The following is a 144,179-nucleotide window of genomic DNA, read 5'->3' on the forward strand; positions in this document are numbered from 1 at the left end:
TTGGGCCTACACTACTAATATGCTGATCTTACTATGGTTTCATAAATATTATTCACAAATGAGGCATGTAAAGTAATATGATTACATATTGGTCAATTTACCTCTTTCCTCCCTTTCCCACATTCCACCAGAAGCGAGAATCCCTCACTGTGTCCAAACACAAAACTTTTCTCAGAGATATTCCTTCTAGGACCCAGAGACATTCCTTATGCTCCATCATCCAATTCCAACTTGGATTTCTGCTTTCTGGGCCTTCTACATAACTGTCATCCAGGCCTTCTCTTCAACAACGTTCTGTAACCCTGTCTGCCTCTCTCCTGTGCCCCGGTGTTGTGGGAACCCTCTCACCTCCTTTTCCTTTTTGTTGTTGTAATCTTACGTTTTTGGAGCAAGTGCAACTTTAACTTAACAAAGGGAGCATGAGAAGTAAACTTTGATTCCTTATATGGATTAAATGTCTTCATTCTAGCATACTTGAAAGACATATTTGGCTCAGTTTAGACTTCTGGGTTAGAAATAACTTTCCCTTATAATTAATTCAGATGGCATTGCTCCATTATCCACTAGCTTCAAGCATTTCGGTTGAGAAGTCCAATTCCATTAAGATTTCCAGTCATGGGTATGTGACCTGTTTCTTCTATCTGAGAACTTTTAGGGTTTTCTCTTTTCTCTCCTATTCTAAAATATCACAGCGATGTGTTATTGTGAGTCTTTCTTAAAATTAACTGTTCTGGGCAATTAGTGCATCCTATCAAGCTGGAGACACCCATTCTCCAGCTCTGGTACTATTTGTGCATCAGTTTGATGATTTCTTCCTTTCCGTTTGCTCTTTCAGGTACCTCAGGTCAAAATGCTTAACTTAATCACATCTGCAAAGACTCTTTTACTATATAAGGTAACATATTTATAGTTTTGCCGATTAGGATGTGGACATCTTTAGGGGGACCATCATTCAGCCTAGCACAACTGGTAACTCACAGGCCATTCCAAATTTAATAAATTCCAAGACAATCTTCTAATCTTCTCATCTCCAATATCTGCTCATCTCAGTGAACCCCATCTCAGCAAATGTGCCAACATCCACGTATGAGTACCAGAATCCTGGTACTCATTTTAGACATGTCCCTGTAATTAATCCACATTTCACCAACCACAAGGTCTGCCTGATTCTTTATCCTAACATTTTTAAAATTTTTGATTTTTTTTCCATCTTCACTGTAATTGTCACGTTAAGACAACTGCAGTAGTCTCCTAGTACAACTCCCCACATCCCAGACTTATTCCCACATCCAATTCATTCTCCGAGCAGTAACCCGAGTAATCATTTTAAATGCAAATCTAATCATGTTACTCTTTTCACAGTTCTAACTCTAATCACATTCTTGGTGTTTCTTGTGACAAGCCTCCATCCTGAAGCTTTTTAAGGCCCCTCTTCCTCGCTCCCCTGACTTGAACTACCTCATTAACATAACAAAGACATTCCTAACACAAGGATATTCCAAGGGTTTTTGAATCTCTGTACTAGAAGCCAGAGACAAAGACTGAAATATGTAAGTATGTAATTTATTTATTATACCACATACTGTCCCACGGTTTTTGACAACTGCGTAACAATCATTATAACAACTGCGTATCAATCATTATAGTGTTAATCATTATAGTGTTAATCATTATAACAACTGCGTATCAATCATTATAGTGTTAAACAATAGTTCCACTACCATAAAAATCCCCTGTCTTCACTTAATCCTCTGCATCTCCCCCAAACCCCTGGCAACCATGAATCTTTTTTACTGTCTCTATAATTTTGGCTTTTCCAGAATGTCATAATGTTGGAACCATACAGTATGTAGTCTCTTTAGACTGGCTTCTTTGACTTAGAAAAATGCATTTGTGAATCTCCTGGGTTTTTTTTTGTTTGTTTGTTTGTTTGTTTTTAATTTAGAAATGAGGTTTTACTACTATGCTGTCCAGTCTGGAGCGCAGTGTCTATTCACAGACTGCAGCCTTGTACTCTGAGGTTCAAGTGACCCTCCTGCCTCAGCCTCTCTAGTAGCTGGGACTACAAGTGAGTCCCACTGTGCCTGACTTTTCCATGTCTTATTAAGGCTTGATAGCTCATTTTTTTATTGTTGAATAATATTCAATTGCATGATGTACCACAGTTTGTTTCTCCATTAACTTATTGAAAGACATCTTGTTTGTTTCCAATTTTTGGCAATTATGAATAAAGTCTCCTTAAATATTCATGTATAGCTTTTGCGTGTACAAAAGTTTTCAACCAATTTGAGTAAATACCTAGGAACATGATACATGGTTCATATGGCAAGACTACGTTTAGCTTTGTAAGAAACTTCCGAATTTTCTTCCAAAGTGGCTATACCATTTTGCATTCCCATCAGCAGTGAATGAGAGCGTCACTCTAGTTGACATTTGGTATTGTCAATGTTTTGGATTTTAGCCATTCTAATAAGTGTATCTCATTGATGTTTTAATTTGCAATTCCCTAATGTTACATGATGTTGAGCTTCTTTTCACATACTTATTTGCCACGTCCATCTTCTTTGGTGAAATGTCTGTTCAGATCTTTTGTCCAATTTTTAATTGGCTTGTTTTATTATTGTTGAGGTTTAACTTTGCTTTGCACGTTTTGAATACAAATTCTTTTGTTTTTGTTTTTAAATAAAATATAAATGGAGTACCACTAAATTGTCCAGGCTGGCTTCAAACTCCTGGGCTCAAGTGATCCTCCCACCTTAGCCTCTCAAGCAGCTGAGACTGCAGGTGTCTGCTACCACATGCAGCTAATTTTATTTTTTGTTTAGAGACAGGGTCTCACTATGTTGCATAGGCTGGTTTCAAACTCCTGGGCTCAGGTGGTCCTTCCACTTCAGCCTTCCAACCCGCTGGGATTACAGGTGTGAGCCACTGCACTTGGCCTGAATTCTTTATTAGACGTGTTTTTTACAAATATTTTCTCCCAGTCTGTAGCTTGTCTTCTCATTCTCTTGACATTGTCTTTTACAAAGCAAAAGTTTTTTGTTTTAGTAAAGCCCAACCTGTCAACTTTTTCTTCTATTGACTGAGCCGTTGTTGTTTTATCTAAAATCTTTTTACCAAACCCGAGTTCACCTGTATTTTTTCCTATGTTATCTTCCGGAAGTTTTATAGTTCTGCTTTTAAATTTAAGTCTATGATCCATTTATAGTTAACTTTTGTGAAGAGTGTCAGGTCTATGTCTAGATTCTTTTTTTTTTTTAACATGTGGAAGTCCAGTTGTTCCAGCACCATTTATTGGGAAGACTGTCCTTTGCTATTTTGTCAAAGATCTGTTCAATGTATCTGTTTGGGTCAAGTTCTGTGCTTTGTATTCTGCTCCATTGATCTATTTGTGTATTCTTTTGTCAGTGTCACGCTCTCTTGATTACTAAAGCTTTATAGTAAATTTTGAAGTTGAGTACGTCTATGGACTGAATGTTTGTGTGCCTCCAAAATTTACATGTTGAGGCCTAATCTCCAATGTGATGGTATTTACTCCCAAAGTTTTTGGGAGATAATTAGCTCATGAGAGTTGAGCACTCGTAATGAAATTAATGCCTTAATAAGAATAGATAGGAGAGAATTTGCTTTCTCTCTCTCTCTGTTTTCTGCCATGTGGGAATACGATGGGAAGACTGCCATCTGCACACCCACAGGTGAGCCCTCACCAGATTCCAGATCTGCCAGCCACTTGATGTTGGGCTTCCCAGACTTCAGAAATCTGAGAAATAAATTTCTGTTGCTTAAGCCACCCAATCTGCGGCAATTTATTAGAGTAGCCTGAACTAAGGTACTGTGAGGCCTCTGACTTTGTTACTCTCCTTTGGTATTGGTTTGGCTCTTCTGGGACTTTGATTTTTCTATATAAACTTTAGAATCAGTTGATATCCACAAAATAACTTGCTGGGATTTTGACTGAGATTGTTTCAAATCTATAGATCAAGTTGGGCAGAACTGACAGTTAAATATCAAGTGCTCCTATCCATGAAAATGGAATATCTTTAGATTTTTTTTTATACCTTTTTTGACTTTTTTCATTAGAACTCTGTAGTTTTTCTGGTATAAATCTTTAACATATTTTGTTAGATTTATACCTAAATATTTCATTTTATTTTGGTGCTAATGTCAGTAATTATTGTGTTTTTAATTTCAAATACCAATTGTTTTTTGCTGGTAGATAAGAAAACAATAGACTTTGTATGCAGATTGTCTATTCCTAGTCCAGAAATCCAAAATATTAACTGCTCTAAAATATGAAGCTTTTTGACTGCTGACATGAAGACCAAGGGAAATGGCTCACTGGACCATTTTGGTTTTTGGAATAGGGATGGTAAAGCTGTAATTATATAATGCAAATTTCATAAAAGCCAAAAAAATCCAAAACTGGAAACATTTCTGGTCCCAAGCATTTTGGCTTAGGATCAGCTTGTTTTAAACTTGTTCATGCAACCTTACTATAATTGCTTTTCATTCTATTTTAGAGGGGAGGGGTGTCAATTTTCCTGGATTTTCTATGTTAGATAACCATCTCATCTGAAAACAGAAAGTTTTATTTTCTCATTCCAAATCTACCTTGTAATTATTTTTAAACGTCCATTTTCATCAGCCTAACTACATAAAACCTTACTGAGGGTAAAGTTTTCATCTTTAGTTGTCAACTCTTTTAGCCTCAGATTTTTTATTAGTTTTGCCAGGTATTATTGTGGCACTAATTTAGCTATAAATAAACTGCTTGTAAATGTTATTTTGTCAAGCACTCTACAGTATTCCCATGGCAACTATGATTATTTTTGGGTAAACTGTGCCTCAGTTTCTTTGTCTGTAATGCGATGTTTTTATTTATTTTTTATTTTATTTTATTTTATTTTATTTTATTTATTTTACTTTATTTTATTTTGAGACAGAGTTTCGCTCTTGTTACCCAAGCTGGAGTGCAATGGCGCAATCTCAGCTCACGGCAACCTCCGCCTCATGGGTTCAGGCAATTCTCCTGCCTCAGCCTCCTGAGTAGCTGGGATTACAGGCACGCACCACCATGCCCAGCTAATTTTTGTATTTTTAGTAGAGACGGAGTTTCACCATGTTGGCCAGGATGGTCTCGATCTCTTGACCTCGTGATCCACCCGCCTCGGCCTCCCAAAGTGCTGGGATTACAGGCGTGAGCCATCGCGCCCGGCCCGATGTTTTATTTATTTTATAGACGGATGTGAAAACCAAACAAGACTATATACCAAGTTCGTAGAGCTATGGCTGGCACATCATCAGCCCTCAAGAAATTATCGTTATGTTTCTGTATTGGGAAACAGTAGTGACTTTTGCGCAGCTCTCAACAGCGAGGGAATATCAGCTCAGGCGGACAAAAAGTAACAACCACCTCCCCTCCGACCCCCCAAATTTCAAACAGAAAAATAAGGCAGGAGTGGAGAAGGGGCAGTGAGTGAGAGGAACGTTTCTGAGCCTGCGGCGGCGCGGTACCGCCAGGAGGAGAGGGCGGCTAGGACAGCAGGGGTGGAGGTGGAAGGCATCCCAAGACGGAGCCTGGGCTCCCGAGACCTGTTTGAATTGCAGGGGACCAGAACCAAGCGACCGTGAGCTGCGATACACACAGTAGTGAGTGGGTGGCACGGGGCCGGCGGGCACGAACCGCCAGAGGAGCGGAGAAGACGGGGCGCATCACCGCGGGACGGCGGCCGGTCGGCACAGCGGGCGAGTGCCCGGCCCTCCCTAGCGGGATCCCGGCAGCCGCGGGCACGCCCCACGCCCGAGCCCCTCGACTCCCGCCGCCGCGTTGCCTAGGGGACGGGGTCACCTGACCCGGGGCCGTGCGCCTGCGCGGGCGGAAGGCGGGGGCGGCTTCGTGACGCGCCTCGGGGGCGGTCCTCGCGCTCTCGCCGCTCGGCTACCCTCGGGCCTCCGAAGTCCGCGCCAGTGACCGGAGGCGGTGACCGCGAGTGAGTCCCGGTGGGCTAGGTGAGAGGCCGAAAGGGGGCAAGAGGGACGCCGGTGCCGGGCGCGGGGACGCGGGGCAGAGGCGCGAGGGTCCCCGGGCCTCTTCACCGAGAGCGTCCTGGTCGCGGCCGTTTTCGGGAGGCGGCGGCGACGCCCTCTCCTCGGGGGGCTCCGCGCCCCGCCCTGCGCCGTGCTGGCTGCGGGGCACGTTTGCGGGAGCAGCGCGCTCTGCCTGCCGCGGCCCCGCGGGTTTCGAGCTCCTCTCCGGGCTGGGGCCGGGGCTGGGGTGGGCAGAGCCCGGAGGGACGGCCGGGTGAACGCGGGCAGCCCCGGCCCCAGCTCTGGGATTCCTCCTGGGAGCGTCTCTCGATCCTCGTTGTTCTCGGTAAAGATCTCGAGGCAAGTCAAGAAAGAGCCTCTGGCCACGGTGTCTCCCCGCGTTTCCTGGGCTGTGCTTCCTTCTGGGTTGTTTGGAACGTCCTGTCTCCCCGCGTTTCTTGGGCTGTACTTCCTTCTGGGTTATTCGGAACGTCCTGGATTTGAAAGCAGGAAGGAGGTGTTCAGTGGGCGAAACGTTGACTTTTTTGGAAGGGGGTGGGGAGAGGCGGTTCGCGCTGAGCGTTTTCCTGGCGCTGTTGGACCTGAGGGAGAACCGTTTCCAGTAGGGTATGTTTAGAAGGAAATACTCCTGAGATCTGATGACTCAGAGCTTTCCTCTCGGGATTTCCTTGTAATGATGGGAAAGGGAAGGCATATGGGTGTGGAAAGTTTTTACTTTTATCAAAGTGGGATGATTGAGTCATGGAGTCTTCGAATGTGCTCAGTTTCTAGGATTATCTATTCTGTATAACTGCGTACACATTTACGGTTATTTTTTCCATTACATACTTTCCTTAGAAAGTACACTCGGTTTACCAAACTCTTAACACCCGCTTGTTTAGTCACTCCATTATAAACTAAAGTTAACTTGAGAGACATTAACTTTTAGTTTTGGACATTATAGGAAAAGACGTAAAAGTCATAAAAGGGGAAGAATTTGCTAATGGTTGCCAGTTAAATGTACTGTTTAATTAAACAGTTTCTTAAAGTGAGCGTGGCACAGCTATTTTCCCTGTTGCCAGATTTGGGTACTTTTTATAGGTATTAAATGCCAAGAGATTATAAAAAAGAAAAGCTCCCCAAACAACGTTAAAATAATTTTTACACTTAGTAATAGTTACGTTAGCATTTATTAATTTTTTTTCAAGTGCTGCCAACGTCTTTTGTAAATATTGTCTTTGAGTAGGTAAACGGTCACATGTCTCAAAATTTAAGCGGCATGCAAAGGTATATAGTATCAAGTCTCCTTCCTTCCGGCAGGCAGCCAACTGTTTTAAATTTCTTAGGTATTCATCCAGGAATATTATATCTACACAGGCAAACATACAAGCTGTATTTGTCTCCTTTAACATAAACGTTAACATTTTATATACTGCTCGACGTTTTGCTCTTATTTTTCCGGTTAGTGATAATATTTTGGAACTTTTCTAATATCAGCATATATAGCTTTCAAGTCTTGCTGTTACAGTCAGTGCTGCACTGAATAAACTTTTACATATGTTGCTTCCTTTGTGCACACGTATTTGTACACTTCAGGTCTTGAAGTGATGCTGCAGAGTTGGAGAGTATCTGAATTTCGAATTTTAGTAAGCTACTGCAAACTCATTCTCCATGGGAATTGTACTAGTTTACGCTCCCACTAGTAGTGTATGAGTGTTTCTCAAAGCCTTGCTATCGGAGAGTGTTGTCAAACTTTGGGTTTTTGCCAGTTCAGTAGCTGAGAAATGGAATCCTAGGGGTAAGAATTAATTATTCTACTTAGAGTGGACTTTATATGGATATATTTCTTAATGACTGATCATCAGAAACCCCCAGGATATTTAGTAAAAAGAAGAGTACCTAAGCCCTTCCATGAAATTTGTATCTGTCCAGGAAGCTGTTTTTGTTTGTTTGTTCTTTTGTTTGTTTTTGAGGCGGAGTCTTGCTCTGTTGCCAGGCTGGAGTGCAGTGGTGCAGTCTCGGCTCACTGCAACCTCCGTCTCCTGTGTTCAAGCAATTCTTCCGCCTCAGCCTCCCGAGTAGCTGAGACCACAGGCGCGTGCCACCACGCCCGGCCCAGGAAGCTGTGTTTATAACTAGAGCCTCCGGTAGTTTGGCTCTGATGATTAGCCAGATTGAGAACATTGCTCTGGAAGACTGCTTAGGATATATAAAATTGTGTTTCTAGACCCCATGTATGAGCTATCTGGAATGCTTACCATCTGGGCCTAATGGACATGTTATTTTTTCATTTTTTACTTTTTATTTTATTTTTTTAGAGATGGAATCATCTTGCTGTGTTGTTCAGGCTGGTCTCAAACTCCTGGGTTCAAGGAGTCCTCCTGCCTCGGCCTCCCAAAGTGCTAGGATTACAGGCATGAGCCACAGTTCCTGGCCTGATACTTTATTTTTATTTTTTACATTTTTCATTCATTTTATGAATAGTTCGCATAAGTGAAAATAAAGAGATAATGCAACACAACTTTACTAGAAATTTTAATACCAGCTTCAACAAAAGAAACACAAATTAGTATTCCAGATTTTCCTGGTTTTGAAGATATGGATAGTTGAAATAGGCAACATCTTTGAATTCAACTAATTGCTCAACTGTCATGTAATATTTTTTAAAAATCAGTGATTCTGTAGTCCTCAATTTTTATTTTTCCAAAATGTTTTTAATACAGTGGTTCCCGACATTTTTGGCACGAGGGACTGGTTTCATGGAAGACAGCTTTTCCACAGACAGGATGGGGGGATGGTTTCAGGATGAAACTATTTCACAAGGAGTGTTTAACCGAGATCACTATAGGGTTCCTGCTCCTATGAGAAGCTAATGCAGCCACTGATCTGACTTGAGGTAGATAGAGCTCAGGTGGTAATACTGGCTCACCTGCCACTCAGCTCCTGCTGTGTGTGGCCTGTTTCCTAATGGGCCACCAACTGGTATTGGTCCTTGGCCTGGGGATTGGGAACTCCCGTTTTAATAGCTTAGATTAAAACAAGCAAATAAACATATTTCACCTTAAACAGTCACACATCATTTTTAAGGGAGGCCAGTTGTAGTTCGTGGTTTGAGAAAGGGCGAGGCTAATAACTCAGAAATTGATGAATAGTTCCATTCTAGGTGATAGTATTTGGAAAACGTTACTAGTGTTTCCTACTTCATTAATCAGAATATTGTATCCAGAGAGCAAACTAGAATTCCAAAATATCACATACAGTATTTAAGTTGAGGGCCTTTGTTCTGTGCACATATTTAAAGACTTCAAGGAGGTCACTCTGATATTGCCCTGAGGGGGTTGAGGGACAAATGAGAAACTTCGTACTGAGGTAGACAATATAGATAGATAGATGATAGATACATACATACATGCATGCACACATACATAGTCAGTCTTTCGGTGTTCTGAATAAGTCCTGAAACTATCCCAACCACTAAAAGATCTCTTAATAATCCCATTTGGGAATTATTTATGAGGCCTGGGATACAGTGGGTTTAGGGGCCTTTCATAAGGCATGGGTCACAGAGATTGCAAGTAACGTAGCATGGGCCAAACCTGGTCAAAGGGTCTGTGGGCAGTACCATTTCTTTCCAAGGAAATAGACCAGTGGAAAAAAGCTGTAGTGGTCAGGAAGGTTTGATTAAACTCTGTCAGAGTAGATGTGGGAGTTTTATCCTGTTAGTGATTACTCATCTCAAAGGAAATCCTAGAAACAAAATTCTGTAGTTTAGTTGGTACAATAATAGTGTTTAATAAGAGTTGCAAGTGAGGTAAAATGAGATTCTTACACTAATGTGGTAGTTACTTTCAGAATCCTCTTAAACCTCATTATTGGTCATTATGAAATTCCAGCCACAATTAGAAGGGTTTCTCAAAGTTAGCTTTGCGGTTCTTGCAAAAAGGCTGTGTTTCTGAGAGTTCCCATTAGATTTAAATATAATATACAGGTGACTTAATGGAGCCCTTCAGAAAAATAAAGCATTTATCGTTTTTCTAGAAGGCTTTGTACACTGTTAGGTTCAAAAGTATAGACTTGCCCTAGAATATTTTGATCTTTTCAATAAGTGTTTATCTTATTTACTGTTATTTTTATAATATTTATCAAAATATTAACATTTGATATCTTCTTTTTTAAATTTTTTTTTTTTTTTTTTGTGGTGAGACAGGGTCTCAGTCTGTCACCCAGGTTAGAGTGTGGTGATGTGATGACAGCTCACTGCAGCCTCAACTTCCTGGGCTTAGGTGATCCTCCCACTTCAGCATCCTGAGTAGCTACAGGCGTGTGTCACTGTGCCTAGCTAGTTTTCTGTATTTTTTGTAGAGATGGGGTTTTTCTGTGTTGCCCAAGCTGGTTACAAAACCTTGGGCTTATCTGATCCACCCACCTTGTTCTACCAAACTGTTGAGATTACAGGCATGAGCCCCTGCGCCCAGCTACATTTGATATCTTTGAGGATGATGATAAAGCATTTATGCTGTGTAAATATATTAAATGTGAGTTCTGCCGTCAAGTAATGGAGATAAACATGTACTAGCTATAACCTGAGGCAGAGTTGAGAGAAATTGAAAGGAACAAATAATATCCAACTGAAGCCATCAAAGGCACCATTTTTGAAGAAGTGGCACTTGACCTAGACTTCAAGGCTAACTAGGATTTTGATCACTGGAGAAGTCCTGGAAGGACATTCCTGGAAGAGGATACACCTTTTGCAAAAATACACAGGCATGGAAGCATGTGACCTAGTGATGAAAAGTCAGTGGTTTGCAGCTACAACATTTTATTACTTGGAAATAAATTTGATGAAATGGGTCAAGAAAGTAAAATTGAGGAATGCTTTGTGATTTAGAAGAATAGTGAGAGTGAATTAAGATCAATGCACTTAAACCTGAAACTTACTTTTTATGGAAGCGTAAATTAGAGTAATATTTGTTATTTAAAAAAAAAATTGAAAGTCCATTTCTCTTCTTGGCTTGAGTTGCTGGGTATGAATTAACTCAAGAGTTGTTCGGACAGCTTCAGTTAATATTTGTTTGAAGAGAAACGTCTATGGGGAGAAAAGTTAGGAAACCACTTTATTTTTCAAGATACAGTGGGATTTTGAAGTTAGCCAGTGACAATCAAAAAAAGAAATCAGAAACAGAAATAGGCCAGGTAACATTCTTTTCAGTGCATTTTGGTTGTTGGTATTGCAATTTGCTTTGCATTTTGTATATTGTGTATCATATGCATTTCATTTATTGTATATCATATGCATTTTGTTTGTATTGATAGAATGGTTGAATGTTAAGGCAAAAAATTGTGTTTAAGGGAAAGGCTGCTAGGAGATTGATCCTTTGAACCCAAAGAAGTTAATTCACTTTGTTCTCCTGGATTAATACAATTAAATCATATTTAATAGTGTTTTCTCAAGAATGTCCTTTTTTTCCCCTCACAAACCTAGATTCTGTTTTTTCCTTAAGAACTGTACCAGGCCACTACTATTCAGCGTTGAACTGGAAATTATAGCCAGAGAAATTAGGCAAGAAGCAAATAAAAGAAGGGAAATGTCAGCAAGAAGGTGCAATAGAAAGCCCACACGTTTCTTCTCCCCACAGAGTTACTGATTCAATAACAATACACAGCCCAGATCTCTTTGTGAGAAATCCAGAAACTAGTTAAGAGACTCCTGCATTCTAGGCGAGCAGAAAACCAGCTGCATCCAAGATGGTAGGAAAATTCATCCTACTTGCTTACCATAGTTCATTCCCCTGGCTCAGCATGGCATGAGCGAGAGGAGACTCCAGACTCCTGGCTTTTCCCTGGGGAGGGAAAGAGAACACTGAAACATACGTTTGAAATTCAGATTTTTCAAAGGTCTGCCCAAGGGACTGGTTTTTATTTTGCCTGAATATAAGCTGTGACAGGAAAGGGCACCAGGTTGCAGGGTCATTAAAAACAAAGTTGACAGTTTAGATTAGCATGCACTCACCATCGTCCCTCCCCCTCCCTCAGCATGAAACCAGCAGGAGAAAATTCTCAACTCCTGGCTTCTCCTTGGGGAGACAAAAAAGTTGGAATGTGTGTCCATGTTTCAGTTTTTCAGTGGGCTGAGGGACTGGCTTCTGTCTTGCTTATCTTGGAAAGCTGACAGGAGCTGGTGTATCCAGGTGCCCGGGAGCCACTGAGAACAAGAGAGCTGTAAAACTTGTTGCTGCTCTAGAGGACCCATGGTAGAGCAGACAGAGAATGCTACAGCTCAGCAGCCTCTCCCTAGGTGTGGCATGAAAGGCCTTGGGGAGAGAATAGTGGAGTATGTGTCTTACATTCCAGCACTTCAGAGAGCTGCCTAAGGGACTGGTTTCTGTTTCACCTGACTTGGAGCACAGGCAGGAGTGGGCATACTCTTAAAAGCCACTGACAGGAAAGGGCACCAGGTTGGGCACCTCTGAAAACAAAAGCCTGGGTGGCTTGCAGCAGCTTCAGAGAACCTGAAGTACTATAGTCAGATACCACAGGGAGCAAAAGATTATGAGATCCTGGAAAAGAAAACCAAAAAGTTCGTCTTGAGAATTTATACACACTAGTTGAGAAGGAGCATCCTCAGGAAAGGTTCAAAAGGAGTGCAGAATCTCTAGTCAGGCTGGTCAGTGAGATTTTTCTCTGTATAGAGCCAGTTCACAAAGTCTGGGAGAGGTGATATTTTTTCAAATGCATAGATTCCAACATGATGTTAAAAGGCACACAAAGAAACATGGCACAATCAAAGGGTCAAAATATCCAGGAACCAACTTTAAATAACGGATATATCTTGATTATCTCAGAAGGAATTCAGACTAACCACCATAAAGATGCTCAGTGACTGGAGGAAAATGCTGCACGAACAAAATGCTATCAACAAAGAGATTGAAAACGTAAAAAGAAACCAAACAGATGTTGTAACAGATGCAATATGCTGCTTTGACTAAATTGGTAGATTTACTAGAGGGGTTTAGCAGCAGTGTTTCAAGGAGAAGAATTAATGAAATTGAAGCCAGTCATTTGAAATTTTCCAGTCAAAGAAACAAAAATAAAAATAATAAAGAATGAAGACCGCCTAGAGTACTAATGGGACAGCATCAATTGTATCAATATAGATTGTACAGAAGATCCATATGTTGGAAAAAGAAAGGAGCATATGAAGAAATAATGCCCAAAACTTCCCAAATCTGAGGAAGGTAGTAGACATCCAGATTCAAGAAACCCCAGGGACTCCAAGGTGGAACAATCTGAAGACATCTACATGGAACCACACCATAATCAAATTATCTAAGTCAAAGAATTTTGAAAGCATCAGGAAAAGAGCAACTTGTCATGTACAAAGGAGATCCTTTAGGACTGTAAGTAGATTTCTTAGCAGAAACCTTGTAGGTTGAAAAGGAGTGGGATGATACAGTCAAACTGCTGGAAGAAAAACTGCCAGCAAAGTATTGTATCTGGCAAAACTTTCCTTCAAAAGTAAAAGAGAAATAAGATTCTCAATACAAAATAAGCAAAATAAGAAATAAGCAAAATCTGAGAGAGTTCATCACCACTGTAACTGAATGCTGATGGAGTCTATTAAATGGAAACAAAAGGATGTTCAACATGAAAGTTTAAAATGAAAGGATAAAGCTATGGACAAATACAGATTTGCATATTGTAATGGTGGTGGTGAGTAAATCACATTTATGTCTGATACATAAATCTTAAGACAAAAGTATAAGTGCCTATAACTATAAAAATGTTAATGGATCCAGGTGTGGTGGTGCATTCCTGTAGTCCCAGCTACTCTGGAGGCTGAGGCTGGAGGATCGCTTGAGCCCAGGAGTTCTGGGCTGTAGTGCACTATGTCAATCTGGTGTCTGCACTAAGTTCAACATCAATATGGTGACCTCCCAGGAGCAGGGAACCACCAGGTTGCCTAAGGAGGGGTGAACCGGCCCAGGTCAGAAACGGAGCGGGTCAAAACTCCCGTGCTGATCAGTATTGGTATCGCACCTGTGAATAGCCCCTGCACTCCAGCCTGGGCAACATAGCAAGACCCTGTCTCTAAAAAATAAAAAAATAAAAATGTTAATGGATCCACAGCATAAAAGATGTAATTTGTGACAGTAATGCAGTATGGGGGTGGATGAGAAGAAGCAGTATTGTATGCAGTTGAAGTTATCAGCTTAAAATAGGTTTATTATGAGCTGTTTTATGTAAGCTCCATGGTAACCACAAAGAAAATACCCATAGAAAATACAAGAAAGAAAGGAAGCAAAGCATATCTGTTACAAAGTCTGAAACAACAAGCGTGATGGCAAGAGAGGAGAGGAAGCACAAAAAAGCCACAAGAAAGAAAATCAATAACAAAATGTCAATTGCAAGTCCTTCCTTCTCAGCAATAACTTTAACTGTAAGTGTACTAAACTCTCCAGTCAGAAGACATAGAGGGGCTGAATGGATTAAGAAAAGAAAACCAAGAGCCAGCTACACCCAGTTTATAAGAGACACTGTTTAGATTTAAGGACACATGCTGAAAGTAAAAGGATGGAAAAAGATATTCCATGCAAATGGTAACCAAAAAAGAGTAGTGGTGACCACATTTATATCAAATACCACACATCATGTACAAAATTAACAAAATAAATCAAACATATAAATGCAAGAACTAAAGACATAAAATTTTTAGAAGAAAACATAAGGGTAATTCTTCATGACCTTAAGTTGGGCAATAGTTTCTTAGATATTAGGTCTAAAGCATAAGCAACCAAGAAGAAATATAGATTCAACTTTGTCAAAACTAAAAACTTCATGCTGCAAAGTGTACTGTGAAAAAATGAAAAGACAATCTACAGAATAAGCAAAGTATTTGTAAATCATATATGATAGTGGTCTATGCTGTGGTCTGAATGTTTGTGACCCTGTCCCTCCATTCATATGTCGAATCCTGTAATCATCAAGGGGATGGTATTAGAGTTACTATATGACCCAGCAGTTCCATGTTTAACTATATACTAAGAGAATTAAAGATGCATTTATTGAAAAAAGTATGTAAACTTACATATTATTTACTAACAGTGCAGATGCTATTAGCATTTGTAGCAGCATTATTCATAATAGTGAAAAAGCGCATATAACCCAAATGTCATCAGCTGATGAATTCATAAATACAAGGTGGTGTACATACAATGGAACATTATTCAGCTGTAAAAATGAATGAAATACTGATACATGCTCCAGCAGATGAACCTTGAGCATATGTGAAAAAAGCCAGATGCAGAAAGCCACATATTTTTGTTGTTGTTGTTTGTTGGTTTGTTTTTAAAGACAGGGTTTCACCATGTTGGTCAGGCTGGTCTTGAACTCTCAACCTCAGGTTATCCAGCCACCTTGGCCTCCAAAGTGTTTGGATTACAGGCGTGAGCCACCACGCCTGGTTGTTGTTGTTTTGTTTTTAGAGATGGGGTTTCATCATGTTCGTCAGGCTGGTCTCAAACTCCCGACCTCAGGTGACTCGCCTGCCTTGGTCTCCTAAAGTTCTGGGATTACAGGGGTGAGCCACCGCACCTGGCCAGAAGGCCACATTTTCTAAGATTCTACATTAAATATCCACAATAGGTAAATCCAGAGGTGGGAAGTGTATGTGTGGTTGCCTGGAGCTGGAAGGAGGGTAGAATGGGGAAAGCATGAGATTTCTTTTGGGGAGGGTGGAAATATTCTAAGATTAGATAGTGGAGATGATTGTAGAAGTGTGTGAATATACTAAAAACCATTGCATTGTATACTTTGAAAGGCTGTATTTTAGAATGTGTGAATTATATTAATTTGAAAAGGAACTATTATATACTGTCTAACTAGGAGACAGAGACCATACAGTGATTTTAACAGCAGAGGTCTAATACACAGAATTATTAGTTATAAGATGGTTGAAGAAGTAGAGATTGACTCATTAGAAGTAAAGACAATTTTGAAAAATACTCTAAGAGCAGACTTAACAAGCAGCTGCTAACTCCAGGGCTGCTCCCCTACTGGGGCTGATCCAGGTCTGGCTGAAGAGGGGGCAGATGTCACTGGCAATTGGTGAAGTTGCCAGATAGGCTGTTTAACTTCCCTGAAATTCTCCCTCTGGTGTGCTGAACCTTGGAATTTGCTGCAGAAGCCACATGAAGGGATTGAGAAAGCTGCTTGGGGAGATTCCTTGATGGTGGCATTCTGCTGCAAAGTTACTCAACAGAGTGCTGGGGTGAGCATCTGCATGCTTGTGAAACTACTTCCTGCAGGTTGCAAGATGCTATAGGAGCAGGTGCCACAGGAGTCTGGCTGGAGTAGTACGTTGGAACCACAAAGAGAAAAACCTCTTACTCCTCCAAGTTGCCTCTACTGACAAGGCTTAACATCATGCCAGCTGGCAACACAGCAATATTGAAAGGGCTTAGCTCCATTTTGAGAGAGAAAGCAATAAGAAATGGATTTGGAAATGGGAGGTAATAAATTGATACCTGAATCAAGAATCTTATAAACTGTGTACCACTTTAGCATATATTCTGTTTTATTGGGTTGAGTGAAAGTTATTCATCTCAAAACAGCTAAATAAAATTTAAAATACGTATTCATATAACACGTTTAGAGAATTGTGTTTTAAACTATTACAAAAAGCAATTCATGATAACTAAAAAAACATACTTCTACTTAATTTAGAAGTATTATTAAATGAAAAGTAAAAATTTCCCTCTTATTCCTCATTCTATTACCATCTGTCTTCTGAAGATAAATCTGTTAGTAGTTGGTATAGTTTCTTCTATATACATATATGTATGCATACAGTTTTCTTAGTGATAGAGCTTTCATGTATTGGTACTGCATATGATCTGCTTTTAGGCTTTTATTGTTAGAAATAAATGTAGCTGTGTAATGCCCAAGGGCATTGTACTAAGGGTACTTTCCTAGTCCTGGCTAAGTTGCAAGTACTTGTCTTAAGTTAGGAGTAAGTCACATAACTGTTCTATTTGATTTTCTGAATTTGTAAAATGAAGGGACTTTTACTTGAAAGGAATTTTAAAATCTGTGATGGATATAGTTCAGTAATAATATTAGGGGAAGGAAGGGTAGTTTGGTAATTGTTAAGTATCAGCCAACTTTTGGTATAGCCTATATTTTCCTATTTTTAAGTATGTTTTGCAATTTAAATGTTGTTTTAATTTCTGTGACATCAGAATAATAGAACTTTTTTTTTTTTTTAGAAGAATCCAGCAAAAATGTCTCTCTATCCATCTCTTGAAGACTTGAAGGTAGACAAAGTAATTCAGGTATGATAGTTTAAATAATGTTTTTCAAAACAGACACAGTAACATATATTCGACTTATAGGTGAAGTAAAGCAGGATAGCTAAATAGTAGATATATTTGTTCATTTTTGTACTTCATAAACCTTTTTTCAATTTTATTAATTGCAGGCTAAAATGTTACAGAAAAACTAGCAATTTGTTTTTCATTTCACTGTGAATAACAGGAATGGGATTTTTTAAAAATTTGACTTATACTTTCTACATGTAGCTGAATTTTCTGACTAAAATTGTATGTAACATTTAAGTTGACAAAATATACTCTAATTTTTTAGATATTCATAGTTTTGTGTAAAATTGGTATATTTTTCTTTTGGCTCTTTAAGTATAATCACTCTTTAAAGTAATTCTGTGCCTCCTAATTGAGGTTAAAATTACAGAAATAGTGGATTACATGCAGCTTTGGGAACAGCAGTCATGTAAAAGCACAAGGAAAGTGTAGTGATTTTTTTCCTTTGAGAGAATGAGTAGCAGACATTTCACTTGCTTATTCTCTAAATGACTGTGTTAGAGACTGCAGTATTTCTAATTGCATTGAGTTGAAAATTTTTATAGTCCTTTGTATAAGTATTAGTTTTGAAGACAGACGCTTCTGCTTAAGAACAAAATGTAGAATGGGGATCAATTCTGGCTATGTGGGAAAATTTTGGTAATTATTTTAACTGGGGATAATTTGTAGTATATGATGAATTCATCTGTTTATGGTTAGCTTTCAACTTGATCTCTTATCAATTTAGAATTTCTTCAGCTATTGTTTATTACTTTAATTTGACAAGATAAACAAAAAACTCCTTACCTTGAAGATCATTTACTTGAGGCCCTGTCTTCAATTTACTAGAAAGTAAGATTACTTGATATTTGAATTTTGAACAGCTGTTTTGTATCATAGATCCAGTATGGATATTAAAATGAGATTTGTAAAATCTCTGAAATCTACAGTTCAGCTGTCAAGGCTTCGTTGCCTCAGTCATCTTTTCAATGTTCCTTTCACTTCTTTCTTCAGTATTTTGTCAGTAATTTCTTCATGTGGTTTTTATTTCCACGTAGTTCATCTAAGCAAGATCTCTTTCTTTTTGAAAGGCTTTTATCTGAAATATTTAGCTTTCCAAAATAACTACTTAACCATTAACATGACATCCGCACATTAGCTGATAAGGATTTGTAAATGGACCTGAAAGCATGACTAATCTGTTCTTTGTTTTCATCCTTTTTTGTTGGCTTTTTATGGAATTGAATGTAAATCACCATAGTCAGATATGAGCTGAGGATTTTGATTTTGCAAACAGGAGAAGAAGAGTTGATATTGACAAATATTGGAATGAAAAATAAAGAAGGCTACCATCTGTATGATACTGTCCTCTTTAAGCAGAAGTGAATTGAATTACATAGGTTTTTCCATTAACGAACCTTTTATGTTCAGAGCAGAAAGCAGCTGAAAGATGGAACAGTGAGTAAAGAGCAGGAAACATGGTTCTTTTATTACCCCTGAAGTTGAATTTTAAAATATTTCTAGTCCAGCCATTAAACTCTTTGGCTGTATTTTTTTTTTTTGCATCATTTTCTAAGGCAATGATACTCATGTTTGTTTTTATTCTTAGGATTCCCCTGAAATGGTATTATGAAGGAAGGTAGTTTTCATTTTCTCATCTGCTGGCCTTTAACACCACAGCAAAGCTAAATTACAGCAGTGGACCAACCATTCATATTTTTGAAACTATTCTGTAGCAGCCATTAATTAGGCTGTGGCTTTTAGCATCATACAGTCTGTAGAACTCTATCCATTCCAAATCCTGACAAGAGCCTGTGGTTGCTCTTCTTATGCAAAGTAAGCTTTTAATAAATAATGATATACAGAACCAGAGCTTATCAGTTTGCTAATATCGTGAGCAGAATTTGGCAGAAGTGACTCTGTAAGTGCAGTTTTACCACATCCTTTCTGTTAATGACGGAAACAACAGGCCCTGGCATGCTCCCTGAGGCACCCCAACCCCTCTTTATTAGTAGTGTCAGATTTCAAAGTAAGTTTGAAATAAGTAGCTACAATTAATGGTTTACGGTACTTGAAATTGGGTTACATCCTTTTGTTTCATTTTTATTGCAAATAACATAATTAAGTTTATATAACTTTGTTTACAGGGAGCTTTCTATATGTATTCTTCAGTATTCCTTGGATTAAAAACGATGGCAGTAAAAGAATAGAAAATCGTAACTGCACACAAAGGAGAGGTATTTTCATTTAATAAGCTGTGTTTTAGAGCAATTTTGGATTCACAACAAAACTGATCAGAAAGTACAGTATACCCTCTGTCCTCACACATGCACTGCTTCCCCCAGTATCAGCATCTGCACCAGAGCAGTACATCTGGCTCATCAGTTATCACCCGAAGTCTACATGTTTACGTTAGGGTTCACTGTTTTGACAAATGTATAGTGACATGTATATAGTCATGTATTGCTTAAAGATGGTTATGTTCTGTGCCGGGCGCGGTGGCTCAAGCCTGTAATCCCAGCACTTTGGGAGGCCGAGGCGGGTGGATCACGAGGTCGAGAGATCGAGACCATCCTGGTCAACATGGTGAAACCCCGTCTCTACTAAAAGTGCAAAAAATTAGCTGGGCATGGTGGCACGTGCCTGTAATCCCAGCTACTCAGGAGGCTGAGGCAGGAGAATTGCCTGAGCCCAGGAGGCGGAGGTTGCGGTGAGCCGAGATCGCGCCATTGCACTCCAGCCTGGGTAACAAGGGCGAAACTCCGTCTCAAAAAAAAAAAAAAAAAAAAAAGATGGTTATGTTCTGAGAAATGCCTCGTTAGGCAGTTTTGTTGTGCGAACATGATAGAGTGTACTTCCACAAATCTAGATGGCATAGCCTATTACAGATCTAGGCAATATGGTACAGTCTGTTGTTCCTATGCTGCAAACCTGTACAGCATGTTACTGTACTGAATACTGTAGGCTGTTGTTATACAATAGTATTTGTGTATCTAAACACAGAAGAGGTAATGGGAAAAATACGGTGTGAAAGATTTTAAATGGTACATCTATATAAGGCATTTATCATGAATGGAGCTCCCAGGACTAGAAGTTGCGCTGGGTGAGTCCGTGAGTGAGTGGTGGGTGAATGTGAGACCCAGGACATTATACTGCTGTGGACTCCATCAGCACTCAACACTTGGGCTGCACTAAATCTATTAAAAAATCTTTTGTTCTCAAATAATAAATTAAACTTAGCTTCCTGTAACTTAATTTTTTTAACTTCCTACTCTTGTAACATAGTTTAAAACACGAACACATTGTACAGCTGTATAAAATGTTTTCTCTTTATATCTTTATTCTATAAGCTTATTTTTTAAATTCTTAGTTTTTAAAAATTACTTGGGAGTGAGTTGAAAACTAAGACACATACTCATATTAGCCTAGGCCTGCACAGGTTCAGGATCATTACTGTCTTCCACCTCTGCATTGCCCCACTGAAAGATCTTCAGAAGCAGTAACATGCATGGAGTTTTCATCTCCAATGAGAACAGTGCCTTTTGGAATACTCCTGAAGGACCTGCTGAGACTGTTAATTTTTTTTTTTTAAACAGAGTTTCACTCTGTCACCAGGCTGGAGTGCAGTGGCTCGATCTTGGCTCACTGCAACCTCTGCCTCCCGGGTTCAAGCGATTCTCCTGTCTCAGCCTTCCAGGTAGCTGGGACTACAGGCGTGAGCCATCATGCTGAGCTAATTTTTGTGTTTTTGGTAGAGATGAGGTTTCACCATGTTGGCCAGGATGGTCTCAATCTCTTGACCTCGTGATCCACCTGCCTCAGCTTCCCAAAGTGCTGGGATTACAGATGTAAGCCACCATACCTGGCCCAGTTAACTTTTTTTACAAGTAGAAGGATATACAAGTAAGATAAAATGTATAACACAGGGAAGACATAAATGAGTAACAGTCATTTATTATCAAATAATTATGAACCATGCATAATTGTAGGTGCTGCACTTTTATATGACTGGCAGTACAGTAAGCTTATTTATACCAGCATCACCACAAAGTAATGAGTTGTTCTGTGTTGCAGTAGCTATTATGTCAGTAGGCAGTCAGAATTTTTGAGCTTCATTATAATCTCATGAGACCACTGTTGTATATGTGGTTCATCATTGACCAGACCATGTAGCATATGACTGTATACCATTGTAGCATTAGACAGAATAGTTTGACTGCTCCAAAAATCCTTTGTTAATGCCTGTTCTTCCTTCCCTTCCAGCAACTCCTGGCAACCAATAATTTGCTTTTGCTTTTGTGATTTTTTTTAGTCAGGATGTCTCTGTGTTGCCCAGGGTGGAGTACAGTGGTACAATCATAGTTCACTGCAGCCTCTATCCTCCTGCCAAAGCCTCCTACCAAATTTATTTATTTATTTATTTTGATATGTAGTCTTGCTTTGTCACCCAGGCTGGAGTGCAGTGGCGTGATCTTGGCTCACTGCTATCTCCGCCTTCTGGGTTCAAACAATTCTCCTTGCCTCAGCCTCCTCAGTAGCTAGGATTTACAGGCACCTGCCACCATGTCTGGCTAATTTTTGTATTTTAGCTAGAGATGGGGTTTTTGCCATGTTGGCTAGTCTAGTCTTGAACTCTTGACTTCAGGTGATCCGCCTGCTTTGGCCTCCCAAAGTGCTGGGATTACAGATGTGAGCCACTGCGCCTGGCCAAAAATTTTTTTTGTATAGACGGGGTTTTCCTATGTTGTCCAGGCTGGTCTTGAATTCCAGACCTCAAGCAGCTCTCCTGCTTGGGCTTCCCAAAGTGCTGGGATTAAAGGCCTGAGTCACCATGCCTGTCCTAATATTTTATTGTCTCCACATTTTGCATTTTTCTTTTTTTTTTTTTTTTTTTTTTTTTTGAGACGGAGTTTCGCCCTTGTTAACCCAGGCTGGAGTGCAATGGCTCAATCTCGGCTCACCGCAACCTCCGCCTCCTGGGTTCAGGTAATTCTCCTGCCTCAGCCTCCTGAGTAGCTGGGATTACAGGCACGTGCCACCGTGCCCAGCTAATATTTTGTATTTTTAGTAGAGACGGGGTTTCACCATGTTGACCAGGATGGTCTCGATCTCTCGACCTCGTGATCCACCCGCCTCGGCCTCCCAAAGTGCTGGGATTACAAGCTTGAGCCACCGCGCCTGGCCCATTTTGCATTTTTCAAGATGTCATATAGTTGGAATTATAAAGTATGTAGCCTTTTGAGATTGGTTTCTTTTAATTAGTAATAACCACTTAAGTTTCCTCCATGTCTTTTCATGTCTTTTCAGCTCATTTGTTTAGTGCTGCACAGTATTTTTTTTCTTGGACATGATTCAAGAAGTAATACAACAAGCCACTAACTCCTTTTAGGTGGCGAAAGAACTTTCAAAGTTCAACCATGTTCAGTTTGTGGATTGTTATTTGCAATAATAAAGATTTTTGTGTTGTATTTTAAGTGTAGAATGTTTAGCAAATTATGAAATAATAAATATTAAAGGATGACTCAACAAGTATATCAGAATATATGATTTTAGTACCATTCATAGCTTTTGTAAGCTTATTTAAACTAAGCTTTCATATGTGTAAGCATCTTTAGGACTATTCTTGACATTGATTTTAGGGCTAGATTGAGATACAACTGTGAACTTCATTTTTTTAAATGATACATTCCAACAAGTAAAAATTTGGTAATTAGAGATTGGTCATACAACTTATTATTAAACTTGTCTCTAATGCCACATAGCTATTTGAGAAAGTCAGATCTAATTGTAAAGGATAAAGTGTTTCAATCAGTGAGATACATCATATGATATAGGCCATCAAGGCAGCCCTCAGAAGAGGATACTTGAGCATGAGTAGTACTGATAAATATTTACCTTATCAGAGTGATTTTGGCAAGTTTGTTTAATAGTTACAAATTACATTACCTTGTCATCATCCATTTATGTTAGTGACAAAGTGTATTATTTGCATAGTTTCTGATATTTTAAAAGTACTTAATATAGCATAAACTCCTTGTTATACTTCCTGCAATGAAGATAAAGAGATTTCAGTGGGACATGCTAAAATGTTAAATATTAGCAGCTTCGTAAGTATTAGCTTTTTAGGTGTTTTTCTGATATGTGACTTTTTATACAAATGTGGTTGAGCTTTTTTCTTATGCAAATAAAATATTTTTACTTGGACTAATTAGTAAAAGAATAATGATAATATAAAATTTTTCATTTTAGAATGCACCTTGAAACTATTTGTGGCAGCACTATGAAATACTGGTTATAAGACATGTAGAATGGTACTTCTATAATTTTTATATGATAGCCTTAAAAGTATTTAGAATATCAAATATAGTTTTGATTTGCAGATTTCCTTTGAAAAATGTATTGCTGACGTGTTTGAAATTAAACCTTGTTAAATAAATCTTCATTTTTTTGGTTTCTTTTTGGAAGTATTGGACTTAACTTATAAATTGTATAAGAATATAAAGTAAGTGTGGCATATTGTTAGAATTTTCTTCTTTTCTTTTTCAGGCTCAAACAGCTTTTTCTGCAAACCCTGCCAATCCGGCAATTTTGTCCGAAGCTTCTGCTCCCATCTCTCAAGATGGAAGTAGGTTTATATTTTGAGTTTATTCTCTGTGAACAGAAATATTGTTGTCTTCTTTGCTCAAACGAAGAATCCAAGATTTTTTTTTTTTTGACAAGCTGCATAAAATCAGTGGTTAAGCTGTGGTAGTTATTAATAAGAAAAAAGTTTACTTTAAAAACTAACCCTTTTTCTAATCAACAGAGTGAACTGTGGCTCTTTGGATGTATTTTATGGTTTAATGAAAATTGATTTTAGCCTGACTCATAAATCCCTAACATCTGGCTGATTCATCTATGAATGAATTATATCTATGAATTCACATATATAAAAACTATAGTTGCCCCATGCTGCTGCTGTTGAACTTTCCGAATTGTCCTCTGTCTTTCCTATGGGAGCCTCTGAAATTTCCAACCACCTCATCTTTGGGGAGCTTCCTAAATCCTGAGGTCTTTATTCATTCTCTGTATCCTGTCTTTGGTCCCTTTTTCTTCAAGGTTCAGAAGGATTCAGGACAAAGCTCCTAAATACTGTGACTTAAGATACAAAATGAGTGTTAAATAGGTTTTTGTGGCCTGTCATTTTCAGTTTATAACATTGTGCTCATAGAAAATTCATTTTAAGTCACAGATAATTCACTTTAAGTCTCATGTAAAAAAAGCTTTTGGAAATAGTATATAACTACTAATAAGTGAAATAATGTTAATATTTAAAAATATTTCCGCCGGGCACGGTGGCTCAAGCCTATAATCCCAGCATTTTGGGAGGCCAAGGAGGGTGGCTCACGAGGTCAAGAGATCGAGACTATCCTGGTCAACATGGTGAAACCCCATCTCTACTAAAAATACAAAAAATTAGCTGGGCATGGTGGTGCGTGCCTGTAATCCCAGCTACTCAGGAGGCTGAGGCAGGAGAATTGCCTGAACCCAGGAGGTGGAGGTTGCGGTGAGCCGAGATTGCACCATTGCACTCCAGCCTGGGTAACAAGAGTGAAACTCGGTCTCAAAAAAAAAAAAAAAAATTCCAGGATTTCATTGGAATGTGCTTAACATTATTAAAATAAGACACTAAATAAATGTACAAGCTTTCAAAAAAATTGTTCAGAAGAATCATTCCATAGTCCTTTTTGCAGAATGAGTTATCAGTAGCTGACTTGACAGATAGATATTGTGGTCAGTTCTGAATTGGAGAATCAATGGTATTCTTATTAAATTCCTAATCAAGTAGATTTAGGAAACAGGAAAGGCACGATAGCTTATTTGGAAAAATTGTTTCTACTTTTGAATATTTAAGAATCTCTGGTTGTTTCAGTTCAGATGTCTTCATATTTTAAAAATTTTAGGCCGGGCGCGGTGGCTCACGCCTGTAATCCCAGCACTTTGGGAGGCTGAGGCAGGTGGATCATGAGGTCAAGAGATCGAGACCATCCTGGTCAACATGGTGAAACCCCGTCTCTACTAAAAATAATTAGCTGGGCATGGTGGCACGTGCCTGTAATCCCAGCTACTCAGGGGGCTGAGGCAGGAGAATTGCCTGAACTCAGGAGGCGCAGGTTGCAGTGAGCCAAGATCGCGCCATTGCACTCCAGCCTGGGTAACAAGAGCGAAACTCTGTCTCAAAAAAAAAAAAGAATTTTAAACATTTTCTGTATTTTCCATTTCTGATCATTACAGAGATGGGGAGGTGCCTCTCCAAATTGCTACTTTAAACTCATTCTAGATTTTATCACTTAAATGTAATTTCGTTAATATGCAGAAGGCCATAATAAAAGTAGTTTTCATTTTGTGTATTCTGTAAGTGCTTTTTTATTTATTCATTCATTCATTTACTTATTAGATCTCTATCCCAGACTGTATCCGGAGCTCTCTCAGTACATGGGCCTCAGTTTAAATGAAGAAGAAGTACGTTCAAATGTGGCCATGGTTTCTGGTGCACCAATTCAGGGGGTATGTATAGTGTAATTAATTTTGAATTATATAAAACCATACTTTATATGTAAATATAAGCTCTCTTCTCTGTGGCTAACTCACAAATATATAGCTAGCATTGAACCTCACTTGGCGGAAATTTTAGACTTCCTTTGGATATCATTTCTTACATAGTCTACTTTATTTTGTGCTACATTGTTTGAGTTTATTAGGACTTAGATTCAGATACCTTTTAATAGTCCATTCTCCTTTGTCTTCTGCATTTAGTCAGTTTCTAAATCCTATTGATTCTGTTTGTTTCTTATATTCATTTTATCTGTTTTTTATCCATTCCAGTCCTACTATTACCATATTGAGGGTTTCTGTACTTCTAGCCTTCATTATTATAGTACTCTCTTAAATTTCCTGTAGCAACTTATTTCAGACAGCCCTAAGCTGCTGCTAATCATTCTGAAATGTACATACATGTCTATCATATCTTTGCTCATAATCTTTTTTTTTTTTTTGAGACGGATTCTCACTCTGTCACCCAGGCTGGAGTGCAGTGGCACAATCTTGGCTCACTACAACCTCCACCTCTCGGGTTCAAGCTATTCTCCTGCCTCAGCCTCCCAAGTACAGCCTGGGACTACAGGTGCATGCCACCATGCCAGCTAATTTTTTGTGTTTTTAGTAGAGATGGGGTTTCGCCACATTGGCCACTCTGATCTTGAATTCCTGACGTCGGGTGATCCACCAGCCTCGGCCTCCCCAAGTGCTGGGATTACAGACATGAGCCACTGCACCTGGCCTTTGCTCTTAATCTTTTAACATTCTTTTTGAAATCCAAAGCTCCATGTAATTAGACCCCAGATTCTAGTGTATAGTGGATCTGATAACCTTTTATTGAGGTTATTGCTATGACCGTAGCACTTTGTACCGCTGACTGTAATCGTAGTTAAATACTTCATGAGAGGTCTGTGGCTGCCCTGTTGCCATATCCCAATGCGTCTACAGTACATGGCATTTACGTATTTACCAAATAGTTATTGAAAACTTGCTTGCCTTAGTGGTGATGCAGCTGGGAAAACAAACAATAGGAGGTATTTCAACAGAGGTGATTTTTAAGAGGTTGAAAAATTGAGAAAACATAAACGGACATAGATGTAATTGCAAATAGCTAGCTGCTTCTGTCCTGTGTTACTAGGACTGGAGTAACACAGGGAAGAGATTAGTTAGCAGAACCTAGAAGCTTGAGGGAAGAGCCCCACAGAGCTGGGACTCAGACCTTGGACAAGGGGACACTACTAGTACCTCTGAGGGATTGTAATGAGGCCAGTCCTGGGAGTGTCAGTGAAAGTGGCAGACTGGGGGCCGGGCGCGGTGGCTCACGCCTGTAATCCCAGCACTTTGGGAGGCCGAGGTGGGTGGATCATGAGGTCAAGAGATGGAGACCATCCTGGTTAACATGGTGAAACCCCGTCTCTACTAAAAATACAAAAAATCAGCTGGGCATGGTGGCGCGTGCCTGTAATCCCAGCTACTCAGGAGGCTGAGGTAGGAGAATTGCCTGAACCCAGGAGGCGGAGGTTGCGGTGAGCCGAGATCGCGCCATTGCACTCCAGCCTGGGTAACAAGAGCGAAACTCCGTCTCAAAAAAAAAAAAAAAAAGTTGCAGACTGGAACCAACTGCTGCTGCCAGGGTTAAGGGCCAGGCGTACACAATGCTAACAGGAACAGGAAGCACACAGGAAGGACCGAGGTGCTTTTCACTCCAGTCACTGACAAACGAAAATATAATTTGCACAGTTAGGCCCAGTGTCACCAAGTAGAGTCTAGAAGGGTAGATTTGGAGCTGATCAACAGTAGCTCAATATGTGTTACCACTTTTTCCCTTGACTACTCAGTATGTCCACACACGTACAAATATTTGAATTGCATGTGACAACAATAACAACTTTATACTTTCTCCTTAAAAGATGCACTTCTTCATAAAATCAAAGTTCAAACTTTATAATAGAGTTCCATAATAAATACCTTAGGCTTTCATGGTCACTTATGATCTTTATCACATATTCTTCTTATTGTTTGTTTACAATCTTTAAAAATATAAAGATCAGTCTTAACTCAGGGGTGTACAAAATGAATACATGTACCCCTCCATATAAATGAAGTTGCTCTTACCCTTTCTCCAGAAAGGGATGATACCAGTTAATGTGGCTGTCTCTGGGCAGTGGTCATGGTGTTGATTTCTGTATGATATTAATTACCCTTCAAGTATTCACTTTCCCAACAGAATATTTTTAATTTAAAGGCTAAAGTGTAAAGTTAAGCACCGCCAACAATTCATACATAAAGGTAAAAGGAGGTACAAAGGAACAGAAAGATTAATTGCTGTATTTACAGAAAATATACAGATACAAAGAAGAGTCATAGCTGCTCTGATTCTTATTTTAGTAACTGCTCATGAGGCTGTAGTTAACATTTAGAAGTTCCTTTGTTCACTACATAGATGCTTAGATCCTTTTGCCCTTGGGCAATACTTCAGCTGGTCTTTTTTTAAAAAACTTGATACCTAGAAGGGTGACCTAAACCTTCATTTTTTGTGTCTGAATCTCCAGGGTTCTTCAGTGCACCACTGCCTTTTCTTTTTCTTCTTTTTAATTTTAAATTACTTTAAGTTGTTGCTGGAGATTTCTGTTAACTCTCCATATCTAGTGAATTTTTCATTTCACATACTTTTTTTTTCTCTTCATGTTCCATCTCGATCTCCCCCCTCCCCAGCTTTATTGAGGTATAATTAACAAATAAAAATTGGCCGGGCGCGGTGGCTCAAGCCTGTAATCCCAGCACTTTGGGAGGCCGAGGCGGGTGGATCACGAGGTCGAGAGATCGAGACCATCCTGGTCAACATGGTGAAACCCCGTCTCTGCTAAAAAAAAAATACAAAAAAACTAGCTGGGTGTGGTGGCGCGTGCGTGTAATCCCAGCTACTCAGGAGGCTGAGGCAGGAGAATTGCCTGAGCCCAGGAGGCGGAGGTTGCGGTGAGCTGAGATCACGCCATTGCACTCCAGCCTGGGTAACAAGAGCGAAACTCCGTCTCAAAAAAAAAAAAAAACAAATAAAAATTGTTTATATTCAACTGTGTATTTCAATACAACTTGATGTAGTGATACATACACACACACACACACACACACACACACACACACACACACACTGTGAAATGATTACCAGAGTCAAGGTTATTAACGTATCTGTCACCTCACGTAGTTACCATTTCTTTTGGTGTGTGGTGAAAACACTTGGTACTCTCAACAAATTTCAAGTATACAGTACAGTGTTATTAACTATAGTTACTGTGCTGTACATAGATCTCTAGAACGTACTCTAAACTGAAAGTCTGTACACTTTGACCAATATTTCCCTTATCCTTTCCCCTGCCCACTTCAGCCCCTGACGTGGACAGGGGAGAGAATGAGGAAAACTACTTGTGTGAGTTTGACTCTTTTCAGATTCATATATAAGTGAGATCCAGACAATACTTGTCTTTCTGTGTCTGGTTTATTTCACTTGGCATAATATTCTCTAGGTTTATTCACGCTGTCCAAATGTCAAGATTTCCTTTTTTTGATGGCCTGATATTATTCCATTTTCTTTTTGGTTAGGGAAAGGTTTCACTTAAAATAAGAAACCAATTTTGATCAGGAAAACTTGAAAAAATTAAAAACTTAAAGCATGGTACCTGACACAGGTCCCTAATATAGGTATTCTGGGGCATTCTGGTTTATGCCTATGATTTCTTTTTTTTTTTTTTCTTTTTTTTTTGAGACGGAGTTTCCCTCTTGTTACCCAGGCTGGAGTGCAATGGCGCGATCTCGGCTCACCGCAACCTCCGCCTCCTGGGTTCAGGCAATTCTCCTGCCTCAGCCTCCTGAGTAGCTGGGATTACAGGCATGTGCCACCATGCCCAGCTAATTTTTTTTTTTTTTGTATTTTTTAGTAGAGATGGGGTTTCACCATGTTGACCAGGATGGTCTCGATCTCTCGACCTTGTGATCCACCTGCCTCGGCCTCCCAAAGTGCTGGGATTACAGGCTTGAGCCACCGCGCCCGGCCTGCCTATGATTTCTTAATCTATAGATGGTTATTAGAGGGGAGAAGACATAATAGTTGACTGTCTTACTTGTGCCAGGTCCGTACAACATGCACTTTTCATTTAGTCCTCTCAGTAACACTGAGGTTAAGAAGGTTGCCCCTTTTTTGGAAATTCTGAAAGGATAAGTAGGTTGTCAAAGATCATGACATATAAAACAACCCTCTGGAAAATGTGTTTCAAAGCATGTGGTCTTTAAGTTCAAAGATAATACATTTGAGATGAAGACAAGCCAATGTACCATCCAAATGTCAGTGAATTCAAAAGGTAACAGAGAATCATTGAATCTATTAGAGATGATATATGTGGGAATAAGTTAATGAAGAATTAGTAATAGAGCCAGTGCCATTTTCATAGACGTAAAACTTTATCTGAAGGAAATTATTTGTGGATTCCTTTTTGGAAAGCCACAATTGAGTATGTTCCAGTTAATTATCATTGTTTTTTTTCAAGAAGAGTGCTTCTAAATATTGACACATTGTATATGGGTTTGTCAGCAGTTGGTAGCAAGACCTTCCAGTATGAACTATATGGTGGCTCCTGTAACTGGTAATGATGTTGGAATTCGTAGAGCAGAAATTAAGCAAGGGATTCGTGAAGTCATTTTGTGTAAGGATCAAGATGGAAAAATTGGACTCAGGCTTAAATCAATAGATAATGTAAGTATTTTTAATACCTATATAAGTGATTCATGTGAAAATAATTTGAAATGGAAATGCTTTAACTATAATGGTGCATCTGTAGTTGAGAATATTTTAAATATACAACTTTTGTTCAATTGGGGATGTTCTATTTTACAGAGGCAGAGTTGGGACTTCTGACCACACTACTTTGAAAGATGTTTTTCTTTTCTGAGTACTCTAACTGGAATGCAGTTCACTGGCCTACATATATTATAATGTAGTTTGTATAGAATTGTGGCAATTAAATAGAGCAGATGTGAAGGTTAAGACAAAACTGACCAGTGAGAGTTGATGTCAATGTGTGTGCATTTTAAAACCAATCAGTATTTGTGAGATGGTTTTTGCTGTTATTTCCACCCTTCAAATTTGAATTTAGTATGTCATTTTCTGAGTAAAAGTTTTTTTTCTAATTAGGGCAGCTATTACTTGACTTTATGATTACTTTACCTCTCACCTTACCATACTGAAGATATGAAACTCTCAGGAACCATTTAGAATTGTTAAGGACATGCTGAATCTTCACCCCAATATATAGTTTTAGCCATTACCTCACTGGGTTCAGTTTCAGTCATACATCTCTAGCATAGTGCACCGCTGAAATGGAGAAGGCTGATCATGGCAGGAAGCCCCAACCACGCCTACCCACCCAGGGGGCTGAGGCCATCGATGGCCTTGTTCACTTATATCTTATTCAGAATACATCTTGTGTGCTTGGTTGGGATGCTCTGACTTTGCTGCCCTTTCTGCTTTCCTCTGCAGGGAATACAGTATACTGCTGCCCCTTATGCCAGGATTGTTCTTGTGTTCTTTCTGCTGTCTAAAGAGAAAAGATACTTTTCATAGACCCCCTTGGCCCCACTGTAGGTAACACTTGGAGTGGATTTGTTCACTTGGCCAAGCGCGTTGGTTCATTTATGGGGTGCTGCCTAATTCTTGCTTATCACTCTGCAATGTAACAGACGTGTGATAGAAATGTCTTACCTAGTTTAGGATTGTAGGAAGGCTCTAGCCTTGTAAATGCTCTTATATTCTGTCTTATTCTTCTTTTATACCTATCTATTTATATTTTGTTCAATTTCTGATGGAGATTTACATAAGTAAAAATATCCATGTAAGTGTAGTTACTGGTTAACAGTACTTGTGTTCTCTATATTTATTTCATAGTGTGTTCTTTATAAGCCTGTGCATGTAGATTTAATATGCTCATCTTTTTAGGCTATCAAATAAACTTTAATCTTACCTGATTTTACACAGTGTAGCAAATGGGTTAAGGAACACTTCAGCTCAAAAGGTAGAATTATGACCTTAAACAGTCATTTATGAAGCTGTAAAAGAACTCACCAAACTTTCTAACATGTGACTTGCTTTTCCCCTAAATATAATGATTATGTACTGATAATTTGGTATTCTATCAGACTCATATATTCTTGCATTTATTAAAGTTGTCCTTTATTTTCCTTAGTTTTGTATTCCAAGTTGAAGGTAGAGGGGTTGTGGCTGGTCAGGTGGGTTATGATTTGGTATAGAAATTGCCATTGAAATCTCACTTTTCTGCTTTCTTCTTTGGAGTTACTGCCTTGATAAATGTTTCGGTTTCTTTTGAGGTGATAATGATATATTATACTCATAGTTTTTCCTTTTTTTTCTTTCATCACCAAGGTAGATTTTTTTTTTTTTAACATAAAGAGTTGTTTCCTAATTTTCCAGCATTTTAGAACCATACCATAATAGTGGTAAATGACAAAACTTACTTTCTTATTATCTAGGGTATATTTGTTCAGCTAGTCCAGGCTAATTCTCCAGCCTCATTGGTTGGTCTGAGATTTGGGGACCAAGTACTCCAGATCAATGGTGAAAACTGTGCAGGGTGGAGCTCTGATAAGGCGCACAAGGTGCTCAAACAGGCTTTTGGAGAGAAGATTACCATGACCATTCGTGACAGGTAAGCTGTTAGCAAACAGTTCAAATTAAACTTCAAGATTAGTTTTGCATTTTGGGGGGTTTTCAGAGTCTGTGAATATATTATTTTGTTGCAGAAAATGATCAAATGTTATTAATGAGCCTTATAGTCTTGCAGTTGTGTGGTGCAGATTTGTCTTACATAGTTTGTTTTTAAAGCATTCCGATATACCTTATTTCAGAGTTTATAGGACAAATCTCTCTAGAAAATAAAAAAATATATGTTGGAGAAGTAACTTGAGTAGCAAGGCATCTCTGTGCTCACTTTCCAACTTAACTGCTTAGATACATCCAGCCTAGGGTGTTCACACACAGTGCTGAGTCCTCATTGTGAGGGTCAGAGCCCATGCAAACTTCTAAGTAGTGTGGGAGTTCTGAAAGCCATACCAAAACTTTCGGGTAGTTATGAACTAGTAGTTTTCAAGAACGTGGAATATTCTATTTAGCAGCTCATTCAGTTAGAACTTAAACAGCACATGAAATAGGGCCCTTCATTTATTTTCTTGTCTACTCCATATCTAATTAAGGGTGGACCTATATCACATCGTTATAGTAAGCTTTTGAGTTTTTGTTCCTTCTCAATGAAACTTCTGTTTTCTGTGTTTCCAGTTTCTCATACAGTTTAGGTATTTAGTAAATGTTTCAGATGAATGTCCTTTTTACTTTTTATCTAAAGCAGTTTCAAAGAGTAAGTTGTACTAACAGAATTTAATAATGTAAACACAAGTTCATCAAAAAACCCTTATGAGAACATGGTAACAGAGTTTATAGAGAATCAAGCAAATGTAACTGGTGTAACAGCTCTAGAAGGACAGTTGGATGCCTTTTAATAATAGCTGCATGCCTTCCTTTCCAAAGGGGCTTGAGGAACGTAAGTCTTAATGCTGGCTCTAGTTCTTCTTTTCAAATATAACAATGTATAAAATTTTCGAAATCAAGATTTGAGAAATAGTTTAAAGGTTTTAAATAAAAGAAATAGTCCCTAAAAATGATTTGGCACCAGAAAATACCAAAAGTTAAAAAACAGAAATTATTTTTACCACTGTGATTTAGTTAAGTCTGTATCATTCTTAATGCTGTAAAGTCTAATTATAAAGAAAAAGCGGCCGGGCACAGTGGCTCACGCCTGTAATCCCAGCACTTTGGGAGGCCGAGGCAGGTGAATCACGAGGTCAAGAGATCGAGACCATGGTGAAACCCTGTCTCTACTAAAAAAATACAAAAATTAGCTGGTCGTGGTGGCGCGTGCCTGTGGTCCCAGCTACTCGGGAGGCTGAGGCAGGAGAATTGCTTGAACCCAGGAGGTGGAGGTTGTGGTGAGCCGAGATCATGCCACTGCACTCCAGCCTGGCACCTGGTGACAGAGCAAGACTCTGTCTCAAAATTCATAAAACCATATAAAGCAGTTGTCTTTGATACTTAAAAGAAGGAAATGTTGATTAGTCAGTCAAACCATAATAAATAAACTTTAAAAAAACCTTTTACACAAAGATGTTCTTGTGAATGTATAAAATCAGAGCCATAACTTGCTCTTATTAGAAACAGTGTTTATTATAAAGGTATTCAATATGGCAACATTTATGGAATATGAAATCCATTAAAAGGTTTACCTTAGAATTAAGTTTTTAATTGAACCCATTATGTTTGTAGGCCCTTTGAACGGACGATTACCATGCATAAGGATAGCACTGGACATGTTGGTTTTATCTTTAAAAATGGAAAAATAACATCCATAGTGAAAGATAGCTCTGCAGCCAGAAATGGTCTTCTCACAGAACATAACATCTGTGAAATCAATGGACAGAATGTCATTGGATTGAAGGTAAGGAACAGACTTTATGGCTTGTTCTGCTGCAGTTTTAGAAAATGTCAGTCTCTTCATTATATTTAGATGGTGCTATTTTTATATTGATTTAGGTGGGAGATGGGGAATGTAGGGTCTGGGCTCTTGCTCTGCCCAGTCACCAAAAGTATTTGGGCTGTCATCCGGAACTACAGTTCCTATAACAAGAGGGCTGGAATAAATGATCTCAGAAGTACCTCACGCTAGAATTCTGTGGAAATATGGCTACCAAAGATTTTTTATGCCATTCTAAATGAATGATTGCCCAACACTTCTCAACCCAGGAATATAAGGAAATGAATAATAGTTTTGGTTCATATTAGTATCTTGTTTATATAGTTTTTCCCCTCCACTAATTCCTATATAAGTCTGTCTTAAGGTCGAAAGGTTTTAAGTATGACCTCCTCATTTCATAGACTTTGGTTTAGAATATAGAGTTAACTAAGAGGAGGTGGTAGTATTGTATATGGGGAAAATTATTTAATATTCAGAAATAAGTTTTTTTTAGCTAAAATATTCAACTCAGTTTACTTAAGCAATTTGGTTACTAGCTGTGAAACAGTGTACAAATAAACTGGGTAAGAAACACTAAAAAAATTAGAAATACAGGATTTTAGAGATATTAATAAAACGTAACAGGACATATATTTTGTATTTCTTTACTAAGACGGCATAGTTTTGTACATATTAAATAATGCCTCTGTGGAATTAATTTTGAATGTGTGTTTTTATCAGGACTCTCAAATTGCAGACATACTGTCAACATCTGGGACTGTAGTTACTATTACAATCATGCCTGCTTTTATCTTTGAACATATTATTAAGCGGTAAGTAGACAATTTCTCAACTTAATGCATATGGTCATGTGACTTAATATAAGCACCATATACTTTTAATTCTCAGCCCTTTGGTTCTTTTACCTAAGGAATGGATACTGGTGTTTATCTAGAACTTTGAAGTAAATTATTTGAATCAGAGGGGTAAGGATGAGCTCTCACAACTTCCGAGTGTGAGTAAAATTCACATATACTTGCTTAGTTTTGATATTGCCTAGTAGAAAAAAGGTATCCAAGGAGAAGTGGGCATGCTTTCAGCTTTCAATTTGCAATAATACAATTGACTGCAGTTGTACTGCCTACCACTCCTCTGCTCAGTATAAATCTAGCTGTGGTGGTTTATAATGGAGAATTCTTGCTGTTGGAATTGTAGAAAAAACAGTTTCTCTTCTCTCCAGAATCTCAGGAGGCAGATAGACATGTGTGGTGTGTTGATGCTATCTGTGCTCAGGAACTGAGGATTAGAGTGCCAAGTGATCAGAACTGAAAAGAGGCAGCAAGGGTTACTTCTGTAGAGCTTTTCAGATCCTAGCATCTACCATAGCTGTTTTTGTCAAGCCAGCTTGGAATACTTTTCAGAAGCTCTATCATGCATGTGAAAATGAGATTGAAAAGATTCATAAACATAACCATTGTAATGAAAATTTTTGTGTCAGCTTCTGGATGGAATGCACTTAGCTACTCTTGGAAGGGGTAAAAAGGAGTTATTGTCATGACTACTTGTTCTAGGGTTCTCTTAAATCACCGATGGATCCCTCTACCCCAATTTAATCACAGCCTTGTCATTTTCTCTCTGTTTTAAAAAAATCATCAGGTTTAATGTACAGTAATTCATTTGTATCCTAACTTCTCTAGCCAAATACAGTTAGCCTCTCCCACTGAGTATCTGTCAACAGCTAGATTACCAGAGATGCTTCTAGACTCATTTAAAAGATCTTTCCCTTCTCTCCATTCACCTTTGATGCTAACAGGTGCTAAATTGGAATTGGGAATTTTCTTGGATTAACATAGTATTTTTGAAACAAAACATAACCTTGGTATATAATAAAATTACCTCTTGTAGGATGGCACCAAGCATTATGAAAAGCCTAATGGACCACACCATTCCTGAGGTTTAAATTCACAGCACCATGGAAATGTAGCTGAACGTCTCCAGCTTCCTTCTTTGGCAACTTCTGTATTATGCACATGAAGCTTTCCCGGAGCCAGCGAGCATATGCTGCATGAGGACCTTTCTATCTTACATTATGGCTGGGAATCTTACTATTTCATCTGATACTTCGTTCAGATTTCAAAATAGTTGTAGCCTTATCCTGGTTTTACAGATGTGAAACTTTCAAGAGATTTACTGACTTTCCTAGAATAGTTTCTCTACTGGAAACCTGATGCTTTTATAAGCCATTGTGATTAGGATGACTGATACAGGCTTAGCTTTGTCAAAACCAGTCACATTTCTCCTAGGTCAGCGAGTAGTGCTGTTCATATTACTTTAGCTCTATAGCATATTTGCGTTTTTAACATGCTATCATAGTACATTTAGAATGATTGCCTTTGATCTTTTAAAAAAATTCTGTTTGTGTGTATGTAAAATGCCAATTAAGAACACTGGTTTGATTCCAGGTAAGCATTAAACAGTGTGTGTAGGTTGCAAGAGATTGTGATGATTGTTTTTAAATTTTAACTACCTTCACTTAATATGCTTGAACTGTCGCCTTAACTATGTTAAGCATCTAGACTAAAAGCCAAAATATAATTATTGCTGCCTTTCTAAAACCCAAAATGTAGTTCTCTATTAACCTGAAATGTACACTAGCCCAGAACAGTTTAATGGTACTTACTGAGCTACAGCATAGCTGCTTAGTTGTTTTTGAGATTTTTTAGTCAATGCATAATGGAAACTTCTTTCTTCTAAAAGTTGCCAGTACCGCTTTGTGAGAAGCAAATAGCTATATATTTAATGTAAAAATTATTACACAAAACAGGATAAACTTTTGATTCCCATTTTGTTTTTTTGTGGATTAAGTGGTGTAATACTTAATTTTGGCATTTGACTCTTAAGATTATGTGTAACCTAGCTAGTTCAGGATGGTCTTAGAGTATTTTTCTGGTAATTTCTTCCATTTCGTGACTTCTCCTTACAAACAAAATGATAGTGTAACTTTATCCTGATTTTTTGTTTCATTTTGGTTTATGTCTATTCTAATTAAATATGTATACATAAACTTACATTTTAGTCTGTTACTGCATCATTTGCTTTCACCAAACTTATGCATGATGTAGAAGTTAAGCATGTGAGATTCACTATCAGCTATGGGAGATAGTTATCTCTCAGACAAGCTGATGTTTCAGGTGCCCTAAGAACAGCTCTCAGTGCTGAGAAACTGAGTGTCAGGAAAATTGCTTCCAGCTGGGAACCCCAGATTACCAGGTCGGAGAGAGCTGGTTCACACCTGCCATGCAGCAGGAACTCACTGAGGGTACTGACTGTTCCTGACAACACCTGACACCAGGTAATATTTAATAACACTTGAAACTGACTGAAAATTCTATCAGTGTGGTCTGACTTAAGTTTTTTTCTCCTCTCTTATACTACCTGTAAGATGTAACAGTGTTTTAAAGAGTACAGAAAAAACTTAAGTCACATAATTACCATGGTTCAGAGGTTGAATATAAAAGAAAGTCTGCTACTGCTGTACAGCTTACCTTGTTTGAAATTTAGAAGAGAAAACCAAAATATTTGATTGTCTACCTTGAGTCTGAAGATAATTTCAAAAGTAATAGAATTACATTCGTATCATTAAACATGGTTTTCTAGAAGAATCAATACTTGTCTTAAAAACTACTAGTCTTATGTTATTTAAATAAAATGAAAACAGCTTTCTTTAGAGAAAAATATTTTTAATGTAGAAAAGATGGATAGCTATAATGAAATACAAATCGTTCCTATACACAGTAAACTTACTGTTATAAGAACTGCTAATCCTTCTCCAGGTTCTTAGAATCTGGGTACAGCAATATAGAAAGTAACCTCTATGAAAACACACACCCAAAACCCGATGAGTGGCAATTGTGATAGACTAGGAAGACAAAACAGCCTCAGAAGTAGCAGAGAGTACTGCACATTTTCTTGGAAAATTCTTTTTTTTTTTTTTTTGAGACGGAGTTTTCGCTCGTTACCCAGGCTGGAGTGCAATGGCGCGATCTCGGCTCACCGCAACCTCTGCCTCCTGGGTTCAGGCAATTCTCCTGCCTCAGCCTCCTGAGTAGCTGGGATTACAGGCACGCACCACCATGCCCAGCTAATTTTTTGTATTTTTAGTAGAGATGGGGTTTCACCATGTTGACCAGGATGGTCTCGATCTCTCGACCTCGTGATCCACCCGCCTCGGCCTCCCAAAGTGCTGGGATTACAAACTTGAGCCACCGCGCCCGGCCGGAAAATTCTTAATTCTTCAGTGCTTTCTGACAAGTTTCCCCAGCCAATTTATCTCTTAGCTACTCTCTGCTACTCAGTCCTGTCTTCTGACAGTCATCATACTGGGATGATCATCTGCCTTTCAATGTAAAGTTTTTTTTCCCTAACAAACACTGCCACATTTTATCTGCCTTAAGAGAATGGCAACTAATGGCTTTCAGTGAAGTCACCATGATTTTCAAAGTTTAAAGCCACACATTTTCCGTGTGGTAAAACTTCTAATTACTATCATTGCACATTCACCAGTCCATTTAAAAGTTTGGTTTAAAAATGCATTGAATAGAGTTCAATTTAATATTCAGAAGAGGAAAAGGCACTTAATACTGTAATTTCCAGAAAATAATTTGTCTGTCTTCCCCTCCTGTGATGATACTGCTACACTGTTCATTCATCCATATACATGTCACAGCACCTGACAAAAAGAGACATTTTGGTTAGGTAGGAAGTTAACCAGGAGCACCCAAAGATGAACTTTACTCTGACGCTTACTCTTGCTTTGCTATTCGTTTACTAAAGAAATGAAGTAAGTTCTGTTTTTCTTGTCTCCTTTCTATAACAAAACTCTTGAATAAAAATAATTGCTTGGTACAAAGATCTTGTGAGGAATAAGAAACCATTTAAGTATAAATCTAAAGCTAAAACAATTTGGAATTACAGATAAAGAACAGAAAGCAAATAAATACCTTGGCAAAATAAGTATAATACAGGTATAACATGACAAAAGTTAGGAGACGGATGTGAAAAAAAAGGTGGGGAATTGGTGTAAGGTTATTGGTTCATTTCCTTTTCCACTGGAAGGGGTCAAATGACATTCAAGTTACTAAGCTAAGAACAAAAGTCACAAAGAATTTCATTTTTTTTTTTCGAAACAGTGTCTCACTCTTACCCAGGCTGAAGTACAGTGGCATGATCAAGCTCACTGCAGCCTCCATCTCCTGGGCTCAAGCTATTCTCCCACCTTAGCCCTTTAAGTAGCTGGGATCACAGCCATGTGCCACCACACTCACCTAATATTTTTTATTTTTAGTAGAGATGAGGTTTCACTGTGTTGCCCAGGCTGGTGGTCTCAAATTGTTGACCTCAAGCAATCCTCCCACCTTAATGCTGGTATTATAGGCATGAGCCACTGAGCCTGGCCCAGAATTTTTAAGATACACATTTAAGAAGAAATAACCATATGAAATCAAGTGACACAGGGAAGAGAATGAAGGTAGGAAGTTACTCCTTACAGTGGGAAGTCAACATAGGTAACAGGAGATTCTGTATCTCACTAGAAGAATTAAAAACCAAGTCCTCCAAATGATGAGAAAGAAAGCAAAAAGTTGTAAGCAAACAATCTAATGAACCTCCAAGAAATATTACTAAATGAAAAGATGTGCAGAACAGTTTAGTATACTCCACATAAATAATTTTATACACATATACCTTCTTATTCACAGGACACACATTGGTAAAGTACTGTAAGGAGGACTGGGAGACAGAAGTCAGCAGTAGAAAGAAGCCTTAATTTTCATGTAATTCTTTACTTTTGTTTTGTTTCTGGGTTTCTTGCTTGCTTGCTTTTTTTTTTTTTTTTTAACTAACAATTTAAGATCATACTATTATCTTGAAAAAAATTATAGCTTTATGATGGTTTTTAACTGTCCATATGAAAGTTAAAGACTTCCTTTTTGGAGTCCAATGCCTGTCAACATAAATCTAAATCCTGAGTAACCTAAGAGATGCAGATCACCTGGCCAATCAGGATGCTCAAGGGACACATGGACAGTATGGAAGACCATGGGTGTTTTCTACCCAAGAAGACTGTGTTCCCTGATGGAAAAGGCAGGCTTGAGTTCATTATCTTGAGAACAAAGATCAAGACAACTGCAGTAGCTGCTTACCTGTGTGGCCCTGTATTCTCTCACTGATTTTTGCTCCAAGGAGATCCCAAATGAGCAGTTCACCAGACTGGCTTCCAGATAAAACGGAATTTCCATCCCAGACAAAGCACCTGCAAGAATGATTTAGAAATAACTCCTCCTTCATCATGAAGGAAAGACTATGTTAAATTGGCCAATGTAAACCCAAATGAAGTGATCATGAACGTGTTTGTAAATGTCTTCACCCCCCTGTAACTGACAAACTGTACCTCTGGGGCTCATCTGACGTCATAGAGGAGATGAGCATTCCTGTCTGCACATCGATGACATTAAGACAGCCATCTGCTCCTGTGCTGAGGACATGGCGACTATCTGCAATACAAGGTGGGACTCAGATATGAGTGACGTTTCAGAATGTGGTTTAGATTATTCTGGATTTTATTTCTGAGTCCAGTGGCCTAATCTCCACATTCCTTTTCTTCAAAATCCTTGTACTTAAGCAATGACTATCCTCTCCTTGAAATGGTTCCAGCGCTTTCCAAGACAGGGATGAGATGACCCTTTGATTATGAGTTCATCTTTACCTTATAAATTAGTTTCTTGACTGATTTGAAGAATTAAAAATAACCAATCTTGCTTTTCTATCTGATATAAATGCCACAAGTATACTGTATCCTGGCATAAAGCAGTGTTAGCTATAGGCAAAACCTCTTTTATCAGCAAACTGTTTTTCTTCGTAAATTTTATTTTTTATTTCAAAATTAACAATACTGTTTATTTCAGAATTCCAATTTACCTGCTATTATTTGTTTTAAAAAGGATAATATCTACCTGGGCTAAAAGCAGCGTCACATACAATCCCTGAATGGCATGAAATCTCGTGCATTAAGGTGGCCGTTGTGAGGTCCCAAATATTCACTGTGCCTTCTTTGGTGCCAGAAACTAACAGTGTGCTTGCAGCATTTAAACTGATTGTATCTACCTAAGGAAGAAAACACATTGATACATATCCCATTTAGATTTATGGTCATTAGCTATGTTTCTCTAGTCTGATTCAAATATGTAGCCATCATGATAGAAATTAAACTCTGTTGTACAGTGTGCTGGTTTTGCTAATGCAGATTATTTCAACATCATCCTGAATAATAACATTTACAAATGAAATTAAATTCTATTATAAGCTAGTAAACACAAGAAGAAATGAAAATGAAGTATTGCTAGGGTAAATGTAATGCTGTTTTAAAATAGCTTAAAACTGACAGTCCCAGAAAGATAACTCTATGAATAACAAATTATAGTGAGGAGCCAATCTGCCTGAAGCACAGCCAGTCCATGATTATTTGAGGGATTTGTGGGACTAGGGGAATCTCTTGAGGCTATACTTGCATATTATCATGAATTACATACTAAATATTTCTCAAACTCAGCTAAGCTGAAGACCATGGAAATTAGGCATCAGTTCAAAACCTTACAGAAAAAGCAGTGCTGTAAAGTACAGCATATGCAGCAGTGTGACCCGGAGAAAACAGCAAGTGAGAACTCAGTGCTTGCTGGCTCTGCCAACAGGCTGCATGCACTTGACCAACCCAGACAGCTGGTCACTGTCCTCCACTGTTGGATGGGTATTGCCTGGACAGATGGCCCCCTTCCGCCTTTCCACCTTTTGGGTCAGAAAACATGAAAAATCATACGCCCTGTCTTGTTACCCCAGAGAGTTTCAGGATACCCAAATATTCAACATCATGCTTAGAAACTACTATTCTGGAATTCTAGTTAGATGGTAGCTAATTCTCAGGGAAATGTACAAAGAAGTAAATTGGAGGAGGAAAAAAGTAAAACTAGATTTGGAAACTTAAAAGAGTCAATACAAAGAAAAGAACTGAGATTTAGCCTATAATCTTCCATTAACCGAATAAAGCAAAACATCAACAAACCCAAGAACCTTCTTCCAGCCCAACCCCCAGACTTTGAAGATCAGTTTTCTGCACAGTTTGTTGCTGGTACTCACACTGACATCATGTTCCAGTTCAGCCAGTAAGTCAAAGTGATGTCTTTTGGTGCCTGGCATCTCTGCAGGAACACCAGACCAAACCTAGGATGGAACATGTTGCAGAAGGTATTTTCAAACATTTAACAAAGTCATTCCGGTGTATTCCATTAAAACTCCACTGCTCAATTTCCATTCAACAGACTTGCCAATAAAGTTAAGCTGTGCAGTGCTCCAGCTCCTCCTCTCTATGCCTGCACTTTTTCCTACCAGCATGAGCTTGCTTACAGCCCCTTGATTGTACTTGTGTTTCCTTCAGCTGCCCTTGCTGCTGTAATCATGTGACTTTAGTATGTGAACTAAGGAAATATGAGTACAGAAGTGTTACGGTATTTTGAGAACACTATTAATGTTTTGAGAACATCAAAAAGGATGTTACCCCCAAAATAACTACAATTAGGTACAGGCAAATGAACTTACATAAAAGAATGGAAGAAAAATTCCTGGAAAATTCCTGGAGGAATTCTAACAATTTTAGGTTCTTGCTTTCTTTTACACCAACACAAAATAGAAACTGAAAATGATGAAAGCTCATGTGGTATATGTAAGATTCCAAAGAAAAGACTGAATATAGTCCTACATTGAAAGAATGGTGGCTGGGTGTGGTGGCTCACACCTGTAATCCCAGCACTTTGGGAGGCCAAGGTGGGCAGATCACCTGAGGTCAGGAGTTTGAGACCAGCCTGGCCAACATGGTGAAACCCCGTCTCTACTAAAAATACAAAAATTAGATGGGCATGGTGGCAGGCACCTGTAATCCCAGCTACTCGGGAGGCAGAGGCAGGAGAATCACCTGAACCTAGGAGGGGGAGGTTGCAGTGAGCTGAGATCGCGCCACTGCACTCCAGCCTGGGCGACAGAACTAGACTCTATCTCAAAAAAAAAAAAAAAAAAAAGAATGGTGAATGAATATGCATTCAGATGCTTTACGTTTAAATAAAATGTGTCCTTTAATGATTCCTCACTTTAACTTGACATTTTCTAATTAACTATAATCAACTAATAGTTCTGATCATGGCAGATGAAAGGGGCTGCTACTATACATTTCTTTTTAATTCTGCTATGGAATGAATGCTAGACCATTCACCCCACAATGGAATATATAGTACAGAAATCGTGATAAACTTCCTGTTATATTAAGAAGTGGCTATAATTCTCACCACTGCACTTCAGCCCCAGCTTAGGTGACAGAGCAAGACTCTGTCTCTAAAAAAAAAAAAGGGAAGAGGGGGAAGGTTTTTAATTAAAAAAAGTATATATCACAAAATGTACATATCACAAAGTATGTGAATATGTAAGGATACTGAATGTTATTGCCTATGTTTAAAATATATATATTATATAAATAAAAATATATAAATATATAACATATTTTACATATATAATATATAATATTTTAAATATATATAAATGATATATGTCATAAATATAAATATATTTATATATATATTTTAAACACGGGCAATAACATTCAATATTCTTAAGTGTCACATACTTTGTGAAAAAGACTGAAGTGACTGAACAGGTTAACAGGTGGCTGAGTGGCTTATAATATCTGTATGTACAAACATTTTAAGCTAAAAATCATATATATGCCATATAGCCTACCAAGTTACAAAATGTTAATGATATATAAACCTTCACTGTAGAGTCCCAGGATGCAGAATATAGTCTGTTGTCATGCCAACAGATCTTACTAACAGCATCATCATGTCCCATTAATGTGTCCTGGCGTCTTCCAAATGCTATGGAATAAAAATAGCTAAAAGATAATGAGAAGTATTAAAACAGTAGTCTAGCTTAATTTTAAGACTCTTAAACACATATTAAAGAAACATTATGCTGTTTAATTCTATACTTATTAAGGCTTGCTAGAATTACAAATTGCTTATTCTCAAATTACTAAACAAAATATTCTAAATTTAAAATTATAAATTTCCATGTCTGGCTCATCTGTGTTTTTACCTCAATTTAAAACTTAGAGAAAAACAGATGCCAATGGGAGAAATTATTCGATCCAAGTAATTGTATTCAAATCCAACCATACTGTCCTCATCTCTAGTATTTGTTTCCTTTAGAAAACAGTGCAGTATCCTAGCAGGGAAAGCTTCTGGCTTTTTACACCTCATGTCCACAGAGGCAGCTATTCTGCACATGGAATCACAGAGCGGGGTGCACAGATACATACACATTATTATCCCATGAAGAACTTATGACAGTGGCATCTCCTGGTAAAAGTAAACACGATGATAAAGCCTGAAATACAAATGATTTGACATTAACAATCTATAATAATTAGTAAGTCTTTAAGTAAAACTATCTTTTAAGTTCTCCCAAAAATTAATCCTCAAATTCTCTTTATGGTGGCTCTCCTATCCCAGATTTTCTCAACTGGCTAATTTTAGGCATAGCGTTTCTTCCCAAATGCAGAAAGAAATGTCCAAATGTGTCAAGGGCATCACAACCTAGCCTGATGACTCTCTGGCGGGGGCCTGGGCTGGAAGAAGCCCATTCATTCTTTGGAGTAAATCTCCAGGGGAGGGCAGACTGGGGATGATTTTCGAGAAAGAAAATACCCACCCTCTGGACTATAGACTTATGTGAGTCAGAAAACCTTCCGAAATTCCTTAGAGAATTTCCAGATCTTTTGCAATGATTTATATTAAAAATAAAATGTGTTATTTCAGAAGAATTGGTTTCGTCATATTCAGTATCCTACCAACTCAGGGATGCATAAATTATTTAAGTAGCACATAACATTTAGTCTGACAGCTAAAAAAAGGAAAGCCTTATTAAGTAGCATTCTACTGGGTAGCTCTCCAAGTATTTTAAGCTAAAAATGAAATCACAACTTTTTCTATGAGAAAGTGGCAATCTGAAAAAAAATCTAAATTGAAATTAGAAGTAATCTAAGATATTTGGTGGATTTACCACACAGGAATAAACTCAATTGTTTGGGGAGAAATAAAGTATCACTGTATGTGTGTGTATGAAACAAACTACCACATGGATTTCTACCATAATACTAATAAAATGAACTCACCATATTTGAAAATGATATACTTCTTTGTAGCATTTTTGATTCTTTAGAAAACATCTTCAAGGTGGAATCTAATTTAATAATGAGAAGTACAAATATAAGAAAGATTTCCTGGCTGGGAGTAGTGGCTCACACCTGTAATCCTAGCACTTTGGGAGGCTGAGGTGGGTGGATTGCTTGAGCTCAGGAGTTCGAGACCAGCCTGAGCCAACATGGCAAAACCCCATCTCTACTAAAATACAAAACAGTTAGCTGGGCGGGACGGCATGCACCTATAATCCCAGCTACTCGGGAGGCTGAGGCAGGAGAATTGTTAGAACCTGAGAGACAGAGTTTCCAGTGAGCCAAGATCAGGCCACTGCACTCTAGCTTGGGCAACAGAGCGAGACTCCATCTCTAAAAAGAAAAAAAAGAAAGATTTCCTAACCATTACAGATGTCAAAGAACAGCTGCCCTTCTTGTTTCTGGTGGCCAACAGTATACTTTATACTCCAAAGTATAATCTTGTGGAAAAACCAAATGTAAACATGGCTAGATGATCTGTGGCCAAATCCAACATTAAGATTCTATGACCTGTACTCCATGACAAAGAAATCAATTTAAAAATCCAGCACAGACATGGTAGGTATACTCTTGACATTTCAGTATGACTATATGCAGAAATGTCATAGCTGATAAATGCAGAAAGTTACAGGGAGGAAACAGCAATTTTAATAGTAATATAGAAACAGTAATTTTAGTACTAAATAAGACAAAAATATCTTGGCAATGTTTACTTTAAACAAACTGCCCAATTAAAGTGTGATACCCTTACACTGAACGTTAGTTATAGAAGAGGACCACTGACTTTCTAAATAATGATAAAGTAGAAATTAAAAATCCAAGCATTTAATTGTCTTGTGTAACAGAAACCTTAAATTTTGTGTGTGTGTGTGTGTGTGTCTGTGTGAGAGTGTCGCTCTGTTGCATAGGTTGGAGTGTGGTGATGTGATCTTGGCTGACTGCAAATTCCACCTCCTGAATTCAAGCAATCTTTGTGCCTCAGCCTCCCCAGTAGCTGGAATTTATGGCGTGCATACAACACCTCGCTAATTTCTGTATTTTTAGCAGAGACTGGGTTTCACAATGTTGGCCAGGTTGGTCTCGAACTCCTGGCCTCAAGTGATCCATCCACCAGCTTCCCAAAATGCTGGGATTACAAGTGTGAGCAATTGGCGCCCAACCTCAAAACAACTTCTTAAAAACCAAGAGTCACAAATTACAAGGCTCTAATGTGCTTCAAACATCCTGTATTTGAGATACGTAACAATCTATTTTCTAACATATAAAACATGTCAGAATGAACTTTAAATAATTTCGTCTGCACAGTGTAACTTACTAATTCAACCCAATTTTTGCAACCCCAACACACAGAATTCCTGACAATTTATAAACATGAGCCTCAATAAGACACTCTTCAGCATTAATTTGAAAACGAAAACAGAAGAATGGACATGGTATCATTTGAACTTTTCCCTGAGCAGTATAATTAGATCTGATAGTCTTCCCAACCTTGCTTTTGATTCTCTTAAGCAATTCTGAGCATTCACCACAAAATCTGTTTAAGAGGATTAATTTGGGGCATCCTACAAAAAGAAACATAAACCAGTCGGGTGTATAAAGATGTTTTTCTCTCCTTGACATCTACTGGTTAGGGTTCGGTGCTCTCACGGCAGCGGCCTGGGTTCATTTCTCAGGGAACCAAAAAAATTTTAAAAGAAAATAATAAAAGAAAAAAAAAAAAGACGTTTTTCTTGAAATCACAGATCCCCTGTACTAGAGCTGATCATGTTAAAGACTACAGTAAAAGCTAAGCTCGTAAGTGGCGGGTTCTGTGCATACCCACATACCTAAACACACTGTATACTAGAGGAAGATACGTAACTCTGGGGTGACCATCAAGAGACACATAAATCAGTAATATGAATTATGAAAATCTAAATGTGAGAAGAAACTAACAGAAAAAACAAAAGCTTTTGACTTTATTTTTAAACTGTCGTAGCCGGGAGCAGTGGTTCATGCCTGTAATCCTAGCAATTTGGGAGGCTGAAATGGGTGGATCACCTGAGGTCAGGAGTTCAAGATCAACCTGACCAACATGGTGAAACCTCATCTCTACAAAAACACAAAAGCTAGCCAGGCACGAAGGTGCCTGTAATCCCAGCTGCTTGGGAGGCTGAGGTGGGAGAATTGCTTGAACCTGGGAAGCAGAGGTTGCAGTGAGCTGAGATCAGACCATTGCACTGCAGCCTGGGTGACAGAGCAAGACTGTCTTCAAACAAACAAACAAACAAACAAGCAAAACCTCTCTCTCCTTTATTGGGCAAATCCACAAAGAAGTGACATAATACTTAATAAGCCTCAAAGGTTTGAAGCCACAACGCTCATAAAATTCATGGTTCACAAGGTCACACAAGCACAATGGGCTGAGGGATTTAACAAACCATGCCAGACAAATTACACTAAGAATATGAGTTTTGCTTAAAGATAATGCATTTTGTCTGAGGCTATAGTGTTGGCAAACTCTATAAATAGAAATCTTCGCAAAATACAGATTGCTTCCTTCTATCAGAAAATTGCCTTGGTGACTCTGGTGTGGCCCAGTTTGGGAACTGCACGTGAACTTCATTTTGGTCTACTGTGTGGAATCATTTCTATTCTTTGTGGAAGATTCTTTTATATACCATCCAACACAGTATTTGAAAAAGAAAAGAATGAAATGCTACAGATCATAAACAATGATAACAGAATCTGAGAGTAGTAATCCTGATTTTCCTAGAAGTGTTTAGTTGGATAGCATGTTGTCTTAATGAATGAAAAACAAAATTTCCTATGATAAAGACTAAAGAGCGAATAGCCTTACTTTAAAAAGTTACAGACTTTGTCAGAACGAATTGTCTTCTCATGGAAGCAGGAAGCAAAGACACTATGCCCTCACCTCTGCATCTTCTAGAGTGCCAACACAGTTCTCAACATGACGAGGCCAAGACATCCTTTAATCAATAATACATAATGCAAACCACCAGGGAGAGAACAATGGTGTATATAGTAAGGGATGCTTTCTGCTTTATCGCTGTAAGTCATATCAATGACACGCTGCAAGGGTTTTTCTAATTTTGATAATGTATAAGCATATTAAATAATATATGAATCTGATGTTGAGCTAAATCCTACAGCAAATAGCCTCAAGTATAGACTGAATGACAAAACTGAAAACCGTAACAGCAAACGTGCCTCTCTGTGTGTTGACAGGCATGCGCCAATTTCGGACACAGCACTTGCTACGCATGGCCAACCCCAGCAGGTGGACGGGGCACGCTCTCACGACAGGCAGGAAGGGCCCGACCGAGCAAGGGTGTGGAAAGCAGGCTGTTTCTGTCCTATACCCTCAACTCTGGGAAACCTTATCAGCAACAGAAAGATGTTCATTATTACTTTTGGCAAATTACAATGAAACTCTCTGTGATACACCACAAAGAAACTGCTCTAAGTTGATTTTATGTGGAGGCAGCACATGCAAATGCAGTCCTTGACCATGAGCTAAAGACTCACGTTCTAGGGTTCTGGTTAAGCCGCCTCTCAGGGAGGAACACTGACCTTGCGATGTTGTGAAGACTGAGGATCCATTGCGAGAGACCGTGATCCCTGTAACTGCCCTGCTCAAAAACAAAGTTTAACAAATTACCACTCATCATGTGTTAGGACACCCTCTTTGTTTCATGTCCTTGATTTAATTTTACCAAGTTTCCTTCATTTTTTTCTTCACAGCATGTCTGCCGCATCCATCCCAGCATAAACCTGCCATTACCAAATCACCGCTTGGCACCTTCCAGTGTTCTGGCAACACCTGTGGCTAGAAAACACCCCACTCTTGCTTCCCTATGTGCCATATGCAATGTTTCCTGTACTCCTGACAATTGCTGGTGACTGGAAAACTCTTTTCTTTCTAATTCCCCTCATTTGATCATCACCAAAATGACAAACTCTTCTTCACAGTCTCTTCACTTGCTCGTTACTGAACATCATTTACTCAGTGACCGTTCAGTGATGAGAAAATTGGTTCCAACTTGTCCTCTTAAAGGATTGTTTGTTCTTCACTACCTTGGATTACAAGGTCCCTTCCCTATGTGCCATTTAGAGGAGTTGAGAAAAAACAGCCATTGTCATCATGAATCAGCCAGAACTCCTTGCTTCTCTTCAGGAGGCCAGACTGTGATGTGAAGCCATCCATCTAATTTCTCCCCATGACCAATATGCCAGAGGGGCTGTCTGCGGTCATGGAACCGGGCGGGGGCCTAGTGTCTGGGCCTGGGTTTACTCTCTGTAGCGGGATGAACAGGCTAGGTCAGTGCTTCTCAAGCCCTTCTACCAGAGAACATGACGATCCTTAATGACAGAGGGCAGAGAACACACATATCGCCTCTGGGTCCAACAGCAAGCTCAATTTCTTAGAAGTATAGTTACTGTTATCATCATTTTTCAAATATTCATGTAAACTTTGCAATGTTCTCTCTCTCTCTCTCTCTCTCTCTCTGAGAGAGCTAATTTTTTTTAAGGTGCCTTTTCTCCTACATTATGTATAAATTCAACACTTGTGGAGTATATATCACACTTCTCCCATCATAGATTCAAGGAGCTGGGTACTCCAATCTGAGAGGCACAATCCTGGCTGCTCTCTGCAGATCACATCTTGTACTGTGAAACCACAGACTGCGGAAATGACAGCAAAGTAGCCACCACAAATCGTTTTCTGCCAAACTTTCTCTGACTACATCCACCTCAGGTGGAGATCGCTATAAACATTTTAGAGAGATGTTTAAAAAATCAAGACAACATTGAAAGGGAATTTTCCCTCTGACTCAACTTAAAACAGTTCAATCTCATGCCAAGATCCTAACTTTTGCAAGGTCTGTCAGCTGCTGAGAAGAAGCAGAGAGATGCTTACTCTTTGTGGATTTTATATTGCTCGTGTAACTGCAGTTTGGTGATGTTATTCCAGGCCAGTGTTTTGCTTTCTTCAGTCAAGTCTTCAAAAGACTCTTCACCTGGAGAGACTGCATTAAATTTTCACTAAGTTGACTGAGTTACCAACAGACTGCAGCATCAGACTCACAATATTTTCTATTAATATCAAGCAACTAAGAAACGAAACGTATCACAATATAACTGCTTTGAAATCACCTGTTAGATGGTTCCATGTTAGTCAAGGAAAATATTGTATAGAGAAAGATAAAAAGTATCTTCAAATAATACTGGAGTCTTTTTATACTTCTATCAATGTTTGCAAAGTTTTCACTTGGCCGCTAACTTATGAATTTCAGGAAATACAAGACTGAGTCATCATTTCCTTGTCAACATTCTTTCAAAAACCGAACAGTTGCCTAAGAATGCTGCAGTTTTGTTTTGGTTTGAGATGGGGAAAGCAGAGATGAAATCAATTACTGCAGGATCTGCTGGCGGAAGTTATCCTTTTACTTCTGCTTTAAGAAGGGCTGAAAGAATTAACCTCTTAAAGCAATCACATGGCAGTGGTTATGGCCTGGTGACTAAGCAGAGCACAGTTTGGAAAGGCATCACAAGATAATCCTGTGATCTTTATGACTTAATCCTCTAGAGCATTCTCTCTTAAAGAAGCTACCTCTGGGTCACATAACTCCAGAAAGCTATTTCTCCATGCTTGAGAGACTGCTCAGCTGTGTATGCCTAATAAGTCTGGATGTGCCTAGAACAGAGGAGGATTGGAGATAAAAAGTGATTTTGCTCTCAAGGCTCCACAGACCGTCAGCTTTCTTCTGGAAGCTTGTAGGTTTGATGTTGTTTTATGTAAAAGGTAAAACACGGGTAACTAGAAAAAGGTGAGTATTCTTTACCACCTTTCCAGATATTAGATGTGAGAACTGGGTCAAGTTTATTTTAATGCCAACCACATGCCCAGCACAGAACAGATACCCTGTAAACATTTGTCAAATGTTAAATGAGAAAGTGAAATCCAATGAAGAAAAGAGAGCACTTTGAATTCAAGATCTGTATATGGGTATGGAAGAGCATAATTAGGGCCACAGAAAGTCACTTCTCAGAGACAGCAGGGCTGACAGTGACTGGGAAGAAGACTGGGCAGCCAGGACTGCGAGCATGAAAAGGCAAAGAGCCAAGGATCAAACACCAGTTTGAAAATCACAGAAGAGAAAGAGAACCACATCAAAAGATGTATGACCAAGTTTCACTCTATTTATTGGGGAAGGGGGAAGGGGGGACACTTAACTTATTCCTTTGTACCCCAGAGGGTGGAGCCCTGTGTCCGCCCTGCACTGGGGGAGGGTGGGCAGGGATACTCAGGGACAGGGCATCATGGGGGACTTGGCACAAAAATGCAGCATTAAAGGTAACCCCTGTCCCCTACCACAAAAAAATAAATAAATAAATAAATAAATAAATAAATAAAAGTGATTTGATTTCCCTTACAGCCTATAGCTGAAAACAAACAACATCAGCAAAAACAGGTATTTGCTTTCAGGAGAACTGCAATAAGGCAGGAGAACACAATCATCTCCAAGCAGCACAACAGTACATGTCTTACCTCCTCTTCAGAATCTGCAGAAACAGCTAGTCACGGAGGAGAAACAAAAGGTGCTCACGTTTATTCTCTTTACAAAATTTACCTGGGGAATCTGCCATAGAAGCATTATGACTGGAGGTCTGGGACAAACTTTTAAACTTTGGGGTGATCCTTCGAGGATGTGGTGTCACAAATAGTTGTTTTGGTGTCTGACCAAATTCCAAGATTTGCGTAAGCATGGCTACCTTCTCATCAGGATCCTGGATGCTTTGGGACAGAACACAAATAATGTATTGAACCACTAGGTTCGAGCTCCTTGAAAGCACGAATTTCAAATAATACTGATCAACAGGAGGGATAACCCTCCAATAATGAGAGCAACTATGTGCCAGGGTTGTCTAAACCTCGCCACAGACCTTTAGAGTATTTTCTGATGCTCAGTAACACAACAGTGAAAGCAAGACAGAATTCATTTTTAAATTTCCATACCTTAACATTCAAATAACTATCTTAATAATTTAGATAAAGATATAACTTACATTTAGAACAAGTAGAAATTCCTTATTGACATATAAATACCTGTTCAAGTCTACACCTCCTTCATAGGTCAGGGGATGAAACACTGAAAAAGACATACAAAATACTATTGAAAGATGTACTATGTCAATATAATATACACCTTGTTCAGAACTTAAGGCTACAACTTAAAACTCATGTTCAAAGAAATTACTATTCACTTCGCAAAACAGACTAATATCCAACTTCAGTAAATACCAACTTGAATATGACTTTCAGATGAACAAAAATCTCATTGTCAGGTAAAGGACCCGTCATCTCAGTCAGCATTTTCTCCTGAGAGGAAGCATGACTTACAGAATTAATATGACTGAATTTCCACGTAAAAAATTAGGTTTGAATTTCCAGCTACAGCTCCTTGTTATGACCATGAGAGATGTGGATTATATGTGAATTCATTTATTTAAAAAAGAAAACACACATGAGAGACATGAAAGAAAATAAGCACTGAAACTGAAGAGAAGGTATATTGCTGCTGTTTTCTTTCTGTTAAATTTTAAAAACTCTGGCAGCTACTTGGGAGGCTGAGGCAGGAGGATTACTTGAACCCAGGAGCCAGAGGTTGCAGCGGGCCAAGACTGCACCATTGCACTCCAGCCTGGGTGACAAAGCAAGACTTTGTATCAAAAAATAAATAAATAAAAAATGAAACTCTGGGTCTTTCATAGGAATTGAGGCCACTGTTCTATTACACTGTAGTCGAGTTTTATTGAAATTACTGAATGGGATGGAGAATATATGCTAAAATTAAAAGACTTTACTAAAAAGACTTCTTGGGGCCATGATGAGGTGGGTGTTATTTGGGCAAACATCCTCCCTCTTCATCAGTCACTCAATATTCTAATCCAGGGTCACGGAGCCAGTGGGCACTGTGCTCTGACAGAACAGGCTTCTGCTGAAGAAATAAGCCTAACTGGGCTGGGCGTGGTGGCTCAAGCCTGTCATCCCAGCACTTTGGGAGGCCCAGGCGGGTGGATCACGAGATCAAGAGATTGAGACCATCCTGGTCAACATGGTGAAACCCCGTCTCTACTAAAAATACAAAAATTAGCTGGGCATGGTGGTGCGTGCCTGTAATCCCAGCTACTCGGGAGGCTGAGGCAGGAGAATTGCCTGAACCCAGGAGGCGGAGGTTGCGGTGAGCCGAGATCGCACCATTGCACTCCAGCCTGGGTAACAAGAGCGAAACTGTGTCTCAAAAAGAAAAAAAAGAAATAAGCCTAATTGCTTTGGCCTCTTTTTTGTTGTTGTTGTATTGTTTGCTTTCATTTTCCAATGCAAATGAACAATGCTAAATATTCACCCAATGCTAAATAAAATTTCAATGACTATCACGTACCATTATGGGCCCCAACTGCATCACTCCCTTTCTGTTTGTAGCCAAATATTAGATCAATCCACTCGTGAAGGTGTTCAGACACATAATTGCTTTCCAACGCATCTTTGCTCTTCTGGAGAAAGTCCTCGGGACCTATTAGATTAGACTCAATCAAAAATTCATAAAGTCTTCATTTTTTCCCTCCCATTTCTTTTGACTATCCACAAGTAGATAAAGCTTCTAGAACTGGTTAAGAGGTTCATATTTCTTAATGAGATTTATTTTCTATCACATGAAATGTAAATGTTTTGGGGGAAAAAAGTGGCAAGAATAATTTTCACATGAAGGTCTCTCAAATATGAGTGTTTTTACATCACAGACTCACAGAATACTTCTGATATGGAATTGGACTCATGTTGCCTCGTTTAGATAGAGAATTACGTTGTGATTTTTAAAAATCTAAGCAATAAAATAATTACTGATGCTGAAAGTGCACCGCTTAGTGATGAGTGCTATAATATAACACCTCGAGGGGACTCACCGGAGGCCCACGGGGGAAGTTCCACGTCGTCAACCATCTGTCCTCCTTGTCTCTTTCCCAAATCCAACTTCAGACTATTGACTAGAAAGCTCACATCATCACCATAGAATTCTGGAATTAACTGAACGTTTCAGAGAAAAAAAAAGAAAAAAAGAACGACAAACATGTTTTAAAGCGGTTAGAAACGCAAGTCCGGCTAATGATCAGCTTTATTAACCGCTTACCTCTTTAAAATCCGTTGTGCCATCCAGACAGTTTTTCCAAGTCTCTGCAATACTACATGTGAAAAAAATATTCACCATCTTTTCAGCTATGGAAATAGCAACAGCAGTATTTCCTATGCACTTGGGGGTTGTTCCACTCTGTCTGTCATTCACTCACAGCTCTCACCATCCCTCTGAGTGTCCCACTTTAACAGAAAGGAACACTGGGACCCAGAGAGTTTATGTAACTTCTTTAGGGTCACACGGTGGGAGTGAGCATGGAGTCCATGTCCAGACCGTTAGCCACCCTATAGCCACTGCCTTGTCCAAAGGCCAAATGGAGGCGAGTGCCTACACACTGAAAAATTAGCACAACTATCTGAATGGCTCGTTGTAAAAGGAATTATTATTAGATATGTGTAGAGTTCAAGAGAAATGGGAAGGACAGACCAAAAAATTAACAACAATTATTATCTCAGTGTGGTGGAATACCAAGTAAACTTATTTCCTTCTTTATATTTTCTGATTTTTTTTTTGGTAAGAGAATATTATTTTTATGATTAAAAAAAGTAAAGCCATTTAAATACGCCCAGGGAGCTGCATTCAATTCACAGCAAATTTATTAAGAATAATAAAGTGAGGCCGGGCGCGGTGGCTCAAGCCTGTAATCCCAGCACTTTGGGAGGCCCAGGTGGGTGGATCACGAGGTCAAGAGATCAAGACCATCCTGGTCAACATGGTGAAACCCCGTCTCTACTAAAAATACAAAACATTAGCTGGGCATGGTGGCATGTGCCTGTAATCCCAGCTAGTCAGGAGGCTGAGGCAGGAGAATTGCCTGAACCCAGGAGGCGGAGGTTGCGGTGAGCCGAGATCGCGCCGTTGCACTCCAGCCTGGGTAAGAAGAGCAAAATTCCATCTCAAAAAAAAAAAAAAAAAAGAATAATAAAGTGTCGGAAACAATCTAAATGCCCAACAATAGAGAAAAAAAGTTGAAATAAATTATGGCGTATGTTAGAATGTGATAAAATAATTTTAAAAAAGAATCACTGTTTTGAAGAATACCTAATAACACAGGAAAAACTTTAATATTTAATATTAGGCTATAAAAGGCAGGACAAAAAGCTGTACTTAAAATATGTTCTCATATTTACACACACATACATGTCTAGAAAAAGTCCAAGAGGAATAGATACAACCATTGGTGATTTTTTACATTTCTTTAAATTTTTCAATATATCTAGTGCTTTCAAACAAGTATGTTGTACGTATACAATCAGAAAGTGTTAAAAACAACAAGCAGGCCGGGCGTCGTGGCTCACACCTGTAATCTCAAACACTTTGGGAGGCCGAGGCGGGTGGATCACCTGAGGTTAGGAGTTCAAGACCAGCCTGACCAACATGGTGAAACCCTGTCTTAAGTTATAAAAAATAAAAAAAATAAAAAAAATAAGCAACATTTGTATCAAACCTGTTAAACATTCTATCTGCATTATCAAATCTTCCATTCTGCAGGCACAGCATATACTCTGGTGCTAGAGGGAAAAAAAGTCAGAGGTAAGTCAGATCACAGAATCATTGAAGAATATTGTGAAATAAACTTTAATTGGGGGTAATGATAAAGAATCTTACCAATCCTCACAAGATAAAAAAGCACATAACCCGGGGAAGAATAGTGACTCCCATACATGAACTTTGGTTCAGGCATTTCCTGGTAGCGTGTCTAGAATACAGAAAAAACAAAAATAGTGCTAAGTGTTCGTTATGAAATAATAACTGACAAGCAGTAAAAGCCTAAAAGAAATCACAACATGGATACACCATATTCCTTACTTTCTCTCTTAGATAAGAAAAGGAGAAGATAAAAGAGAATAAAAATCTGACTAAACAGCATTCCTGAGACAAGCATTTTAGTTTCCTTGACTTAATGGTAACAAAATGTTGGCATTAGATTAAACAGAACTGATTTTATGTGTCTCTCATGTGATTTACCAAAGAATACCTTCATGAAAATAATTCAGTGAACCTGTAAACAGGTCGCCCTCTTCCTTCCAAAACTGTAGACAAGGAATGTAAATGGTGAGCAGCTAAATTCATGGTCAAGAGAAAAGCAAGAAAAAACTCTATGTAGGGTCACTGAGTCACTCCCAGTGTAATTCCCGTAAGCCTTGGAGAAACGAGTTTCCTTCCATAAAAACACAGGCTGTGACTCCTGGTGCTGCTTAGAAACCCAGAATCTGTAGGTCCACATACCAGTAGTCTCTCCAGCCGTTCCTTATTTAGGGCCCCCACTGGCTTACTAAGATCCCGGAAGGTTCCTGGATTTGACAAATCTATAAACACAAATCAATAAATAAATTCAGCTTATATTTATACCATTGTCCTCCTGAATTAATCCAAATATACACATTTACTTCCACAAAATAGTTTTTTAAAAATTGAGACAGATCCATAAGAGTTATATTTTTTTAGTTATGTACATAGATGTTAAGGCTAGAACTTTGGGTTTTAAGTTAGCCATAACCACTTAAGAACAGTATCTCTAATTTGACAATTCCTGAACGTTAATTTTTTTTAAAAAGTTTCTGATTAAAAAATACATATATTCCAAGTAAAAAGCAATAAAAAACAAATTTTAAAAGCTATTATTCTTCTACCAAGATTTACTTTCTACTCTTGAATTCTAGTGAATATTATTATTCTGCAATATTAGCCTAAATATTTAGGGGTCTAAATCTTTTCAGAGAAATACATTCTCATATTTCCAGAAAATCTATTATCTCTTTCAAGTACAAAGGTTCAAGGTGACATGTCAAAAGGAACTAATATTCACAATATGTAACTTTTAAATTTTACAAAATAAAGTTACAATACAATTACATTTTTCTTAAAATAATCCGAGGAAGCAAGAGAAGAGCAGATAGGCCACAAAGGTAAAATGGTTATAGCTTCGTAATATAATTACGAATGATTTTTATTTCCTTCTTTGATTATTTCAGGGCTTTCCAAGTGTTCTGTAATGAACAATCAGTTTTTTATTTTTTATTTTTACTTTATTTTTTTTAGAGATGGGTTTCTCCATGTTGGTCAGGCTGGTCTCAAACTCCTGACCTCAGGTGATTCACCTGCCTTGGCCTCCCAAAGTGCTGGGACTACAGGCATGAGCCACCCTGCCCAGCGAACAATCAGTATTTAATGTGATTTTTAAAAATAATATGATAAAGCGAATGACAATTTTCAAAGTGAAAAGCAAATATTTCAAAGCATGGTATTTATAGGTAATAATGATAACCCCGAATTAAAATTATGCCCATTTTTTCTATGTGTGTCCTTCAAGAAGTATGGTGGAAAAAACACACATAAAACACTTATGACACTTAATGTAGTATCTTGGAATGGAAATTGGCAATCCTTAGCAATACAACTGAAAAGAGTTGTCATTTGTTCACCTATCACATCACGATTATAACATAGCATTTATTTTCTCCTTTAAAAAACAATACAGATGACCACTTCCCACTCAGCTTGGTCAGAATTCCACGTGGGGCAGTTACCTAGTTCTGAGCTGGAATAATCATGTATTATCCACGGAAACACAGGGTACTGGGAGAGGTCGTTGCAGCTGCGGTCAGCCAGGTTGTTGAGGTGAAGGAGGTACTGGTAGTTGGAAAGGTGTCCACGCTGCCACTGCAGCATGTAGCTCTCAGCAGTGTGCTCCGCCACGTGGTGCTCTGGGAAAAGAGGATCCACGAGGTCTGCCACTCACCTTCAAAAACTTAGTATGCAAAAGCTAGGGGCTTAATGTGTAGACCCTTCCTGTGCATTCCGGAAAAATACATTGGAAGAAAAAGAAGGCCGGGTGCGGTGGCTCACGCCTGTGATCCCAGCACTTTGGGAGGCCCAGGCAGGCAGATCACAAGGTCAAGAGATCGAGACCATCCTGGCCAACATGGTGAAACCTCGTCTCTATTAAAAAAAAGAAAGAAAAAAAAAAGGGGGGCCGGGCACGGTGGCTCACACCTGTAATCCCAGCACTTTGGGAGGCCGAGGGGGGCGGATCACAAAGTCAAGAGATCGAAACCATCCTGGCCAACACGGTGAAACCCCGTCTCTACCAAAAAATACAAAAATTAGCTGGACGTGGTGGTGCACACCTGCAGTCCCAGCTACTTGGGAGGCTGAGGCAGGAGAATTGCTTGAACCCGGGAGGCAGAGGTTGCCATGAGCTGACATCAGGCCACTGCACTCCAGCCTGGTGGCTGATGACAGAGTGAGACTCTGTCTCAATAAAACAAACAAACAAATAACAACAAAAAAAAACAGAACAAGAAAAGTAGGCTGCTGATTTTTTCATAAAGTAATTGTTCAGCTAAGCATGAGTAGCTCCAAGATCAAGGAGGGGAAATTATTAAATACACTGAGCTATTATCCTACCCACCACAATAAAATATAACCTAAACAAATACGAAACTGTAGAGCAAGTATAGAAATATTACACATTAACAGGTAACATCTATGCAATAACAAAGAATCCTTCCAAATGTGCTGTGTCTCCATGCATCTAAAAACCCATGGCCATCTATGAAAGCTTACTTCTCTTATGATTTATGAAATTAAAGCAATCTTTTCGTTTTCTTTTGGGCATGGAAGAGATGTACTACTGCTAACTGGTCAATGACTACATGTTATTTATGCATGTGGGGACTAAGGAAGAGAAAAGAAATTGTTAAAGAAGAAAACAGGCATTTGACTGGGGCACCAATTCTCAAACTAAAAGAAGGAGACCTGCCCCCCGAAACACCTCAGGAAGAATGAGATCTGAGATAACACAGCAATGAGAACTCCCCTTTCAGAGTGTGGAATGAATTAACTGTCCTGCAAGTGGATTCTCCCTTTTGTTCAGAAAATTCTGCTTTCAACCTCTTCCTGATGCATTCAGCATCTTAACTCTTAATATCTCTTCTCATTTATTTTTACCAAGTTTCTTCTCTAATCAATTACTAGGAAAGGACTTCAAAAATCAAAACACCCTTTCCCCTCATTTTCTATTTTCAAAACTCCTAAGAAAAAGTAGGAACAAACTTAGGAATAAACTCAGTGACAAGTGACAGCTTCTTAGAAGATGGATATTTTAGATCCTGGCCAAGTTTTTGGCTTGAGATTTTAGGACTCACTATGAAAGTTGAGCTTTTTATTGTAATCTTATTATAGTTAAAAAAAAATAAAACAAAAAATTAGATCAGGAGACCGGAGATTGAAGTAAACTTTTATCAAAGCTATACTTACACATAGTTACCTTGAATAGTTTAATGTATGAAAAAAAATACTAGCTATATACAAACCTACTTTAAAATAAAATATATTCCCTATTGAAAGCCAACTATTCCTCCTTGAAGAAAAATTTCATTTGTAAGGGAAGATGTACTTTACTACATTTCATAAATTGTTTCGTGGTACACTAAAAAAACAAACACATTTAAGATGGTATTAATAAAATCCCAACATCCATGTTTTTTTCTGAGACAGGGTCCTCACTCTGTCACCCAGGCTGAATTGCAGTGGTGTCACCACGGCTCACTTCAGCCTTGACTTCCCAGGTTTGAGTGATCCTCCCACTTCAGCCTCTTGAGTAGCTGGAACTACAGGCACACGCCACCAGGCCTAGCTAATTTTTAAAGTCTTGAGGACAATCCATGTTGCCCAGGCTAGTCTCGAACTCCTGGGCTCAAGAGATTCTCCTGCCTTGGCCTTCCAAAGTGCTGGGATTACAATCATGAGTCACCATGCCTGGCCCCAAAATCCATTTTTAAAGATAATTCCATTCCAGTTAATTAGCAACTTTGTAAATGAGAATAATTTCATTTAGCCTTGCAACTTACTAAAAAAAAACTCTGGGCTTGAAAATAAAAATGTAACTATTTTTTTCTCATAAAGGCGGGAAAATTCACATTTTCCATGAAAAACTGAGGAAATATTATTAATTAAAAGCAGATTTCACTCCAAAGTCAGTAGTCTGAGCATAAAGGTTTACACATTCCTTTTGCAGCCTTTCAGCTTTGTGGTTATGACCACAATCAACGATCACAAACATATGAATAACTCACTTCCTCACAGTACAAAACTGAGTCTTGGTTTTTATAAACTAATATAAGACCTGACTGAACATAAAAATATTTGGGTGGATCTTCAAAATCCATTCAATGTGGAGGATGTTAAAACGTAAGAGCATTTAAATATATTTAGGTAGAGTTTTAAAAACATACATTCAGAATGAACTATCACCAAAGTGAATGTATATTTCCCAGAGTTTTAAAAATATTATTTTGGCAATTATAGTTACAGATGAGAAGAAATTAGAACCACAAAGAGGCGATTCTAGAAATGACATTTTTCTTATTTCCTATCCCAGATCCTTAGGAGTTGAACTACCTTCATGTGAATAGAAATCCCGTCTCTATTAAAAATACAAAAAAAATTAGTGGGGCATGGTGGTGCGCACCAGTAGTCCCAGCAACTTGGGAGGCTGACGCACGAGAACCACTTGAACCTGGGAGGCAGAGATTGCAGTGAGCGAAAATTATGCCACTGCACTCCAGCCTGGGTGACAAAGTAAGACTCAGTCTCGAAAAGAAAGAAAAGAAAAGAAGAAAAGAGAGAAGAGGAGAGAAAACAATGAAGGGTAAGCACCAAACCTAGGTACGTGGCAATATAAAAATAGAGATCATCTCTATCTTGAGGTTCATAGAACTTCAGGTAGATGTCGGAACACAGATCATCTTCTGTGCAAAATACTTCCAAGCCCTATAAATTCAGAAAGAAAAGAATAAAATAAATAGCATTGTATTCATCTTACAATCCCAATATGAGTATATAATTACAAAAGCTTTCAGTTAAACATTTGTGTTTTTTATTTTTATATCTCATATTCCTATTTCCAATCTATAAATTTAACTCAGTGATATACATACATATATATGTTGTGTTTATAAATGTTCTGAGAACAATACAGTATCTCAGCTAAACTTAGTAAACCACGTTGGGTGTTGAGTATTTTCATTAATAAAAGCTTTTGTGAACTTACTACGTTGAAATTAAAAATTAGCTGATCCATGTCTTCTCTTCTTCAACATAAATGTTTAGATTTCTTTTATAAATTAAATTATATATATATATATACATATATATATATATATATATATATATGTATATATATATATATTTTTTTGAGACCAGGTCTTGCTCTGTCACCCAGGCTGGAGTGCAATGGTGTGACAGAGCTCACTGCAGCCTCGAACTCACAGGCTCAACTGATCCTCCCCCTTCAGCCCCTCAAGTAGCTGGGACTTCAGGCACACCATGCCCAGCTAATAAATAATAATTACGCACACCTAACAATCTGATAATTGAATAACCCATTCAATCAACACATTATAATTATCTTACAAAAACCTATGAGCTTTGTGACTATAGTGTTGGTAAGGCTGAGCTAGCAAAGGAATAGACAAAGCCAGGATGAAAGCCCAGAGCTGCCCTTGGTTCAAATACAGCTTTCACCATGTACTACCTGGGAGCTTAGGAAGTTAACCCCTGGAGTCTCAATTTCTTTATCTGTAAAATGCATTACTATCTACTTTCACAAGGATTATGATGGCAGATAAATGAAACATTATATACAAATTGCTTGGTACACAGAAAGCACTTAATCAATGTTATTTTATTCTTTTTCTGACTGCAGCTCTATACTCAAAGAAGGAGATTTTTAATAGTATCTGTTTACCTCATCTGCTATTAGTGCTGGAAATGGAAGAACGGCCTTTTAAGTAAAACAGGCAGCAAAGCAGTTGAATTTCACAAATTAAAAGCACAAAAATGAGTTAAAATTCCACAAGGCTTTTGTAATGTCACCAAGTTCTGGTTAATCTTCAAAAAAGAAAAAATGAATTTCTATTGGTGTCAAATTAACATACCTTGGAATCATACCTTCTGTAGGGATTGGTTACTAAAAGTAAGACATGTGTCGTAAATACCTAAGTATAGCCGGGCGCGGTGGCTCAAGCCTGTAATCCCAGCACTTTGGGAGGCCGAGGCGGGTGGATCACGAGGTCGAGAGATCGAGACCATCCTGGTCAACATGGTGAAACCCCGTCTCTACTAAAAATACAAAAAACTAGCTGGGCGTGGTGGCGCGTGCCTGTAAGCCCAGCTACTCAGGAGGCTGAGGCAGGAGAATTGCCTGAGCCCAGGAGGCGGAGGTTGCGGTGAGCCGAGATCGCGCCATTGCACTCCAGCCTGGGTAACAAGAGTGAAACTCCGTCTCAAAAAAAAAAAACCAAAAAAACAAAAAAAACCTAAGTATAGACATACACACATTCAGGGAATGAACTGCCTACATGCGGCCGGGCGCGGTGGCTCAAGCCTGTAATCCCAGCACTTTGGGAGGCCGAGGCGGGTGGATCACAAGGTCAAGAGATCGAGACCATCCTGGTTGGCATGGTGAAGCCCCGTCTCTACTAAAAATACAAAAAATTAGCTGGGCATGGTGGCGCGTGCCTGTAATCCCAGCTACTCAGGAGGCTGAGGCAGGAGAATTGCCTGAACCCAGGAGGCGAAGGTTGTGGTGAGCCGAGATCGCGCCATTTGCACTCCAGCCTGGGTAACAAGAGCGAAACTCAGTCTCAAAAAAAAAGAACTGCCTACATGATTTAAACGGTTATTTTGTCTATTTCTCTCTCTCAGCAAGCCTAAAGGTTAAGTTAGCTGTGAATATGCTTGTTCGACTGAAGAATTAATTTTACAACATCTTCCGAGTTTAGCTTTAAGACCTAGCTGCTACGACTGGTGGAGGCAAATACGATACAGGGTTGGTTTTGCACAGATTATTCCAGCCTGACACTGAGAATGCAGGAGTGAGAAACTCAAGCGCACTCTAGCCCTCTTGCTCTTGGAGCCAAAAATATTTCAAAATAGCACCTCTTCTCTACATGAAAGAGTTATTCCTTTATCAATTTCTAGCTTCTCCAAAAGAAAGAACAGCAAAATCAGAGTCTATTTGCTTACAATACAGTGTACTTGCACTTTCAGACATCCCATAGGTGTGTATTGTCAATAAACCGCCAGCTACACTGAAGGTGTGACAATCCTCCCCCAGCCTGGCCTCCCAGGGACTCACCAGAGGCATGAGGCCGTGCCTCCTTTTGTAGATGCGGCGGACGTCTTGGAGTGTTATCTGGACCACAGGTTTCTTTAAAAGTAGAAAGACAATCCCAAACATTATTGTTCTGACACAGTTAGAAGTTGTTCTTTAGTATCAGAAAGGGGGGGGGGGGGGAATCACCAAATCTTGCCTTCCTGAACCAAAGGAAATCTTGGGACAAGGTGATATCTGGTTTCCCATTCTGCTCTGCCATCTTTCACTAGCTCTATGATCTTGGGTAAGTCTCCCTCCACCCATGTGGCACCCCCCCACACACACACACACATGATAATGCAATCATCTATCTTTCATCTATCTTTCAGGCTAGATTGTGGGGTGATAAGAAATATGAAAGAACTGGCATAAATAACCTCTCAGGAATCTTGCTATCTTTTTTAAGGCAAATAGTTTGCTTAGTACTGACACACATCTTTTTAAAAATCCTTTTATCTCATTAAAAGGTACAGTGTATTAGGGCTCACAAATTAATAAAGTATAAAGCAAGGCTTCTAAACTATTTCTTTGTTAATGAAGAAAAAAATTGTCTTGCTTTTCTCTTCTTTTTTTTTTTTTTTTTTTTTTTTTTGAGACTAAGTTTCGCTCTTGTTACCCAGGCTGGAGTGCAATGCGCGATCTCGGCTCACCGCAACCTCCACCTCCCGGGTTCAGGCAATTCTCCTGCCTCAGCCTCCTGAGTAGCTGGGATTACAGGCAAGCGCCACCATGCCCAGCTAATTTTTTGTATTTTTAGTAGAGATGGGGTTTCACCATGTTGACCAGGATGGTCTCGATCTCTTGACCTCGTGATCCACCCGCCTGGGCTTCCCAAAGTGCTGGGATTACAGGCTTGAGCCACCGTGCCCGGCCGCTTTTCTCTAATTTTAAAACACCAGTAAGAGAGAAAGGTTTAAAAAAGGCGCTGAGATTGGCCAACAGCTATGCGTCCGTGGTCCTCCTCCCAAGTGGGAGGGATGATGGGTGTTCAGAGGTCAGCCTCTCCAGCAGTGAAACTGCCCTGGAGGCCAGGAGTTAGGTCTTGGAAACTACTGGTCAAGGATCCTGGCCAGTATTGGGAAGGAGTAAAGGCTCATACCATGGATCGTGAAGCTAGGGTACACAGAAATTTTTTTCTCAAAATTTCGGACCCAAGCACTGCTAGCAGCCAAGGCAATGCATGACACTCCCCGAGAATGCTGTTCCAGCCGCATGCAGTCAATACAGGAGAACTAAGAAAGTGAGCTCCACCACCACCTAGTGGTCAGAATCGCTATAGCATAACCTTTCACTCGGGAGAGTTTGAGATGTTTTAGTGTGCCCTGTAACGACCAGCCTGCAGAATTTCCAAGGTGGAACTTTCTCTGGCAGAAAACACTCCTGATTCTTGGGGCCTGAAAAATGGCCCCACAGCACTACCAGGGTGTGTTAGGATTTCTGTTCTTTTAATGGATCATGCTAAAAAAGTGGCCAGATCTAGATAAACAACAAATCCTTTACATGTTTTAGCATGGAAATCTAAGTTTATCTTTACTTTCTGGTCTTGTAAGTCCAGTGTCACTGAAAGAGAAGACTGTTTCCAAAATTCTAGCAAGAGCCCATGACTGCCAGACAGCAGGATCTCCACATGCACCTCTGTATTAGCTGGGAGAACCTGCTCATGGTGTCCCTTCAGGAAAAATTCAGATCTACTGAGGCTGTCCATCATTAGGGAGAAGCAAGAAATACCAACATCTATGTACATATAAGAAAATATATTTAAAAATCCATTTCTTAGCCGGGCGCGGTAGCTCAAGCCTGTAATCCCAGCACTTTGGGAGGCCGAGGCGGGTGGATCACGAGGTCAAGAGATCGAGACCATCCTGGTTAACATGGTGAAACCCTGTCTCTACTAAAAATACAAAAAATTAGCTGGGCATGGTGGCGTGTGCCTGTAATCCCAGCTACTCAGGAGGCTGAGGCAGGAGAATTGCCTGAACCCAGGAGGCGGAGGTTGCGGTGAGCCGAAATCGTGCCATTGCACTCCAGCCTGGGTAACAAGAGCGAAACTCCGTCTAAAAAAAAAAAAAAAAAAAAAATCCATTTCTTATTAACCCTAGGACACTTCACTGGTCTCTCAGAAGTGTCTCCTAGAAGAAAGGTCTAAATCTCTGACAACCGCTAAAATCAGGAGAAACAGGGTTTCTTTTCACCATACTGAGAGCAAGTGCCCCCAGTATGACTGAAAACAGATCAGAGGAACTCAAACTGCGGAGACTTCACATCAAGATTACATACAGTGTTTGGAAAATACACAGATGCTGCTGGTGAAGAGGGTGAGTGAGGACATGATTTTTGATCCTCATCGAAAAGTGAGGACCCTGGCATTGTGAGAACATGGTCTGGAAGCAGCTTAAACATGGGCAGCTCCCCACCTGATCTTGTGGTCTACGCACCGGGTAGCCATTGAGAGGCTGAAAATACAGGTTTGTGTCCGTGATGCACACGTGTCCAGGATTTGTCACCAAAGGCGTCACCATTTCTGCTTTGCATTCCATGTGCAGCCTTTCGGAAATGTTTTGGAACCTGAAAATATGTTTTTCAGCAAACGTAAGAAAAATCAGAAATTGATCTACTGTCCAAGTTTATCTAAGAAAGCTACAGTGTGACTGTATGACATTTGTCTAAACACTACATTTAATATGAGAAAAATGGTAATATAAATTGATTGCTTAAATAAAACTCTTTAAAAATGGCATGACAAAAACTCGGTTTTTAAAGAAAGAGGTGAGCTTATGTACCACAGAAGTCATGATAGCCAAGTAAATAATACCAAATAATCCTTTAGCTAAACTCATTCTTCCCAAAATAAACAGGCCTTGAAACTACTCTTACATTAAAATTATTTCCTATTTTTCTGTCACTTAGACCTAATTTATATTATCCTATAAACCATTTTGACATAGGTGGCATTTATTTCACACTACACTTTTTAAGGCTGTGACTACATAATTATAAATTACTTGAATTATAATACATTAGAGTAATTGTATATTCCTTTGTATATTCTTGAGCATATCATTTTGTGGATTTATTGCAGAAAACCAGTGGAAAATGATCTCTCCACTACCCACTCCTAAAATATTTAATCAACAAAGTCCCTTCTCATTCTGCTTTACTAATTTTGAAAAAAATAAAGGGAAAACAACCAAATCAGCAACATTTTAAGGCAATGACTGAAATAACTGGGTTAAAAATAAATCTCTTTATAAATGACAGGACAAAAAGCTACAGGGGAAGACATTCACTCAAGTTAGGGTGGGAAAGCTATAAGAGATTGTTGAAGTTTTTACGATAACAACCAAAAGGAGCTAGATACCCTGAACAATCGTACAGTTGTGCGATCTCAGCTCACTGCAACCTCTGCCTCCCAGGTTCATGCGATTCTTCTGCCTTAGCCTCCCGAGTAGCTGGGACCACAGGCACGCACACCATGCCCGGCTAATTTTTGTATTTTTAGTAGAGATGGGGTTTTACCATATTGGTCAGGCTGGTCTTGAACTCCTGACCTCGTAATCTGCCTGCCTCGGCCTCCCAAAGTGCTGGGATTACAGGCGTGAGTCACTGTGCCCGGCCCAATCATCATTGCTTTTTATAACCCACTGGAATGTTGGGGATGCAAAGAAACCTAAATGAACATGATTGCAAAAAGGAAAGAAGAGACCAACAGGTAAGTAGCAGGAGGAAGTGCACCCTACGACAGAAGTGAGTAAGGGCTGCAGAATGAAGAGAATTTTCAGGGAAATGGAAAGCCAGAGTTGAGACTGGAGAGTGAAAGCTTTCCCAGAGATCCAAAAATGCTGTTGACTGGGGTGCAAAGCAAGAGAAATCTCCTGCAGTTCAGAAACCTGACGGCTCAGCTGTAAAGCACAAAAACATCCCTAGACTCCTTCAAGTACTCAGATCCCAAGTCCTGTGGAAGAGAAAGTCTCGATCACTCCCTCAGTAGAGTTGCAGGCAGTTTTGTCTTGAATTTAACCACAGCTGCAACAAAGTCTTAATGCAGCTCAGTTACAGATTTGATTGACAGTCTCTCTGTGGGCATGACCACTTCTGGAGGTAAATACTATTTAGTTTGGTCTCAAATTTCCTTTTTAACAAATTGTTCAATAAAAAATTACAAGACAATAAAATTATAATACATAACAAAGAAGCAAGAAAATATGACTCATGCTCAAGAGAGAAAAGACTCAATAGAACATGTCCCAGACACTGGATCAATCCGAGGAAGACTTTAACAGTAACTACTATAAAGGATCAAGAACAGTCCAGGCATGTTGGCTCACACCTGTAATCCCAGCACTTTGAGAGGCCAAGGCAAGAGGATCACTTAAGCCCAAGAGTTTGATACCAGCTGGGTAACATACTGAGATACCATCTGTACAAAAAATAAAAAATTAGGCCGGGTGCGGTGGCTCAAGCCTGTAATCCCAGCACTTTGGGAGGCCGAGGCGGGTGGATCACGAGGTCAAGAGATCGAGACCATCCTGGTCAACATGGTGAAACCCGTCTCTACTAGAAATACAAAAAATTAGCTGGGCATGGTGGCCTGCATCTGTAGTCCCAGCTACTCAGGAGGCTGAGGCAGGAGAATTACCTGAACCCAGGAGGCGGAGGTTGCGGTGAGCCGAGATCGTGCCATTGCACTCCAGCCTGGGTAACAAGAGCAAAACTCCGTCTAAAAAAAAAAAAAAAAAAAAAAAAAATTAGCCAGACATGGTGGCATGTCCCTATGGTCCCAGCTACTCAGGAGGCTGAGGATCACTTGAGACCGGGAGGTGAGGCTACAGTCAGCCATGATTATTGCCACTACATTCCAGCCTGGGTGACAGAGTGAAACAGCGTCTCACTCTGGACAGAGCAACGGAGAAGAGAAAGGCTGAGAACGGATGGAAAAAAAAGAGAGAGAGAAAAGGGTCCACAGGATGAAAGATGGACAACACATGTGGAAGAACAGAGAGATTCAGCAGAGAAAGTATAAAAAAAGAACCAAACGGAAACATAGAAATAAAAATGTTGATCTCGTAAAGAATTAAACAATCTTAACAGACTAAACGCAGTGGAGGAAAGGTCCAGTAAGGCTGAAAACAGGTCAATAAAAAGTCTCCCAACTAAAACAAAACCAAAGGAGAAAAAAGATTGAAAAAAAAAAAATACAGGAGAGTGTTATCTGAGAACTGAAAGAATATATTAAACATACTAACGTAAGTATAACCTGACTATAGAAGAAAAGACAGAAAATAGGACAGAGCAATGGAGAATGGCTGAGAACTGATAAAAAGCATCAGTTCATAGATGCACGTTACTCTGAAACTCAATGTGACATAATAAAAAAAATATATCATTTGGTCTCTGCTCCCGGTGAATGACACAGAGCTCCTGAAACTTGTGTAATTTCCCAAGCAACAGAGGTGTTAGGTGCATCTTTGGTTCTAATATTTGGTCTTTGGTCCTGATTCCTGACATAGACCTCCTAATCCCTCAGAGTTTCCTGAGTTACAGAAGCAAGTTTTGCTCTAATGAGGCAACTGTTTGTGGAATCCTGGATGGTTGCTGGTCACCAGAAGGACCAAGCCCTGATTAGAGGCTTAGAGCTTTCAGTCACACTCCCCTTTCTCAGGGTAATGGAGAAAGGCTAGTGACTGAGCTAATATTTGACTATGCCTATGTGAGGAATCCTCCATAAATACCCCTAAACTATGAGGCTGAAAGAGCTTCTGGGTTGCTGAGACATCTATGTGCCAGGAGGGTGATGCACCCAACTCCACAGGGACAGAAGCTCCTGTGCTCAGGGCCCTTCCTTCCAGATCTCACCCTATGCATCTCCTCATCTGGCTGTTCATCTGTACCCTTTATCACGTCCTTAATTATCATAATAAATTGGTAAACATAAGTAAATATTCTGAGTTCTGTGAGCCATTCTAGTGATTAAACTCAAAGAATGTGTTGTGGGAATCTGATTTATAGCTAGTTGGTCAGAGCACCTGTGCTCACAACTTGGATTTGTGATTGGCATCAAAGGTTGCAGGGGGAGCACCTTGTGGGACTGAGCTCATAACCTATGGGGTTTGTGCTAACTCCGGGCAGACAATGTCTGAACTGAATTGTAGAATACCCAGCTGGTATCCGAGAACTGTTTTGTACAGGAAAAAGCCACACAGCTGATCACTGAAGTGTTCTGTGTTGACAGCATAGCAGGAATTTCCCCATCTTACACTCTGAAATCCTCAAGCAAAATCAGCACAAGAAAACCACATCTCATATGGGTAACAATTCAAATCATGGGGCTGTTCACCAGAAATAATAGAATGACAATCTTTAAAAGTGGTGAGAAACCTGCCAATCTAGAATTCTATATCCAAAAACGCCCTTCAAAAACGAAGGTAAAATAAGTCTCTTCTTAGACAAAGTTGAGAGAATTCATCTTTAATGGATCAACATTGGAATGCCACAGAAAGTGTTTCAGACTGAGGAGAAATGACACCAGGTGAAACACTAGATTTGCGGAAAGGAAAGAAGACTAGAAATTATAAACATTTAAATATCTAAGTATTAAAAATATTTTTAATATTTTTAATTTCTATGCAAACACATAGTATGTATCTAAGTTCTTTTAAAACTTACTGATTTTTAGGCCGGGCATGGTGGCTTATGCCTGTAATCCCAGCACTTTGGGAGGCTGAGGCAGGCGGATCACCTGAGGTCGGGAGTTCGAGAGCAGCCTGACCAACATGGTGAAAACCTGTCTCTGAAAAAAAAAAAAAAACTTACTGATTTTTAAAGCACAAATAAGAATGCCATATTGTGGGTTTATGGTATATGCATAAATTAGCTACAAGATAAGATCATAACTGGCAGGAGAGGCTAAATGGAAATACACTGGAGTAAGGTTCTTATTTGTTGTAAAGTAGCATAAAATAATATTATCTAAAGGTACACTCTGACACAAGGTGCATATTGTAATCTCTAAAGTGGCCACTAAAAATAACACAAAGTGTTACAGCTAAAAAGTTATCGAGTAGATACAATGGAGTATTGAAAAATACTAGATTTACCCAAAAGAAAGGAGAAAAGGAGGAACAGAGGAACAGCAGCAACAAAAAAACCGAGACACTAAGAAATAAACACAGAAACAATGTGTGCCACATAATGATGTTTTGGTCAATGATACTTCATATACTAGTGGTCTCATAAAATTATACTACCATTTTTTTTTTTGTTTAGAAAAGCAACATGATATAATACCGTATTTTTACTCTACCTTTTCTATGTTTAGATATGTTTAGACACATAAATACTTACTATTATGTTACAATAGCCTATAGCATTTAGTACAAATTGAGTATCCTTTATTCAAAACACTTGGGAGCAGAAGTGTTTTGAATTTTGGATTTTTGAACGTTTGTATCATATCGTTCTGCATTCCTAATTACCAAATCTGAAATCTGAAATGCTCCAATGAGCATTTCCTTTGACTATCACATTAGCACTCAAAAAGTTTTGGAGTTTGGAGCATTTTGGATTTTAAATGTTTGAATTAGGTATGCGCAAGTGGTACAGCAAAATGTTGTACAGGTTTATAGCCTGGGAGCAATAGGCTATACTGTATATAGTCTAAGTGTGTACTAAGCTGGACCGTTCTGGTTTGTGTAAGCGCACCCTATGATGTTCTCACATGACCAAACTGCCTAACGATACATTTCTCATAACACATCCCTGTCATTAAGTGATGCATGACTCTCCTTAGATACTAGGCTTAAAAAAATTCCTGTTGAAAAGCAGAGACTGTCAGAATGCATAAAAAACAAGACTCAACTACATATTTAAAGTATATGTTTTATTTTAAACAGAATAAAGACACAACTTAGTGTTAAAAGGGCAGAAAAAGATATATCATGCAATCACGACACATAAGAAAACTGGTGTAGTTACTTTAAAGGAAGACAAAGTACACTTCAAGAAAAAGAGTATTAGGGATAAAGAGGGACATTTCATAATGAAGAAAAGATCATTAAGAAGACATTATGCATCTTAATGTATATGAATCTAATAACAGAGCTTTACAACACAAAATGCATAATCGAAAGGAATAAGAAAAGAAAGAATTCCACAATCACCACTGACAATTTTAACATCCTTCTCTCGGTACTGATAGCACAAGTCAACAAAAAAAAATAAATGAAATATATTTGATCCAAATGATCATCAACCAACTGGACCCATATGGCATTTGTGAAATGCTATTTTCAACAACTGCAGAGCTCACATTCCTTTCAAGGGCATATGAAATATTTACCAAGACAGACCATATAACAAATTTGAACAAATATCAAAAGACTGAAATCACTTAGAACATATGATTTGTGTTCTGATCAGAATATTCTGTGATCAGATATTAAATTATAAATCAGTATCTATAAAATATTTCCAAATATGTGGAAGTTAAACATATTTCTAAATTACCTACAGGGCCAAAGGAGAAATGATGATGAAAATTACATAATATTTTTATATTAATTGTAATGAAAACATATCAAAACCTGCAGAATGTTGCTAAGCAGTGCTTATAAAGAAAATTATAAGTTTAAGTGTTTCTATTACAAAGAAAGACATAAAATTGGTAATCTAGGCTTTGTTCTTAGAAAGCTAGAAGAATAAGCTTTCCACAGCAAGCTGAAGGAAGGAAATGATAAAGGCAGACATCAACTATAAATAAAGTGAAAAAACAGAAAAATAATAACAAAGTCAAAACGTGGTCATTTGAAACGTTAATCAAACTGGTAAGCCCTGGTAATACTGACTTTTTTTAAAAACAGAGAAAACACAAAGTATCAATATAAGGAATGAAAGAAGAGTCAATACTGCAGATGCTGCTCGCATTAAAAGGACATTAACAATTTTATACCAATGAGTCTGATAACTTAGATGAACAATTCATTTTAAATATACAGGTTTCAAAAAAATAAAAAATAAAATCACAGACAAAACAAGACAAATGGAACAGTCCTATGTCTAGTAAATAAATGGAATCCCAAAGGACACTTCAGACCTAGATGGCTTCATCAATAAATTCTATTAAAAATTTAAGAAAGAAAGAACACCAGGCCAGGCGCAGTGGCTCAAGCCTGTAATCCCAGCACTTTGGGAGGCCGAGGTGGGTGGTTCATGAGGTCAAGAGATCGAGACCATCCTGGTCAACATGGTGAAACCCCGTCTCTACTAAAAATACAAAACATTAGCTGGGCATGGTGGAGCGTGCCTGTAATCCCAGCTACTCAGGAGGCTGAGGCAGGAGAATTGCCTGAACCCAGGAGGCAGAGGTTGCGGTGAGCCGAGATCACGCCATTGCACTCCAGCCTGGGTAATAAGAGCAAAACTCCATCTCAAAAAAAAAAAAAAAAAAAAAAAAGAAAAGAAAAGAAAAGAAAGAAATAACACCAGTCCTACACAAACTTTTTCTGAAAACAAGAGATAAAGAAAACCTCCATACTCATTTTATGAGATCAGCACAACCCTGTACCACACCTGACAAATATATTACAAGAGAATTACAGAGCAATATCCCTCATCAATATAGATGCAAAAATACTAGCAAAGCAAATCCAGTAATATGTAAAAAGGATATCATGAACTCAAATTAGATTTAGCCCACAAATACAAGGTTGGTTTAACATTGAAAAACAATCAATGAATGTAATTCACATTAACAGAATTAAAAAAATATGATGTCATCGAATGCAGAAAAAATACTTGACAAAATTCTACACCCATTATTGAAAAAACTCTCGGTAAACTAGAAACAGAAAGGAACATTTTCATTCTGTTACAGGGCATCTATGAAAAATCTACAGCTAGCATCATCTTCGAATGATGAAGCATTGAGCCCATTTCTTGTAAGATCAAGAATGAGGCAATAATGCCCATTTCCAGCACATCTGTTAATAAAACTGTGCAGTGAGGCAAGAAATAGAAAATAAAAGTTATAGGGATTTTTGTGAAACTGCCATTATTCACAGATTAAATGATTATATACATGAAAACTCCATGGAATCTATCAAAAAACCCTCTAATGAGCGAATTTAGAAAAGTCATAGTATACAAGGTCGATTTAAGAAAGAACTGTATTTCTATATACCTGTGACAAATAGTTGGAAAATAAATTTTAAATAGTATCAATCAAATATCTAGGCCTATGTCCAACAAAAGATGGCAGCATCTACATACGACACAGAACAGGGATTCTGAGTGGGGCTTAAAAGAGAAATCTGCACTATCTTTTGGTCTTTTCTTCCTAAATCTACAATCACTACAAAATAAAGTATTTTAAGGAAGACTTTTGGGGTAGAAAAGGGGAAATTTTAATATGAAACTATAAAGTGATATTATGATTTTATATTTTAATACTTTTTTATATTTTATTATGATTTTATTTATCATATGATACATTAAATGGTATTACGGAATTACTGCTAATGGAATATGATAGTGGTATCAGGGAATGAAGAACAATCATTATAACAAGAACCTGCTGAAATACTTACGGGGGAAGTGTTATGATGCCTTGGAATTTAGTTTCAAATGGTTCAGAAAAAATATATACACATATATTATATATATATATATAATACATACATACATTTATACATACAAATAATACACACACACCACACAGAGCAAGCACGTGAGCAGAAGCAGGCACTATCTAAAGAAAATTTGGCACAATGTTAAATTAACCTCTGGTGAATCATAGGGGACCTGCCTTCATTGTATTAGTCTTTCAACTTGTGATGGTTTAAAATTTTTCAAAATAACAATATAAAAAAATAGTATTCCTTCTATTCCTTTAACAAAAAATTATCTCCTCAGAAATATGACAAAAGCTTATCTTAGCAGAAGTTTACCTTTTTTTTCTTCTAGAGGAAGTATACAACACTGGAATATTTCATTTCATATTGCAAAAATCCTTTTCCCCAAATTCTTTAGCCTAACATTTCAGCAAATGGAAACAACAAAACATTCATAGTGAACCATTTTTTAAATGAATGTCATGCTGAAGCCCAGAATTGAAGTCTAAATTGCTACTGAGAAAAATGACACATTCTAAGTAGGTCAGAAGAAGCTAATTCTTCTTATTATTATTCCCTTTCCTTTCTAAAATGGAAACTATTCTTCCCTAAGCAATTCGCTTACTTAATATATCCTGCCAGTATAAAAATGGAAAGAAAATTAATGCTATATACTGAAGCAGAGAAAGAATCAAACAAACATAAACACAAAAAAACACATTACTGGCCAGATGGCTTTACTAGAAAGTTCTTTAACACATTAAAATGTAGAGTAAAGGTCAAGATGACTGATTCCCAAATCTCACAAAGGTAGCAATAAAATAGAATATTACAAACTACTCTCATTTATAAACATAAGCTTTTAGCAGAAGCCTAGCACATAATAATCCAAAAATAAATGAACCTATTCAACCAACACTTTCTGCTTTGTCCTAAGTATGAATGGTTACAAATGCAAAAATCAAAAATAAAAAGGCTGGTGAATAGAGACTGCAAATAATTCATAGATAAGATTTTGTAAATATAAAGAATCTAAATATACAGTTAATGGAACTGGTCATAAAGTTTAGTAGGGTTGCTGAAAACAAAATGAGTACACAAAAACCTACTGCAATCTATATATTGACAATAAACAGAAAATGAAATTTTTAATAACATACCATTTATAATATCAGCACAAATATGAAATACTGGGAATAAATCTAACATAAGATAGGAAAGACCTTTATGAAGAAAATCATAAGGAATATATTAAAGGGAATCTAAATAAATAGAGAGAAGACTATAGATTCACTGCAGTTACAATCTAAATCCCAGCACAGTTGCTTTTATGGAAATTGACAAGCTGATTCTAAATTCACTCTAAATTCACACGGCAGTGCCTAAGACCAAGAATACAAAAGACGTAAGTGTAAAAGAAAAATTAGGTCTGGGGCCCTGTACTACCAGATATCAATAGTTACCATAAAGCTGTAATAATTAACCTACTGGTATCAGAAATGAAGACAGAATTACCCAAATCTACTTAATATAAGGCAATAAACAAGAGAATGGGATAATACAGAAATATCACTTTTGCACAAAATATATTGTATACTTAAGAAAAGCCAAGACAGTCAATGAAAAAACCATGAGAACAGTAGGAGTGTACTGTCTTGGACCCTATAGGGTGCCACAGAAAGTACTCATTGCAACTTGAAGGCTCAGGAAAGACCTTCTGGAAGAACTGAGAGCACAGCTGAAATCAGAAGAATAAGTAAGAGTTAGCCAGGTGCAGAGGAGAAGGAGGATGAGTTTTCTAAGCAGAGAGAATAAGAGCAAAGGCCCAGAGGTAAGAGACAACACGGCACAACAGAAACTGCAGGTAACGCAATAATTAGGGCACAGACTTTAAGATGCAACATCAAGGACTAGAAGTAAATGACAGCTAGAACCTAAGAGGCTTGGGGCCATGTTAAGGTATTTAGGCTTTACCCTGAAGGCACCGGTGGGGGCTGGGAGGGGGTGTTTGAAAATGTTCACTTATATTTTAATGGCCTTTTATTATACCACTTTCTCTTGGCAATATGAAAACAATCCAGGGAATTTTAAAATTCATGGCTGGAAAAGACTATGTTTCTTGGTACAGTAAACTTTGATATTGTCGATGAAAGAGAGGCACTTAATTGTTATTGAAAACTCTTTTGCTTGTTATACTTTTAGGAGCTGGTCAGTGGGCACATGATCATATTTGTTTTAGGAAGATAACTTTGTGGACCATATGAAGAGGCTGAAGGAGGAGAAATAATTCCAGTTGGACAGAGGAGAGCTAATGGGGGTCTAGAAAAATGCAATGGCAGTAAAATGGAGGGAGTCCATTAATTTTATTCACTGTAATATACCATACTCTGTGGATGCAAAAGACCAGACAAGTTCCTACCCTCAAGGAGTTAATTTTTTGATTATTATTTTTTAACTTGTATTTTAGTTTCAGGGGTACATATGCAGGTTTGCTACATAGATAAAATACATGCCTTGGGGGTTTGGTGTCAGATTATTTTGTCACCCAGGACGTAAGTATGGTACTTGATAGGCAGTTTTTCGATCATCACCCTCCTCCCTCCCATTCTCCACCCCCTCAAGCAGGCTCAGTGTCTATTGTTCACTTCTTTGTGTCCATTTGTACTCAACATTTAGCTCCTACTTATAAGTGAGAACATGCGGTGTTAGTTTTCTGTTCCTTATTAATTTGCTCCGACTCCATCCATGGCCTCCAGCTCCATCCACGTTGCTGCAAAGGGTATGATCTCTTTTTTTATGGTTGCAAAGTATTCCATGGTGGATATGTACCACATTTTCTTTTATCCAGTCTACCACTGATGGGTACTTAGGTTGACTGTATGTCTTTGCTATTAGTATTTTGAATAGTGCTGTGATGAATCTATGTGTGCATGTCTTTATAGTAGAATGATTTATTTTCCTTTGGGTATATACCCAATAATAGGACTGCTGGGTCAAATGGTAGCTCTGTTTAAAGTTCTCTGAGAAATCACCAAACTGCTTTCTACAGTAGCTGAACTAATTTACACTGCCACCAACAGGGTATAAGCATTCCCTGTTCTCTGCAACTTTACCAGCATGTTATTTTTTGAATAATAGCCATTCTATTAAATTTTTTAAAGTAATAACCATTCTAACTGGCATAAGATAGTATCTCATCGTGGTTTTCATTTGCATTTTTCTAAAGATTAGTGATGTTGAGCACACTTTTCATGTTTGTTGGTTGCATGTATGTCTTCTTTTGAAAAGTGTCTGTTCATGTCCTTGGCCTACTTTTTAATGGGGTTGTTCATTTTTTTGCTTGTTCCTTATAGATTCTGGATGTTATACCTTTATCAGTGCAGAGTCTGCAAATATTTTCTCTCATTCTATGGGTTGTCTGTTTACTCTTGATAGTTTATTTTGCTGTGTAAAATTTCTTTAGTTTAATTAAGTCTCATTTGTCAATTTTTGTTTTTGTTGTAATTGCTTTTGTGTCTCTGTCATGAAATCTTTGCTGGGCCCTATGTCCAGAATGGTATTTCCTAGGTTTTCTTCAACAGTTTTTATAGCTTTAGGTTTTACATTTAAGTTTTTAATCCATCTTGAGTTAACTTTTGTGTATGGTGTAAGGAAGGAGTCTAGTTTCAATCTTGAAGAATTTTAAATAAGCAGGTTTGTTTATTTAAGAAGTTCTTTCTAAAGAACTTATTTGATATGATCGATATCATATCAAATAAGTTCTTTAGAAAGAACTTTTTAAAATGTATTATTTTTATTTTTTGAGATGGGGTCTCACTCTGTCTGGAGTACAGAGGCATAATAATCATGGCTCACTGCAGCCTTGACTTCCTGGGCTCAAGGGATCCGCCCACCTGAGCCTCTCAAGTAGCTAGGATTACAGGTGTGCACCATCATGTCCAACTAATTTTTTAATTTTTATTTTTGTGGAGACAGGATCTCACTATGTTGCCCAGGCTGGTCTCAAACTCTGAGCTCAAGTGATTCTCCCACCTTGGCTTCCTGAAATGCTGGGATTATAGGCATAAGCCACTGTACCTGGCCCTTAGAAAGAACATATTTTAAAACAGTGTCAGATAAGGAAGAGGAAGAGAAATGGAGAAGGAAAGATGGAGTCAGGTAGATGAGCTAAAAGCTGTGCTAGTATTCTGGATGGGAGATGACAGTGGCCTGAACTGAGGCAACACAATGTGAAAACACAGAAGCAGAAACTGAAGCATCCAACAGACCTTTCTGACTGATGACAGACATCAGGATGGAGAAGAGTTGAGGAAGCCCTGGAGAGTTCTCCTGCACTGAGGCTAAGCCATTCTCTAAGATAAGCAGGTTTTGGGTGAGACCAATGATGACCTCAGGCTTGGACTTGCTGAATGAGGCATACAGATGAAAATGTCCACTGCTTTTCTAATTAGAAAAGATCATTAGAAACTTACCTGTTTTTGTCAAATGATGTTCTAGCCAAACGAGACTGCAAAATAGCTGTTATCTAGAAAAACAGAACCAGAAAAAAGTATGAATGTAAGTATTTATGAGTGAAATATTGATACAAGTTACCTGACAATCAAAGACATACATTGTAAGGAACACTTACCATGGCGGTTTGATCACCCAGTTTGTCAAGGTAGGATGCTCTGTGAAGCTACAATATCATAAACAGACATGAATTTATTTTTTCTCTCAGATGATATGAAGCATTTCTTTAGAAGCAATGAAAAACAGCAATCTTTCTGTTACTTAACAGTCAAGATTACTTCTGATATACCTATGGCTTCTTCCTAACGTATAGTTTTCAAAGTCAACATTTCAAGTAAATCTGCTACATATTTAGAAAACAGACGATGATTTGGGTAAGATATGTAAATGTGAAATTTATAAAAACAGTTTCTGCCTCAGTTTGTTTGCTTTGAATTTTCTACCCAGCAAGTGCTTACCTGAAGTAACGTCTCCACAACATCTTCCACTTTCCCAGGAACATCCAATTCAAAAACATATTCCATTTTGCCCTAACAAAAAGGGAAAGATATCAAAATACAGTAAGAGAAGCAGTGTGTCAAACTATGCTACTTTAAGAACCTGTCTACAGAACCTGCTATAATGAAATACGTATGTTTTATCTAGTGTAGCTTCCCCCTGGAAGACAGTTCAGGGGAGCCCATCTGCATAATTTGTGACTATATTTATTATTATTTATTATTTCCTTCTTTCTGCTAACTTTGGGTTTAGTTTGCTCTTCTTTTTTAAACACTTAAGGTATAGAGTTAGGATTTTTTTTTTTTTTTTTGAGACAGAGTCTTGTTCTGCTGACCCAGCTGGAATGCAGTGGCACCATCCTGGCTCACTGCAACCTCCGTCTCTCAAGTTCAAGTGATTCTCCTGCCTCAGCCTCCCAAGCAGCTGGGTTATAGACGTGTGCCACCACATCTGGCTAATTTTTGGATTTTTAGTAGAGACAGAGTTTCACCATGTTGGCCAGGCTGGTCTCAAACTCCTGACCTCAGGGGATATGCCTGCCTTGGCCTCCCAAAGTGCTGGGATTACAGGTGTGAGCCACCGAGCCCCGCCTAAAATTAGGATTTTTATTTGAGATAGTTCTTTTTTAACGAAGACATTTCTATAAACTTTCCTGTTTCTACTGCTTTTGCTGCATGGCCTAAGTTTTGATATATTGTGTTTTCATTTGTTCCAAGATTTTCTAATTTCTCTTTTTTTTCTGTTGTTGGTGTTGACCCTTTGGTTGTTTGAGAGAATGTTGTTTAATTTTCACATATTTGTTAATTTCCCAGTTTTCCTTCTGCTGTTGATTTCTAGTTTCATTCTATTATGATTAGAAAAATATACACTTGTGACTTTAATCCTCTTAAGTTTGTTAAGACTTGTTTTGTGACCTCACATGTGATCTGTCCTGGAGAATATTCCATGTATTTGAGAGGAACGTGTATTCTGCTGCTGTTGGGTAGAATGCTCTGCCGGTCTGCTAGGAACAGGGTCTACAGTGTTGTGCAAGGCCTCTGTTTCCTTACTGATGTCCTTTCTGGATGTTCTACCCATTGTCGAAAGTGTGGTATTGAAATCTCTTACCATTATTATGCTACTATCTATTTCTCTCTTCAGTTCCATCAATGTTCACTTCATATATTTAGATGTTTTGAGGTTGGGTATATGTATATGGTGATGGTTAATTTTACATGTCAGCCTGACTAAGCTACAGAGTGACCAAATATTTGGTCATTCATGATTCCTGGGTATATATGTGAGGATATTTCTGGATGAGATTAGCATCTGAATTAAGAGACTAAGTAAGGCAGATTTCCCTCCCCAATGTGGGTGGGCCTCATCCAATCCACTGAGGGCCTAAAGTGAATAAAAGGCTAAATAGGAAAAATATTCTTTCTTCCTGTCTTCCAGCTGGGACACTGGTTTTCTCCTGCTTTCAGACTTGGATTCAGACTCAGAGTAGATCCTATATCACTGGCTCTCATCTGGGTCTGGATTTCTTGACCTCTATAATCATATGATTCAATACCTTATAATAAATCAATTTCTCTCTCTGTATATATACAGATATACAGACATATAGCCCTATATGGTTGTATATGTGTATATGTGTATATGTATGTATGTGTATATATATACGTGTGTGTATGTATGTACACATACATCCTATTGGTTTTGTTTCTCTGGAAAACCCTGACTAATGCATACATTTGTAATTATTTATCTTTCTGGTAAATTGACACTCTTATCATTATATAATATCCTTCTTTGTCTCTTCCGACAGTTTTTTGTTTAAAGCCTATTTTGTCTGAAATAAGTATGGCCAGCTCTGTTCTCTCTTGGTTACCAACCAAGCATGGAATATGTTTTCCCATCCTTTCACTTTCAGCCTATGTATGTCCTTAAACTGAAAATGAGTCTCTTGCAGATGGCGTATAGCTTTAAATCTATACTGGCCAGGCATGGTGGCTCACGCCTGTAATCCAAGCACTTTGGAGGCCAAGGCGGGTGGATCATCTAAGGTCAGGAGTTCAAGACCAGCCTGACCAACATGGTGAAACCCCGTCTTTAATTTAAAAAAAAAAAAAAAAAAAAAAAAAAGATCTTACTTGTTTTAATTCGCTCAAGCACTCCATATTTTTTGATTGGGGAGTTTGATACACTTAAAGTAATTATGGATAGGGAAGGACTCATTACTGCTTTCAACTGTTTTCTGTCTGTCCTGTAGCTCATTTAGCCTCTTTTCTCCTCTATCTTCCTTCGTGTTAAGTAGATATTTCATGTTGACACAGTTTGATCCCTTCCTCACTTTCTTTTGTATATCTTCTTTTTTAAGTTTATTTTGAGTTTTTGTGGTACAGGTGGTTTTTGGTTATATGAGTAAGTTCTCTGAGACTCTGGTATACTTGCCATCCAAGCGGTGTACGCGGTACCCAATATGTAGTCTTTCATCCCTCACCACCCCGACCCTTCCCTCACAAGCCCCCAAAGTCCATTCGATCATTCTTTTGCCTCTACATCCTTGTATCTTAGCTCCCATGTGTAAGTGAGAACATACAATATCTGGTTTTCCATTCCTGAATTATTTAACGTAGATTAATGGCCTTTAGCTCCAACCAAGTTGTGCAAAGGCCAATATTTCATTTTGTTTTATGAATGAGTAGTATTCTATGGTATATGTATGACATTGTCTTTATCCACTTGTTGGCTGATGGGCATTTAGGTTGTTTTCATAGTTTTGCAGTTGCAAATTGTGCTGCTATAAATATGTGGGTACACGTGTTTTGTTCATATAATGGCTTCTTTTTCTTTGGGTAGATACCTGGCAGTGGGATTGCTAGATTGAAAGGCAGTTCTACTTTTAATTCTTTAAGGAATCTCCACACTGTTTCTATAGTGGTTGCATTAGTTTACATTCCTACCAGCAGTGTAAAAGTGTTCCCTTTTCACCAAATCCATGCCAACATCTATTACTTTTTGACTTTTTAATTATGGCCGTTCTCGCTAAGGTGGTATCTCATTGTGGTTTTAATTTGCATGTCTTTGATAATTAGTAATGGTGAGCATTTTTTTCATATGTTTGTTAGTTGTTTGTATATGTTCTTTTGAGAATTGTCTATTCATGTTCTTTGCCTACTTTTTAATGGGATTATTTATTTTTTGCTTGCTGATTATTTTAGGTTCCTTGTACATTCTGGATATTAGTCCTTTGTCATATGTGGGTTGTGAAAATTCTCTCCCACTCATAAAGCAAAATGAAATAATGGCCTTTGCACAACCTGGATAGAGCTAAAGGTCATGGTGTCTGGATGTCTGCTCTACCACAGGTCCTCTGAAGCAGTAGCATGCTACCCAGCCCTCTTTTGTTTTCAGTGGCTCCAGGCAGCTAGAGAATGCAGGGTTTTATCTGTACTCTGAGACAGAAACAGAAACCAGTCCCTTGGGCGGCTCCCCCCAAAAGTTAGTACTTTTAGATGTATAGTTCAATTTTCTCTTTCCCTCTCTAGGGAGAAGCTAAAAGCTGGGAAATTTCTTCTCACTCATGTGGTGCTGTGTGAGATAGTGAAACATATTTTTATACTAGCTTTGATGTGGTTAGTTTCATGTTCACCTGGGAGCAGGATCCTCTTAACTGGTTTCTAGATTTCTCATAAAGAGAATTAATCCATATGTTGTTGAATCAGTGTCTTCAAAGGAGGAAGGAGGGCCTAGAACTTCCTATTTTGCCATCTTGCTACTCCACCTCACCCCCTTTTTTTTAAAATCTGAGAATGCTTTGGTATTCTAATTCTCATGAGAACAAAAGAGCTTTTCTTTACTCAGACAACCTCACTTTTATTTCCTTTCTCATAATTTCAGTGAACCATGTGCAGCCACGCAATTCAGCTGGCTCTCAGGAGAGCCTTTAGAGGCAGAGCACCCCAGGTAAGTGGTTCTCAGCTTGGAGATGAGGGTTTTCTACTGCCCCAGAGGCTTTTGTCAGTATGTGAAGGTGCTGTAACCACAACAGGGGGAGCAGTGTACAAGAGGCATTTGTTAGGAGGAAAGAGCTGTAATGTAAGTGACAGCCCACACAATAAAGAACCATCCTGCCGCAAATGCCAAGAGCACCACTGGAGAATAATGAAATCTCAGTATTTATAATTTCTGAGAAATTAGCACATACAAGTATGTGTGCCCATAAAACCCAGAGGTCACTGACTATACAACTTGTGCTGCCTAAGAGACTGCACACCGACCTGAAACTGACATTCAGATTCAGCCTGAGGGACGGTGTTTGCCCAGAAGAGGTGGCTTTTCCTAATTCACAGAGGTGTCATTATAAGGAGCACGAGTCCTACCTTAGGTCCTGTAAAAACTCTTGTTTACTAGGAGTTAACCCTCTACTATTTACTAAGCTAAAGCATAAAGAATTAAAGTACAGAACAGTTAAATGAAATGTCTATGCTTACTTCAAAAGCCCTGGGGAAGAAGACATTGTATTCAAGTTTACTCATCGTTTCTGCCTAATTAAGAATACTTATAAATTATTATTGAGTTCTCAAATAAGAGTATTTTATAACCAATCATTATTTCTAGAATATTTTTAAAACTAAATTTTTCAGCCGGGCGCGGTGGCTCAAGCCTGTAATCCCAGCACTTTGGGAGGCCGAGGCGGGTGGATCACGAGGTCAAAAGATCGAGACCATCCTGATCAACATGGTGAAACCCGTCTCTACTAAAAATACAAAAAATTAGCTGGGCATGGTGGCGCATGCCTGTAATCCCAGCTACTCAGGAGGCTGAGAAAGGAGAATTGCCTGAACCCGGGAGGTGGAGGTTGCGGTGAGCCGAGATCGTGCCATTGCACTCCAGCCTGGGTAACAAGAGCGAAACTCCGTCTCAAAAAAAAAAAAAAAAAAACACTAAATTTTTCAGCCGGGCACAGTGGCTCACACCTGTAATCCTAGCACTTTGGGAGGCCAAGGCGGGCAGAACACACAGTCACGAGTTCGAGGGCAGCCTGACCAACATGGTGAAACCTCATCTCTACTAAAAATACAAAAGTTAGCCAGGCATGGTGGTGCATGCCTGTAATCCCAGCTACTCAGGAGGCTAAGGCAGGAGAATTGCTTGAACCCAGGAGGCGGAGGTTGCAGTGAGCTGAGTTCACAACACTGCACTCCAGCCTGGACAACAGAGTGAGACTCTGTCTCAAAAAAACAAAAAAAAACAAAAAACAAAGAACAACAACTAAATTTTTAAGTAATGTACTGGTAAATAAATTATCAGTAACACCCAGCAAACAATCTTATAAATAATGCATATTCTGATTTTAATTTCTAATCTAATCATTTGAGTGTTTTTTTTAAATTAGGCACTTTTTTTAAAGTCAAAAGTTAATTGAATTCTCTTGAACTAAAATCTGTGGCTCCCTTGAGTAATTCTGTCATAACTTCCAGGTAAGAAGCTTTTAAATACTCATTGTTACTATATTTGATTAAAGATGTTAACAGAATCACAAAATCTTATTGCTCAAAATGACTATATAAATTGCTGGAAATAGATGAAAAGCTTTACTTACCCTTTCTATTTTATATGGTGCAACAACATTGTGTTCTTTAATGAAATATACCTGAGCAAGAAAAATCAATACTTGTAAAATAATAACCAAAATGTTTCATTGTAAAGAGTAACTACAAATTAGGATATTATAAAGCAAATGTTTTAAATCATTGTTATATAATATCTATTTCCAAAAGTATTTGCTTTAGTATTAATATTAATACTAAATTAATACTAATTTAGAATATATAATACTAATTTATAAATACTAAATTAGTATTAATTTAGTATTAATTATATATAATTAAATATACTTTACAGCCATACTAGAGGCTTTAAATATAATACATATTATATTTAAATAATACATATTAGCATTAATACTAATTTAATATTAGTATTATACCAAATAATAGTATAATATTATACTATTATTATACTCTTCAAATAACAAAGATCAAATTAAAAAGAGAATTATCCAAGCAACAAGACAGCAACAATTACAAGATAAATAAATATATAAGATGTTTTATGAATGTCATCACTTGTACCAAGTAACCAAGTAGACATGGAGGGAGGCTAATCCAAGTGCTGATTTTTAAGAAACAGGTGAAACAAAGTTACTGTGGTACGACTTTAGAGGTAATCTGGGCACGTGGTATTTTCACAGATACTGGGTCACCTGTCCTCACGTAGTATATTAATAACTATGTGGAATAAGCGACACCATCCACCAGAGCCATCAATCTCCTTGTATCTGTACCTTCATCACTGCTTTTCCTCCTGCAACAATGAAAGTTGCCCAAGCTCTCAAAGTCCAGCCCCTCTACTAGGGCACAGAATGTGGGCACCTCCCAAAACCTCAGATATTCAAAAACTTTGCTCCTAGGATTATACACTGCACTCTCTTCCTTTTACACACACCACCCCCGCCCCCCCGCCACACACTTCCCCTTAATCTCATATCCTCCTTTTGCCATTTCTGTTCCTTTTTGTGGCAAAATTCTCTGCAAGAGCTGTCTGTACGTTTCCTTGGGCCCATGACAGGTTTTCATTCCTACCATACAATTTAAACCACTTTCAGACGGTCACATGAAATGTACAAGATCTCCACGTCACCATAAAATCAATTCTCAAGTCTTTCTTGACTCTCCTTCTCAGAGCATGTGACAGAACTGATGGCTCTTCCTGAAGCAGTTTTCCACATGGCTTCCTGGACACCTGTTCCTGCTTCTCTTCAACCTCACTAGCTACTTCTTCCAACCACTTTTGGGTCCTGCTTTCTTCCCAACCCCTTAAGTTAGACAGCTGCAGAGCCTTAGTCCTCACACCTCTCTGTCCACCCTCAGTCCCCAGGAAATCTTATCCAGCCACAGGGCTTTAAAAAGTCTCTAGAAACTTTCGACTCCCCAGTATGTCTTGCTAGCCTCTGCTTCCTCTCTGAAACCCAGATGGATGCATCCAAATGCCTGCTAGACATGCCCTTAGAGGTCTCGTGGCCATCTCAAATCTCACATTCTACACGAAGCCTGCTCCTTCCCAACTCTCTTCCCCTCCCCATCTGCCTCTTTGGGATACTCTGCTCTGTCGCATGAGAGGATTTAAGTCAGGTTCTGAAGTCAGAAAGTCTGTGCATCTTTGTTCCCGCAGTTTTTCGTACCCCTTACTTGATCCCAGAACAATTCTCGGAATACTTCAGCACCCCAAGGAACAAGAGCTCTGCAGAGAGTCAAGGCAACGTCTGCCAACCCCTTTATTTTAAAGACGAAGAAGGTAAAGTCCGGAGCCAAAAGAAAGTAGAAAGTACCTAGCTCCTTCTTATTTACAATTTTTTTAATCTACATACTAATTCATAATATAACAGGAGAAAAAGCATGTTTTAATTGACCTTTTATTGCCAGTGCTGTTCTGCGTGCCTATCTTGAGTGCTGTGGTGGGTACATAAATGTAAAGAGAACAAATCTGGAATGAACAAAAGATTATGACTGCAAGGGTCATAATGATACAAGACCACCAATCCCAAGTCATTGCCTTGGTTGTCCTGAGTCCCCAAGATAATATAAGTGTGTAACTCTAGCCTCTCACCTTCTAAACAGCTAGGAAGCTACAGGGAGAGCTGCGTTCCTTCATTTCAAACCTTGTAAATGGTAAATCATCAGAACTCCAAGGACAAAGCCACAAGCCCACAGATACCACACACTTAATAAATATTAAGAAGCCCATTAGGGATCACATCCTTTAAAAAGCATATTTCCCAATGACTGAGTTCTAAAAGCATTTGAATTCTAGTCCACGGTCTTCACCTGATAGTTCTACAAATAAATAATTTCATTCATGCATATATATGTATGAATGTTCATTCAAATAAGGAAAAAATATTTATTATGTGCTTACCTGACTGAAAATGAGTGAAATCCCCCCAGATTTTGCCCTAAAATGCAGAAAAAAGTCATTAAATATACACAGCTTTTTGGGTTGAAGTAAAATTAAGCAGTGGAGAAAATGACCTACTTTGTGAAGTGTCTACTGGCTCCATTTTCCCCATGCTTTCCTATTGTTATACAGTCTCTCAAAGGAATCTGGATAAAATTGAGAGAAATATTATAAAAATCAAGAAAGGTAAGACATACACAAAAAATAAGGATGTCTCTGTGCATATTTAAAATGTATTTACCTTGATGATGGGCTGAGATATTGCATCTGGTTCAAAAATCACTGATTTTGAACATATTTTTAAGGAGCCTCTGATTTTCCTAGGGATCCAAGTACAACAGATTATTTGATGAGCGTAACGAAAATCACAAGAGAACAGTACATTTTAACTAGAAAGAAGGTGACTAAAGCATCAAATAAAGATTGGCTGGGCGCGGTGGCTGACGCCTGTAATCCCAGCACTTTGGGAGGCCGAGGTGGGCGGCTCACGAGGTCAAGAAATCGAGACCATCCTGGTCAACATGATGAAACTCCCTCTCTACTAAAAATACAAAAATTAGCTGGGTGTGGTGGCGTGCACCTGTAGTCCCAGCTACTCGGGAGCCCGAGGCAGGAGAATTGCCTGAAACCGGGAGGCAAAGTTTGCAGTGAGCCAAGATCGTACCACTGCACTCCAGCCTGGGCAACAGAAGCGAAACGATGTCTGGTAAAAAAAAAAAAAAAAAAATCAACAATGCAAATAAAGAGAACCTCTCTATTTATAGATTAACTGGTAAAACACAGAATGGTTGTTCATATTGGTATTTATAATTCAAATGTTAGAGAGTTTTTAATTTAACTTCTTTGTATGTCCATATAGTTCATGGAGTCTATTGGCTGGAAAATTAATGTATCCAAGAAACATCACATTGAGAAACAGTCGGCCGGGCGTGGTGGCTCATGCCTGTAATGCAAGCACTTTGGAGGCCAAGGGGGGCAGATCACCTGAGGTCGGGAGTTCAAGACCAGCCTGACCAACATGGTGAAACCCCATCTTATAAAAATAAATAAATAAATAAATAAAAAGAGAAACAGTCTTACAGGCTGAGAATGCCTACACTCACCCCGCCCCAGAGTAATGCTGCCTGTTGTTTTGTGGGCAGCAAATATTTACTTTAGCTTTCTATTCTCAGTGCTCAATATATATGTACTGAATAGATGAGAAGGCCCATGACAGAAGGTCATGATTTAGTTTGCAATTCTTTCTCAAAGGGTTTTTGAAATTTTATATCATATCATTTTTCCAAGTTGTTAACTGTATTTACCTTTTTAATACTCAAAATTACCCAATAGTAACTTTAAAACTTTTATGAAAATTCTAAACATACACAAATCGAATAGAAAACTCCTATGTACCAATGGCCTAGCTCTGCAGTTGTCAATATGTGGTCATTCTTGCCTTGTGTATAACCCCCTGGGACCGTGCTGAACAACACAGAAAATTACTGACACCATATACTTCATCCATAAATATTTTAGCAAAAATCTTTTAAGACAGCCTTTCTTAGTAAATGACCGATCATGAACATACCCTAAAAAATTAGTCATTCCTTAATGTCATCATGTATACAGTGTTCCAATTTTTCTATGTCATAAATGTGTGTTCATAGTCACCTGGCTCAAAATCCTAGCAAAGTCCATTTTACATTTAGTTAACATGTCTTTTACATTTCTTAACCTAAAATAATTTCCTAACATTATGAATTTTGCTGTACTCCCATGTTCATTACAGCCAAGATTTGGGATCAATCTAAGTGTTCACTGATACTTGAATTAATAAAGAAAATATGATATATATGAATATATAAGATATACAAATATACATACATACACACAATGTAGTATTATTCAGTCTCAAAGAAGAAGGAAGTCCTGTTACTTGTGACCATGTGCATGGACTTGGAGGACATTATACTAAGTAAAATAAGCCAGCAGCACGGAGGACAAATCCTACATGATTTCATTTAGAATCTAAAACAGTTGAATTCAAAGAATAGAGTAAAATGGAACTTAAGAAAATTCCTTAAGTGGGAAAGCTCTGAGCTTTGTGCAGGCAAGAATAAGTTTAACTTCACAAACTTAAAGTGGCGTCGGGGGTGGAAGGAATAGGGAGATGCTGGGCAAAGTGCACAAATTGTCCATTATCCAGGATATGTTCTGCAGATTTAATGTAGAGCTATTGACCACAGTCCACACTGTACTGTACACTTGAAAGTGGCTCAGAGAATAGAACTTCTATGTTCTTACTCCCACACACACAAAAGAAAGTAACTGTGAGGTGATGGATATGATAATTAGCTTGATTATGGTCATCATTTCACAATGTGTATGTGTATCAAAACATCACATTGTATACCCCAAATATATACGACTTTTATTTGTCAAATCTATCTCAATAAAGCAGAAAAAGGAGGAAAGTACATGAAAAAGGCTTTACTGCTTTAATATTATATGTATATCTCTTTTCTTTTACACTGGAAAATCTGAGTCTTGGCCATACTTATTCAATTGTTTTTATCCAATTATATAAATAGATGTATATATGTGTAGAAAATAGTTTCAAAATAATAATACTAATGTTATGCTATTAACAATATTGCTACTGGAAAGTTTACAATTACTTTGCATTCTTTTTCAACTTCTTTGCAATTATTTTTCACCTTACTAGATATACACAGTCAAATTATTATATTGTAAAGTTGACTAAAAGAATTTTCTGTGGCTAATTTTCCAAGTTTATAATTAAATTCATTTGTTTCTTGTCTTTTCTTTTTTTTACCATTAATTATAATAAACAGAAACAGAGGTTCACTATGTTGACCAGGATTGTCTCAAACACCTGGCCTCAAGAGATCATACTTCCTTGGCTTAACAAAGTGCTGGGATTACAAATGTGAACCACCTCACCTGGACTGTTCCACTTTGATTTTTAGGGTTTACTGTTTCTTTTTTATTTTTATTTTTGAGACAGCGTCTTGCTCTATCACCCAGGCTGGAGTGCAGTGGTACAATCTTGGCTTATTGCAACTTTCGCCTCCTGAATTCAAGCAATTCTCCTGCCTCAGTCTCCCAAGTAGCTGGGATTATAAGCGTGTGCCACCATGCCTGGCTAATTTTTGTATTTTTGGTAGAGATGAGGCACCATTTTGGCCAGACTGATATCAAACTCCTGGCCTCAAGTGATCCACCAGCCTTGGCCTCCCAAAGTGCTGGGATTACAGGAATGAGCCACCACACCCGGCCTTAGTGCTTCTTTTTAAATTTAATTCTATATTAAAAATCTACAAAAGATGGCATCTCAGCCTTTTGTCTAAGATATAGTGTAGTAAAAATCCGTAAAATATTTATATTGTTCCAAAAGGAAAGTTATAAAATAAAGTACATTTGGAGAAGTCTGTATTCCATCTCTATATTGTTCTCTGGATCCTTCCCTCTTCTGTGTAGATAACCATCTCGACTCGCTTTTAGTTTATGCCTCCAATTTTTAAAAACATGATAAATCTGCCCCCTTCTTATAAAAGTAGCTTATGACACACAGTATTCTTCCCCCTGCTTTTTACACTTAACACATGTAGACATCACTTCGCAGCATTCGAAGAACGGCATTCCTTGCAGCAGCTACACAGTACTTTGTCATGCGGCCATTCCTTATCAGTCAGTTCAGTCAGTCTCCTGTAGGATCGTTCCCGGTCTTTTGCTAGCACAAGCAGTGCTATGATAAATAACTTCGTGCATATGTCCATTTATGTATTTGCCAGTGTCTCTTTGAAATAGTATCCTAGAAGTAGCGTTGCTAGATCAATAGGTAATCTTACCAGATATTACCAAATATACCTACATGGGCTGCTGTACCATTTTGCCCTAATAGTTACAAACGGGTTTCAGTTTGCTACCCTGTATTTGTATTTTAATAATAAACAAGTACATTTAATTTTGAGCAAGGCATTATCGTAATACAGGATAGAAGAATGTTGGGAGAAAAGATACAGAATTAGAATATGAGCAAAATTCCAGATATAAGAAAGTAAGGGACTGTGTTCAGGGATTAATAATCGTCTAATTTGATTGAATGCCAAGGAAATAGATATGTCATAAGCTACTAAACAAAAAAAAAGAAGAGATTTTTATTTTTTGAGACGGAGTTTTGCTCTTGTTGCCCAGGCTGGAGTGCAATGGCGCGATGTCAGCTCACCTCAACCTCCGCCTCCCAGATTCAAGCGATTCTCCTGCCTCAGCCTCCTGAGTAGCTGGGATTACAGGCATATGCCACCATGTCCGGCTAATTTTATATTTTTAGTAGTAGAGATGGGGTTTCTCCATATTGGTCAGGCTGGTCTTGAACTTCCAACCTCAGGTGATCCACCCGCCTGGGCCTCCCTAAGTGCTAGGATTACAGGCGTGAGCCACCATGCCCGGCCAAAACCTAGTGATTTTTACCTTAGCCTGTATTTAAACAAATATCACATGTTTTTGATCCTTTAAGGGTAAAACCTGAATAACAATTTAAAAGATATGTATTTATCTAACCTTAAAGTATTTTCTAAGTTATGGCTTATAGTTGTTAAGTAACCTCCTCAAAGGAAATCATTACCAGATACATTTTTGCTGGAATAATTTTCATCTTAGTTAATTCTAAGTTGCCATTTTAAGCAAACAAAAAACTTCATTACATACTTTTGTACATAGTGTTCAAAAGGTAAAGTCAAAGAAACAACCTGTTTTTAAAGTAGTGAGTAATAGTTATTAACATATTGAGAAATCAGATATTGCTTCCAGTTCAAATAGCACATTTTGAAAGTGCTGATTTTATAACACTCTTGTGGCTTATAATCATTCTTTATAACATTGTCATCTGAATAATTGAGAGCAGAGGATACTGTCTAACTACAAGAGGGATGCAAGAAAAAAATGGTGGGATGGATTGCAGTCCTATCAAGCTTAAGATATCCACAACCTTAGAAGAATTAGAACAAATGCTTTTGAGCTTTGAAAAACGTTTCAAGTTTTAAATACACTCTTCTCATTACTTCCCTAATAAGAAAGAAGATGAAAAAAACTTCATGAGAGATAAAATAATAAACATAGCAAAAACTCTCTAAAAGACTCTCTTGGGTTATAATCCTCAATGAAAGTCTAAATAAAATTTGCTTTAATTGTTTTAAAGCCTAATATTTAATATTTTCTTTAGTTAACATCTCTATGATAACACATTTAACTTTAAAAATATCAGGTATCAGAAAGGTTTGTTTGCCCATGGAGATTCCAAAGCTTCCTTACCTTTCATGGTGGCTGCCTTTGTGCAGAATGTGATTGGCTCTATGCTGTTCAAAGTAGTACTCCTCCAAGTTAAGCAGCAGCAAGGAAAATCTAGATTTGGGGGTGGGGAGGGGGGACAACTTTCAGTTTATTTTTTAGTAAATATAAGAAAGCAATATATTTAAAACGTCTTATCCCAAAAAGCTTTTCCATTCATGAATTTAACAAACACTTAGGAAGCATGTGTACCATGCCAGGCAGTCCTTTCTACCCAGTGGTAGGAAGTACATAGACGGGCCTTCCCCGTGTCCAAATAACTACTATGCCAAAAATAAAATCACTCACCAGGTGGATGTACTATTCTTTTTTTTTTTTTTTTTTTTAGACGGAGTTTCACTCTTGTTACCCAGGCTGGAGTGCAATGGCGCGATCTCGGCTCACTGCAACCTCTGCCTCCTGGGTTCAGGCAATTCTCCTGCCTCAGCCTCCTGAGTAGCTGGGATTACAGGCACGCGCCACCATGCCCAGGTAATTTTTTGTATTTTTAGTAGAGACGGGGTTTCACCATGTTGACCAGGATGGTCTCGATCTCTTGACCTCGTGATCCACCCACCTCGGCCTCCCAAAGTGCTGGGATTACAGGCTTGAGCCACCGCGCCCTGTGGATGTACTATTCTTTTACAGAAACTCCTTTCATGAAGTTAAACTTATCCTTACCTGAACAAAGCTCAGAGCTATCCCACTTAAGGAATTTGCATCATTTGTTTCCCCTGACTAAACAATGTGAGGCTTCCCTACCTCTTCATGCCACACCCCCTCCAACATCCCTCATGGTTATCAGAGTTACTCCCACAAGACCACACGCGTCTAGGAGACAGATCTTTAGATACCCCCCTGTGACAACCAGCCAATGCTGCCTACACAATGGGTGTTCAATAAGTAAAATGAGTAAACCAAACCGAATGGGATGAAATATAGTTCTTTTTTAAGTTGTAAGTGATTTAAACTTTTAAAAACAAGAGAAATTATTGGCCGGGCGTGGTGGCTCAAGCCTGTAATCACAGCACTTTGGGAGGCCGAGGCGGGTGGATCACGAGGTCGAGAGATCGAGACCATCCTGGTCAACATGGTGAAACCCCGTCTCTACTAAAAAAAAAAAATACAAAAAAATCAGCTGGGCATGGTGGCGCGTGCCTGTAATCCCAGCTACTCGGGAGGCTGAGGCAGGAGAATTGTCTGAACCCAGGAGGCGGAGGATGCGGTGAGCTGAGATCGCACCATTGCACTCCAGCCTGGGTAACAAGAGCGAAACTCCGTCTCAAAAAAAAAAAAAAAAAATTATTAATTTTATTGTATGATGGCTACAGCAACAAATAACATGACAAAGAAGTGAAAACAGGCATTTTGTTGTTTTGTGATAAGGACCAGGAAACATCAATGGTATCTAGAGTTACAGGCAAAAGCTTTCATGAAAAGCGTGAGACTTGAGATGGGCCTTACTTCCAGTCTGTTGGAGGAAGAAATTTACATTAAACATGGCAGGTCACACATATATATTTATTTCACTTCCTCTTGAAACACCACTACAATGTGAATAAAACTATTTTTAAATGGTGAAACCCACAGGCTAAAGCAAATTGGAGAGATATTAAAGCAGAGAAGAGACATGAACAAGTCTGTGAGAAATGGAAAGCAGATTGGGGGGAGTAAGTGGTGCTCAGAAATCAGAATTTCAGATGCTTCCAGAGAAGGCACCACTCAGGAGAAAATCAGCTCAAGTCACTGGACTTACAAGGAGTTCAGAAATTGCAGGATCAGGTACCAAGAGGGCAGGGTTTGTAAAGCATGAGGGGTGATTAAAAGTGAATGAAAGGCCGGGCGCGGTGGCTCACGTCTGTAATCCCAGCACTTTGGGAAGCCGAGGCAGGTGGATCACGAAGTCAAGAGATCAAGACCATCCTGGTCAACATGGTGAAACCCCGTCTCTACTAAAAATACAAAAAATTAGCTGGGCATGGCGGCACGTGCCTGTAATCCCAGCTACTCAGGAGGCTGAGGCAGGAGAATTGCCTGAACCCAGGAGGCGGAGGTTGCGGTGAGCCGAGATCGCGCCATTGCACTCCAGCCTGGGTAACAAGAGTGAAACTCCGTCTCAAAAATAAAAAATAAGCGCCGGGCGCGGTGGCTCAAGCCTGTAATCCCAGCACTTTGGGAGGCCGAGGCGGGTGGATCACAAGGTCAATAGATCGAGACCATCCTGGTCAACATGGTGAAACCCCGTCTCTACCAAAAATACAAAAAATTAGCAGGGCATGGTGGTGCGTGCCTGTAATCCCAGCTACTCAGGAGGCTGAGGCAGGAGAATTGCCTGAACCCAGGAGGCGGAGGTTGCGGTGAGCCGAGATCGCGCCATTGCACTCCAGCCTGGGTAACAAGGGCGAAACTCCGTCTCAAAAAAAATAAAAAATAAAAAATAAAATAAATAAAAAAATAAAATAAAAAATAAAAAAAGAAAGAAAGAAAAAAAAAAGGTGAATGAAGGCAGTGGCCCTCAATTCTTTTCCTGATGGATTACCCCTACTCCACTCTGGCATGTGTTTTTTTGTTTTTTGTTTTTTTAGATAGGGTCTTTCTCTGTTGCCAGGCTGGAGTGCAGTGGCGTGATCTCGGCTCACTGCAACCTCCACCTCCCAGGTTTGAGTGATTCTCCTGCCGCAGCCTCCCGAGTAGCTGGGACTATAGGCACATGCCACCATGCCCGGCTAATTTTTGTATTTTTAGTAGAGACAGAGTTTCACCGTGTTGGCCAGGCTGGTCTCAATCTCTTTACCTCGTGATCTGCCCACCTCGACCTCCCAAAATGCTGGGATTATAAGTGTGAGACACTGCACATGGCCACATGTGGTTTTTCTGTAAAAAAAAAAAAAAAAAAAAAAAAAAATGGAACAAGAGGCTCCACTCTAGGTATCAGGCACAGCGGAGAGGGGGACTAAAGTGTGAAAAGAGGATGACTAAGCAAAACCCGAAATAGATGAACACTAGTAGGAGAACACATATTACTCCAGGCAGGAGTCTGGTACCTTAGTTTTGGGAAAAACTAAATAGCACCAGAGAAAAAGCCAGGTCTCTACAACATTATCTCACAGTGAAACTCAACACAAATGGCCCATTCCCAGTGACACAGAATTACATGCATCATATTTAAATATGAATGAACAGCCAGAGATCACAGTTTCCAGCATGAAAGAACAAAGCCAAAGCAAGCAGGAAGAATGCAACTTGAAGGACTAAACACGCAGAGAACAGAAAAAAAGGTCAAAAGGCTATAATTAATGTCCCTACAAAGAAGTTACATTCATGACACTAGAAAGAGATGCTCATTAAAAAATAATAATAATAATCTGAACCAAAAGAAAAGTAACTCAAAAAATTAAAAATCGGCCAGGCGCAGTGGTTCATGCCTGTAATCCCAGCACTTTGTGAGGCCAAGGCGGGAGGATCACCTGAGGTCAGGAGTTCGAGACCAGCCGGGCTAACATGGCGAAACACCTTTTCTACTAAAAATAGAAAATAATTAGCCGGGCATGGTGGCGCGGCTACTCAGGAGGCTGAGGCAGGACAATCACTTGAACCTGTGAGGCAGAGTTTGCAGTGAGTTGAGTCGTGCTATCGCATTCCAGCTTGGGCAACAAGAGCGAAACTCCATCTCAAAAAAAAAAAAAAAATTTAAATGATAGCAGGAACCAGTTTTGCCATCCTAATCATATGCACAGGAAAGCAAAGGGGTGCTGTGTATTTGCCACCTCTACTCTCAATACTCCAATAATCATTCACTTTTATTGACTTGTCCTCCAAATTTAAATCCGTGAACAGGAATCAATTACAGGATAAACTGCCAGAGTGCAAAATAAAATGCACCCTATCAATACTTAATCTGAATTTCAATATAATCACAAGACCGAATTGGAGCTATGCATCCTTCCTTCTCTTTCCTAATCTTCCAACTTCTCTTACAGAAAGGGAAAAATAGAGCAATCATTCTTCAATAAGACAATGGCATAATTTTATTTCTGTGAAGCACAAGTAGCCCTCAGAGACAACAGCTCTTCCATATAATTATTAAAATATAATCATATCAACTATTTTAGAACTAAAATCATTTCATTAAGTGAATTAATTATAGCCTCTAATTTATCAATATGCACATTTTGCAAGAAATGTAAAACACCTAGTGAAGGGATATAACCAAATCATATTGTTTGAAATTAAAGGATTAAGAAACTTTTCTGAATCTGTTTTGTTTTTACTAAAGTGTTGTTATACCTGCTTTAAAATTTTTCTATGTAACAATTCTTACAATTAAGTTTCATGATTTTTAGAAGAATTATTTTCAAACTACATTTTTCAGAGTAAAAAAGTCTATGCTTTAAAAAATTTTTTAAATAAAATAAAAATAAAATTAAATTGAAATTAAAATCACCGTTTTGTAATTTTATGGTCTCATTCATTGGTATTGTATCTGACTATGAATTATTTCTTTAGAAGACTCTTGGCCCTGCCTCTACATGTTCCCAGTTTAATCCTTCTTTACAGTGGTGTGGTTTCATTCTCTTAAGAGAAGTTGCCTCACTCAGCAACTCAACATTCCTAAGAAGTTGTTTTCCTATTCTCACGTCACCTAAATTTTAAAGCCTACTGTACAACACTTAACCAGAACTTAAAATAGCTGGAGTAAGCTTGCATTCCACTTGACAATTACTCAACACTTAGGTGATGAACAGTATTTACAGTGAATCCAGAAGGTACTGCTAGTCAGTGCTTTCTCTAACAGCCTTCACTGTGAAAAGAAGTGTAAACCGAGCTCACTGGGAGGAAGTACTGTGACACCATGACGCCTTCATGATGTGTGCAGAGACACATGAAAGCACAGGGGTGCTGTGTATTTACCACCTGTACTCTCAATACCCCAAAGCCAGCCTTGGATGAAGCTAGATTACAGTGTCCCTACTAGAGAGTTAGTATAGTGTCTCTACTAGAGAGTCGATTTAATTAAACAGGGCATTTTTAAGAAGCTTCTGAAAATGATTTTTGGAATAAGGAAGAAATTAAGAAAACTGTTAAAAAGCTGGGCGCAGTGGCTCACACCTGTAATCCCAGCACTTTGGGAGGCCGAGGCGGGTGGATCATGAGGTCAAGAGATCGGGACCACCATAGTGAAACCCCGTTTCTACTAAAAAAAAAAAAAATACAAAAAATCAGCTGGGCATGGTGGCACATGCCTGTAATCTCAGCTACTCAGGAGGCCGAGGCAGGAGAATTGCCTGAACCCAGGAGGCAGAGGTTGCGGTGAGCCGATATCGCACCATTGCACTCCAGCCTGGGTAACAAGAGCGAAACTCCGTCTCAAAAAAAAAAAAAGAAAACTGTTATAGACAAGGCAAGATTGCAGTCCTACTACCCACCATTGGAAACATCCCCCCAGTAATACAGTGGACAGTTTATAGTTTGGACATTCTGTCTCCTCCATATCTGATGTTGAAATGTTGGAGGTGGAGGCCTGGTAGGAGGTGATTAGGTCATGGGGGCAGATCCCTCATGAATGACTCAGCACCATCCCCTTGGTGATAAATGAGTTCACAGTTTGTTCACACAAGCTCTGGTTGTTTAAAAGGGTCTGGGACCTTCCCTTTCTCTCTTGCTCCATCTCTTGCCTTGGGATACACCTGCTCCCACTTCACTTTCTGCCATAAGTAAAAGCCCCCTGAGGCTTACCAGAAAGCAAGCAGATGCTGGTCCCTGTCCCTTGCTTTCTATACAGCCGGTGAGCCAATTAAGCTTCTTTCCCTTGTAAATTACCCAGCCTCAGGTATTTATAGCAAAACAAAAACAGACTAACAGGGGCGTGGTGGCTCATGCCTGTAATCCAAGCACTTTGGAGGACAAGGCAGGTGGATCACCTGAGGTCGGGAGTTCAAGACCAGCTTGACCAACATGGAGAAACCCTGTCTTAAAAAATAAATAAATAAAATTTTTAAAAAAACAAAACAAAAAAACAGACTAACACATAAAACTGGCACCAAGGAGTAGTGCATTTTACTATGAATATACATAAAGATGTGGAAGCAGCTTTGGAACACGGTAACAGGCAGAGGTTGGAAGAGTCTGGGGGGCTCAGAAGAGAAGAGGAAGACAAGGGAAAGTCTGGAACTTCTCAGAGACTGGTTAAATGGTTGTGACCAAAATGCAGATAGGAATATGGACAGTGAAGGCCAGGCTGACATGGTCTCAGATGGAGATGAGGAAATTACTGGGAACTGAAGCAAAGGTCGCCCTTGTTACAACCTAGCAAAGAACTTGGCTGCATTTGCGTCCATGTTCCTAGGGATCTGTGGAAGGCCGAACCAAAGATAAAGACTTAGGAAGAGTATGTGGCAGAAGAAATTTCTAAGTAGCAAAGTGTTCCAGAAGTAGTCCGGCTGCTTCTAAAAGCCTACAAGCAGATACAGGAACAAATAAATGACTTAAAGTTGGAACTTACAATCAAAAGGAAAGCAGAACATAAAAGTTTGGGAAATTTACAGCCAGGCCATGTGGCAGAGAAAGAAAAAGCATTTTCACGAGAGGAATTCAAGCTAGCTATGGAGTAATCTCTTGCTAGAGAGAAGAGCATGACTAAAAGGTTGCCAAGGGCTAATATCTGAAACAATGGGGAAAAGACAGCAAAGGCATTTCAGAAGGTTTCAGGATGTCCCTCCCATTACTGAGGGCCTAGGAGAGGCAAGAACGGCTTAGGGGGCTAAGCCCCGGTTCCCACTGCCTCGCACAGACAGCCTAGGGATGCTGCTCCCTGCAGCCCCGCTGCTCCACCTCCAGCCATGGCTCAAAGGGCGGCAAGTACAGCTCAGGCTGCCAGTCTAAAGGGTGTAAGGCATAAGCCTTGGCAGCTCTCCTGCAGTGCTAGGTCTGCAGGTGCACCGAATGCAAGCATAAAGAACCTTGGCAGCTTTCCCCTAGATTTCAGAGGATGTGTGAAAAGGCCTGGGTAAGCAGGCAGAAGTCTGTTGCAAGGATGAAGCCCATTCAGAGCCCCTCTATGAGGGCAGTGTGAAGGGGAGAAGTGGCCTGGAGCCCCCACGCAGAGTCCCCACAAAGCGGAGCTATGGGAAGGGAGCTACTGCCCTCTAGACTCAATGGTAGAGCCATCAGCAACCTGCAATCTCAGCATGGAAAAGCTGCTGGCACTCAACTCCAACCTGTGAGAGAAGCCATGTGGGCTGCATCCTTCAAAGCCACAGAGGCAGAGCTGCGGAAGGCCTCGGGAGCCCACTCCTCACTCTGCGGTGCCCTAGGTGTGGGACAAGGAATCAAGGGAGATTATTTTGGAGCTTTAAGATTTAATGACTGCCCTATTGGGTTTCAGACTCGTATGAGGCCTATTGTCCCTTTCTTTTGGCAGATTTCTCCCTTTTGAATGGGAATGTTTACTCAGTACCTGTACCACCATTGTATCTTCAAAGAAGATAAATTATTTTTATTTTACAGGCTCATAGGTGGAAGGAGATGGGTTTCAGATGACACTTAGGACTTTGGACTTGATGTTGAAATAAGTTAAGACCGGGGGACTATTGGAAAGAGATGCTTATATTTCACAATGTGAGAAGAACAAGATTTCGGAGGCCAGGGGCAGAAGGATACAGTTTGGATGTTTGTCCCCTCCAAATCTCATGTTAAAATGGAATTACCAATGTTGAAAGTAGGGTCCAGTGAGAGGTGACTGGATCATGGGGGCAGATCCCTCATGAATGCCTTAACACCATCCCCTTGGTAATAAGTGAGTCCATGCACAGTTATTTCAGATGAGATCTGGTTGTTTAAAAGGATCCTGGACCTCCTCCTTCTCTCTCTTGCTCCCTCTCTTGCCATGTAATGTACCTGCTCCCACTTCACCTTCCACCAGGAGTAAAAGCTCCCTGAGGCTTCAGCAGAAGCCAAGCACATGCCAGCGTCATCCTTCCTTCCTATACAGCCTGCAGAACCGTGAGCCAAATCAACCTCTTATGAATTACTGAGTCTCAGATATTTCTTTTTTTTTTTTTTTTTTTTTTAAAGACAGGGTTTCACCATGTTGGTCAGGCTGGTCTTGAACTCCCAACTTCAGGTGATCCACCTGCCCTGGCCTCCAAAGTGCTTGCATTACAGGCATGAGCCACTACGCCCTACCTCAGATATTTCTTTAAGGCAACATGAAAATAGACTACACAAACAATAATCTCTGAAGAGAGTGATTCAAACATTATTATGCCACCTAAACTATACTAATTTCCCCTTTTTCAATTGTGCAATGACGTCTTCACCAAAGAAAACCTTCAGCCAAAGTTCAGATTAATTAAGTCTACTGCCTTTTCCTGACTTTCCTGCATTTGTCCTGACTTTAAACAAAGTCAGAACTCTGTCAAAAGAGATGAGATTAGCAGCATGACATAACTTCAATGTGAATTCGTGCTGGGGACTGGTGACAACGACTTCCTCTTCTTGTGGTTTATAAATAATCTGTCTGATCTAGAATTTGCATTAAACCTATTTATGCACATATGTTCTTTCAGCACCTTTCAAAGTTCCTAGATCACTGAAATAATTCTGTGGTTCTAAACTCAAACTCTCCCAGGATTTTATGCCAGGAGACACAAGCACATGGGTACCCTTGGCATCTTCACTCATCTTGCAAAAGTTCATCCTGTCTCTTTCTGTCTAAAGGCGAGTATTATCAACAGAGTACAAAATAAGAGGTTTCTCTGTCATAAATCGATGTTACACCACCAGGCTAGGCCTAGGCAGCAGCTAGTACTTCCTAGCTCCAAAGGCAACTTTAGAAGACTTTTTTTGTTGTTCTTACTGTTTTAACCTGTACCATTTTTCAAAGCTTCCACTCATTTGGGGCTCTAGCCTTTTTGAAATTAACTATGTATAACCTTCTTGTTTTATACTAAAATTAATAATTATAAGCTCAGAGAAATACTACCAGTACAACCATTCTTTATTTGCTAGGCTGATTTTCTTTTTCTTTTTCTTTTTTAGCTTCCTTCCAGCATGTAAGCTTGCCTGATTTTCTGTAACTCTTCACCAAAGATCATTTGCATTAGACGTTCTGAATTACATTTTTGACAGTTTCACAAAGTTCCGTGGGTCAATATGCTTACAAAAGGTCCAGTACTGGTACCTATCTTTTTTTTCCTTGAAACTTTGAATATCTGCTTTCTTAAAAATCTAGATCTGTGTATGACAGGATCCCTCTCAACTCTCCTGAGCTTCAACAATAACAACTTGATATGACTGCTTTTTCTGATAGTTCATTTCATTGCTACTTGGTTAATAATTTGTCTTTAATATTCAATATTAAGTAAAGTTCTCAAGTTCAGGACAAATTAAAACTTCAACAAAGGAAGCCAAGGAAGTGTATTTAGATCTCACTAAGCATTTCAGCTAGCATCTCTTTCGTCACTTCCTGTTTTCCCATTTATACCAGGTACACAGCCACCGTTTCTTCTACCAACTTAACGTGGCCTGTTAACGAAAGAACACAATCACGTTATCTTTGTTCCACTTCCCAATTATGTTATCTGGGTTTTCCCCCTCGGGTTGCATGGATTCCCCTTCAGATGTATGCCTTTTTTTTAAATTTATTTTATTGCATTTTAGATTTTGGGGTACATGTGAAGAACATGCAAGATTGTTGCATAGGTACACACATGGGACGTATACCTTCTTAACATACAGCGCCCACTGCCTCACCACCCCGCAGGACTTTCCTTTTCAATAGTCTGCAGCTTGTCAACACTAGATTCCAATCTTGGGTCTCATCTTACAAAACTCCAGTGATACCTAAAACACACAGCCTTTTGTTATAAGACCTGGCTCATTTTATCATCCATGTTCTACACATGTGCAGAGAGACATCAGAGGGATCAAATATTATTTCTAGTTCCTGTACCAGTTGTTTTCTCCTATAAATTACGGGTCCTTCCTCCCTCCTAGAAAGAGTTCTTCTCATGAATTTAAACAATTTCACTCTTTCATCTGGCCTTTTTAGCCCTTCCGCTCAGTAGTTAAGTTAAAGCTTTCTATCACTCAGCCAGACTCTAGAAAATTATGTTCTTCCTGACTCTGTGCGATGAAGCGACTTCCAGCTAAGATGGTTCAGATATCAAAATCCCTTTCACTGACACCATCTATAAAGTCAGTCAATTCTATTTTCAAGTCTCAGCGATTTATGAGAATAAACGGTAAAAATGTCGTCTATGCTCTCAAAGTCCTTCAGTTCCCTCATCAAGGATCAGAGTGCAGGGCACGAGCTTCCATGAGCCTTTTTTTTAATGTACGATCAAGAAGTTGAAGAAGAAAGTTCAGTTGGAAGGAACAAACAAATAAAAAATCAAAATGAATGCTGAATTACTGTTATCTAGAGCAGCACTTCTCAAAGGTTAATGTGCACACAATCATCTGGGGATCTTGTTAAAATGCACATTCCCATGCAGCAGCTTTAGGGTGTGGCCTGAGAATGTGCATTTCTAACAAGCTCCAGGCATGCATGCGCTGCTGGCCCATGGACCACACTTTGACTAACAAGATTCTGATACCTACATAAAGCAGGCTTCATTCATTCCTGAATCAGTCTAAACTTCAAGGATACCATAAATATAAGCACTGGCCAGTAGCCCACAAACCTAGTATTTAAAATAGAAGCAGTATGGTACAGTGTAAAAGAGGCTGGACTTGGATCAGAGAACATTTGTTCTAGTCTTAGCTCAGCTTGGCTCCAAATTTTCCAAAACTATTTTAGCTTGAGGAAACTTAAGCAGGACAGATAAAGAAAATAATCCCTATATCTAGACAGCAAAACACTGCAGAGAGGAGATCTGAAAAGCAGCCAGAGACAAATCACCTGAGGTCGGGAGTTTGAGACCAGCTTGACCAACATGGAGAAACCCTGTCTCTACTAAAAATACAAAATTAGCCAGGTGTAGTGGTGCATGCCTGTAATCCCAGCTACTCAGGAGGTTGAGGTAAGCGAATCGCTTGAAATCGGGAGGCAGAGGTTGTGGTGAACTGAGATCACGCCATTGCACTCCAGCCTAGGCAACAAGAGTGAAACTTCGTCTCAAAAATAAAATAATATAAAAGCAGCCAGAGAAAAGACAGATTACCTACAAAGAACAATTAGACTTAACAATACTGGTTTGCTGCAGGGTGGTCTCCCAGAAGAGAAGGTGGCCTCCTGCAGTTTCAGGGAAAGCTGCTATGTCTCTGTGTTTAAGGCAATCAAGCCTCGTCAACCATAAGGCTTGAACCTCAGTCCCCTAATCATGCCAGGAAAAATGTTGGTGTTTACTGGAACACCCCTGCCAATCAGGAACAAGCTCTGCCACATTATACAGACCTAGAGAGCCTCAGTCAAGCCAGTGAGGGGTTGAGGATACACTGCAGCCACAAATGCTGATCTGGGCGGGGTGAGCCAAGGATCCATCACAGCACGATCTGCTGTGCTCTGGCCCCTGCTTACTCTGTGGAGTCCTGGTTTCTACTGGAGTCTGAATCTGGCCCAGCCAGGTAGCAGAATGCTGCTACAAGGCAACAAGGCACAACTATCACTGACCTTTCTTTGTGAGGTCCCCCAGAACACCCCAGAGCACCCCAGAAAATCTGGTGCATATTCCCTGGCCCTTTGCCTTTGTTTGCACAATATTCTAAATGCTGAGAGAATTAAAGAACTAGCAAAACTGATTTTCAAAGCAAAAGCAAAATAAGGACATGTTCAGACAGATGAAAGTAGAGATAGTTTATCATCATCCGACCCTGATCAGAGGAACTTCTTTTTATTTATTTATTATTTTTTTTTTTTAAAGACGGGTTTCACCATGTTGATCAGGCTGGTCTTGAACTCCCGACCTCAGGTGATCCACCTGCCTTGGCCTCCAAAGTGCTTGGATTACAGGCATGAGCCACCACGCCCGGCCTTCAGAGGAACTTCTTAAGGATATTTTTCAGGAAAGAGAAAATAATTCCATAAAAAGGATATGACACATAAGAAGAAATACTGAACAAAAGCAATGGTAAATATGCATGTAAAACTACAGAAGCATTTACCAGGCAATTAGTAATGTATAATCTGTAGGCTTAAAATAGAGAATAAAAATACTGACAATAACAGACTATAATTGAGGATGGGGGACAGGAGTTAAGTATTCCAACGTTCTTATACTGTTAGAGAGGAGAGTAGAGATAATGGGCCGGGCGTGGTGGCTCACATCTGTAATCCAAGCACCTTGGAGGCCAAGGCAGGCGGATCACCTGAGGTCGGGAGTTCAAGACCTGCATGACCAACATGGTGAAACCCCGTCTTAAAAAAAAAAAAAGAAAGAAAGAAAGAAAGAAAGAAAAAGAAAAAAGAGGCCAGGCGCGGTGGCTCACGCCTGTAATCCCAGCACTCTGGGAGGCCGAGGCGGGCGGATCACGAGGTCAAGAGATCGAGACCATCCTGGTCAACATGGTGAAAACCCGTCTCTACCAAAAATACAAAAAATTAGCTGGGCATGGTGGCACGTGCCTGTAATCCCAGCTACTCAGGAGGCTGAGGCAGGAGAATTGCCTGAACCCAGGAGGCGGAGGTTGCGGTGAGCCGAGATCGTGCCATTGCACTCCAGCCTGGGTAACAAGAGCGAAACTCCGTCTCAAAAAAAAAAAGAAAAAAAAAAAGAAAGATAATGATTAGCTTCAGATCTTAAATTTAATATGCTAACATTTTAAGGATAAGCATTAGAAAAACAAATGGAATATATAACTTCCATACTGTGGGGAAAAATGAAAGGGAGCAAGAAGGCCTTATTTTAGCCAAAGGATAGGGAAAAGAAAGCAAAATAAAAGAACAAACTAAAAAGTAAAAAGCAAATTCAGATATATCTGTAATAATTATCATAAGCAGACTAAACGAATTCATTAAGACAAAAATTATCAAAATGAATCATTTTTTAAAAAGTCCAGTATAAGGTATTTATAGAAAGCAGGCCTAAAGCCTTAGGACACAGAAAAGTAAAAGGTAAAACAATGGAAAATCCCATACGATGAAAATAACCAAAAGAAAACTGATATAGCTCTATTAATATCAGACAAAATAGAAAAAATCATTACTAGAAGTAAAGGGGTCATTATATATTGATAAAAAATTCAATTCGTCAAGAAGATAACAGTTATGTTACTTACTGAGTACAAGTTAAGAAAATAAATAACAAAAAGATTTTTTTTTTTTTTTTTTTGAGACGGAGTTTCGCTCTTGTTACCCAGGCTGGAGTGCAATGGCGCGATCTCGGCTCACTGCAACCTCCGCCTCCTGGGTTCAGGCAATTCTCCTGCCTCAGCCTCCTGAGTAGCTGGGATTACAGGCACGCGCCACCACACCCAGCTAATTTTTTTTGTATTTTTAGTAGAGACAGGGTTTCACCATGTTGACCGGGATGGTCTCGATCTCTTAACCTCGTGATCCACCCGCCTCGGCCTCCCAGAGTGCTGGGATTACAGGCTTGAGCCACCGTGCCCGGACCTCAAAAAGATAATTTTCAAAATCTATGATTTGAACATTTTAAGACACAATTTGAAATATCTGATGGTTCAGCCAAGCGTGTTGGCTCACACCTGTAATCCCAGCACTTTGGGAGGCCGAGGCAGGTGGATCATGAGGTCAAGAGATCGAGACCATCCTGGTCAACATGGTGAAACCCCGTTTCTACTAAAAATACAAAACATTAGCTGGGCATGGTGGCGCGTGCCTGTAATCCCAGCTACTTAGGAGGCTGAGGCAGGAGAATTGCCTGAACCCAGGAGGCGGAGGTTGCAGTGAGCCGAGATCGTGCCATTGCACTCCAGCCTGGGTAACAAGAGCAAAACTCCGTCTCAAAAAAAAAAAAAAAAAAAAAGACTCAAATTGATTAAACATACTGAATAAAAGAAATTTAATACCAGCATAACCAAGAATATTATACACTCATGGAATGTCCAGAACAAAGTTGAACCTCAAAGTGACTGTCAAACTAGTAATGTAACATATAGGCACCCAATACGGAATTCAGGATCACTAATTTCCATCCTTGAGTGGCAGCTTGCAAACAACAATAAGAATTTATTCTATAACATTAGAGATAAAACTATGACTGTTCCTCAGAAGGAAACATAACTATCTAAATTTCTTTTTTAATTATGTATATATGTATTTATTTTTGAGACAAAGTCTTGCTCTGTTGACCAGGCTGCAGTGCAGTGGCACAATCTCAGCTCACTGCAACCTCCTCCCGAGTTCAAACTATTCTGTCTCAGCCTCCGGAATAGCTGGGATTACAGGTGTGTGCCACCACGGTCGGCTAACTTTTTTATTTTTAGTACAGATGGGGTTTCACCATGTTGGTCAGACTGGTCTCAAACTCCTTATCTCAAGGTCCCCTGGGCCTCCCGAAGTGCTGGGATTACAAGTGAAGCCATGGCACCTGGGCTACTACCTAAATTTCGACATTACCTAAGAAATAGCTGTCATCCCAACACTCCACAATGGATGTTAAAACAAAAAAAATTCTTTTTTTTTTTTTTTTTTTTTTGAGACGGAGTTTCGCTCTTGTTAGCCAGGCTGGAGTGCAATGGCGTGATCTCAGCTCACTGCAACCTCCACCTCCTGGGTTCAGGCAATTCTCCTGCCTCAGCCTCCTGAGTAGCTGGGATTACAGGCACGTGCCACCATGCCCAGCTAATGTTTTGTATTTTTAGTAGAGATGGGGTTTCACCATGTTGACCAGGATGGTCTCGATCTCTTGACCTTGTGATCCACCTGCCTTGGCCTCCCAAAGTGCTGGGATTACAGGCGTGAGCCACCGCGCCCAGCCAAAAATTCTTAACAATTAACCTACTTTAATCTACTTCCAAATCATAAATAGAAATATCTTTTTTTTTTCTTTTTTTTTTTTTTGCAATAGCATCCAGGCGGACTCCTGGGCTCAAGCCAGCTTCCCACCTTTTAATTTATTTCACATTAAAATAAAAATGTCTTAAATAGCAACAGTTTGTAGAATATCCTCATCTTCTAGCCCACTGTATATATCTGCCATCCCTGACAAATCCAAGGAAGATAGGTGACTTGCCTTTAAAAAATGTTTTCAATTTTACCCAGGACATAAGTATGCTTAATTTGAATGGTCAAGTGTCTATTTGTTTTCTAATCCTTAAAATTACCAAAGCATTTATTTATAAACATCATCAATAAATGGTACCACTTTATATTTATTTGAACCAGAAGTCTGAGAGTAGAATTTCTATGTTTAGCAAATAAAAATATCATATGCCCAGTTATATTTGAATTTCAGATAAATAATATACTTTTAAATTTTTAGCATAAGTATATCCCAAATTGCCTACACTGTTGCATTTACTTATACTAAAAAAGTATTTTAGTATAAGTATACACCAAATATTGCATATATTATTGCATTTACTTATATTAAAAAATTATTTATTTTTATTTTATTTTATTTATTTATTTTTAAAGACAGGGTTTCACCATATTGGTCAGGCTGGTCTCAAACTCCTGACCTCAGGTGATCCGTTCCCTCCAGCCTCCCAAAGTGCTGGGATTACAGGCGTGAGCCACCACGCCCAGCAATTATTTACTGTTTATCTGAAATTCTAACTTAACTGGGTATCCTGTATTTTATCTGATAATCCTAGCTGGAATTCTTGCTCTATCACCTCTCACATACAAGACACCACACCAAAACCTGTTAATCACACTTCCTAAAAACATCTAGAATCCATCCACTTTCCTTCATCTCTTCTGCCAGGACCGTGGTCTAAACCACCAATGCAAGAATCTCCTAGTCAGTCTTTCTGTTTCTGCCTTTGCAGAAATATCACTCACTTTTTAAAAAATTTTTTATTTCAAAGCTACCACAAATTAAAATATCACTCACTTTCAACACAGTATGTCAACTTAAAAATGAGAGAAATAAATGCTAATTTCAAGTTTCTTCTTTTCTGGGGTCATTATTTGGTACCTCTGGAAATCTAAAATCTCTAAATGAGCATGAGAATTGCCAGTAAACTTACAATGAACAAGTTGAGGCCTCTCATGAGTAAGTAACCTCTGAAACAATCCCTCTTCTTATTTTCCAAGGAACATAACAGTTTTCTTAGGTATGCTGGAGCCAATGACCAATACAATCCATTTGCTAATTTGTGTTTATTGATGCAAGAGACAAACCAGGAAAAAAATCTGGGCAGAAATGGTAAATTTGGGGCTCAATAAAGTTGTTTTAAAATATTCTAGGGCCGGGCGTGGTGGCTCACGCCTGTAATCCAAGCACTTTGGAGGCCAAGGCGGGCAGATCACCTGAGGTTGGGAGTTCAAGACCAGCCTGACCAACATGGTGAACCCTCGTCTTTAAAAATAAAAAAATATATATTCTTCTGTTTTAGAATGAATTCTAAGATTATTGATAAAGAGTCTCCTCGATTATTATAGTGTATCATGGTGAGCCAGAATTCTATCACCTGATTGTGAGACAGAATTCTGTCATCCAGAGTTGCAAAGCCCTGGGGACAGAGCACTAAACAATTTGGGCACTCAGCAAGTTAGAATTCAATAAATGTAAAACACATGGCGCCAACTTTTTCAGATGACTGATGCTCAGACACAGTTGATGCCTCCAGACTGAATAGATAAATGTTTCGGTTGTGAGAGCTAGAGTTCTCTCTGAACACTGCCAGCCTATCGCGTTGTCGTCTAATCAATGAATTCTATCAAGGCAGCATACACATGGAAACAGAAGTACAGGTTTCAAGGTCTGTGTGACACTACAGAGCTGTATGAGCTAGCCAAACAGAACACAAATTATTTTCATCAAAATAACAGCCCGAACCAAGGAAAACACGTTTCCCTGTATATCACAGAGGCCACAGTATTGGCATGAATGACTCGTATCATAAAACGTGATGGCAATTCAAGTGTTTCCAAGTTCTCACAATTTAAATCTGAATGTTCACCCACTTAATACAGAGCACCAACAAGTCTTAATATTATTGGTAATAAACAAACGCCACTCAAGCTCTTTCCACAAGAAAAAGGCATTACAAATGCAGTCAGAAGAGCATCTCCAAGGGTGAGTTAGATAGTTAGGGCTCAGTTATTTAATAAACAAGCCTTTCTGTGATTAAAACCTAATCATTTCACCAAAAACATTTTTGGAAGCTGTATCTGAGATATGTTTTCAGTATATCTCATCTTCTCCTCTACAGTAGGAAAATGACATTTCAGACTGTAGATACTTTGACCAACATTACAGATTTGAGAAGGATGAAATTTCTGGATGAAAGGGGTCGAGTCAACGCTTATAAAACAAGCGTAGGCAAACCTTGAAGCGTGCGCTTGTATTCCCACGTGTAACCTGCTTTGCTGGTATTCGTTGATGAGACAACGTGACAGGCTAGCAGCACTGGGAGATCTGTAGCTCTCACAATCAAAAGTGTGTTTGTGAAATAATTCAGCTCCCTTTTCTTTTGGAAAGGAAAGGGTCTGAGCTGCAGATCCAGCAAGTTGTTTCTGTCACTAAAAATGCGCTGGGAACTACACAGAGAGCCGAAGGGAGCTTTCTTATGAGACTTCCCTAGGGGATAGGTCCAGAAACTCTGAAAAGAAACTGCTGTGAGACCATTTTGGCCCGAGGGATTCCCAAATCCTTAATGGGATGCTGCCGTGCGGCGATTTCGACTGCGAAGCTTTCCAGTACCCTTCCAAGGTCCACTGCGCGGGGAGCAATCGTTTGGGGGCTTTCCTCACAATCAGGCCTTTCTGGCAGCCCTCCTCCAAGCCCTGCAGGGCGGGGGGCTCGTCCTGTGTCTAAAGGCGCGGCGCTGCGAGCGGGGTGGTCGCCGGCCAGCTAGGTGCCGCCGGGCGACCAACTCCGCGGCGCCGAGGGCCCGGACCCGACGAAGGGGAAGGATTAGAAAGGGGGTGCCCGCCGGACCGCGTACTCACCCTCCCCGGCGAACGCCCGGCGCCCGGGTAGGGATCCGCGCCCCGACCCCGCGCGGCCTTCCGGGTGAGCCGGCCGTGGCCGCCGGGACCTGCACTGCCGGCCGGCTCCGCGTGGCTCGGCTCCGCCGCGGGATCCGGGCTGGCCCGTCATCCGGTTCCCGTCCCAGGCGGGCTCCGGCCCGGACCAGGCCCCCGGCCTCTCACCCAGACCTCAGGCTTCCACCCCAGCCCCCAGCCCGGGCCCCCGACACGCGCGCGGCCCTTGCCTCTGTGCCCGGCCCCCACGCCGCCTCCCATCCCTCTCATCTCCGGCCGGCGTCCCCGCGACCGGCCCGGACCAGGCCCCCGGCAGGGCCCTCCCTCGGGTGGGCGCGCACCTCTCCTTGGAGTAGAGCTGCAGCTGCTGCTCCTGCTGCTTCTTCCGGATAAACGCCATGGAGAGCAGGCGCGGGCAGGCGCGGAGCGCACAGGCAGGCCCCGCCGCCGCCCGCCGAGGAGGTCTGGAGGAGCCGGGGAGGGCGCACTCCGTAGGCGGCTGGGGAGCGCGCGGCTGCCGGCCTGGCTTCCCCTGCGGCGCCGCTGGGCGGCCGAGAGCCCGACGCTGCGCCCCGGGGCCCCGCGGCGTCCCCGCCGCGCTCACCGCAGCATCCTGGCGTGGGGACTCCGGCGGCGCGGTGACTCAGGGCCGGAGGAGGGGCGCGCGGTGACACGAGGAGCCCCAAACTCAGGCGGCCTCAGGGGATCGCCACGTCCAGCGGCCAGACTAGGATCCGTCCTCGCATACTAAACGTTTCACCACTTTACCATCCATTGCAGGCTGCGTTTTAAATAGTTTACGCATAAAAAGGGTGCTGGCCCATAAACCACCAATCTGTTGGCCGCAAGGACTTGAAATGACAACGTTTTGGGTCCTCAACTGTGGAAAAAAAAAAAAAAAATGTCAGCAGTTAAAGAGGTGAAGACAACTGGCTCTAACTATTCCAAATACACCAGGAATAAGTGGGGATTTTATAGCCAAGGAGCAAGGAGCAGGTGTTCGGAAAATCGCTAAGAGGAAGCATCAACTGGGGGGGGGGAGTCTGGCTGAACCAACCTAACAGGAGTCCCATTGAAGGCAGGCCAGGGGGTCAGCTACGAAGGGTAGGGAGTAAAGATTTTTGATCACCTATGGAGGGTGTGGGATTCTTGCTAAACTGCCGTGTAGCAATGTTACTTCTTAACACTGCCTGTACGAGGACGTGCACACAAGGACCTGGGAGAAGATTCAGAAGCCTGGCCTGAAGTTTGACCAAGCAAAGAATCTTTAACACAATCTCCTGATTGTTGAAATAATTGGTCTCTTTTTTTTTTTAATAACAGCTCTATTGGGATAAAACTCACATACCAAAGAAGTCAACCATTTAAAGTGTCCCATTCAGTGATTTTTAGTATATTTCCAGATATGTTCAACAAACACCACAATTTGAGAACATTTTCATCACATGTAAAAGAAACCCACACCCTGTTAGTCTTCCTAACTCTACTCTCCAAACCCCAACCCTAGCAAACAATAACCAATTTTCTGTCTCTATGGGTTTGCCTATTCTGGACATTTAAAATAAATGCAACCATGCAATATGTGGCCTTTCGTGTCTGATTTCTTTCCTTCAGCATGATGCTTTCAAGGTTCATCTATGTTGTAGCGTGTATCCGTACAGTACCTCGTTCCTTTAGATTGCTGGAGTATAGATTGCTGGAGTTTATTTTGTTGCGTGGATATACTACCTTTCGTTAATCCATTCATCAGTTCATGGACATTTCAGTTGTTTCCACATGTTGACTATTGTGAATAAGGCTGCTGTAACAGTCATGTACAGTTTTTTTATGGACGTATGTTTCCATTTCTGTTGAGTGAAATTGGAATCTAAGAGTGAAATTGCTGGATGTGGAGGCTAAAACAGCTCCATCTTGGAAGCTAATCCTCCATGTTGGCTTCTGATTAACCCCTGTTCTGGGAAGGCCTCTAAGATTTCTACTTATCTATTTTCCTTGTGCAAGAGCAGGTACCTACCCAGTATGTACTGTCCTTAGTTCAAACAACTTTGATGTAATTATACGTCAATTGTCCTACACATCCTTCTGAACCACCCCTCTCCTATGGTATATATAAGCCCTAAGGGGCTGTAGTGGTGGCTCACACTTATAATCCCAATGCTTTGGGAGGCTGAGGCTGAAGGATTGCTTGAAGCCAGGAGTTCGAGATTTGCCTGGGCAACAGAGCAAGACCTGGTCTCTACAAAAAATAAAGAATAAAAATTAGCTGGGTGCAGTGGCACACACCTATAGTCCCAGCTACTGGAGAGGCTGTCAGGAGGATCACTTGAGTACAGGAGTTTGAGCCTTCTGTTGTCGTGGACCGTCCAGGACGGGTAGGCACGTCTGCCCGGGGTCTCTCGACCTGCAAGAGGCTCCCAATACCTGGAAGAGGGAGTGCACCTGGAAAAATAATAAAGACAGAGAGAGAGAAAGCGAGGCATCTGGAGGGCTGATAGGCTGTGCCTAAACAGCAAATTTTATTTTTCAAAGGCCAGGAATAAATACACTTTCTTGGCTCTGGTTTACCTCATAGCAAGAGGAATGCAAATGTATGCCTCACATGGCCTATGCAATAGAGAAGTCAGATATGCAATCAGTGGTTGTAAAAAGTAACAGAATTTCCTGTAATCACAAAGCTTGCATCCAAACATTATTCACAAAGCTTGTTTACATCCAAACATTATTCACAAACATCATTCCTCCTGGCTGCAGGTATCTCTGGTTTGACCTTGTTTTAGAACTGAGATGTGAAAAGGTTTTTTGGTTTTGCTCATCAGAATATCTTTTAATCGGATTCTCCTTTGTCTACTCCTGACTCAACTTAACTCAACTTCCCCATTCAGGAATCTCTGAGTCAGGAATCAAAGCCATCCCTTATGGTGGCATTTTGCTTTGCAAATATCAACAGTTAAACCATTATCTAGGGTACAAGGCAGTCAGGTAAGTAAAGGTTAAAACTTATCCTTAAAGAGTCATAAAAAGGTTAAAAGCAGGAACCGGTTGCTGGTAGAGGGTCACTCAGTCTAGCAACAACACATAGTTTTAGGCCCAAACGATATCGTGGTTGATATTAGAAACCTATCGTTCATCTTTCAGATCCTCTTTCCGGATAGCTCGACTGCCTCCAGTAGGAAACTGTGTTTGGGATCAAACTCACCGTATAGTGAGACTCACACCTTTTGGGGGTCTCACATGGGAATGTTCCCCACATTCTGTGAGCATGATTGCACCCCAGCCTAGGCAATACAGAGAGAGAGAGAGAGAGAGAGAGAGAGAGAGAGAGAGAGAGAGACCCTGTCTTTTTTTAAAAAAAAACTCTAGGGGTTAATGGCACAGCAATCTACCATCTCATCTTGCTGCCCAAGACACAGCCATGGCTTCTGTTCCTAAGTAGTTATTAAATTTTTATTCCTAAGGAACTGTATTTGTCAGCCTCTTTCTTCGCCTCCCAGCATCCTGGGACTTTGAGACAGATTTGTATAGGCCTGCCCACCACAGAACACTGGGTCATGTGGTAACTCCATGTCTAAATGTTTGAAAAACTGCCAGACTGTTTCCCAAAGTGGCTGTACCGTTTAACACGTTCACTAGCAGAACAGAAGTGTTCCAGTTTCTCTACATCTTTGCCAGTATTTGTTATTTACCAGACTTTTGTTTAGAGCTATCCTAGTGGGTGTGAGTGATATCTCAATGTGGTTATAACTTATTAATGTATGCTGAGAATGAGCCTCTGATTATTTACCTTTGAGGGATTCTTGAATAGAAATCATCTACATTTCTTCTTCACCTTAAACAGCTAGTGTGCCAATGTCTTAACAAGGTTCAAGGGTGGCATATCTGACAAATGCATATGAACACCCAATCATCACAGTTATGAACTACAAAAAGATCCAAACCTCTAAATTGTATGTTTGTGGAAACATATCTCATACTCTCAGAAGGATCAGGTTTTTCAGGTTTCGATTTTTAAAAGCCTCAAGGTAAATGTACATCTCAGCTCTCTCTAGTATGTCACTCTAGTAAGGGCTCTGAGGGGAAGGAAAGTAAACCGAAAATAAAACTGTAGTTGAGGCCGGGCGCGGTGGCTCAAGCTTGTAATCCCAGCACTTTGGGAGGCCGAGACGGGTGGATCACGAGGTCGAGAGATCGAGACCATCCTGGTCAACATGGTGAAACCCCATCTCTACTAAAAATACAAAACATTAGCTGGGCATGGTGGAACGTGCCTGTAATCCCAGCTACTCAGGAGGCTGAGGCAGGAGAATTGCCTGAACCCAGGAAGCGGACGTTGGGGTGAGCCGAGATCGCGCCATTGCACTCCAGCCTGAGTAACAAGAGCGAAACTCCGTCTCAAAAAAAAAAAAAAAAACTGTAGTTGGGTCTTTTGAATTTGACCCTTAGCAGCACTGGACGAAATGCTATGTATAGTGAGGACACCCATTAAAAAGTTGGGGAATAAATGAAGATGCCTGGGTACCCTGTGACTGTGACCGAGTCCCTTCCATGTGTCCAAGTCCTGCGCAGAACCTGTAACATATTAGTTCAGTGTTCTTGGAGGAATTTGTGATGCTGTCTGGTAGCCAAGAAATAAATACATGAACAGGTACACAATGAAATAAGGTAATAAAATTTACCAAGAGTTACAACATGACAAATTTCTTTTTTTTTTTTTTTTTTTTTGAGACGGAGTTTCGCTCTTGTTACCCAGGCTGGAGTGCAATGGTGCGATCTCGGCTCACCGCAACCTCCGCCTCCTGGATTCAGGCAATTCTCCTGCCTCAGCCTCCCGAGTAGCTGGGATTACAGGCACGCGCCACCATGCCCAGCTAATTTTTTTGTATTTTTAGTAGAGACGGGGGTTTCACCATGTTGACCAGGATGGTCTCGATCTCTTGACCTCGTGATCCACCCACCTCGGCCTCCCAAAGTGCTGGGATTACAGGTTTGAGCCGCCACGCCCGGCCCAAATTTCTTTATGAGTAGTACTACAAAAGGTTCTGTGAGTTCGGAGACAGATTATATTTGGCTGGAATAAGGCAAACAACAATAACAAAAACTCAGAATGTAAGTTATCTTCTTGAAGTCAAACATTAGAGGAAGACTAGATGTGATCTGATTGATAGGTAAAGAGTGTTAAAGAGGCCGGGCGCGGTGGCTCAAGCCTGTAATCCCAGCACTTTGGGAGGCCGAGGCTGGTGGATCACGAGGTCAAGAGATCGAGACCATCCTGGTCAACATGGTGAAACCCCGTCTCTACTAAAAATACAAAAAATTAGCTGGGCATGGTGGCGCGTGCCTGTAATCCCAGCTACTTAGGAGGCTGAGGCAGGAGAATTGCCTGAGCCCAGGAGGCGGAGGTTGCGATGAGCCGAGATCGCGCCATTGCACTCCAGCCTGGGTAACAATAGCGAAACTCCGTCTCAAAAAAAAAAAAAAAAAAAGAGTGTGTTAAAGAATCTCTCCTTAACCCAACTCTAGCTAAATTCTTCTGAGCCCACTTCTCAACTAGGCCTCAACCTTGGCCTATAAAATCCAGACACCCAGCACAAATAATTTAGTCCACTCCTCATCCCCCACATTAAAAAGCTTAAACAAATAGCCATAGTTTCTAACAGTTCAAGACCACATTCCTAGGATAACCCAGCATCCCTTAACATACCTGTCTGAAAAACTCAAGGCAATCAAAAGAATTTACTATTTGTGCCCAGCGCAGTGAGTCAAGCCTGTAATCCCAGCACTTTGGGAGGCCGAAGTTTGAGACCACCCTGGCCAACATGATGAAACCCCATCTCTACTAAAAATACAAAAAATTAGCCAGGCATGGTCCTGGGCACCTGTAATCCCAGGTACCAGGGAGGCTGAGGCAGGAGAATCACTTGAATTCGAGAGGCAGAGGTTGCAATGAGCCAAGATTGTGCCATTGTACTCCAGCCTGGTCAACAGAGCAAGACTCCATCTAAAAAAAAAAAAAAAGAAAAAAAAAAGAACTTACTATTTGTTCCAGCCAATACCTGACAAAGGCCCCTGATCACCCTTTCTTAGAACATTTAACAAGAAGGACTTAAATTATGAATCACTCCTCTGTCCCTTTAAGGTGTGTATGTGTCTCCTACAACTCAGTGTCATTCTGAAAGACCTGAAATCCATTCCGTTGAAATGTAATCATCAGGAAGTGTATGCCCTTGTCTTTCAGGCTCTGTGAGTAAACAGAATCTCATCTTCAGTATTGGGCAGCTAGCAGACACAGCTGACCTAATCACATTTACACTGACCAACCCTTTCTAGTTTTTTACTTCCCTTACTCTATTCCTTAGCCCCTGATTTCCCCCTCCCTGCTCCCCCATTTTCCCTTCAAAAATGTCCATCGGCGGGTGGATCACGAGGTCGAGAGATCGAGACCATCCTGGTCAACATGGTGAAACCCCGTCTCTGCTAAAAATACAAAAAATTAGCTGGGCGTGGTGGTGCGTGCCTGTAATCCCAGCTACTCAGGAGGCTGAGGCAGGAGAATTGCCTGAACCCAGGAGGCGGAGGTTGCGGTGAGCCGAGATCGCGCCATTGCACTCCAGCCTGGGTAACAAGAGTGAAACTCCGTCTCAAAAAAAAGAAAAAAAAAAAATGTCCATCCACCTTTGCACAAAAGTTGAATTCAGTTCATGCTGGCTCCTGTCTCCTATTGCAACAATGTATTACTGATGAAAATCTGTCCTTACCATTTGAACTAGTGTCTGACTTTGTCTATCTTTAGCAAAAGAAGGGAAGAAAGACAGTCAAAAGGATTGTCTTGAACAGCAGCTCAAAAGAGACAAACTTCTGCTATATAACAGTTTGTATTTGTGGAGAATTAAAGGAGAACTGGAGGCCGGGCCCGGTGGCTCACGCCTGTAATCCCAGCACTTTGGGAAGCTGAGGCTGGTGGATCATGAGGTCAAGAGATCAAAACCATCCTGGCCAACATGGTGAAACCCCGTCTCTACTAAAAATACAAAAATTAACTGGGTGTATTGGCGGATGCCTGTAGTCCCAGCTACTAGGGAGGGTGAGGCAGGAAAATCCCTTAGATGGCGCCACTGTACTCCAGCCTGGCGACAGAGCCAGACTCGGTTTCGAAAAAACAAAAGAGAGAACTGAAACTGAAGCTCCCTCAGCCTCCCCTCTTCAAAGCACCCACCCTGCTAGCATCTGCCCTCTTATGCTTTGTCTTCATTCCTGCTCTTTTAAGGTGCATTTCCTCCCATCAAAGACCAACTTTTCCTTTCTTCCCTACAATTTAGCCTTTGCAATGACCCTCTCTCCTTTCTTTCTCTCTCTTGCTTTGTCTATTTCTCCCTCACTATTGAATCACTTCTGTTAAAACACTGCACTCTGAGTAAAGAGACTCCCAAGCAGGCTTTGTGTGAGCAACGGGGCTATTTATTTACCCGGGTGTGGCTGGGCTGAGGCCGAAAATGGAGTCAGCGAAGTCGGGTGGGACAGGAGTTGGTTTTATAGGTTGTGGGGAAGGCAACGAAAAGTTACAGGAGTTAACAGTTTAAGCCGTTTTTTTATAAGCTGGGAGAGGGTCCTAGGTTTGCAAGCTGGGAGGGGGTCGTAGGGTGTGGAGTCACGAGGTTGGCCAAGCTTGGGTACAAATTCCAACGGCCTTGTCAATTGAGGCCGGAAAAAGAAACAATACAGGCCCGGCGCGGTGGCTCAAGCCTGTAATCCCAGCACTTTGGGAGGCCGAGGCAGGTGGATTACAAGGTCAAGAGATCGAGACCATCCTGGTCAACATGGTGAAACCCCGTCTCTAAAAATACAAAACATTAGCTGGGCATGGTGGCGCGTGCCTGTAATCCCAGCTACTCAGGAGGCTGAGGCAGGAGGATTGCCTGAACCCAGGAGGCGGACGTTGCGGTGAGCTGAGATCGCGCCATTGCACTCCAGCCTTGGTAACAAGAGCGAACTCCGTCTCAAAAAAAAAAAAGAAACAATACAAGAATGTCTCAAGTTAGCTAAGCGCCACAGGGGTTAATTATTTCTTCCATGAACTCAATCCGGGCTGGGCTGTACGTGCAAATCACAGAGATTGCCATGCCTTTCAAGGCACTGGTCAGAGCTTACAGTTTATATTTGAATATAAATGTGGTTTTCAAAAAACTTTCCCTTTTTCCTTCTTCTCCTTCCAACTCCCCATTCACAGAGGAACTTCTTGAAACATCTGCCTACACATGCTGCTCCATTTTCTCACCTTGTTTTCTTTTCTTTTCTTTATTTTTTATTTTTATTTTTATTTTTATTTTTTGAGACGTGGTTTCACTCTTGTTGCCCGGGCTGGAGTGCAATGGCACAATCTCGGCTCACCTCAGAGATTCAACGATTCTCCTTCCTCAGCCTCCTGAGTAGCTGGAATTTCTACAGTTTATTCCAATTGGATTTCCAGGCTAGGTGTGGTGGCATATGCCTATAATCCCAGCATTTGGGGAGGCTAAGGCAGAAGTTCAAGACCAGCCTGGGCAACATAGTGAGACTTTATCTTTACCAAAAAATTAGTGTCAGGTGTCAGCCTGGCACAATGGCTCTCGCCTGTAATCCCAGCACTTTGGGAGGCCTAGGCAGGCGGATCACCTGAGGTCAGGAGTTCCAGACCAGTCTGGCTAACGTGGTGAAACCACATTTCAACTAAAAATACAATTAAATTCGCTGGGTGTGGTGGCGTGTGCCTGTAATCCCAGCTACTGGGGAGGCTGACGCAGGAGAATTGCTTGAACCCGGGAGGCAGAGGTTGCACTGAGCCAAGATCGCATCACTGCACACCAGGCTGGGTGACAGAGCAAGAATCTGTCTCAACAAAAGAATTAGCCGGACGTGGTGGTGTGTGCCTGTAGTCCCAGCTACTTGGAAAGCTGAGGTGAGAGGATAGGTTGAGTCCAGGAGTTTGAGGCTGCAGGAAACCCGAACTACACCACTGCACTCCAGCTTGGATAACACAGCAAAACCCTGCCTCCAAAAGTAATAATAATAATAATTGGACTTCTTGTTCCCCTCTTCCCCACTATGATCCCCATTGTCCCTGATCACCCAGTGGAGCTTTCCCTGACATTAAACTTCTCTCCCCACCCTGCCATCTTAACTGTTCTTGCCCTGTGAATATCCCTCCGCCCCACCCTACCATCTTGACTACTCTTACCCCTTACCCCAACCCGCCATTGTCACTGAACTTATGGCCATGTATATTCCTTTCCCCTACCCCCACCACTGTAACTGTACCACTGCCCACCTTAAACCTATGAGGCCAACTGCTATCCCACCACCCTTCGCTGATGGCCTTCTCAGCTTCAGCCCACCAGACCCAGGTGAATGAACAGCCACGTTGGCTCACACAAGCCTGTTTGGAAGATGTCTTTATTAAATGCATTTAATATTCGGTACTATTAGACGCGAATGACAGTGATACATAGCATTTAATGTACCTCCTCACTGGAGGGCTTTGCTCCCATCACTTTCAAGGGCCCGCAGTTTCTCTGCTTTTCTCCTACCTTGATTTTTGCTCCTTGTTAGTCTCCTAAGTTGGTTTCTTTCCTAACTTGATGTTGATTCTCTGTACTCATCTCCGGGCAATTTCAACTGGGGCCACGACAGAGGTAATTTTTTGTATTTTTAGTAGAGACGGGGTTTCACCATGTTGACCAGGATGGTCTCGATCTCTTGACCTCGCGATCCACCTGCCTCAGCCTCCCAAAGTGCTGGGATTACAGGCTTGAGCCACCGCGACCGGCCTTCTTTTTTTTTTAAAAGACAGGGTTTCATCATGTTGGTTAGGATGGTCTTGAACTCCCAACCTCAAGTGATCCACTCACCTTGGCCTCCAAAGTGCTTGGATTACAGGCGTGAGCCACCACGCCCAGCAGAATATGTGTTTCTTTAAACTTTCTACTTCAATGTTTGCAAGAAAGAAAAGAAAAAAAAATTACCAAAAAATATATATATATTTGCAAGAAACCCTTGTCAAAGAGCCACCGCTGGCCCAGGGTCATTTCCCCAGCCTAGGCCTGCCTCCTGCCTCTCCTATTTCTCTTTCGCTACGGTTTTGAGAACTCAGCTTGGTTTGCTTGCCTTTGTGACTCTCAGCACACACTCTACCCTTTGCGGCTTGTTTTTCCTTAAGCTTAGCCACTCCAAAAAAAAAAAATAAATAAAGCTTTCAGCACTCTTCTTCCCTAATTTTCCCCCAAATACATTGACATTGGCTTTTTTTCTTTCAAGGGCTGTTTTCCTGCAGTACTGGTCCCAGGACACTACTGCTAATGCCACCAGCACTGCTGGTTATCATTTGCTAAGTACTACTTCAAGTATTTTTTTGTATGTTAACTTGTTTAGTCGTCATAACCATTCTAGGATGCAGGCACGATTATGCCTATTTTATAGATGAGGAAACTGAAGCACAGATTGCACATCTGGAAAGCGGAGGAGCTGGGATTGGAATCTCTGAAGTTTAGACCCGAAGCCCAGTCATGTAACCACTAGATCATATTGCCCTGTGAGAAAGAAAAGACACTTCGAGTCTGAGAAATGGAAGCCTCCTTTAAACAATTGGCCATGGTGGCCTGGGTCTGATTCCCTGTAATGCTAAGCACTTTGGGAGGCTGAGGTAGGCGGGTCTTTTGAGGACAGGAGTTTGAGACCAGCCTGGCCAACATGGTGAAACCCCGTCTCTACTAAAAATGCAAAGATTAACCAGGTGTGGTGGTGGGCACCTGTAATCCCAGCTCCTCGGGAGTCTGGGGCAGGAGAATGGCTTGAACTGGGAGGCAGAGGTTGCAGTGAGCCGAGATTGCGCCATTGCACTCCAGCCTGGGGGACAAGGGAAAGACTTCATCTCAAAAAAATAAAAATAAAAAACTTAAAAAATCAGCCAGGCATGGTGGAGCACACCCGTGGTCCCAGCTCCTTGGGAGGCTGAGGTGAGACAATCACTTGAACCCAGGACATTGAGGCTGAAGTTAGTAGTGATCACACCACTGCACTCCAGCCTGGGTGACAGAGCAATACCCTGTCTCAAAAAACAAAAAAACAAAAGTCAGACCCACAGGTGTTGGAATGAGACTGCAATCATATTCCACCCATATCCCCTCACCCTCTTGAGCTAAGTAATCATTTTGAGGTTGTTTGTCATGTGGCCTCTAGACTGGCTGATGCCTCTAGTCGCTATAAATTAACCTAACAATGCCATATGCTGGACACCATAATTCATACCTAAGGGCTCAACAATATGTAGCCAATTACTAGCAATGTTATTATTATTATTATTATTATTTTTGTGTGTATTTTTAGTAGAGACGGGGTTTCACCATGTTGACCAGGATGGTCTCGATCTCTTGACCTCGTGATCCACCCGCCTCGGCCTCCCAAAGTGCTGGGATTACAGGCTTGAGGCACCACGCCCGGCCTATTATTATTTTTTTAAAAAAGATGAAGTCTTGCTCTGTCACCTAGGCTGGAGTGCAGTGGCGTAATTTCAGCTCACTGCAACCTCTGTCTCCCAGATTCAAGCAATTCTCCTGGCTCAGCCTCCCAAGTAGCTGGGACTATAGGCACATGCCGCCATATCCAGCTAACATTTTGTATTTTAGTAGATACAGGGTTTCACTATATTGGCCAGGCTGGCCTTGAACTCCTGACTTCAGGTGATTGACCCACTTGCGCCTCCCAAAGTACTGAGTTTACAGGCATAAGCCACTGAACCTGGCAACGATGTTATTTTATTTATTATTATTTTTTTTGAGACGAAGTTTCGCTCTTGTTACCGAGGCTGGAGTGTAATGGCGTGATCTCGGCTCACCGCAACCTCCGCCTCCTGGGTTCAGGCAATTCTCCTGCCTCAGCCTCCTGAGTAGCTGGGATTACGGGCACGCGCCACCATGCCCAGCTAATTTTTTTTTGTATTTTTAGTAGAGACGGGGTTTCACCATGTTGACCAGGATCGTCTCGATCTCTTGAGCTCGTGATCCACCCACCTCGGCCTCCCAAAGTGCTGAGATTATAAGGTTGAGCCACTGCGCCTGGCCCAACAATGTTATTTTTGTAGACTAATGAAGATACCTGACACACAACTTTTATCATCACTCCCTCTCCTGATTCATTGTTTTTTTTTCTTTAACAGCTCCAACCTCTCCTTTGTTCTCCAGAGCACTTCCCAAGGTAACTTAGAAGTATTTTCTGGGCTGCAGTCCTCAACTTTAGGCCAAATAAACTAACTGTTAATTTTGGCTCAGAAAGTTTCTTTCTTTAGGCCAACACTCCTAAAAATTACAAATGAAGTGCCCGGCGTGATGGCTCACGCCTGTAATCCCAGCACTTTGGGAGGCTGAGGCGGGTGGATCACCTGAGGTCAAGAATTTGAGACCAGCCTGACCAATATGGTGAAACCCTGTCTTTAAAAAAACAATAATAACAAATGAAGTTCAGCACCAATATGGTGACCTCCCAGGAGCAGGGAACCACCAGGTTACCTAAGGAGGGGTGAACTGGCCCAGGTCAGAAACGGAGCAGATCAAAACTCCCGTGCTAATCAGTAGTGGGATCGTGCCTATGAATAGCCACTGTATTCCAGCCTGGGCAACATAGCGAGGCCTCGTCTCTAAAAAAAAAATAATAATAACAAATGAAGCTGAATGGACATTCACTTTCTGATTTCATCTTCTTGGTGATAAGAACTATAAAATCCTTTCCTTGGCCGGACATGGTGGCTCACGCCTATAATCCCAGCACTTTGAGAGGCCGAGGTGGGTCGATTACGAGGTCAAGAGATCGAGACCATCCTGGTCAACATGGTGAAACCCTGTCTCTACTAAAAAATACAAAAAATTAGCTGGGCATGGTGGCGTGTGCCTGTAGTCCCAGCTACTCAGGAGGCTGAGGCAGGAGAATTGCCTGAACCCAGGAGGCGGAGGTTGTGGTGAGCCGAGATCGCGCCATTGCACTTCAGCCTGGGTAAGGGAGAGAAACTCCGACTCAAAAAAAAAAAAATCCTTTTCTCATTCCTCATCTGATCCCACCTTTAATAAAGGCCATATGGATGCTTTTATTCCTTATAGTCCTTCCTTACAACATAAAGACAAGAATAAGCTGAGCCAATTAGGACAACCAAACTCCCCATATGAATTCTTCTCCCAGCCTATTGCTTAGGATTTTAAGTCTGCCGCTGATGATTCCTCATGCTGCTCACCCATAGAGTCCAGACTCACATCTTCCCATTTTCTCCCTCTCCCATCTCCTCTTTTTTTTTTTACCTCCCCCATCTTTCCCTTTCTAGAGCAACAGTTCTCAAACTTCAGTGTGCACCAGAATCACCTAACTTGTTTAAAATAAGAATTTTCGGCACCCTCATAGTGTGTGATTCAATAGATCTGAAGTTGGAACTGAGAATCTGCATGTTTTCCATTTTTAAAAGTTTTTTAGAGACAAGGTCTTATTATATTTTCCAGGCTGGGGTGTAGTGGCTATCTGCAGGCTCAGTCATTGCTCACTATGGCGCCACTCCTGGACTCAAGGGATCCTCTTGCCTGGGTCTCTAGAGTAGATGGGACTATAAGCAACCCTGACTATGCCTGGAAAGATTCTGCATTTCTGTTAAGCTCCCAGGTAATGCTGATACTGATATTGAGACTACTCTTTAAGAAATACTACTTTAGAACAATACATTTAGCATATTTCTGTTTTTTTTTTTTTTTTTTTTTTTTTTTTTTTTTTTTTTTTTGAAACTGAGTCTCACTCCATCACCAGGCAACAACAGGCTGGAGTGCAGTGGCGCGAACTCGGCTCATTGCAACCTCTGCCTCCCGGGTTCAAGCAATTCTCTTGCCTCAGCCTCCCCAGCAGCTGGGACTACAGGCACGCCCCACCACACCCAGCTAATTTTTGTGTGTGTGTGTTTTCAGTAGAGATGGGGTTTCACCATGTTGGCCAGGATGGTCTTGATCTGTTGACCTCGTGATCTGCCTGCCTCAGCCTCCCAAAGTGCTGGGATTACAGGTGTGAGCCACCAAGCCTGGCCCCTTTTTAAAATTTTTTTGAGACAGAGTCTTGCTCTGTCACTCAGGCTGGAGCACAGTGGCACAATCTCTACTCACTGCAACCTCCGCCTCCTGGATTCGAGCAATTCTCCTGCCTCAGCCTCCCGAGTAGCTGGGATTACAGCCACCTATCACCACGCCCAGCTAATTTTTGTATTTTTAGTAAAAACAGGGTTTCACCATGTTGGCCAGGCTGGTCTTGAACTCCTGACTTCAGGTGATCTGCCCACCTCAGCCTCCCAAAGTGCTGGGATTACAGGCGTGAGCCCCGTGCCTAGCTAGAACAACACATTTCTTTCCAGGTCTCAAAGCCAGCTGTTCCATCCCCTTCTCTTCAGCTTTGGTATCAGCCAATACACAAGCCTTGAAGGTTCACATTTTATTGCAAACACTTATCAACACATTTTTCTAACAAATATAATTAATTTTCTAAGAGGAATGGTGGTGCCAGGTTTAAAGAAATATGCTATTTTTGCCAGTGTTTCCTCACCCTCATAATTGTCAATATTATTGCCATCTGAATTTATCATGTGATTACTCTGCAGCAAACACTGAGCTCTGTAATTTGCATTCATTTTTCTACTTCAATCCTGTTGAGAGAAAAATCTCCATGAATCTAATTTTCTATGTCTAAGCATCGATATCAATTTGTGCAGATTTATTTAAATCCCAGGATAGTAAAGGTAGACAGTGCCTGTTTCTCTCTCTCTCTCTCTCTCTCTCTCTCTCTCTCTCTCTCTCTCTTTTTATTCCTGGGTAGTAAAGATAAAAACTTCACCCTCCCCTCCCGGGAAAGATTTGCTGACATCCCAGAGTAACAAATGTAATCTCTGTCTCTGAAGGACAGGAGGCAGGTTTGCCAGCCCCCCTGTAAGGCCAGGGGGCTGCTAAGCTTGGCATTCTTCAGGAGTGCCCCAAAACCACTGTGGGTGCAACACCCACCTGGGTGCCTCTGCTTCACCCCCATGTAGCTGACAGCCAAGGGAAGCTGATGCCTGCATGAAGCTCACAATGCCTGCCCTCTCATGAGTATCAAACTGTCTAAATCTATTTGGGTTCATTGTGTCCTAAATAGTCAAATCCAGGGATATTTGGCAAGCCAGCCTAATAGTTGTTGCCTGCTCCTCCTCAGGAACTGCTTGACTATTTGGCAAATCTTTAAGATCATTTGGTGAGATCGTCCGTTATCCAATCTTCAGAAGAGGACAAGTCAGGTTTTCTCCAGTTTAATAACATAAGCAATCCACTCCATTAGTAAGTAAAAATGACGTGATTTGATCCCATGGCTGCCTGACTCAGAGTCTACTTTCTTTGTAATTATATGTTTCCAGCGGCAATTCTGAGGTCTTTCAAAGAAACTGATAAGAATCAGAAATTCTCATTACTTGAAGTAAAGCTCTAAGGGACCTCATGGGAAGAAAATAAATCATTACACTCCTGTCCATACCCAAGGGAAAAGAGCTGCTCCAGAACAAGCTTATCTCACAGTTCTTATCTCAAAAGTCCTCCTGGGAAACAGTGGCCTCAAAAGGAAGAGAGTAAGAGGGTAGAGGACATGTTTGATGTTTCTGACATCAATCCTAAGGTTTGCTCTTCCTAAGTTTCTCTTAGTAGCCATTTATAATGTTTATACATTTGTAAATCCATTTTCAATTGTGTTTATTGAGGTATAATTTATATACGATGAAATTTATCAATTTTAAGTGTGCAGTTGGATGAGTTTTGACAAATGTGTGCAGTCATGTAACCACCACGATGAACATGATATAGAATATTTCACCATCCTACAATGTTTTCTTGTGTCATGTTGTAAGGAATCCCTGCTCCATTCCTGGTCCCTGGCAACCACTGATCTGCCTTCTGTCACTATAGGCTTACATTTTCTAGAATTTCACACAAATGGAATTATACGGTATGTAGTAATTTATGTCTGACTTCCTTCAGTTAGCATACTGCTTTGAGATTTATTGGCATTGCTATGTGGACCAGCAGTTCATTCATTTTTATCGCTGAGCAATAATTTATGGTATAGATACAATGAATATCTGAGTTGTGTTCGGTATTTTTAGCTGTTATGGATAATGCTTCTATTAACATTTGAATACAAATCTGTATCAGAATGTATGTTTTCTCCCATCTCCTGGGGCCATCTCCTGGATGCTCACAAAAGCCCTAAGGGAAAATTTAGCTCTGTAGAGAGACACCTGATGTCTTTTAAGAAATTTTCTCTGATTACCTTTTGAACTTTGTCTCTAAATATTTTCCCTGCACAAAATTTGTAGTCCATTCATTTATTAATTAACATTTATGCACCTGAGCAATGTCAAGGGCTGTGGATAAGCATGGGTAAGGCTGATATGGTTTCAGTTCTTTTTTTTTTTTGAGATGAAGTCTCACTCTGTCACTCAGGCTGGAGTGCAGTGGAACGATTTTGGCTCACTGCAACCTCTGCCTCCCAGGTTCAGGCAATTCTCCTGCCTCAGCCTCCTGAGTAGCTGGGATTACAGACATGTGCCACCACGCCCAGCTAATTTTTGTATTTTTAGCAGAGACGAGATTTCACCATGTTGGTCAGGCTGGTCTCAAACTCCTGACCTTGTGATCCACCCACCTCGGCCTCCCAAAGTGCTGGGATTACAGGTGTGAGCCACTGTGCCCGGCCTGGTTTCAGTTCTTACAGAACTTCTACTGGATAAAACTGACTATAAACAAACAAAAATAATTGCAGATCATGAAGAATGCTTGCTACAAAGAAAATAATGAGCAACAAAGATGGCACCAAAGGGTAGAGGAAAACACGGTGATATGGAATAAATTGCATTGTTCCCCCCTCAAAAAATTCACATATTGAAGCCCTAAACACCAATATGATTGTATCTAGAGATAGAGTTGTCTGGAAGATAATTAAGACTGAATTAGGTCATAAGGATGGAGCCTTGATCTAATAGGACTGAAGAGGAAGAGGGAGGCTGGGAGTGGAGGCTCACGCCTGTAATTCCAGCACTTTGGGAGGCTGAGGTGGGCGGATTATCTGAGGTCAGGAGTTCGAGACCAGCCTGACCAATATGGTGAAACCTCATCTTTAAAAAAAAGAGAGAGAGAGAAAAAAAGAGGAAGAGAGAGAAATCTTGTTCTTTCTGTTTGCCATGTGAGGACACAGCTAGAAGGCACTGTCTGCAAGCTAGGAGGAGGACCCTCACCAGAAACTGAATCAATTGGAGCCTTGACCTTGGACTTCCCAAACTCCAGAACTGTGAGAAAATACATTTCTGTTGTTTAACCCACCCAATCTATGGTATTTGGTTATGGCAGTTTAAGAAGAATAAGACACATACTTGGAGGTGAGAAGATGAAAGAACCAATAAGCTAAAATATTAGATGGGCTGCTGGGCATGGTGGCTCATGCCTGTAATCCCAGCACTTTGGGAGGCTAAGGAAGGGGAGGTCACCTAAGATCAGGAGTTCAAGACCAGCCTGACCGACATGGAGAAGCCCCATCTCTACCAAAAATACAAAATTAACTGGACATGGTGGTGCATACCTGTAATCTCAGCTACTAGGGAGGCTGAGGCAGGAGAACCGCTTGAACCTGGGAGGTGGAAGTTGTGGCGAGCCGAGATTTTGCCATCGCACTCCAGCCTGGGCAACAAGAGTGAAAAAAAAAAAACAAAAAAAAAACTGAGGCAGGAGAATTGCCTGAACCCAGGAGGCGGAGGTTGCGGTGAGCCGAAATCGCGCCATTGCACTCCAGCCTGGGTAACAAGGGCGAAACTCCGTCTCAAAAAAAAAAAAAAAAAAAAAAAAAAAGGTCAGCCATTGGGTGTGAATGTCATCAAGAATAATGATGAAATAAGGAGGAGAGAAACTCACTGAGTCCAGAGCCAAAGCCTTTACTGAATCAGGTGGATTTTCCAAGATGCCAGTAGCTTATAACAAGTAACTTGGATAGCAGATTGTATAGCCTAGTGTCATTAACTTCTAAGGAATCATAGTTTTTTGTTTTGTTTTTGTTTTTGTTTTTGTTTTAAAGGTGGGGTTTCACCATGATGGCCAGGCTGGTCTTGAACTCCTGACCACAGGTGATCCACCCACCTCGGCCTCCCAAAGTGCTAGGATTACAGGCGTGAGCCACAGAGTCCGGCAGGAATCATAGTTTTTAAAGGAAAAAGGAAAAAAATGGTTTGGATGCAGCAAAGCAAGGAAGACAGTTATCTCTTGGTCCTAAGTTACTTGGAGTTTGAGAACTCAGAATTACACAGGACAAAAGACTGAAAGCTTGGATAGGATGGGGACGTGTGAGATGGGACCAGACTGAGAATGAGTGTCCCGAGTCAGCAAATGGCCTGAGAAGCTTGGACTGCTAATGATGGCAGAGGTCAATGGAGAGATGAAGCATGGGGAAATGGTTGGCAAAAAATATATATAGTCTTTGGTCTCGAATCTATGGTTACTGCTCACTTTTGCATCTCTCAAGATGCAGAAGGCTGGTAGGGATGCCTTTAGTGGGGACATGGGCTGCTCATTCCCTGTGCTCATTCACACACTGAAAACTTTGCCAAGCTGTTTTGAATTTGGTAATTCCCCTCCCACCAACTCATCGTTCATTATTCAATTCAAAATTAACCTTCTCTCTTTTTTAAAAAAAAAATCTTTTTCTTTTTTTTGAGTCGTAGTCTCGCTCAGTCACCCAGTCTAGAGTACAGTGGCGGGATCTTGGCTAACTGCAGCCTCCGCCTCCCAGGCTCAAGCGATTCTCCTGTCTCAGCCTCCCAAGTAGCTGGGATTACAGGCACGCACCATCAAGCCCAGCTAATTTTTGTATTATTAGTAGAGACATGGAGTTTCACTATGTTGATCAGGCAGATCTTGAACTCCTGACCTTGTGATCCACCTCCTTCTCTTTGGGCATATTACTTTAAAATTACATAAATTACTTTTGGGAATAATGAAACTTCCTCAGAATGCTGCCAATAAATGAAGAAGGCAGAGCAATATATCTCCAAAGATATCCACAAAATACAGTCTTTTCAATAAATAATGCTGGGAAAATGGAATGTCAAGAGATCAAGACGATCCTGACCAACATGGTAAAACCCCGTCTCTACTAAAAATGCAAAAATTACCTGGGCGTGGAGGCCTGCGCCTGTAAGTCCCAGCTACTCAGGAGGTTGAGGCAGGAGAATTGCTTGAACACCAGATGCGGAGGTTGCAGTAAGCCAAGATTGCACCACTGCACTCCAGCCTGGAGACAGAGCAGACTCTGTCTCAAAAAAAGAAAAAAAGGGTTTGAGATGAGGAGATTAATTTGGAATATCTGGGTGTATTCAATCAAATCCCATGGATCTTTTTCCGACTGTGGTCAGAGAGAGACATGACTATGGAGACAGAACCAGAGAGGTGGCAGTGCGAAGAGTGAGTCCAGCTATGCTGATGTTGAAGACAGAGGAATGAGGTCCTGAGCTGAGGGGTGCAGGCATCACCCAGTTGACAAAACCAAAGAAACAGATTTTCTCCTAGATCCTCTAGAGAAGAACACAGCCCTGTCAACACCTTGTTTGTAGCTCAATGAGACCCTACACAATAGTAAAATAATAAATTGTTCTTTGTAAAGTAATTATATTTATTGTTATTTGATACAGCAACCATAACTATTACAGAAAGAGGTAATGGGACTGTTTTCAAGAAAGAAAATATGAAAACCTGGATAAGAGTTGTAATCGAGATGGGCAACGTGAAAATGACTTTAGCACATGCATTTTTTGATTATTCTCTTCCTACATAGGTCTACTGACTCCTTAAGAGAAAATAGGTCCAGCCTGGGCAACATAGCAAGACTCCTCTCTACAAAAAACAAAAAATTAGCCAGGCATGGCAACACACACCTGTAGTCACAGCTACTAGGGAGGCTGAGGCAGGAAGATTGCTTGAGCAGGGGGGGTCTAGGCTGCAGTGAGCTGTGATCACACCACTGTACTCCAGCCTGGGCAACAGAGTGAGACCATGTCTCAAGAAAAAAGACAAAATAAAGAAAAAGAGCATCATGTGCTGAAAAAGGTTAACACTGTTCCTTTGTTAGTAGGATTATGGTTTGTTTATTTTTATTATTTTTCTTTAGTGAACATATATTACTTTCATAACAAAATGTTTAACAAGAAAATGAAAGTGGGCAGAAGAAATGATTTACCTGCAGAAAGATCTGATCATAATTCCTGGTCATTTACACTGGGAATCATGACCTATGATCAGGTTTTCTAATCACAAAGAAATTATCATTATTATTATTATTATTATTTATTTATTTTTTTTTTGAGATGGAGTTTCGCGCTTGTTACCCAGGCTGGAGTGCAATGGCGCGATCTCGGCTCACCGCAACCTCTGCCTCCTGGGTTCAGGCAATTCTCCTGCCTCAGCCTCCCGAGTAGCTGGGATTACAGGCGTGCGTCACTGTGCTCAGCTAATTTTTTTTTATGTTTAGTAGAGACGGGGTTTCGCCATGTTGACCAGGATGGTCTTGATCTCTTGACCTCGTGATCCACCTACCTTGGCCTCCCAAAGTGCTGGGATTACAGGCTTGAGCCACCGCACCCAGCTTAAGAAATTATTTTTCTAAGACTCTAAAGTAGCAACCTCCGAACATGCGTGTGTGTGCACACACACAAAGCTTTAAGCAAAAATCGGAATTTTCAAAAATCTGCATATATCAGTATGAGTTCCACAGCCTCCCTGTACTTGACAGAATGTTGAGATCAATGGAGATACTAACAAGTGTGATTTTTTTGACATTGTTATAATAAAATGTGTCAACATTTGCAAGTTACAAAATCACACATGGGTAAAATAGCCATTTAATGAGTGAGGTAGACTGGTGGGCTTTGATGTAAGAGAGGAAAGAAAGTTCATTGACTCAGTTTTGTTTGTCCCATTGCAGCTGTTTGAGAAGTTAAGACTAGGTGAATTCCAGTGTCATACCAAAGAAGAATATCCACTTATCTGAAAAGGCTATTACATACTCTTCACTTTTCTTTTTTTTTCTTTTTATTTTTTAAAGATGGGGTTTCACCATGTTGGCCAGGCTGGTTTTGAACTCCTGACCTCAGGTGATCCACCCACCTCAGCCTCCCAAAGTGCTAGGATTATAGGCGTGAGCCACTGCACCAGGTTTTTTTTTTTTTTTTTTTTTGAGATGAGGTTTCAGCATGCTGGTCTGGCTAGTCTTGAACTCCTGATCTCAGGTGATCCACCCACCTTGGCCTTCAAAGTGCTTGGATTACAGGTGTGAGCCACCATGCTGGGCCACTCTTCACTTTTCTAACCACATCTTCATGTAAGACTAGGTTTTCTTCACACACTTCAATCAAAATGACACAGATGAGAAGCAGATTATTAGAATCTAGCCTTCTTCTACTAAGTCAGTTACTTAGAAATGGCCAAAATGTAAAACAATTCATGCCAGTCTTCTAATTCATTTTATTTTAGGAGTATGTTTTTGAGCGGGGCGCGGTGGCTCACGCCTGTAATCCCAGCACTTTGGAGGCCAAGGTGGGTGGATCATGAGGTCAGGAGATCGAGACCATCCTGGCCAACATGGTGAAACCCCGTCTCTACTAAAAAATACAAAAATTAGCTGGGTGTGGTGGTGCACGCCTGTGGTCTCAGCTACTTGGGAGGCTGAAGCAGGAGAATTGCTTGAACCAGGGAGGCGGAGGTTGCAGTGAGCCAAGATTGTGCCCCTGTACTCCAGCCTGGCGCCTGGCGACAGAGCAAGACTCTGTCTCAAAAGAAAAAAAAAAAAAGAAGAAAGAAATATGTTTTTGGCCAGGCACAGTTGGTGGCTCACGCCTGTAATCCCAGCACTTTGGAAAACCAAGGCTGAAGAATGGCTTCAGCCCAGGAATTCAAGACCATCCTGGCCAACATGTGAAAAAACCCTGTCTCAAACAAACAAACAAAAAAATTAACCAGGCATGGGGCATGAACCTATAGTCCCAGCTACTGGGGAGGCTGAAGTTGGGGGATCCCTTGAGCCCAGGAGATGGATGTTGCAGTAAGCCAAGACAGTACCACTGCACTCCAGCCTGGCAGACAAGAGCAAGATCCTGTTCACACCCCACACACACACACACAAAATTAAATTCCATTATTTATGTTCAAAAGTAATGAATTTATTGTCATGTTAAAAAGACTTTAAATGCATATAAAACTCCTCATTGTTTCTAATGTAATAAATGTTAATGGATGTAACCTACATAAACAAAAGTTCTCACTGCATTTTAGGAGTGTAATGGGTTTGAGAGATCAAAAAATTTGGGAACTGCTAAATAAACAAAGCTATGGGGATGTTCCAGAATCCAGAAACTTCTTTTTTTTTTTAATTTTTAAGTATTATTATTTTTTAAAATAGAGACAGGGTTTCACCGTGTTGGTCAGGCTGGTCTCAAACTCCTGACCTCAGGTGATCTGCGCACCTCAGCCTCCCAAAGTGCTGGGATTACATGCGTGAGCCACCATGCCAGGCCCAGAAACTTCTAACAGAGCTTTTGAGAATACATGTCTTATTTGATATACCTGTCATTTCAGGAAAGGGTAAGAATATCACAGTCCTGAAAACAATTCCAATTATCCACATGACTAGTCTAATTTCTGACTGTTTTATTAACCTGAGTCATAAACGTATCACTTCAATATAAAAGAAATTTCACTTACTATAAGTAATAAATAGTGCAAAAGTAGGAAAGACATTTTGGCCTCTGCTAGAAGCGAAAATGATACCTTATTCAAAGAAGAGAAAAGAAAAATAAAGGGAAAATTGATATGAGAAGGTAAAAGCTGGAGAAAATAGCCATCCTGGAGAAAATAGCCACTAAGAAACTTGATAAACATGATAACAGACTGTGAAAAGACAAATTTCTGGGCTGGGTGCGATGGCTCAAGCCTGTAATCCCAGCACTTTGGGAGGCTGAGGTGGGTGGATCACGAGGTCAAGAGATCGAGAACATCCCGACCAACATGGTGAAACTCCATCTCTAAAAAAAAAAAAAATTAAAAAAAAAAAAAAGAAAAGACAAATTTCTAAATTGACTGAAGGGATATATTTGAAACAAGAAGAGTAATGTGGGAACTAAAATACAGCCTCAAGTTTAAGCATTCTTTATTCCTGTAGCTTTTGTGGAGTATACAATGTAAATAAGCAGAGAAACAAACATATTTTTTATCCATACAATTTTTTAACTGCTACATCTAGACCAGCTGGGTCATGCTCAGGACCATGGTGACAAATAATAGCTCTTGATCTGACAATCGGTAATATGGAGAGCTCACATATGGAGAACTACGAGTTTATTTTATATCATTTAATTTTCTCTCTCTATCCAGCAGGGAAAATGTTTCAGATATTTTCCTGAGTAAATGATCATGTTTCCTGGCTGTGATTCTAGAGGAACAGTATTTTAATGCTTGTTGATTGATCTGTGACTCCCTCTACACTGTGGCTGCAGCAGCTACATGCAGGGGCTCTGTGGGCTGAAATGCAGTGCTGGGCTGAGAGGTGGGTCACTTTCTCCACTGCTACACACTGTGTCACCGCAACAATCACGATCTATGGTGATCCAGATGAGTGGCGATGGCTTGAGCTTTCTGATATTGCTGTACCACTGGCTATTTGTTTTACTACTCATTCATACATTCTTTCGCAGGACACCTAGTGTCTCATAAGCTGGTAATTGAAAAATAACAAAGCCCTTTTTTTGGATTAAGAATCTATTCTGAGTGAGAGACTATAGATTAAAAATTATATGACTAAATAGTGATTGCATTGTAACAATTGTTACAATGTTGCATTAAAGTTGATTTTAGGATGCAAGTAGATGATGTTTGTGGGGGTTTTGACAAACAGAGTCCAATGTGTCTTTCTTTTTTTTTTTTTTTTGAGACGGAGTTTCACTCTTGTTACCCAGGCTGGAGTGCAATGGCGCGATCTCGGCTCACCGTAACCTCCTCCTCCTGGATTCAAGCAATTCTCCTGCCTCAGCCTCCCGAGTAGCTGGGACTACAGGCGCGCGTCACTGTGCTCAGCTAATTTTTTTGTATGTTTAGTAGAGACAGGGTTTCACCATGTTGACCAGGATGGTCTCGATCTCTTGACCTTGTGATCCACCCTCCTCGGCCTCCCAAAGTGCTGGGATTATAGGCGTGAGCCACCGTGCCCGGCCTTGTGTGTGTGTGTGTGTGTGTGTGTGTGTGTGTTTATGTGTGTGTCTTTCTTATTGAACACTAATTTCCATGTGAGGACTGTCATGTCTCCTTGGATTTAGTCTGGTGGAATTGTTTGTTATTCAGACATCTTTGCTTCAGCAAGCTGATGGTTGGGCGCATAACCCAAGTTACGCCAACTGATGTACCATCCGTGAAATAATCAGTGTGATAAGTACTACCATAAAGACATGAGCAAAGGACGATGCAAGTCCAGAAGCAGCAGCAATTTCCTTCTGCCAAGTAGTTCAAGGAGTTGCACCTAAAATCATTGAGATTTCTCCAGCTGGACAGGGAGAGAAAGGTAAGTCAGGCCGCAGGAACACAGGGAGATTAACACAGGTTTATGACAGATCTGGGGCCTGTTTGGAGGAAGAACAAGAAGCTCACACTGGTTTAATGCAGAATACACAAGGCGAAAGGGAGACGGGGACATCTGTGGACATGGATGCAGGAGCGATGGTCCGCTGAGGGTTTATGCCAGGCGCCCCCAAACTTTTTACACCGGGGGCCAGTTCACTGTCCCTCAGACCGTTGGAGGGCCGCCACATACTGTGCTCCTCTCACTGACCACCAATGAAAGAGGTGCCCCTTCCTGAAGTGCGGTGGGGGGCCGGATAAATGGCCTCAGGGGGCCGCATGCAGCCCGCGGGCCGTAGTTTGGGGATGCCTGGTTTATGCAGTTGGCTGGGGAGAATCTTCTAGTAGTTACAACTTCTCATTTTTCTATATCTTATGATATGTTGACATCTCTCAAGAGACTTAAAGATCCACTGAAAGGATGTGCCCCCTGAGGCCTGGATGATTCCTTGGGGTGGTGGAATCATCACGGCTTGCCTGGAACTCACCTTCCATGGGCAGACTGGCTGATCCAAGGCTGGGCCCCTCCCTGCCTCCTTATCTAACTCACAAACTAAGCCCACATTTTCCTTGTTTTAAATCAAGTAAGGGCTAGGAAAAAGGCAACTAGAGGGACCCCTTATGCTCCAAAGCCCTCCAGACTTAATGAAATTAGCCAGTTCTAGATTGTTTACCCTACCTTGCCTTTCTCACAGAAACCCCAATAATGTCTCTGGCCTCGGCTTTCGCCTCGCGCCTCCTTTTCCTCTCACCCAAACTTGGAGCTTCTTCAGTCTTGTGTGGCATGGCGAGTCTCCTCTTGTGAAATGTTAAATAATAAGTTCTCCTTTCAATGGCACCAACCCCTCTGTGATGGCAGTCAGTCACCTCTGAAAGTTAAAATCCCATGGAGATAATTTTATTTTTTTATTTGTTTATTAATTTAGTTCGAGACAAGGTCTCTCTCTGTTGCCCAGCTAGGAATGCAGTGGTACAATCTGGGCTTACTGGAGCCTTGACTGTCTGGGCTCAAGTAATCCTCCTCCTTCAGCCTCCCAAGTAGCTGGGACTACAGGCACACTTTTTGTAGAGATGGAGTCTTGCTGTGTTGCCCCAGCTGGTCTTGAACTCTTACACTCAAGCGCTCTTCCCACCTCATCCTCCCAAAGTGCTGGTATTACAGATATGAGCCACTGCACCCAGCAGGTATAATTTTACGATGAGCTTGGACACGGTTTCAGATTGGAAAAGAGGGTCAAGTGTATGATCATTTCTATATTGTGAAAAGATAATTTACGGCAAATGGAGGCTAGAAAGAAAGGAGACGAAATAACCACAGAATGTCTAGCTGGAGATACTCACGTAGATACATCACCAGTGATGCCGCTAAAGAAGGCAAGGAACCCAGGATAATGTGCATGTTTGGGAGAAGATGATCGTGATTCTGTTAAGGATGAAAAAACATCCTAGCCAGGGGGGAACTTTTCAACCACTTGGAATGCAAGCTGAGGAAAAGAGCGGGTCAGAGTGCCCTGAGTCTCCTTGGTGGAGGCTGGAAGAGAGAGAGCCTTGAGACTGCTCTGGGGTCATGGTTGCCCATCTCCAATGTGGTGCATGGTTCCTTGGGCCATATTTTCACTCCTGCACCTGAGGCAGCATGTTGTAGGCCCTGAGCAAATATTTGTTGAATCCATATGTTGCCCAGAGCTTGAATCTTGCCCTCTTTTCTTTGGCTAGCTACAGATAATTCTAATCACGTAGGCCTCACGAGGCAGACTATTTCTTTTTTTATATTGGTGATGTCCCTGGCTCTTGATTTTAAATTTTAGTAGACTTCAACTTGAGCCATTGAGAATTATGTAATTAACTTCATTTTGCTTCCATTATGGTTTTTAATTGATACTCATTAACACAACAACTGATGCAGAATAGAGTGGGCAGTTATTCAAGCCCTCGGGGGCTCCCAGTTCATCCGTGTGAGCTATCTGGCTTAAAGAGCTCGTAATAGTGTGAGGATATGTTCTGTCTGCAGAGTGTATGATGGGTTCCAGAAACCAGAATCAAAAGCTGCTTTGTGGCAACAGTTTCCCCAGCAGCTTGGTGTTGGTTTTGATACTCATAAATGAATTGTTCATGAAAAATGGTCAAATAAGAAATCCATTCCTATTGTTCAAGCCTATCACTGTGAAAACTAAACCACCGAATGAGAATAGTGTCTGGAAAATGTTCTTTTGTTTGTACATCATTCAACAGATGCTAGAAGATGACTTTGCCCGAACGATATCATTTCCAGAAAGCTTTATCATTACTGACTAAAAAGTCATACCAACTGTATGGGTGGTGATATTTCATCCCTCACACCATTCATCGTAACACGTTTTTACGGTAAATGATTTATGTGATAAATATATATAATATGAATATTTCTAACTTTAGGATTTTGCAGGGATTAATTTTTAATAAATAGAAGTAGATATATCTTGATGTTTACAGAAAAGAGTACGAGAAGTCTATACATGGAGGACTGAGTTTTGAATAGCAGCATTCACTTTAAACTTATTCATTGTCTAGTTACTGAGTACAACTGAGTGTGAAGGTCCTTGCCAGACTTAGGGTAGAAAGTTGAGAAAGCCAGACTTGCTTTTTTTTTTTTTTGTGACAGGCAGCCCACATTCTAGAGAAGAGGCGGAGAGAAACACAAGTTACAAGTTACTTAATTACGCCTGTGGTCACTGCTATGAAGATCAAGTCCAGAACGCCAGGAGATTATGTGATATGAGTGAGATAGTGCGCGTGTGATACACTCAGATGCTCCTTCACTGGGGAAATGAAATGGCTGGATTGGTGAAGAAATTGCTCCCTAAGGAAATGCAGTTGCAGCCAGACCTGAAAATTTAACTAACTGTCAAGCATGATAAAGGAAGAGCCTGAGGCAGGAAGGAGCCTGACAAAATGAAGTGGAGAGGCTGGGGCCTCGGAATGCAGACTCACTGGAAGGCACTTAGGGATGTGGCAGAGGACCCTGGACTCATGTTTGCCACAGCCTCAAATCTAGACTCTTTGAACATTTTAATTAATTAATTAAGTAAGTAAAATTTTTTTTTGGTTAAAAACATTTATTCTGATACATTCTATCGTAAGTTAGTACAATTTCCACTCTGCTACAGATTCATCTGTGACGAGCCTTGTGCCATCCAACTGGTGACCGAACGATGTCCCATCTCTTATCCAAGCCAGAGTACACATCTTCCATGCTGTCTGCTAAATTGCTTCCAAATACAGAAGACCAAATAATCCTTTATCCCCAAAGTAGGCTCAAAACAGTTGGTTCAGGCCAGGTGTCCCCAAACTTTTTACACAGGGGGCCAGTTCACTGTCCCTCAGACCGTTGGAGGGCCGCCACATACTGTGCTCCTCTCACTGACCACCAATGAAAGAGGTGCCCTGTCCTGAAGTGTGGCGGGGGGCTTGATAAATGGCCTCAGGGGGCTGCATGCGGCCCGCGGGCCGTAGTTTGGGGACACCTGGTTAAGGCATTCCAGGATCTGCATCTCTCTTAAATCCCAGGTAAATCACAAGAGGGATAAAATCACAGCGGATGGCAAACTGGCCCCCATTGAAGAGCTGTTGCAGCCTCTGCTTGGCCTCAGCTTCACCATGGCGACGGCCGTGTGGGGCTGGTAAGAACCTTTACAGCAACCGCCGCATCGGAAATCCTTTTTTTTTTTTAAAAGATGGGGTTTCACCGTGATGGCCAGGCTGGTCTTGAACTCCTGACCTCAGGCGATCCATCCACCTCGGCCTCCCAAAGTGCTAGGATTACAGGCATGAGCCACCCGCGCCCAGCCTTTATTGCAATGGCGCAATCTCGGTTCACCGCAACCTCCGCCCCCTGGGTTCAGGCAATTCTCCTGCCTCAGCTTCCTGAGTAGCTGGGATTGCGGGCACGCACCGCCATGCCCAGCTAATTTTTTGTATTTTTAGTAGAGACGGGGTTTCACCATGTTGACCAGGATGGTCTCGATCTCTTGACCTCGTGATCCACCCGCCTCAGCCTCCCAAAGTGCTGGGATTACAGGCGTGAGCCACCGCGCCCGGCGCCTTTATTTATTTTAGAGACAGTGTCTTGCTCTGTCGCCCAGGCTGGAGTGCAGTGGCACGATCATGGCTCCCTGCAACCTTGACCTCCTGGGTTCAAGTGATCTTCCTGCCTTGGCCTCCTGAGTAGCTGGGACTACAAGCATGCACCATCATGCCTGGCTAATTTTTAAGTTTTTGGTAGAAACGGGCTCTTGCTATTTTTCCCTGGCTGGTCTAGAACTCTTGGCCTGAAGCGATCCTCTTACTTTGGTCTCCCAAAGTGCTGGTATTACAGATGTCAGCCACTGCACCTGGACTTACTTAGACTCTTGACTGATCTCCAGCTGAGGTTGTATATACAGTCATTGCCTATTGAATGTTTAAAGCATTCATTTATTAAATAAATATTTTAAAACCTGTAACAGTTTTTGGTTCTCTGTTTTGGCATTTTTGTGTTTATCTCTTTGTTTTGTTGTTGTTGTTTCTGTGAAAGGCATCGGAAAGTCTACGTGGCTCAGGCCCCCTCTCACCTCAAAGGGGCTCTGACAAGGCTAGATGGGTGTGAGGTCACACAGGGTCTTGTTGGCTGAATGAAGGATTCTGATTAATTTCTCCAGGGCAGTAGGAGCCTTAGTGGGGCTTCAGTCCACACCTGAGGAACACTGCTCCCCTTTGTTCTCTTTATTCACCTGCTTTGTTCCCGTTAATCACTCCTTTGATCTCATAACTCCCTGATGAGAAAGGTATTTCTAGCTTCATTTTACAAATGGAAAAACCGAGGCTAAGAGGCTGAATAACATCCCCAGGTCACGCTGCTAGGGAATGGCCACAGCGCTCAGGCCCTCTTCACTGTCTCACAGCCACCTCACTGCATGGTGGATTTCAAGACATATGAACAACTGTGGGAAGGAAGGAAAGAAGCCAGCGCTTTGGACTGAATTGTGTCGCCCCTTCCCAAAATGTATATATTCAAACCTTAGTCACCTGTGCCTCAGAATGAGACTGTTATTAGGAGATAGGGTCATTACAGAGACGACGAAGGTAAAACGAAGTCACACGGGTCAGCCCTCATCCAGGGTCACTACTGTCCTTGCAAGAAGTGGCCATCGAGACTCAGACAGACATGAACAGAGGGAAGACCATGTAGAGACACAGGGAGAAGATGGTCACCTGCAGGCAAGGTGAGAGGCCTCAGAAGGAACCGACCCTGCTAGCCCCGTGATGTTGGATGTCCAGCCTCCAGAGCCATGAGAAAAGAAATTTCTGTTGTTTAAGTCACTCAGTATGTGATACCTTGTTATGGCAACCAGAGCAGACTAAGAGGGAGTTTATTATCATTGTTTTACTTCTTCACTGTGACTTCGTGGTTGATACTATTCTCCTTCCACAGGTGCCCATGGCCCTGGCAATTTCCCCATTGGAAATGGGGAATACTATATTCTATACTATATTCCACTGGCTACAGATCATGATTCCCACACCTGGCCTCTTCCCACAGTTAAAAATTATTATTGCTTTAATCCTCAGAGTCTTGTCTTCCTAGTATATGATGATGTCTAGTAAAAGATTAAGCCATTTTAGCTAAATCCTGCTAATAGTCAATGTTACTCATCCAAGTTGAGGTGAAGCCTTAACTCAATTACAGACAGCGAGAATGAGATATGATGAAAGTTCTCAAGGTGTAGTACAAGTCTTAAGAATTTCAGGCACCAGAGGTTAATCAGAAGAGAAATTTCTTTCTTTCTTTCTTTTTTTTTTTTTTTTTTTTTTTTTTTTAAGATGGGGTTTCACCATGTTGGTCAGGCTGGTCTTGAACTCCCGACCTCAGGTGATCCACCCGCCTCGGCCTCCCAGAGTGCTAGGATTACAGGCGTGAGCCACCGTGCCCGGCCCAGAAGAGAAATTTCTGATGAAGGGAAACTGTTGGCATCTTTTGAATCATCTTCCAATATTCATTTATAAGGCTGAATCCACGGAAAGGAATATTTGGGTAGATGGAGGGGTTGAGAAGCTCTGTGTAAATTTATTCTCATTTACAATCTCATGCCTTGTTTGGCTTCACTAATTGAATCAGTATTTCTTGTGTATTTTTTCCCCTTAAACAAAACAAAACTAAACCACAATACTAGCATAATGACTTTAGGCACTTGTATTTTGTCATCTGAAGACTTTTTAGTGTTATAATTCCCTCAGCCATTCTGTAATTCTTTATTAAGTTTTAATGTGGTTTAAACTCTCCATCTGTAGACAATATATTATTTTCCTCGTCTCTGCCAGCAGGTCTAATATTTCCCTGTAGTCTGTTTTAGAGCTCCGTCTGGTGGCTTAAAGCTATTATGACACATCCATCTGTAGCGTCCGCCTCCAATCTCACAGCGACGGCTAGGACTTGCTCATCAGAACAAAATAATAGAAGCTATGTTTGCAATGCAATGCAACAGAATGATCAGATTTACAAATTTAGCATAATTACTCGATTGGTGGCTGTCAGAACAAGGACAGGAGAGTGTTTTGGGCGGCAGGTTACAACCACTGTAGTAAATGGATATTCTTCTGCATGTAACATATTCTGAAAGATGCATTTTATATTCCTATTGTTGGCTGGCTGAATTTGGCTAATTTTTGGTACAGAAATGAAGGAAGAGTTTTGGTTTTTGTGTTACATTTTTGCTCATGTTAATATCATTTTTGAGAAGAGGTATATGAGTATGGGGCAGCAGGACTAATTATTAGATCCTGTCAAAACTTTTTTTTTTTTTTTTTTTTTTTTTTTTGAGATGGAATCTGGCTCTGTCACCCAGGCTGGACTACAATGGTGTCATCTTGGCTAACTGCAACCTCTGCCTCCCGTGTTCAAGCGATTCCCCTTCCTCAGCCTCACAAGTAGCTGGGACTACAGGCAACTGTCACCACACCCAGATAATTTTTTATGTTTTTGCTAGAGATGGGGTTTCACCATATTGGCCAGGCTGGCCTGTAACTCCTGACCTCAAGTGATCCGCCCCTTCGGCCTCCTAAAGTGCTGGGATTACGGGAATGAGCCACTGTGTCCAGCCTCCTGCGAAGACTTTTTATTACTTGGTGGTGAGACATTGGTAAAAAGAGCTCAGTGACCTGAGTTCACCATTGCTATTCACTTCATGATCTAGCTTCCTGTGACTTCTCAATATATGGTAATAAAAAGCACATAGCGTAAAATTTACCATCTTAACCGTTTTGATGTATATATTTAATATCTGTGCCTTTCTGACTTTGTATTTTAAAAATATCTGTTCAGACTGGTCTGAAGGTAGTGAGTTATCTCAACTGATTGTCCACAGTCAGTTACAGATGGAACTCCTTGTTCTACTCTTTCCCCCTTCTCACTACTGCATTTGACTAGTCTTGATTAAAAAAAAAAAAATCTGTTCAATCATGCCCTTTCTTTATATGTCATGATATTTATAAAGTAAAACATAAGCACTTGCTGTAGTCTAAATACGTATGTCCTCTCAAAATTCATATGTTGAAATCCTAACCTGGAGGATGATGGTATTGTAATATTGGGGTTCAGGGGTTCAGGGTGCCCTTAGCTCCCCTGAGAGGATGTTTCTCTGTGTTCTTGGCCTCCTGCCCTCTCAAGAATGAGAGAGGGACCACAGTGCAGTGTGCAGTAAATGGCAGACTCAAAAGTGTTTGTAGAAAGTGATTTATTTAGAGAGAGAGAGAAACTGGAGAAGGACAGAGAAAGAAACAGCTGACTCTCACACTGAGTGAGAGAATCCAGAAAGATGGAATCAGGAGAGGAAAGCAGCTTCCAGACTGAGTGGAAGGGAACAGAGAGATGGAGTTTAGGAGGGGAAGGCAGGCTTCCATGAGAGAGTGTTCATGGAAGGGGACTCCAGAGGGAAAATCCAGGAGAGAGAAAGATGGCTCCCACCAAGGGAGTGCTTGTGGAAGGGGATCCAAACACGGAGTCCCAAGGAGTGTGGAAGAAGAGGACTTCTAACTTGGGAGGAACCCCCACCTTGTCTAAGACCCCAGGCCAACGAAAGGAGTTCCTGAGAACTTCCACTGGAGTGATTGACTCTTAGTTTCTCCCTGTGCGCATGAAATTCAAACATAAACCCTAAATCTCCCAGATGGAGAGACACGGGAGGGGAGCCTGGCGCTAGGAAGTTCTTGCCCTTAAAACTACGCCCGCTTGTGGACCCTGGAAGGA

At 40.4% G+C, this 144,179-nt stretch overlaps 2 protein-coding genes and 1 non-coding gene across 10 annotated transcripts; 1 reads left to right on the forward strand and 2 right to left on the reverse strand.

Annotated features, from left to right (window-relative positions):
* The first annotated feature begins 5,898 nt into the window (after positions 1–5,898).
* On the forward strand, positions 5,899–37,593 carry SDCBP (syndecan binding protein). 7 transcript variants are annotated; one of them, XM_010346042.2, is made up of 9 exons: positions 5,899–5,990; positions 17,292–17,357; positions 23,928–24,006; positions 25,819–25,928; positions 30,544–30,705; positions 32,496–32,671; positions 34,339–34,510; positions 35,267–35,358; positions 36,431–37,593. In XM_010346042.2, exons 2-9 carry the CDS (start codon positions 17,307–17,309, stop codon positions 36,483–36,485), a joined length of 897 nt encoding a protein of 298 aa, XP_010344344.1. In that variant the 5' UTR covers positions 5,899–5,990; positions 17,292–17,306; the 3' UTR covers positions 36,486–37,593. The 7 variants fall into 7 exon arrangements, with proteins under 7 accessions (XP_010344344.1, XP_010344345.1, XP_003935565.1 ...); XM_010346043.2 differs by having other exon boundaries at positions 5,901–6,009; positions 30,547–30,705; XM_003935516.3 differs by having other exon boundaries at positions 5,902–6,009.
* Positions 37,594–38,244: 651 nt separating this feature from the next.
* Positions 38,245–112,115, reverse strand: NSMAF (neutral sphingomyelinase activation associated factor). Of its 2 annotated transcripts, none has more exons than XM_074386671.1 (31): positions 111,560–112,115; positions 93,143–93,232; positions 88,068–88,146; positions 87,905–87,972; positions 87,788–87,824; positions 85,413–85,463; positions 79,786–79,857; positions 79,446–79,493; positions 79,288–79,340; positions 66,647–66,776; positions 64,194–64,265; positions 61,717–61,825; positions 58,579–58,755; positions 57,278–57,357; positions 56,657–56,747; positions 56,496–56,559; positions 55,046–55,097; positions 54,822–54,942; positions 54,302–54,433; positions 52,966–53,008; positions 52,490–52,653; positions 50,776–50,884; positions 49,428–49,486; positions 45,795–45,862; positions 44,940–45,007; positions 44,390–44,513; positions 42,713–42,796; positions 41,536–41,686; positions 40,974–41,076; positions 40,726–40,835; positions 38,245–39,254 (listed from the first exon to the last, which is right to left on the reverse strand). In XM_074386671.1, exons 1-31 carry the CDS (start codon positions 111,616–111,618, stop codon positions 39,160–39,162), a joined length of 2,763 nt encoding a protein of 920 aa, XP_074242772.1. In that variant the 5' UTR covers positions 111,619–112,115; the 3' UTR covers positions 38,245–39,159. The 2 variants fall into 2 exon arrangements, with proteins under 2 accessions (XP_074242772.1, XP_074242773.1); XM_074386672.1 differs by lacking the exon at positions 111,560–112,115 and adding an exon at positions 111,183–111,205.
* Positions 112,116–115,043: 2,928 nt separating this feature from the next.
* LOC120362449 (small nucleolar RNA U13) lies at positions 115,044–115,147 on the reverse strand. Its single transcript, XR_005578356.1, has one exon. It is a non-coding gene; the product is annotated as a small nucleolar RNA U13 (small nucleolar RNA).
* Positions 115,148–144,179: the final 29,032 nt, after the last annotated feature.

This window comes from Saimiri boliviensis, chromosome 15 (genome assembly GCF_048565385.1).
Source record: "Saimiri boliviensis isolate mSaiBol1 chromosome 15, mSaiBol1.pri, whole genome shotgun sequence".
NCBI lineage: Eukaryota > Metazoa > Chordata > Mammalia > Primates > Cebidae > Saimiri > Saimiri boliviensis.

What these genes read in the sequence shown, in the direction of transcription:
- SDCBP (XM_010346042.2), top strand. Translation starts at nt 17,307, where the DNA reads ATGTCTCTCTATCCATCTCTTGAAGACTTGAAGGTAGACAAAGTAATT. An exon ending in AGGTAGACAAAGTAATTCAG is followed by an intron (nt 17,358 to 23,927) that starts GTATGATAGTTT and finishes TTTCTTTTTCAG; the next exon opens with GCTCAAACAGCTTTTTCTGC. An exon ending in TCCCATCTCTCAAGATGGAA is followed by an intron (nt 24,007 to 25,818) that starts GTAGGTTTATAT and finishes TTTACTTATTAG; the next exon opens with ATCTCTATCCCAGACTGTAT.
- NSMAF (XM_074386671.1), bottom strand. Translation starts at nt 111,618, where the DNA reads ATGGCGTTTATCCGGAAGAAGCAGCAGGAGCAGCAGCTGCAGCTCTAC. An exon ending in AACGGCTGGAGAGACTACTG is followed by an intron (nt 56,748 to 57,277) that starts GTATGTGGACCT and finishes TCTGTATTCTAG; the next exon opens with ACACGCTACCAGGAAATGCC. An exon ending in ACGTCAGATGAGCCCCAGAG is followed by an intron (nt 40,836 to 40,973) that starts GTACAGTTTGTC and finishes TCATTCTTGCAG; the next exon opens with GTGCTTTGTCTGGGATGGAA.